Raw genomic sequence first — 144,179 nt, 5'->3', positions numbered from 1 at the left:
TCTCATCAAATAGTGAGTAGTTCTACTTCCCTTAAGACAACCGTACTGAAAGGGGTCTAGGGATAGTGGCGAATCCAGGGGGGTGAGATCCCCCCCCCCCCAGCGTAGTCTAAAGTAGTGTAATTTACTTAATTAACCCAAGTTTGGGTTAATTAAACTTGCTTCTAACGCAAGTTTATCGGATCGACCTATTTTGCACCCTCCCCCCCCCCTAAAAAATCCTGAATCCGCCCCTGTCTAAGAAATGACTATTTTGAGAAAAAAGTTTGCGGTAATGAAAGACCGAGTCACTTTAGGTTGATTGTGAATGATTAAGATTTGCCGTAGTTGGGCACTCGGTTTAAGACCTTTTAGTTTGGGTATACCTCTTGCGTATGCCTTCTTCCATATTCGATTAAACCTTCGTTCCTTAAAATACTGGTTAATTACTGAAGTTAGGGATTTGGTAAAGGAAAACTGCGTATTCAATCAGAAACTTTACGTCTATTTCTTCAGGATACGAAAAACAGTTCTTTTTCAGCTTTTTGATCTCCTTTAAGAGCGAATATTCGGTCACATCAAGGATCAATTCTTCGGAAGAATCTCTTATCAGTGTCTCAGTTTCACAGTCATTGACGGAAGGGTAAGTTCTGCAGATTGTTGAGGAAAACATGTTCACTTCAGTAGATGTTACTAGTGTTCCGTTATCTTCATGTATTTTAATGTCACCGGTTATTTTCTTTCCGGTCAAGCGTTTGACCTCAGAATGCCATTTCCGAGGATCGGTATTCAACAGTGGGGACACTTCCTCGCAAACGTAACGTTTCCTATCATCTCTGTTTACCTTCACTATATGATTCCTCAGTTTGTTCGCTGCAGGTAACTGACCGCTGGAGTGAAGCTGGCATCGAGTCTTGATTATGGCTTTAATTTCCTGCCTCACCCGTGGTTTGTCGCTTTCACTGACAACCACGGTTTTTGTGGGAAACGTTCGTGATACATGTTTAAAAGCAGAGAATAAAGTGGTTCCACTTTCAGGTCCAGGCCTGTCACTGAACAGATCTCGTCAAAGCTGAAAGTCCCAATCCAGCGTCTGAAGGAACAGATAGATTCTTTGGACAGGGGTCGGGTGGTAATTCGTTTATTTTTTGGCTTCCTAAAATTAGCTATAGCTTCTCACAGAAGAACGAAGTGATCTGAGTTTTGGAATGAGCCGAGAGAGCGCGGGGGTTTGTAGTCGTCGGCTAAATTCGTGAAAATAAGGTCGAGTATACTACCACTCTGATGGGTGGGAATAGTAACAGTTTGCATTAAGTTAAGCATAGACGACACCCATAGTTTATTGCTTTAGTTAAGGTCGCCAGCTATTATGAACGCACGTGCTGCGTATTGTCGGCAAAAATTGTCAATGCTTGTTTGAAGGTACTGTATAAGCCTCTTCCCGTTCTTAGCACTTTCTGGGTAGTAAGCAACTGCTGTTATAAATGCACAAGAAGTGTCTAGAAAGAAAGCGAGGTCTACAACCAGCCCAGATCACTTCATGACGGGAATCTGTTGGCTCACTTAGTGATTTGCAGAGTAAATCCTGCCGGATGTATAGTCCGACACCTCCGCCACGGCGCTCTAAGCCGCGGTCTCGTCTTGTGTTAAAAAAGCTCGTGTAGCCTTTGATAAACCCAGCTTTGTCTATAGTGTCCCAACACTTGGTTGCCCTGCTACGATACGGTAGCAATTCTGTTTAATAAGGACCCCCAGTTTGTCCATCTTATTGTTTAATGACCGAGCATTACACAGTAAGAAGTTCGGCTGTTTGGTTTTTGTAGAGAAACTGCCTGATTCAAGAGAAGGAGGGTTCATATCAGTTGGTAATATCGGGTCATAATACCAGGGTCTCAGTACAGGTGGGATTTCGTAAGGAGGTTCACAATGAATCACAGCTATTGTCTTTTGTCTTGCACTTCTCAGGGGTCTCGATTTCCTTTCGGACACGAGAACAGGGATACTAATTCGCTGGCATCGCCCTCCACCTCTCTTTCCTCACCATCTACGTTTAGTCTTGCGTACCATACACACATCCTCTGGTGGCTTCCGAAGAAGTCCGAACAACCACAGACTGACAAAGGTAGATTGTGTTGCTACCAAATGGATGAATAAGGTGGCTTTCTCATACTGAATCGTCATGACAAGTGCACAAAATGAAGCTAGGAGGACTAATTGTTCAATTCTTTACACTATCACGCAGGAAGATCTCATCAAAAGAAGTAGCAAAGCTAGTTAGACCAATTCTTTGAATGGATTGGCAAGTGTAGAGAAATTTAGATGGCACTGTTTTCAATTGAAGTGAATTAAATCTTCTTAAAATGTCTTTTTAATAGGTAGAAGTCATTATGATTGCACTTACAAAGCTAGGTTGGCCTCTCTTAAACAGTTTTTTTGATAGGTAAAGGTAAATTGCACTTACAAAGCCAGGTAGGCCAATTCTTTGAAAGCACTATCCCAGCGAAAAACTGTCAAAAACTCCACACGAACAAGGTAAACTAGAGTGGCGCAAAAGCAGCTGTAATAGCGCTAGCAGCGCCCTCTTGTATGCTTTTCCCTCAGTAATCCTTTAAAGTGAGCCAAAATACAAGATATTGTTCTTCAGGGAAAGTGGGTAGCAGGTCCTTCTCTCTTGCACAATTAAATATTATTTTTGTTTCCGGACCAACTGAATTTTATGTTTTTCAACATGGAAGCCAGTAATTCAGAAGTTTCTTTCAAGAGATTAAGATCTCTGGCGAGGTAATTAAACCCATCTTGACTAAAATATCAAGGAAATGATTATATCTTCTCATAATCAAAGCCACCTTCAGTTGCATCATATTGCTGATCAGAGGGACAATTGAAATTAGAACTTCTTCTGATTGAGGCAGTGGGCGTTTTGCAAAGACTAAGTCAGGATAAATTTACTTATTATAGTTCTTTTGTTTGATTCTAGTATCATTTATTAGGCAGAAACAACAGTGATCGAAGCATCTTATGGGTTCTCTCCAAATCATTTTTATGCCGAATTTCAGTCTATCCCATTTACCGGTAGTCCCCTGTTGCAAATTCTAAATACAAGCTTTACAGACAAAATGCAGTGCCCCTGTTTTATCCTGACCGTCAAGACAGAACGCAGTGCCCCATTTTATCATGATCTCAAAGGCCAACACCAAAATATCTAAAACATGCTATCTTTAAAATGTCACTGACAGATATTCTTGTTTAAAACAACTTGGTGTATGTGACTTACGATAAACGAAGACCAAAAAAAAGATGAAAAAAATAAACTGTAGAAACGAAAAGACAAAACAGACAGGTATATTTTTTATATTCTTGTTTTTGATAATCTGTGAAAAGAGATTCAGTAAAACTTCCTTCTCATTATGATAAAGGATCATTTACCTTGTAACATCTTTATTCAGAAAGAATTAAAATCATATTTGTTTGTAAAATAATTATTATTTACTTCATGAGTGTTTTTAACAAAATCACCGCTGCGGCCTCTGCCACAGCATATTAAAGAAAGAACTCTAGGCCATTATAACATAGGGATCATGTTATATCCAAAGGCAGAGTTATTGGGCCTTTCAACTATGAGAAACAAAATGGCTATCTCGAAATTTTTTTATCAGACGATTTTGGGGGAAAAGGGGTGGGGTAGGGCGCGTAGTTGCCCTCCAATCTTTTTTTTTCACTTAAAAAGGTCATTAGAACTTTTAGTTTTCGTTCAAATGAGCCCTCTCACGAAATGCTAGGACCACTGGGTTGATACGATCACCCCTAAAAAAAAAAGAAACAAGCATCTGTGATTTTTCATCTGGTAAAAAATACAAAATTTCACATTTTTGAAACCTCTCAGCTTCAAACCTCTTCAAAAAAAGTTTTCTGATACACTGATAATGATGGTGTGATTTTCATTAAGATTCTATGACTTTTGAAGGGGGGCGATTCCCTCTTTTTTTAGAAAAAAGAGGCTCGTATTTTTTCAGGCTCGTAGCCGTTAATGGGTAACACTAAACTTATGAAACTTATATATTTCAAATCAGAATAATAAGCCGACTCTTTTGATATCTTTATTGGTATCAAACTTCCGTTTTTTAGAGTTTCGGTTACAATTGAGCCGGGTCGCTTCTTACTTACAGTTCGTTACCACAAACTGGTTGAAAGGGGCACAAGTAAATAAATGTGAACTGTAGCAATATTTTATCGAAGCAATTCAATGTGCTGCAACACAAAAGATATAGGAAGAAAATTTTAGTATTTCTACTGAATAGACAGCCGTTAATTTTTTGATAGTTCAGAATACATCCTTAACTCTGTAAAGCTTTCTTTATACATAGAAATAGTTCTTGATAAAGTTTTCCCTATTTCAGTGGATGATTTGATGAGTGGATGAGACTCAAAGAGCTTAGTTTGAAAAGGAGCAGTTTCACAGAAAACGTGAAAACAGACAATCATGCTGATAATAATGCTCTCCTATCCGACTCAACGCCGAAAGTGGCAGAATAATAAAAGAGTGGTGGCTGTCGTGGATATGGCAGGTCTCACAATGAGCATCCCGAAAACTAAATACCTATCAGCTGAGAATGATACTAGCTCTTTTATGCGGCTTAACAGAGATCCTATTGACAGAGTCAAAACTTAAATTGAACATGCAAATTAAGCTTAAAACAAACAAAAATCACTACAAACGACAGCTTGGCTACTGCCCCCTTCCCTAACGGTAAAAGTATATAAATTACATCATTAACGCTTTAAATTTAAGTTTTACTCGTTTTACGATTCATTTGTTCATTTATTTAGTATCTGTTGTATGTTTATCTTTTATAATTGTTTATTTGATTTTTGTTCGTTTTGGGCGTCATTTGTTCCTTAGCAATACTTTCTGGTCATTTTGAGTTTGACTTATGATTTTCTTTGAAAAACTTTTTGTTCGGAAAGTTTTTTTTTAATTAGTTCCTAAAAAAAAGCTTTATGGGTAGTAGAAATACTAAAAATGAAAAGCCATGTACCATTCTGCAAGACGTCGTGACAAACAAAGCATCCATGTCAGCATAGGCAACCTTGGTCAGCATAGATAGTATATATTTCTCTATTTTTTCAACAAAACTAATCAGATTAAATGAATATATGCGAGCACACCATTCCTTAAAGTGATACAAGTTAAATAATGTATAAACCAACTCAGTTAGCAAATTCTTTGTCATTAATAAGGAATCGCGTACGATTGTCCCCTTTCAGAAATTTGTTTGTTACGCATCAATTAAGGATTTTTCTTTCAATTTTCGGATTTTTCTTGTGCTGTTGGTATTACTAAATTTTCTTATGAAATCTCTCAAATTTAATCGCTTACTTGATTTATCCAATATTATACAAGCATTCATCTGTCATATAACGACTATCTCCTTCTAACCCAATTTTTATTCACTTCAAACAAATATATTAATTCTTCTTTTTCGAGAAAATCTGAGAGCCTCTACTACTAAGATAAACTCAAAGAGTGTATTGTTGGTGGAAAAAACAGATACGATATTTGAATGATGTATTGGTGTATATCAGTGTATGCACTTCCAAAAAGTAATAAGATTAATTATTTTCCAGCATGCAAAGTGCAGGAAAAGATATAAGCATGAAATTAAGATATTTACTATTAACCAAGCTTTAGATTATCTTTCTATTTCAACAAGGTAGCACATTGCTCATTGGACTGGTAAATTTTAGCTCCTTAACTTAAAGAATATATTGGTCAAGTTTCAAAGCTTTTTAGGGAAAAAAGTTATATGCATACCCTTAATTCTTTAATTAGCCAAAAAGTCACTTTATAAAAGCGCATTGCCCAATATGGATTTAGTTTGACAATTGCCTCATGTAAATTTTAATTACATTTTTAGTTAGAGAACATGTGTAAGTTTAACATTAAAACAAATTAAAATAGAAATTTAATAAAATAGTTTAAAACGGTTACAAGATTATGCTAAACAACTCTGGTGTTATTTTTGTAAAAGCAGTAGTTAAAAGTTAATCCGTATTCAGACATGTCAGAGTAAAATACATAAACAAAACATTCGTGTAATACCATATACTCCAGCAACTGCTGCTGAGGTGGCTCAATTCTTTTCACTTATTTTTTCTTTTCTCTTTTTGCTACTACACAATTTTATAGTTCTCACTACTTTAGACTCATTACCTTTTACTTTTGGTTTAGTTTTGACTTAGTAATCAGAGTTGATTTGAGTTCCTCTTGCCTTTTTTTCAATATACAATTTATTTGTTTTTCTGTTAGTATCAATTAGTCTAACTCTAGTGAAATATTAAATTACAAAAACAAGTTTTTTTAATTGAAAATAAGGAGCGACATTAAAACTTAAAACGAACAGAAATTATTCCGTATATGAAAGGGGCTGTCCCCTCCTTAACACCTCGCTCTTTAAGCTAAAGTTTTTATTTTAGTGTAAAGTACGAGTGTAAGTGCGCTTTAGTGTAAAGAGCGAGGTGTTGAGGAGGGGACAGACCCTTTCATATACGGAATAATTTCTGTTCGTTTTAAGTTTTACCATCGTTAATTACTTTCAGTTAAAAAAACTTGTTTTTTTTATTTAATTTCTGAACATTTTTGGATTGATGAAAATTTGTTTTTTGATCGCCATACAGGAATAATGAGAGTCAAGTTTCAATATAAATCTTATTGTTTTGGCTAAGTAACTTTATTAAAATTTTATTAGGGCTTAACTTACGAATTAACTTACGTAACGAACTTATATATTTGCACGCTTTTATTACGTATATTGGGGAGTTTAGCCCTAGTCAATACCTCGCTCTTTACACTAAAGTTCAAATTTTGTTCGAATCACAAACCCCTGAATCACAAGGCCGGTTAATTAGAATAGCTAGCTCTTTTGAAAGTACTAAAAAAAACTTTAGCGTAAAGGGCGAGGTATTGACTAGGGGGCAATTCCCTCTATAAACGTAATAATTTCTGTTCTTTTTAAGTTTTAATGTTGCTCCTTATTTTCAGTTGAAAAAACTTGTTTTTTTTTATTTAATTTATGATCGTTTTTTAAATAATGCTTGGGAATCTGGCGCCCCTTTCATAAAAATGTCCCTTCCCCCAAGAAAATATCCTCCATGGAAAGATCCTCCCCCAACCCCCTTCCCCCACCAGAAAAAAATCCCTCCTGAAACGTCTGTATACTTCCCATTTATCTATACTAGATGCAAACAATGGGCAACGTTCATAACTTGCAGCCCTTCCCCTGGGAACTGTGGGGGATTAAGTCATCCTTAAAGACATATTTATTAGATTTTTGACAATGCTGAACAAAATGGCTATCTTAAAATTTTGATTGGGTGACTTCAGGAAAAAAATGAGCTTGGGAGGGGGTCAAGCTGCCCTCCAATTTTTTGGTCATTTAAAAAGAGCACTAGAACTTTTAATTTTCGTTCAGATGAGCCCTCTAAAGATATTCTAGGACTACTTGATCAATACGATCACCCCTCGAAAAAAAAAATAAACACGCGTCCGTGATCTTTCTTCTGGCAAAAAATACAAAATTCCACATTTTTACTAAACATAGGAGCTTAAAACCTCTATAGTGGGGTTCTCTAATACGCTGAATCTGATGGTGTAATTTTCCTTAACGTTCTATGAATTTTAGGGGTTGTTTCCCCCTTTTTCGTAAATAAGGCAAATTTTCTCAGGTCCGTAACCTTTGATTGGTAAGACTAAACTTAATGAAACTTATATATTTGAAAGCCGGGTCGCTCCTTACTTACAGTTCGTTACCACGAACTGTTTGATAAAGGCACTGAGTGATTTTTTTTTTTAAAGCATGGATTTGCGTGTTTTGCTTCATCAGTGCTATTGAATGGATGTATTTCGACTATACTTTGACTATTAAGAATTAAAAAGTCAGACGGGTCTAGTCTGGATTATAAGGTGGATAGGGCTGCAATTTCCATTGGAAATGTCTCATAACTTCTTTCGTAACATGTGCAAATGGGCTAGGGCGTTACCACAATGGAAGAAGGTTCCTTGATGAACTTTTCCTGGGCACATTTTGGCTAATTCTGCTATCAATTTAATCAAAATTTCCATATCATACGCTCCTGTGACACTTATTTTACCTTCAAAATGAGTGCTGCTTCTGCTGACCTTTTTCACAGAAGCACCAAGCCACCTGATGCCAACAATGCTTCGCACGCTCCTCCCCCATCACTATCTATTCCAAGCGTTCAAGTGCAATTCCTCCAAAATAATAGAAAACGCCCACTATTACCTTGTTCACAGTTAGGTGTTCGGTGTATATTTTTAATGCCCCTTATATGTGACTCACAAGATATTTTAGTGGTTTCGTTCATAAGAGGCAACGCTGTAGCGTTGCCTATAGTAAAGGCCATACGGCTCCAATGTTTTATTATTTATTTATTTATTATTATTTTTTTCCCAGAGGCCCTTCATATGGAAGGGGTCGTCGTAGAAACTTCAAAGGGGGCTCATTCAATTGCAAATCGAGAGTTCTAGTGCCCCTTTTAATAGTCGAAAATGATTGAAGGGCAACTAGCCCCCCCCCCACGCCCATCATTCCCCCAAACACATTCAATCAAAATTTTGAGATAGCCATTTTGTTCAGTGCAGTTGATTTCCAGATATAAAATATACTTTTGAGGAGGACACTCCCCCACAATCCTCAGGGCAAGGGTTTTAAGTTATGCCCTGGAGGCATATAAGGTTTTTAGAGAAGGCGTTGTCGTAGAAACTTCAAAAAAGACTCATCGATTGGAAATTCAAAGGGATAGTGCCTTTTTAATAGTCAAAAGTAATTGGAGGGCAACTAGCCCCCTTCCCCCACACCCATCATTCCCCCAAACACATCCAATCAAAATTTTGAGATAGCAATTTGGTTCAGCGTAGTTGATTTACACATCGAAAATATATTTTTGAGGAGGACAATAGTAGAAAGTGGGTGCTACTCCCAGACGACACCACTGCTGCCATCTACAATTTAGTCTAACGCTGACGGGCTATAAGTCATTCAAGTATTATCGATCGAGTCTAATGGATGGAGGTCAAGGTCGATTTATTTGTTGTTTCCATGTGTATTGTCTCCGGGGCGAAGTTTGCACATGCGCATTAACGGTGGGGAAGAGATATATTAATCTAGGACAAGAGGGGGAAAGAGATTTCTGAGAAATTGATTGCGTAATCGACTAGGACAAGTGAATTTCCGATAAATTGATTGCCTAATCGAAGGGGAGTGGATTTCCGAGATATTGATTGCGTAATCGACTAGGACAAAAGAATTTCCGAGAACTTGATTATATAATCGGTGGGGGAATTTTATTCATCCGATACCGGGAAACAGGATCACGTGTCTCCTTCTAAACCAATAAGGGAGCCGGATATATTAGCGGGAGAGGATTGCAGAGAATATAAGGAAAGGATTTTTGGTATAGGTGTTATTAGTCTGTGAATTGAATTCTAAGGAGTGAGAACAGTTTGAATTTACTCATTTGGATATATTTGTGCTGATGATGAGTGGAATGTTTACCCTATTAGAAGTTGAAAGTGGAGTTGGTAGCAATAATACAAGAGCACCAAACATTGCGGTGGAAATAACGAGAGGATCACGGCTTTGTCTGGAATGGGATGAAGTATGTGCAAGATATGTGATATCCTTGAGCAAATTTAAAATGGAGGATCAATTATGTTTCGCTGCAAAAGTTGATATAGCACACGTGAATAGACTTCAATGTGCTTCAAGTGCATTAGTGAAACATATCGAAGACAATAAACAGTATCGCTAATTGTACATGCTTAGTATTATTGTTGTAATTATTCAATAAAATTGTTTCAAAATCGAAAATGTTCCCTTTCTTTTTGTTGTTAGAATGTTAGGCTAACGATTCATGGTCAGTCTAGAGTCAGCAGTCAGAGTGATAGGATTGAAAAATGAATAAATTTGAGAAAGAGAGAATTAGATCGAATCTGGTGTTTATGGAAAAACATTTGATTTTGAATGATGATTTTCTTGAGTTATCTCTTCAACGCTGGATATTCTCTCGGGGAACACTTGACTATATAATGGGGACTGATTCTCCCCCATTGGACTATTGTATGAAGCTTTGTCGATGTGACTCAAATGCTTATACTCAATTTATTGATATATTAATTGGAACAAAGCAGAATAATATTGTGGAAACACTTTTGAAATCATTGCCATAGCTTCAATTTAGATGGCTCCTCCACCATTCGAAAGAGGTTATGTCACAAAATTACTCCTCTCCCATTCCTCCACCCTGAATTTATCCGTCAGCAGGGACGATCAGTTTCGTTTTAGCTGTGAGAGAGAGTTGACATTGGAAACCAAAAAAAATATTCTATACATGTCCACTATGCATGTACACTCTTGGCAGTTGGACTCAATGTGAGAATAGTACAACTATTGATGACTATAGTGAAAAGTGTAAATTATGTAATCCTTGTAAATTACATAGAGGCTATGCAGTACAAATTAAAGAATGTAATTCAAGTCTTGAAGAGATTTGTGACTCTCACCCTAGAGGACATCTGTGCTCCAATTGTCACTATGATAAATGTGATCAGTGGGAGAATACTTACCCCGCTATGATTGGAAAGGAATCCCAAACGTGATTTTAGTTTATTTCTACGAGATTGGTATCGTCATGGATTTAAATTATTCTGGGAGGAAGAATCTGGTCTACGATTCAACTGTTGGGCTAATAAGACAATTTGGTTTCTACGTCATCGTTGTGACGACACTATCTATTATGACTATAAACCTAGCGATTTTTATTTGGCAGTTACCGAATGTGATTCACCATTTGAAAATACTGTTTGTGATATTGCTTCAAATAGACAGATTGAAACTCTTGAATTTCATAATATGAATGCAAATAGTATCATTGACTATACAAAGAGATATGACAAGAGTGAAGTTACGTTATACTTTAGAAAATGTGACCCTGACTTTGCAGTCAATCAAGATCAATATACAGTGAATCCAAAGGATTTACCGGTATTAGTGGTTCACGACAGTTGCCTACACACCGAAGAAGAAGAAATCTAAAGTGAAGATTTAAAGACATTGTTGTATATATGTATTATATTAATAAACAAATTCACAAACATTTTTTAAGCACTTTAATCTTAGGGCACTGAAATTTATACTATACAGGTCTGAGAGGATATTTTTCACTAGAAAATCGTTCAGACGGGGATTGTCACCATAAATGTTGAGAAACTGCTTGTAAGTATAGCCGCGACATCGGAACACAAAATATAGTAGTGCATGGAGGCAACAGCTTTTAGTCGTCAGATCCTGCACTCTCCTCCGATTTTGAATAATAGTTTTCCCACTGCTCTCAATATAGTTGCTGATGTGGGGTGTGTAGAATGTATAGGGTGAACCAAGAGGATCAAAAATTCAATCGTCTTCATTGTTTGAAAGATGTACAACCAATGACCCGTCAGCACAGTCTACGGACTGCTATTAACAATAATTAAGGTATTGTTGGCACTTTGAATTTTTCCGAGAAAGTCCGAGGGTAGACAATAGGATTTGTACTGGGACATGTAGGGATCCATATTAAATGCATTGATTATTTGACTGGTTTTCAAAGTGCCAAGTCTAGTAGAACACTGCCTTCGGGAGTGATTTTCCAATTGGTTTCATATTGATTTAGTGAGATTAGTGCAATACTCTCAGCCAATGGGTCGGCAAATGTACACTCTAAACGCACGCTCCCCGTACGTACTATACTCATATCCTGCGTGCCAGACAAATCTAGTACAATGATACCATGTGTTTTAGTAAACATTTCTACGGTTATACCATTTTCAGATAGTTGCAAATCATGATCTAGGGTTTGCATGGTCAACTCATACAGTGTTCTATAGGATTTATCAAAAGATAGATTGTAGAGTGGGATGCCGTTCATTTTGCACACAAGAGATGAAAGTCCAAACATCTCGAATTTATGTGGGCATTCAATCCACGATCCGATTGCACTAGCGCTTTTTACAAATGCCAAAGCAAGTTTTGACGGGATTTCGTCATTGATAAAGGATGAATCGGTGAAGGTGCGTGACCCCATGGCAATATGACGTGGAATGATGATTGTATGAGGAACAAGTAGTTTAGTATAATTTCCACTGACTCTCAGTACTTCCACTGCCAAAGCAACAGAACTCATAACTTGTTGTTTGCGTACATGAAGTATTGCCGAGGTGAGGGAGAGACTTACATCAGGATTGGCAGCAAGTTCTTTTCTCAATATGAAACTGGATGGAGCAAGCGTTAATTTAATATCCACCTTAATATTGGGTGGTAGCCATTGGGGTATATTAAATTTCATGAGTTTATTTCATGATATATTTTTCCAACTTGATGTAATTCACTAGTTGTAGCATTTTTAAGTGCATCTGTACTATCAGTATTAGTAATATATTCATATCCATTGGAGGTGCCTCTCAATTCCTTTTATGACTTGGGTGTCACCAGCATGAATTGCATATAGCTTGTATAATTTGAGAGATTGTTGCTTGTGCTCACCAGCGTGCCATTGATGTAGACACTGATTTGACGAAATAAGTTATTAACAATTTTCATAGGATATTCCACCGGCAAGAATTGGCAATGTATTATCGGATTTCCGGACATTCATCTGTAAATCCATAAATGTCAAAGACATGTCCGTAAAGTAGTCTTCATTAGAATAAATTTTAAAATGGATATTATTAGAGAGGCGTTGTTGAAGATAAAATTGTTCATAGTATCCATGCTTGACACTCACATCAACATTTTCTGCATTGAATAGATTCAATGAAGCGGTGATTGAAGGTTGAGAATCCTTATGCGGTAGGTAGGACATCTTAGGAAAAGGAATCTAGTTTCGATCTAACAATTCTCTTCCTGGGGCTTCTTCTTCTTCTACTACTGTTTACAGTACGTGTCGGCTTTTTCCTTCTTCTCTTTGACAGGGGTGATGTCTTTCGTTTCTGACCTGAGTAGAGACTGATGAGTGATGCATTGTTTCTCGACCTTTTTAAACCTTTCCCATTTTTTTTAATCTCTTGCCAAGGGTTTGCGCACTGGACCTAAGATTTTCCATAGCAATTTTTTTAAAATCCTTGCCAAAACCCCAATCGTATAGTGTAGAGGATGCAAAATCTGTCGCAGCCGGTACAAGATATTTTCTAGCCAGAGTTAGTGAAGAGCGAAACAGCTTAGCAAACCAACTGCCAAGACCATAGCTAGACATTGACAAGCACCCTTTGTAATAGTCCTTTCCATTCCCCTGTTGTCTTGGGCCAAGAGTATTAACATAGCAGTCAATATCAGGACAAATGAATACCACTTTTCTATTATTAGACATCTTGTTGTTGTTGAACGATGGGAAGAAAATGGCATGTAATCACAGCCAAACCTTTTAAAATTGCTATGGGATTACCTAATTCAGTTCTTAGTGCTAACTGACAGAGTTCCAAATAGGAAGTGTTTACGGGAATATACTGAAGATGCTTTATATTGTAGTGGTGAATATGTTCTTGATTGGTTTTTCGTTCAAGAACTCGTAGGAGAGGAAGATTTGAATTACCAACCCGGGATTTTTCCACAAATGAAGCGTAGAGAAATATACATGTGTCCGTGGAGAAGGCAGGCGGGTAGTCAGCGAAAATGGAATTAGTGTTTCCGGCACTTTTACCGTTGATTATATTTAGCTTAATGCCAAGAACGTCCTTTATATTATCATTGAGAATAACATTTTCATTGGCAATAGGTGAACTAATGTAGATCTTGCTCTCCTCCTTTGAATAGTTGAAATGAAAAGCTCCTTTTTTACGAGCAGAAGTTCTTTTATTAATAGAACGACATAAATCATTCATACAGGTGAGTTCCTCATAGGGTAATTTGATATCTTAAAAATCTACCTAATTGATCTTTTGAATTTGTTCTTGACCATTTGAGAGCGGCGGTGGCCAATCCTAGTGTCTAATACTTATCTCCTATCTCCGATACTTCCTAAGGATGTCGGAGATACTTCTGAAAATAGAGTCGACAATAGCCACTTCATACTCTCCGTCGAATTTGATGGTGGGGGAGAGTTTCGTCCAAAAATCACTTGTTCTATTCAAGCCATTGTAAAGAGGATCAGAAACATTAGAAACGAAAGTCACATAGAAATCATTGGACATTGTTAATATCTTCAGCACTGACCCAAGAATAAAAATCAGAGTTGTATCCTAGCCAGCGCACAAGCAACTGTCTCTTGCCCCTACAAGTACGACTCTTTAATATCTTTTCAATTTGATAAATTTCACTAGTGTTTCTAACTTTTTGCAGTTCATATTCATAAAAACTGCCGAGAATCTCATCATCTTTGGTGTCTCGCAGTCGATATGTTGTGGGTTCGGTGTCCAGGATTTTGGACACTTTAAAAAGTTCAGTGTTCCATAAATAATTCCCCTTTTCAAAAATATTGGTGGTTCTATTAATTCGAACAGTATCACCAACATTGAATTTCTTCTTCTTCTTCATATTTTTTTCTTTTTCACCTTTGGAATATTGCTTTAGAAAAGCATCAAATGTATTTTCACTGCAATGAACTTCCCGAGGGCTTGAGTTGGACAGAGATCGATGGGGTCGATGGTTGTATATCCACATGATTTTATCTAAATCATGAATAAAAGCAGGTGTATTTTTCAGTGTACAATATCTTGAAATTAATAGACGAGTCGTTCTTATTAATCGTTCAGCCAATGCAGCCTTTATCGGGCTGTGACTATGATAAAGTGTTGTATTATATTTCAATAGAACCTTTTGCACATGGGGATAAACAAATTCGCTACCGCGATCCGATTGAATTTTTCTATAGCAATCCTGTTCAATAATATTTTCTAAAGCCTGAGCAACTTCCACACCTCTGTTTGACCGTAATGGGATGGCATAGGCATAGCAACTCAATACACTGATTACCAATAAAATATATTTGTAGGGTGCATTGTGACGTCGTTGAATCGCGTCTAAAGTTAAAACATCCGTTTGCATTATATGCAGAGGGGAAAAGGCTTTAGTTTGTTGAGATTGTATGCCACGAAGCCTGCGATTCTGATGCAGTGTGTAACTCGGTTCATTCTGTAGATACTCTTTTGCTTTTTTTAATATGCTGCCAGAGACAACTTTAGAAAGCGTTTTGGGGGAGATTAGACTCTCCGCTTCACCCACACTTTCATTGACATGTTTCAGAACCTCATCCATTTTGAACGCAAACACCTAGTGTAATTTCAACTCCCCCTTTGCACACTGGAGGATGAATCAATCCGTCTTCACTTTTGACTAGCAGCCAGAGGTGTTATAAAATCATTGCTGCTGCTGCTAGTATTTTCCAATATTGAATCTTCTTCTTTTTTAAATGGTGTTGGTGTTGGCGTTGTTGGAGGACTATATTCTCTTAGTTTCTTTATAATTTGCTTATTACCAATAAGACTTTTGGGAAAGTTTGATGTATTTAGAAAGATGTATAGATTATTGTCACATGATAAAAGTCCTTTACGATTTGTCACCATATCAAAAATTAAATCAACTAGATTATAACTTTTTCCCTGAATTATAATTGGTTTCCCTGCGCTGTGGACTTGAACTTGATGATCATCACCACCAGTTTTGAAAATGAGATAAGGTAATACTCTTTTACTCTGTTCTCGATAGTTCACTGGCAATAGATTTCCAATTGTTGACACTATAGAATTCAATTCCTTCTCCTTTGATTGCACTGCTGCTGCTGCAGAATCTTGAGGAGATATTTTCTGTTTAGAGGGATCTGTGATGACAGCGGGTCTCTCACGATAAGGTCTATGTTTTTCCATACGTTGCAATGCATCTTGAAGTAAAAGCAGTTTTTTGTCATGAGCAATATTCCCATCATTAATGAATTGGCTTAGATTGTCTTCAAAATGTTCGACGGGCAAGAGGACAAGTTCAAATGGTGTCAATTCATAGGGTTTAGCCGTTCTCTAGAGAAAACTGTTTACAAGTCCTGCAATTATTGGCAGTAAAAGTGTAAAAAAGCTACCGCCCGCTTGAAGGAGACGTTTTCTTTTTAAAATTTTTCCCTTGTTTTTGAGAGCCAAGACACTTACAGTGGAACGATGTTGCTTTGTCTGTTGTCTAACACCTTCTGGCAAGTGTACATTGCCCTCATTCAAATTTAAACATAGTTCAGATATTAAATTAATGAAATCATTGTCAACACCATGTTTGAGTATAGCCTTCCTGAGTGGAGGTTTTGAAGTGCCTAAAACGGAATATAAATACCGTTGTTCGTGTAGTTTCTTCAGTGTCATAATGACAACTAATAGCTTTTTCTACTGTTCACCGGAAGATATACTGTAATTTCATTGTCAAAAATGTCGGTGACTACACGTAGATCCTCGGGTGTGCTCTGATTAAGATCTAGAAAAATGTAGCCGTAGGGCTTATTTGTCGCCTGACTGTACGCTGACAGCAGAAATTTAGGGGCGCCTGGATATATTTGCTTATTGAGAGTTATTAGCGAGCTAGAGTTACGAACAACTCGATAGGTAATATAGATGGTGCAATTCAAATCAAGGGTTCTTATAAATTTGCTCTGATGAAACAGATTTTGTAGAACTAGGGATATGGAAATCTTTTCATGATGATAGCGAGCGGTGAACAGGTGTACTATTTCCTGTGACAACTGTTGAATGAATTCAGCCAAATCATCAATAATCATCCACGAGTTTGGTTCAATACTGTTGAAAACATCAAGTCCTCGTATGAATTGGATTGGTATGGGTGTGGCAATAGCTTTTATTTGATCATAGGAATCCTGCCAAATACTATAGCAATAATAAATTTTCTTTGGTTTTTCCAAAAATATTCTATCACAATTTTGAATTATTTTCGCTAAAAGTGTTGTTTTCCCCGACATTGATGGACCACACAGAAACGATCTGAAGGGTGTTTTAAACTGATACATGCTGCTGCTGCTGTTGTTGACAACAGTCGGACTACAACTAACTGTAAACCATACTTGTCCAATGAATAAGTAGTACTAATAATTTTCCCATAGATCTATCTAGCACGTTAACAAGCACGACAAAAACAATATTTCATGGTCATTTATTTGACATGAAAACTCTATTTGTTCAACAAGAACAACATAAAAAAATGACACTTATTCAAACATTCTTAAGATATAGATAATTTCGGAGACCACACTGCCTTTCCATGACGATAAATAAAAGTTCAAATAGGGAAAAAATCCTTTTAATAGACAGTGATAATGATAACTGTGATAGAAATTCACAAAAATACCAGATATTTCGGTCATATATACAGTGACCGTCATCAGTAGTAAAATACGGTCACATATACGGTCACTGTATATGTAACCGAAATATCTGGTATTTTTGTGATTTTCTATCACTGTTATCATCATCACTGTCTATTAAGGGATTTTATCCCTATTTGAACTTTTATTTATCGTTATTAAGATAAAAAAAACACCTCTGTTCAAACATGAACTACATAAAAATGACACTTGTTCAAACCTGAACAACATAAAAATAAAACACTTGTTCAAACATTATTATAAAAAAAAACACCTCTTTTCAAACATGAACAACATAAAAATGACACTTGTTCAAACATGAACAACATAAAAATGACACTTGTCCAAACATTATTAAGATAAAAAAACACTTCTGTTCAAACTTAAAGACCGACATTTATTATAAAAACACTTTTGTTCATTAAGAACAACAACAACACTTATTGTCATAAAAACACTTTTTTGTACAAACACACACTATTTGTACAGCAACAACACTTTTTTTTTGTACAACATGAACATGAGCATGAACTTTAAAAAATAGCACAGTTGAACATTATGAATTTAAAGGGACCCTCCACCCTCCGGGGAGCCGCAAGACCGAAAGACGGCCGCGGGCGGGACCTTCCCCCCCCTCTCCCGGGAGCCGCGAGACCAAAAGCCGGCCGTGGGCGGGACCCCCCACCCCCGGGGGCGCTGTGGAAAAAAATGTATACAATAGTCGTCGTCACTGTTGCTGCTGCTGCTGCAGGTTGGGTTAGGTTGGGCTAGGGTTGAGTTGGGGTTAGGGTTGAGTTAGGTTGGGTTAGAGTCAAACTCAGGTTAATTTATCCAGACCAAGTTGATTGCGGTAGTCTATGCATTCAACCCGGTCTGAAATACGGTAGTGGCCATGGGGTAGTACACTTACACCATTCTCGAGCACAAAGACTTTGTCAGATATGCATGACATTGCATTCTTTTCCACTCTTACAGTATAATTTTTATACTTTAGAGACCGAATTGCAAGAACTTGTGCTCTCGGCACTAGGCTACTCTCTACACAGTCTTTGTACACGCTCATGTTAAAATTCCTCCTTACAAAATGTTTAGGCACCCCTTTACACGCCTGCTTTGCATTCCCGTTATGATTTTCTACGCAATAAACTTTAGAACCTGGGAACACCCCACTGGATAACAAATTACTCCCCGTCTCTATTTTTAACAGTATTACTTGGTTGGGGGCTTGACGTTTCACCAACTCAGGGTAGTGGGACGTATTCCAGTTGGTGAAATCCATCCGCGATCTGATGTGTTCCCCATTTTCTAAATCCCCCAATAAATCCCTGGTTTTTACCTTTAACAGCAGAAATCTGTATCCCCATAGTAAACTTGAACCTCCCCCTCCCGTGGTCATTGCACCTTGCACACATTGTAAAAAAACGACAACATGAGCTTTTTGGAAATTTCAAGTACTGAACTACCTCCTGCTATATTCTTGTTCAGTACCACATTTCTCTTTTTCCTGTATAGAAGAACCATACCAGCCTCTATGCTCGTAAATGTTGTAAAATTGGGGTCGGCAATAATTCGTGCACACTCATGAGGGTCATTAACGACTTCGCAACGAGATCTGTTCCGTACGCTTTCACAAATTTTGCCAAACGCTGAATTTAGAATGAGTTTGTACATTTCCTTCTCCAATTTACTTTTTGCCGAAGAGCGTTTATCAATAAAGATGTCGATAAACATCTTTAAGTAAGGTTTCTAACTGAATTGCAGGACTCTATGTATTTTGGTGATCTTGAAACCATTGTTCACCATCCAGTGCAAAAGCACATGACGAACAAAGATATTCTCCTTAGGGTCCAAATCTGCTATCAGTTTTTGCTTAGAGGGGGTCCAGTGCATCCCCATATCCTCAACCAATGATCGATTGTAGGGGCTCAGAGTGTCCCTTGTCACTGGTTGATTGATGCTGGTGAAAAAACAATATCTGACTAAATCCTGAAACCCCAATGGTATGTGTCTATCATTTTCAAGGAACCATTCTTGTGGCCCATTGTCCTCGACGGTGTTAATGTCAGGGACATCACATGGATTCTCAAGCCATTATAGTTCCCACACGGCAAAGAGTAGTGAGACATTGCCGAGGGGTACAATGAGTTCATGTCCAAGAAAACTGCATTTGACTTTGCACCGGTGCTGTTTTGTCTGCTTGGAGCTATTGTCAAAACGCGATCCCCATGAAAAACATACCCACCCCACATTGATCTTTCTAAAAAAAGGTGTTGATCTACATCAGTTATTAACCCTATTTCCTCCCTACTAATTTTTAAAATAAAGTCCATCACCAAATGTGGCGTGGAAAAATAATAGCCTATACCTAGTCCAAACTCTGAATACATTTGATCTGTGTTCTTGCAGACAATGTCTAACAGAGTTAAAACGTCACTGGCCAAGTACAGTCTACAGTAAACCCACCCATTTTTACAATTACCGTTATCCCACACCTTCTTGTTCAACTCATATTCCTCGGCAGTGCATTCACTGTTGGTGAATGAATTACAAAAAGCTTCAATTAGAGGTAGTTTCTCCTCGCTTAAGCAAGCGCCAGAATAGTAATAGTCGTATACATATACAGCTTTACAGTTCAACAGGTCATATATTTCACTGTCTGGAAAGTGCTTTTTAAGCAAAGGAAAACTATAAAAATTGTCGCTTTTCTTCACTTGAATCAATTGACGCAATGCCTTAGGAAAAAACTAAAAGAATCTAAAAACCTGATGTTATTCCAGCACGTATGCCCATTATTTACTACCTTCCATTTCAGCTCGAGAAGCACCAACTTCTCGGCCAATTTGGGAATGATGTTATTTACCCATGGACTATCTACTCCCCCTCCTTCCCTGTGCATACGCGCCAGTGCCGGTAAAACAAATTTTAAATCATAATTTGAATTATGAATAAAAACTGGAATTAAAAACTGCTGGCTAACGTTTAAGTTACACGACTGATGTGCTACCCCTCTAAAATTACTACCCCCAGAGGATATTTCCTGCCACAAGTTATTGTGGTCTCTGATTTTCCCCTGCCCCCTCTTTTCCCTTTCCCCTTATGCCCCTCATCAAACTCCCCCTTACAAACCCAACATATTTTTTGATTTTTAATCGCGAGACGATCCTCTGCAGACAACACCATTGGCTAATGTTTATTTCTCAAACGAGAAATAGCGCCATTAGTTGTGTCAATTAATTTAGTCAGTGCCTTGACCATACACTCTCCCTCATCCAGTGTTTCAACTATTTCTAACAACTGCATAGTGTTAGAACTGTCTCTTTGCGCGTGGGCTTAGGAGACTGCAATAGCTTGATGTTCATTGATTCGGTTTGGAAATCGAGGATCGTTCACTTCCACTAGTCTCGCTTCACAATCCAACGAGATTTTATTGCTCTGGAAGAGGGTGTTTTGAAAATTTTTAAAACGTAAAAAGGCCCTCTCCCCTGAAACCTTTTCCACTGACTGGTAGCCATGCCGTCTACAATGCTTCAGATGATCCCGTAGTTTTATATCGCTATGAAATTGTGACAGGCATGTTAGACAGTAGAAACATACCCCCCTTTTCTTACCACCCCCCAGAACTCTACTAATGTCTGTAATAGGGTTAAAATGGCCAATTGAATTGGGGTCACTAGGTGGTGTGTACAACAACCAAACCCAGTGTTTCACTAATTCAATCGACGGGCATCTTACTGGGAACACTACCCCCTTCTTTTTAGAACGAACCCCATCTTCAAATTCAGTTTCATACTGAGCCACAGTAACGCCAATATTTAAAAGAGTATTGAAAAAATATCAATCGACCTGAGCGTTACTGGGTGTTTTCCCTCTAAACAAGTGAAATCTACAATGGGAAAATCGGACGCCTCCTTCCCAGCTACAGCCCAGTGATCTAAATTCGTCTTGGTAGCGTCACGTGCTAGAGGCTCGAATGCTGATACGAGGAAAGCGTACTTGAGACATTTTTGGCCTGTTTCAAAACAGATTCGTTGGACACCTCGACAACCTACTAAATCTGGATTATATTTTAAAACTGTATCCCTCTCAGACCCCCCAACCCCTCTTGAAATAAAATCTTTTTTAAATTTACAGATATTAACGCTTAAATTTTCAACATAAAGAACTACAGACTCGCTACCATTTTCGTTATAATTCTCTAGATGCGTAATAATATGGCCTGTCCAATCGGAAAAAACACCCTCAAAATTCTCTAAATTTGGATAGACCACTCACATCTCGGTATTTCCATAATGGTGATAAACCTCAATTTTACCCTTATTTAAATAAAACACCTTTAAAACAATAAAAACCTTAATTGAATCCCTACCTCCTCCCCATGATTGCTTTTGATTCTCTAGCAGTGAGCAAATTTTATCTACATATTCATGAACAATTTCTACAGGGTCAAACACAAAATTACCACCCAAAAGCGAATTAAAGGGATCTCCAAAGGTTGCAGTTTAGACAACTATTGTATTTATAATTGTTTTTGATAGTTGAAACTCAGGGAATGGTGTCAAATGGATATTACCCCCCTCCTCCACCTCCTCCCCCTGCTCGTGTCTATCATTATCACCACCTCCTCCCCCAATAATAGGGCTATGGGAAGCCACTTCAGTTGTTTGAAGTGGAAGTATGTTACCAGTGGGGGGAGGGTTTCTAGTTAATTCCCAGGTAAAATCCTCTAAAAGCTGTAATGTATTTGGACTTAGTAAAGGTAAATCTCTCTGCTCAACTGTGATATAATCTACATTAAAATAATCACTTAAAAAATCATCAGTATTAAACGGTATTTCATTAACGATGCCTTGATGTGACATTTCATTGTCACAAAACTCTACAGGCATGTCTCATCCTTCTCCGACTGACGAGCAGGGGGGAGATTGGGAATATGGAACCAGAACAACCTATAAAAGAAAAATAGCTTATTTTCAAAGTGTCCAAATCACCCCTATTTTTAAAAAATTGGATTATTATTTAAAAACGTGCTTAGCAGTAGCATTTAGTTCTCTACTCTATATATATACTGAAAGTTCCAACTTAATACAATCTAAAAGATGACAGAAGGGTTTGATTTTGTTCAAACAACTCCTCAAAAAATAATTCATATTAATACTCTTTATCTGCTTTGAAAAAACCAAGGTCTTTTTAAACTAGAAATTAGCTAAAAATATTATTATGAGGTTGAAAAATAGCGAAGATGCCTACAATGGGCAGAGACAATAGGAAAGATTAAAAAAAAGAGTGGTTTCTTTGACAGGTAAAAAAAATTACATTATATTTAGATATCTCTGAGGGAGGGCGGAGCAGAGAAATTTAAAACAATGGGGTGGGGGATTATAGAGAAAATAACATTTTAATATCTCTGACACACACTTTTACAGTAATGAAAAATGGGTTTTGTTTAGATATTTCTATAACCAGGTAAAAAAAGCTTACATTTTTATATCCCGGCTGTAGTTGAGTGCCTGAAGGCCCTGGCATAGCATGCTGGAGGGCAACCTCCTGACCTTGCGTAGGTGGGGCAGCTCTTGAAGGCCGAGGCAACGCATGATGGAAGGTAGACGGTCTGGTGGCGCTATATTCTTTTGCAAATTGGGCTGCGGCTTGTGCAGGCAGCGTTGGTCTTGAATAACCGATATGTGGGTCGGATGGGCCAGTGTGTTTGATAACTGATGGTCTTAAAGGAGTAGCATCATCCTCTCTTGCTCTCTTAGGTGGAGGGGCCATACATTCTTCATGATTTGCCTTAAAGAAGAGAAAAAATTTAGTATTGAAATAATTTTTCCCTTTTTTACAGAATAAAAATTAGTACCCCCTAACCTAACCTAGCCATAATTTTGTCTAGAAAGCATTTATCACAAAGAAGTCTCCTCCCCCCATTTTCAGTAAAGCAAAAAGTAAATTTTGCGAGAAATTTACTAAACTCAGAAATCAAATGCTATTCAATTTACACATAATAAAGTTATGTATTCTTTTTCTTAGAAATCCCAGCCTATTACTTTTCACGCGAAGAAACACTTTGTTTTCACTTTGCAATGAAGGTGTTAGAATTGAGGCATTGAACCTCCCCCCCTTTATTACATAATATCCTAAAAAAATATTGTTAGACAATAGTTTTGGAAATAACTCGTTTCACTCTTCCATAAAGGTTGCGAAACCACAAGCTTAATTATAGCAATCTCTTTTTGCTTGAAACTGTTTTAATTCGATGGGAAAAAGTATCCTTTTTATCTGTGAAACCTTTTGGTTAAGTCGCTAACTTAAAGGATTAACAAGCAGGAAGTGCAATTGTGGGGTGTCAGCTAATTATCACCTGTTTAAATCATTGTGGAAAGGTTTTTAAGTCAAGTTAGCGGCGGCGGCTTAAATGGAAGGTTAGGTATGTTAATAGCTAAGGGATTGACAGAAGTTGACTGTCACTTTTAGATAGGCTTACAGAAAGAATAAATTTATCAAAAACAGAATTATTTCCAATGAAAGAATTAAAGTCGTAAACTGAGAGGGGTGTGGAGGGGGGAGGTTAGGTTTACGTGGTAAAAAAGAAAATATTTTAAGCTTCCTAGCGAGTATAAACATCATATAGTGGAGTTTTTATTGTGGGGGGGGGGTTACCTGAATTTGAATTTACTGGAGGTTAGGTTACTATGTAAAATGATTTTATTTGAAAATAAACTATGAAAATTTACTAAATAGAACTCACATTGTAAATCGTAGTAGCTAAGGCTTCTAACATATCAATATATTCAATTGCTCTATCCATTGAGTCTTGGAATTTACTGATTGTTTAACTACAACTCATATCCGTTGCATACTAAATCTCAAGGGTGAATTTTAATGTAATGGGAAACCATATGTAATCGACTCTGTGATTGGCTTAGAAGGAGATGTAACCGACTCTCTGATTGGCTTGGAAGGAAACACGGGATCCTGTTTTCCGTTATCAGATCAATAAATTCCGCCAAGCGACTATGTAAATCAATTTCTCTGAAATTCACTTGTCCTAGGTGAGTCCTGGATCAATACATTCCCCCAGCTATTATGTAAATCAAGTTCTCAAAAATTCACTTCCCCTCGAGTCCTAGATCAATACAGTCCCCCTAGCGATTATGTAAATCACCCCCAGTGTCATTACACCTGGACGAAAAACAACAACAAATAAATCGACCTTGACCTCCATCCATTAGACTCGATCGATAATCCTTGAATAAATTATAGCCCGTCAGCGTTATACTAAATTGTAGATGGCAGCAGTGGTGTCGTCTGGGAGTAGCACCCCCTTTCTACTGACAGTCCCCCAGAACCCTCAAAGCAAGGGTTTTGAGTTGTGTCCTGGGGAGATATAAGGTTTTCATAGCAGGCATTGCTATAGAAACTTCAGAACATGACAATTCGATTAGAAATTCAAAGCGACAATGCTCTTTTTAATAGTCGAAAGTCATTGGAGGGCAACTAGCCCCCCCCCACGCCCATCATTCCCCCAAACACACCCAATCAAAATTTTGAGATATCAATTTTGTTCAGCGTAGTTAATTTCCAGATAGAAAATATGTTTTTGAGAAGGACATTCCCCCAAAACCCTTATGGCAAGGGTTTTAAGTTATGCCCTGGGGGCATGTAAGGGTTTTATATAAGGCGTTGTCGTAGAAACTTCAAAAAAGGCTCATTCGATTGGAAATTCAAAGGGCTAGTGCCCTTTTCAACAGTCGAAAGTGATTGGAGGCAACTAGCCCCCCCCCCCACGAGAGTCATTCTCCCAAACACATCCAATCAAAATTTTGAGATAGCAATTTTGTTCAGCGTAGTTAATTTTCAGATAGAAAATATGTTTTTGAGGAGGACACTCCCCCACAACCCTCAAGGCAAGGGTTTTAAGTTATAGCCTAGGGGCATATAAGGTTTTTATAGAAGGCGGAGTCGTAGAAACTTCAAAGAAGGCTCATTCGATTGGAAGTTCAAAGGGCTAGTGCCCTTTTTAATATTCGAAAGTGATTTGAGGGCAACTAACCCCCCTCTCACGCCACCTTTTCCCCAAACAAATCCAATCAATATTTTGAGACAGCCATTCTATTAAACGTAGTTTTAAGTTCTGGAAATTAGGCCTTTGAGGATGACAACTCCCCCACAGCCCTCAGGGCAATGGTGGTAATTTAAGGATTCTCCGAATCCTTCCCATTATTTCTTATTGAAGGGATGCTCGTATAAACTTTAGAGAGGGCTCATCTGATTGGAAATTGAAAGTTCTTGTTCACTTTTTAAGAGTCCAAAGAGATTGGAGGGCAACTAGCCCCCCTCTCCTCCACGCCCTAAATGCATCAGATAAAAATTTTGAGATAGACATTTTGTTAAAATAGTTCAAACTTCTGATAACAAAAAACTCCGGTGTCGACACAGCCTACCAGGGCCTGGGGGTGGGCGTTGTAAGTTATTCCTTGGGGGCATATAAACAATCAAACAATCATTAAATAAACAATCAATGCAAACAAAACTATAATAGATATTCATGTAAATTAATAAATAAATTTAGTGATGATATTAATGTAAATTAATAAATAAATTTTTGCTGGGTGGAATTTAACACGGGGGAATTATCAGAAGGAAAATAAAATGTTCTTTGAGGGGGAGAATTTTCCCAGGGGTGGGTTTTCCAAATGTGAATTATTCAGGGAGAGGAAGACTAGACTCGTTCAATAGTGTTAGAAATTGTGTATATGACTAGGATTGGAATAAAGAAGCAACGGGAATGTCAGGTATAGTACTTCACGTTCCTTTGGACGACTTTTACGTATCTATTGCTACTATACATTTTCAAAAGATAGAATCACTTAATTTTATTTCATTCTCCGAAGCTATTCGTTTATGTATGTGAGGGGGGAGACTTCCCCCACCACTGTCTACGCTAAGGTTTCAGTTTGTATCTCAAGGCTTAAAAATGAACGCAATGCGATAAAAGTATAACTCAAAATAACATATATAGAATAATATATGCACATAACACGGAACAATTAATCAAAATTGCATATTATGAGTTGAGGCTCACCCAAATGATGGCCCAGGGGGCTAACCATTCCACAATCTATGAAATCAATCCTGCAATAACTGAAAATATAGAGGTTTTTTGAGTATTTTAACGTCTTCCCCATCTCAAACGGTCCAACATTCTACAGCCCAATGAGTCTGTCTAATCTCCTAAATCGGGAACGGAGGAGATAAGTGAAGTTCCGCCCCGTATTAAATGAGTCTCCATCCTCCCCCTCCCCCTCTCCTACTGTCTACTCTAAGATTTTCTTCTTTATGCCAAGTACGCCGCCCCCTACCCAAAGACTTTAATAAGGTAAAGTTTTGTATAGGAAGAACACATAGTAAATCTATTATAATTATCCAATTATAAGGTTAAAATACATACTCTGTGATAGATGCAAAATTGCTTTGGCACACAAAATCCTATTAAGGTCAATTCCAAACAGTCGTAATCCCTTTGTGTGCTTTAAGTGAAATGGTCTAAACCCCCTTATTGGAGCTATTTTTCAATCCATTCATTGTTGTCAATCGCTGTTCACAAGTTATGCAAGCTGTCTATTGTTCGTATATAAGGTTTTTATCAAAGAGGTAATCGTATAGACTTTGAAAAAAGCCTAATTAGATTTCAATTGAAAGTTTTAGATCCGTTTTTTAAAGTCAATAATAATCAGACAGTAAGCAACCCCCCCCCCATACCATAAAACTTGAAAATTATTGCAATAAAAAACGAACAAAAACTAAATAAAAAAAACTTTCCTAAAAATAAGTTTTTCAAAGAAAATTAAAGGCCTTTTTAAACTTAAGATAAGGATATACAAATGAATTTTTAAATTCAAACTGGAAATGACCAGAGATCACTATTCAAGAGTAAATGAAGCCGAAAAAGAACCAAGATTAAAGAGACAATCACAGGAAAAACATACAACAAGAAACGATATAAATGAATAAATAGATCTTAAAGGGAGTAATGCTGAGATTGAACATGCATATCAAGCCTAAAACGAAATAAATATTTGGTACTAAAGTATAAATGAAACTTAAAACGAACAGAAATTAAATAAACAATCAATGCGAACAAACATACACTATATATTAATGTAAATGAATAAATAAATCTTAAAACGAATGGAACTTAAATTGAGTATGCAAATCAAGTTTGAATCGAATAAAAATAACTACAAATAAGAGTTTGGGTATCACCTCACTGCAGAAGCCTAAAATATACTGCGTCATTGGCGCTTTACTGAAAACTATATGAGTCTTGAACAGTCTTGGACCACTGCAAAACTACTGCAAAACTAAGAGCGAGCATATATTTGCGAACATAATATGTTGAACTTAAAACGAAGAGAAATTCCTATGCACGAAGAATCAAAATCTGATACAGAAAAGAAATAAAAATTAATTCAAACTGAAAATGAACAGACTTTTCACAAACATTTGTGGCGCTACCGCCCGTTAAAACCCTTTTATTACCACTCGCTACTGTCGCTACTACTCGCATACTAGTCGCTACTGTGGCTACTTTGGACTGCTTGAGACTGTGGCTTCTTACGACTCCAACCAATTGAACTGCGACAGCGAATACTTGCGACTGCGACTGTGACCACACACGGCTGCTTCATTGACTGCTTGTGACTTTGAGGCTTGTAACTGTGACTACTCGTGGGCATAAGTGTGACTACTCGCGATTGCGACTGTGACTACGACTACTTGCGACTGCAGCTGCTTGTGATTGCGACTGCTTGTGACTGTGACTACTAGTGACTCCAATTACTTGCGACTCCGACTGAAACTACTGGTGACTATGACAACTTGCGACAGTGATGGCCTCTGATTGTGTCTGCGACTACTTACGTCTACATTTGCAAAGGACTTATTCGTTATGCTTAAGGAATGGCTTAGGTTATTAGGTTGAAAATTTCAGGGAATATTAAACTCAGTCAAAAGACAATATGTGCATACAGGTGCTTAAAAGTTTGGGATGTTGAACTAAATCAAAAGACATCAAACGCATCCAGGTTGTCAAAAGGGCATGTCTGCAATATCACAGGAACATTTCAGGGTATTAAGTTGAAATTTTCAGAGAACCTTGAGTGGAACATTGAATTAAAAAAAAATACTATCTGCATTTTGGTTGGGAAAAGGGCGTATCCGCAATATCTCCGGAGAAAATAATGGTTTTTATTGAAACTTTCAGGAAACGTTAAGGGGGGTGCTGAATGGAATTGATAGTATACTATATGCATCCAGGTTGCTAAAACGGTGTGTGGAGTTTGAATACCATTACCGTCAAATTATTATTTTAAGTTTAAACTATAATAGGACTAGTTCGAGTATTTCTGCTTGCCTTGAAAGTAGTATGCTAAGTATGGATTTGGGGCCTTTACGTTCCTTCCTGTGCTATTTGGGGCCTTTACGTTCCTTCCTTTGCTATTTGCGGCCTTTACGTTCCTTCCTGTGCTATTTGGGGACTTTATGTTCCTTGGCACCTTTCCAAGGGAGATTACCAGACTGGTTATTGCTATTGATATCAATTGCACACACAGTTTAACGTGTTTGGGGAGATTACGGTCCTTGGCACCTTTTCAGAGCATGTACTTATGGATACCTTTCCAAGCAACGTGATTAAACACGCTTTTAAAATCGGAATTGTTTGATTGACATTTGCAAAAAGGGATAAGGAATTCGCAAATTGGACACTATGAACGATATTAATTAATGTTTGAATAATAGGAGTGTGATTGATTCTAATTAGTGATTGGATGATTTTTTAACAAGAAATCTCTGAATAAAATATTTTTGGAGGGATGGGAGAGAGTTTTGCTTGCCTTTCATTGGTACCTTTCCAAGTGAGCGGGGATTCCCCTCCGGTTCCTAAACATTGCAAAAAAGATAAAAGTATGAGCGGGGATTCCCCACACAAGTTTGTTTCAACTCCAAATTTTTCAACCAGACTGTTTTTTTTTAGCTAACATCCGTTTTTTAGGAGCCAATCAAAGACATCGGAGCTTGGAAGATGGAGAAAAAAAGGGTTAAAGTGATTAGCAGCTAAGGTAACCCTGAAGAGCATGTTAATTCATACCTTATTTATTATAAATTTGAAACAATATCAATCTATGAAAATGGTTAACGATGATAAAATGGTCTTATGACTTGACCCAGCTTTACTTCTTTGATTTGTTCTGTATAATACACAAGTGGCGTTTGAACAGTGTTGTCAGTTTAAAATAGGGTCCAACGTTATAGTATACTAAAAAGTTGATACTAAGAGAGATGTAGATGGCAAGAAAATAATTTTAATATAGAAATTCAGAACAAACCATAGAAATCCTTGCAAATGAAGTAGTAAGGTGTATGTGAGTACGAACCATCAAGGATCATAAGCACTAATGACCCTAACCAGCAGAGACATCAACCCTCCATAGGTCCCCTATCCCCAAACTCGAAGGGCGCCCCCTCCCTCCAACTTTTTGGCCCCCACCTCCTTTTTTTCTTATTTTTTTTTCTTTTTTTTGGCAATTGACATTTTTTCTAATAACAAGTATCATTCATTATGATCGTAGCTTTCAAATGTGAAACTTAAGTCCATTTTTTGATCGAAAAATAAACTATTTCTTTAAAATCTGAGTTAATAAGAGTTTTTGACCGTAAACTGTAGTTTTTTTGTAAGAAAATTATGGAAAATACAATTCTCTGGTTCAAATGTGAAACTTAAGTCCCTTTTTGGATCGAAAAATAAACTATTTCTGTAGGATCTGAGCTAATAAGGGTTTTTGACCATAAACTTTAGTTTCCTGTAAGAAAATTATGGAAAATACAATTCTCTCGTTCAAATGTGAAACTTAGGTCCATTCTCTGGTTCAAATGTGAAACTTAAGTCCATTTATGGATCGAAAAATAAAACTAGTTCCGTAAAATCTAAGCTAATAAGGGTTTTTGACCGTAAACTCTAGTTTTTGTAAGAAAATTATGGAAAATACAATTCGCTGGTTCAAATGTGAAACTTAAGTCCTTTTTAGGATCGAAAAATAAAACTATTTCTGTAGAATCCGAGTTAATAAGGTTCTTTTACTTTAAACTTTAGTTTATTGCAAGTAAATCATGTAAAATACAATTCTCTGATTTAAATTTGAGTCTTAAGTCCTTTTTAGGATCAAAAAAATTAATCATTTCATTAAAATCTGAGCTAATAAGCGTTTTTGACGCAAACTCTAGTTTTTTGTAAGAAAATTATGGAAAATAAAATTCTCTAATTCAAATGTGAAACTTAAGTCCCATTTTGGATCGAAAAATAAAATATTTCTGTATAATCTGAGCTAAAGAGAGTTTTTGACAATAAACTCCAGTTTCCTGTATGAAAATTATGGAAAATGCAATTCTCTCGTTCAAATATGAAACTTAGGTCCACTCCCCGGTTCAAATTTGATACTGAAGTCACGTTTTGGATTAAAAAATAAAGCTATTTCCGTAAAATCTAATCTAATCAGGGTATTTGACCGTAAACTCTAGTTTTTTGTAAGAAAATTATGGAAAATACAATTCTCTGGTTCAAATGTGAATCTTAAGACCATTTATGGATCGAAAAACTAAACTATTACTGTAAAATCTGAGCTAATAACTGCTTTTGACCTTATACTCTAGTTTTTTGTAATAAAATTATGGAAAATACAATTCTTTGGTTGAAACGTGAAAATTAAGTCCTTCTTAGATCAAAAAATAAAACTATTACTGTAAATTATGTGGTAATAATGGTCTTTGACTGTAAACTCTATTTTTTTGTATGAAAATTATGGACAATACAATTTTCTGATTCAAATGTGAATCTTAAGTCCATTTTTGGATCGAAAAAATAATTTATTTCTTTAAAATCTGAGTTAATAAGGATTTTTGACCGTAAACTCTAGTTTTTTGCAAGAAAATTATGGAAAACACAATTCTCTGGTTCAAATGTGAAACTTAAGTCCTTTTTTAGGATCGAAAAATAAACTATTTCTGTAGAATCTGCGCTAATAAGGGTTTTTGACCATAAACTCTAGTTTACTGTAAGAAAATTATGGAAAATACAACTTTCTGGTACAGATGTGAAACTTAAGTCTCTCTTTGGATTGAAAAAATAAACTATTTCTGTAAAATCTGAGCTAATAAGGGTTTTTTAACGTAAACTCAAGTTTTTTGTAAGAAAATTATGGAAAATACAATTATCTGGTTCAAATGTGAAACTTAAATCCTTTTTACGATCGAAAAATAAAACTATTTCTGTAAAATCTGAGTTAATAAGGGTTTTTGACCGTAAACTCTAGTTTTTTGTAAGAAAATTAGGGAAAATACAATTCTCTGATTCAAATGTGAATCTTAAGTCCATTTTTGGATCGAAAAAATAAATTATTTCTTTAAAATCTGACCTAATAAGGGTTTTTGACCGTAAAATCTAGTTTTTTGTAAGAAAATTATGGAAAATACAATTCTCAGGTTCAAATGTGAAACTTAAGTCCCTTTCTGGATCAAAAAATAAACTATTTCTGTAGAATCTGAGCTAATAAGGGTTTTTGAACATAAACTTTAGTTTCCTGTAAGAAAATTATGGAAAATACAATTCTCTCGTTCAAATTTGAAACTTAGGTCCATTCTCTGGTTCAAATGTGAAACTTAAGTCCATTTATGGATCAAAAAATAAAGCTATTTCCGTAAAATCTAAGCTAATAAGGGTTTTTGACCGTAAACTCTAGTTTTTGTAAGAAAATTATGGAAAATACAATTCTCTGGTTAAAATGTGAAACTTAAGTCCATTTTTGGATCGAAAAAATAATCTCTTTCCGTAAAATCTGAGCTAATAAGGGGGTTTGACTAAAAACTCTAGTTTTTTGTAACAAAATTAAGGAAAATACAATTCTCTGTTTCAAATGTGAAACTTAGGTCCATTTATGGATCGAAAAAATTAATTATTTCTTTAAAATCTGAGCTAATAAGGGTTTTGACCGTAAACTCTAGTTTTTTGTAAGAAAATTATGGAAAATACAATTCTCTGGTTCAAATGTGAAACTTAAGTCCCTTTTTGGATAAAAAAATAAACTATTTCTGTAGAATCTGAGCTAATAAGGGTTTTTGACCATAAACTCTAGTTTCCTGTAAGAAAATTATGGAAAATACAATTCTCTCGTTCAAATGTGAAACTTAGGTCCATTCTCTGGTTCAAATTTGAAACTTGAGTCCATTATTGGATCGAAAAATAAAAGTATTTCCGTAAAATCTAAGCTAATGAGGGTTTTTGACCGTAAACTCTAGTTTTTTGTAAGAAAATTATGGAAAATACAATTCTCTGGTTCAAATGTGAAACTTAAGTCCATTTTTGGATCGAAAAAATAAACTATTTCTGTAAAATCTGAGCTAATAAGGGTTTTTGATCGTAAACTCAAGTTTTTTGTAAGAAAATTATGGAAAATACAATTCTCTGGTTAAATTGTGAAACTTAAGTCCTTTTTAGGATCGAAAAATAAAACTGTTTCTGTAAAATCTGAGTTAATAAGGGTTTTTGACCGTAAACTCTAGTTTTTTGTAAGAAAATTATGGAAAATACAATTCTCTGATTCAAATGTGAGTCTTAAGTCAATTTTTGGATCAAAAAAATTAATTATTTCTTTAAAATCAGTGTTAATAACGGTTTTTGACCGTAAACTCTAGTTTTTTGTAAGAAAATTATGGAAAACACAATTCTTTGGTTCAAATGTGAAACTTAAGTCCAGTTTTAGATAGAAAAATAGACCATTTCTATATGATCGGAGGTAATATGCGGTTTATACCATAAACTTTAGTTTACTGTAATAAAATTATGAACAAAACAATTCTCTCGTTCAAATATGAAATTTAAGGCTATTCTCTGGTTCAAATGTGAAACTTAAGTCCATTTATGGATCAAAAAATAAAACTATTTCCGTAAAATCTGAGCTAATAAGGGTTTTTGACCGTAAACTGTATTTTTTAGTAAGAAAATTATGAAAAATACAATTCTGTGGTTCAAATGTGAAACTTAAGTCCATTTTTGGATTGAAAAAATAAATTATTTCTTTAAAATCTGAGCTAATAAGGATTTTTGACCGTAAACTCTAGTTTTTTGTAAGAAAATTATGGAAAATACAATTCTCTGGTTCAAATGTGAAACTTAAGTCCCTTTTTGGATCAAAAAATAAAATATTTCTGTAGAATCTGAGCTAATAAGAGTTTTTGACCATAAACTCTAGTTTCCTGTAAGAAAATTATGGAAAATACAATTCTCTCGTTCAAATGTGAAATTTAGGTCCATTCTCTGGTTCAAATGTGAAACCTAAGTCCATTTATGGATCGAAAAATAAAACTATTTCCGTAAAGTCTGAGCTAATAAGGGTTTTTGACCCTAAACTCTAGTTTTTTTGTAAGAAAATTATGGAAAATACAATTCTCTGGTTCAAATTTGAAACTTAAGTTCATTTTTGGATCGAAAAAATAAACTATTTCTGTAAAATCTGAGCTAATAAGGGTTTTTGATCGTAAACTGAATTTTTTTTTAAAGAAAATTACGGAAAACTAAATTCGATGGTTGAAATGTGAAACCTAAATCCATTTTTTGATAGAAAAAAAAAGCTATTTCTGCAAAATCCGAGTTAATAAGGGTTTTTTGCCGTAAACTTTTGTCTATCGCACTAAAATTATGGAAAATTCACTTCTCTGATTCAAATGTGAATCTTAAGTCCATTTTTGGATCGAAAAAATAAATTATTTCTTTAAAATCTGAGCTAATAACGGTTTTTGACCGTAAACTCTAGTTTTTTGTAAGAAAATTATGGAAAATACAATTCTCTGATTCAAATGTGAAACTTAAGTCCCTTTTTGGATCAAAAAATAAACTATTTCTCTAGAATCTGAGCTAATAAGGGTTTTTGACCATAAGCTCTAGTTTCCTGTAAGAAAATTATGGAAAATAAAATTCTCTCGTTCAAATGTGAAACTTTGGTCCATTCTCTGGTTCAAATGTGAAACTTAAGTCCATTTATGGATCAAAAAACAAAAATATTTCCATAAAATATAAGCTAATAAGGTTTTTTCACCGTAAACTCTAGTTTTTTTGTAAGAAAATTATGGAAAATACAATTCTCTGATTTAAATGTGAAACTCAAGTCCATTTATGGATCAAAAAAATAAATTATTTCTTTAAAATCTGAGCTAATAAGGGTTTTTGACCGTAAACTCTAGTTTTTTGTAAGAAAATTATGAAAAATACAATTCTCTGGTTCAAATGTGAAACTTAAGTCCCTTTTTGGATCGAAAAATAAACTATTTCTGTAGAATCTGAGCTAATAAGGGTTTTTGACCATAAACTCTAGTTTTCTGTAGGAAAGTTATGGAAAATACAATTTTCTCGTTCAAATGTTAAACTGAGGTCCATTCTCTGGTTCAAATGTGAAACTTAAGTCCATTTATGGATCGAAAAATAAAAAAATTTACGTAAAATCTTAGCTAATAAGGGTTTTTGACCGTAAACTCTAGTTTTTTGTAAGAAAATTATGGAAAATACAATTCTCTGTTTCAAATGTGAAATTTAAGTCCATTTTTGGATCGAAAAAATAAACTATTTCTGTAAAATCTGAGCTAATAAGGGTTTTTGATCGTAAACTGAAGTTTTTTGTAAGAAAATTATGGAAAACACAATTCTCTGGTTCAAATGTGAAACTTAAGTCCTTTTTAGGATCGAAAAATAAAGCTATTTCTGTAAAATCTGAGTTAATAAGGGTTTTTGACCGTAAACTCTAGTTTTTTGTAAGAAAATTATAGAAAAATACAATTCCCTGATTCAAATGTGAATCTCAAGTCCATTGTTGGATCGAAAAAATAAATTATTTCTTTAAAATCTGAGCTAATAACGGTTTTTGACCGTAAACTCTAGTTTTTTGTAAGAAAATTATGGAAAATACAATTCTCTGGTTCAAATGTGAAACTTAAGTCCCTTTTTGGATCAAAAAATAAACTATTTCTTTAGAATCTGAGCTAATAAGGGTGTTTGACCATAAACTCTAGTTTCATGTATGAAAATTATGGAAAATACAATTCTCTCGTTCAAATGTGAAACTTAGGTCCATTCTCTGGTTCAAATGTGAAACTTAAGTCCATTTATGGATCAAAAAATAAAACTATTTCCGTAAAATCTAAGCTAATAAGGGTATTTGACCGTAAACTCTATTTTTTTGTAAGAAAATTATGGAAAATACAATTCTCTGGTTCAAATGTGAAACTTAAGTCCATTTTTGGATCGAAAAAATAAACTATTTCTGTAAAATCTGAGCTAATAAGGGTTTTTGACCGTAAACTCTAGTTTTTTGTAAGAAAATTATGGAAAATACAATTCTCTGGTTCAAATGTGAAACTTAAGTCCTTTTTAGGATCGAAAAATAAACTATTTCTTTAAAATCTGAGTTAATAAGGGTTTTTGACAGTAAACTCTAGTTTTTTGTAAGAAAATTATGGAAAATACAATTCTCTCGTTCAAATGTGAAACTTAGGTCCATTCTCTGGTTCAAATGTGAAACTTAAGTCCATTTATGGATCAAAAAATAAAACTATTTCCGTAAAATCTATGCTAATAAGGGTTTTTGACCGAAAACTCTAGTTTTTTGTAAGAAAATTATGGAAAATATAATTCTCTGATTCAAATGTGAAACTTAAGTCCATTTTTGGATCGAAAAACTAAACTATTTCTGTAAAATCTGAGCTAATAAGGGTTTTTGACCGTATACTATAGTTTTTTGTAATAAAATTATGGAAAATACAATTCTCTGCTTCAAATGTGAATCTTAAGTCATTTTTAGGATCTTAAAAATAATGCATTTCTTAGAAATCAGATCTAATAATGGATTTTGACAGTAAATTCTAGTTTTTTGTAAGAAAATAATGGATAACACAATTCTTTTGTTCAAATGTGAAACTTAAGTCCATTTATGGATAAAAAAATAAACCATTTCTGTAAAATCTGAGCTAATGAGGGTTTTTGACAATAAACTTTAGTTTCCCGTAAGAAAATTATGGAAAATACGATTCTCTCGTTCAATTGTGAAACTTAGGTCCATTCTCTGGTTCAAATGTGAAACTTAAGTCCATTTATGGATCGAAAAATAAAACTATTTCCGTAAAATCTAAGCTAATAAGGGTTTTTGACCGTAAACTCTAATTTTTTTTAAGAAAATTATGGAAAATACAATTTTCTGGTTCAAATGTGAAACTTAAGTCCATTTTTGGATCAAAAAATAAACTATTTCTGTAGAATCTGATTATGTCAGATTTAAACTATGAAACAAGTACAAGTGGTAGCACTATTGGAAATGTATGCATGCATTGTCATGAAAGTAAGGAATTAAATTTCTTTGGAATACCGAAAACATTCAACTCTTATGATGGTGGTTATGCGAGATTGAGATCTCCAGAGATGATTGCAATCAAAGAGAATGCTAACATAAAAATAATTGTTGATGATAGAGGACAACTCCTTGCTACCGCTGCAGGTAACACATTACCTACGGATACATCCAATCATCAGCTTTCGGGTATTAGCATTCAACGGAAGGCTAATAAAAGAAAGGCCTACTCTGCTACTAATATCGTAAACCATATCTTGTTTACGTGCCGAAACTGTTACCTGTGTAAAAACAATGTGTTAATAGACAGTGAAATTGCCAGAAAAATATAAATGGCATGGTCAGAAAATATCACTACGGAATATAAAGATGAAACGATGAAAAACAAAGCACCAGCAAACGTTACTGGCATTGATCAAACAGTCAATGAATCAAATAATACCAAAGACAAAAGCATATTGAGCCTGTTCATGAGACACCAGTAAAAATTGTGTATGATTCAAAATGGAATAATGATTATTCTACTGATTACGAACTAAGAGAAGACAATAACTACAATATCAAGAGAGAACATGGTGAACTATTTTATGGAACAGATTAAAAATGTCCAAAGTTAATCATTGATATTAATAATGTATCATAATATATTTTTGTATTAATATTCTACATAGCATTATTTCATTAAAATATTACATTTTTATGTGTGCATTATTTTTTAGAGTAAGCTAGCATATCAAGCGTTTAGAATGTCCATTAAAACATCGGAGATGTAAGAAAAGGAATTTGCGGACTTACAACTTCTTAACAACTACATTAATAGCTTCCAAGATGATAGGACTCTATGACACAGAATTTATCGGTTTGAAAAAATCATCTTGTGGTGTTATATTTGAATGTGCATTTTTATTATTGTCAATGGAACTCGAAGAAATTGACTGTTATCATTGGATAGTGAACTATAACATGTTTGAGTATGAGTATAATTATGGAAAATATGGAAAATACAATTCTCTGGTTCAAATGTGAAACTTAAGTCCCTTTTTGGATCAAAAAATAAATTATTTCTGTAGAATATGAGTTTGAGTATTGGTTACGTGCTTGCACGTAACCTCGTCTAAATTTTCCTTAAAAAATGAAATAAGGCTATGTCGAATTTGCATATTTTATTCAACATATCCGACAATTCATGCTGAAAAAGCATAGAGTTTGTTACTTACTTACTTACATTTTTTTTCATAATTTCTTGAATTGAATTTCTGTATTGCGCATCCAAATGGAGAAATCAAGAAAGTTTGTTACTTAATTGCGATTTTTTCATAATTTCTTGAATGAAGTATCTGTATTGTGTATCCAAGAGGTGACTTCAAGAAAGAGTGTGTTACTTACTTACAAATATTTTCATATTTTCTTGAATGAAATGTCTTTTTTGTGTATCCAAGAGGTGAATTCAAGAAAGAGTTTGTTACTTACTTACTTACTTACCTACTTCCTACTTACTTACAATTTTTTCCTAATGACATATCCAACAACGGATGTTGATAAAGAATTTATTCATTCTGATACCTAGATTTTGTCAATGTTATCCCATGTGTCTGACAATAGATGTATGCAAATTCCTTTTCTCACATCTCCGATGTTTTAATAGACATTCTAAACTTTTGATATGCTAGCTTACTCTAAAAATAATGAACACATAACAATGTAATACATAATATATTATTAATGAAATAATGCTATGTAGAATATTAATACAAAAATATATTATGACACATAGTCATACACACGTTCACTCTTAAACATCCAGAAACGATGGTCCCATGATATAGAATAGTTTTTACCATGTCTAATGCATTTATCACGATCAGGTATGTCCTTAGGTATACAGTGTGCGAAGAATCTGACCTCGTCTTCAGGACGATGATAAGCCCCTTAAAATTTAGGACACTTATATTCTTCTAGATTAAAAAGTGGAATTATAGGGTCACTCTTTTGAATTAAAACTTTATCTGTAGGTACATTAGCCTTTACATAGAGTGCTTCAACACCGAAAAAGCTGAAAATTTCACTGACTTCCTCCTGAACATTTCTCAGTTCCTGACCACTATTATTGAGTGGTGTAATCACTCTATCGTAGAATCTCAGTCTGTTTATACGATGTAATGTACTACTCCACAAGCTTTTATCATGCTGAAACATGTTATAGTCCAGTATCCAATGATAATAGTCAATTTCTTCGAGTTCCGTTGACAATAATAAAAATACATATACAAAAATAATACAGCAGGATGATTTTTTCAAAGCGAAAAATTCTATGTCATCGTCCTATCATCTTGGAAGCTATTAATGTAGTTGTTAAGAAGAGAAATACATCATCAAACTTTTATATCTTCGCTCAAGGTTGAATGGAGTTATGGCTAAGGGATGACTCATAAATCCATCTGAATTCATTTTGGGGAGGAGTCATAAAACCCCTAGAATTCATTGCAGGGAGGAGTCATAGAACTCTCGGTATCTATTGCATGCAAATGAAGTCTGGAAATAAAAAAAAAATTAATTTCTGTATTGCGTATCCAAGAGGTGAATTCAAGAAAGATATTTTGTCATTTTAAGATACGTACAAAAAAAAGATAAAAAATAAATAAAGTTGAATAATTTCGAAGTTTAAAAAAAAAAAATATTGAATTAAAAATATCAGTCTTCATCATTATGAGTATCCAAAACTGGACTTAAGTTTCATATTTGAACTAAAGAATTGTATTTTCCTTAATTTTCTTACAAGAAACTAGAGTTTACGGTCAAAAACCCTTATTAGCTCAGATTTTACGGAAATAGTTTTATTTTTCGATCCAAAAATAGACTTAAGTTTCACATTTGAATCAGAGAATTGTATTTTCCATAATTTTCTTACAAAAAACTATAGTTTACGGTTAAAAACCCTTAATAGCTCAGATTTTACGGAAATAGTGTGTCTGACAATAGATGTACGCAAATTCCTTTTCTTACATCTCCGATGTTTTAATGGACATTCTAAACGCTTGATATGCTAGCTTACTCTAAAAAATAATGAACACATAACAATTTAATATTTTAATGAAATAATGCTATGTAGAATATTAATACAAAAATATATTATGATACATTATTAATATCAATGATTAACTTTGGACATTTTGAATCTGTTCCATAAAATAGTTCACCATGTTCTCTCTTGATATTGTAGTTATTGTCTTCTCTTAGCTCATAATCAGTAGAATAATCATTATTCCATTTTGAATCATACACAATTTTTACTGGTGTCTCATGAACAAGCTCAATATGCTTTTCGTCTTTGGTATTATTTGATTCATTGACTGTTTGATCAATGCCAGTAACGTTTGCTGGTGCTTTGTTTTTCTTCGTTTCATCTTTATATTCCGTAGTGATATTTTCTGACAATGCCATTTATATTTTTCTGGCAATTTCACTGTCTATTAACACATTATTTTTATACAGGTAACAGTTTTGGCACGTAAACAAGATATGGTTTACGATATTAGTAGCAGAGTAGGCCTTTCTTTTATTAGCCTTCCGTTGAATGCTAATACCCGAAAGCTGATGATTGGATGTATCCGTAGGTAATGTGTTACCTGCAGCAGTAGCAAGGAGTTGTCCTCAATCATCAATAATTATTTTTATGTTAGCATTCTATTTGAGTGCAATCATCTCTGGAGATCTCAATCTCGCATAACCACCATCATAAGAGTTGAATGTTTTCGGTATTTCAAAGAAATTTAATTCCTTACTGTCATGACAATGCATGCATACATTTCCAATGGTGCTACCACTTGTACTTGTTTCATAGTTTAAATACTTCTCCTTGTCAGCATCCAATGCTACAATAACCTTGTTATGTGAACACACTCAATTAAAATGTTCCATCTTCACGTTTTTTTTTAAAGATATGACTTATGTTTTTATCGTTCCACTGCGTAAAAAATACTGATTTAATACATGCAATAGACTAGGTAGTGTCGATAACCGGTCATAGAATACCAGTGGGAAAGCCACATCATGTCTCTGACCAATCATAGAGCACAATTGTTAGAACCGTAAGCATATTTTGAAATTTTAAGATATGTACAAAAAGAAAAAAATAAATAAAGTTGAAAAATTTCGAAGTTTAAAAAAAAAAAGTTTGATTTATGAAAAAAAAAATATTGAATTATTAGTTCAGATTTTACGGATATAGTTTTATTTTTCAATCCAAAAATAGACTTAAGTTTCACACCTGTACCAGAGAACTGTATTTTCCATAATTTTCTTACAATTAAAATAATTTATTTTTTCGAATCAAAAATGGACTTAAGATTCACATTTGAATCAGAGAATTGTATTTTTCCATTATTTTCTTACAAAAAACTAGAGTTTACGGTCAAAAACCCTTATTAGCTTAGATTTTACGGAAATATTTTTATTTTTCGATCCAAAACTGGACTACAGTTTCAAATTTGAACCAGAGAGTGTACCTAAATTTCATATTTGAACGAGAGAATTGTATTTTCCATAATTTTCTTATAGGAAACTAAAGTTTATGGTAAAAAACGCTTATTAGCTCAGATTCTACAGAAATAGTTTATTTTTTGATCCAAAAAGTGACTTAAGTTTCACATTTGAACAAGAGAATTGTATTATCCATAATTTTCTTACAAAAAACTAGAGTTTACGGTCAAAAACCCTTATTAGCTCAGATTTTAAAGAAATAATTTATTTGTTTGATCCAAAAATTAACTCAAGTTTCACATTTGAATTAGAAAATTGAATTTTCTATAATTATTTTACAAAAAAACTAAAGTTTACGGTAAAAAACCCTTATTAACTCGGATTTTACAGAAATAGTATTATTTTTCGATTCTAAAAAGGACTGAGGTCTCACATTTCAAACAGAGAATTGTATTTTCCATAATGTTCTTACAAAAATTAAAGTTTACGGTCAAAAACTCTTCTTAGCTTAGATTTTTATGGAAATTGTTTTATTTTTCGATCCATAAATGGACTTAAGTTTCACATTTGAACCAGAGAATGGACCTAAGTTTCACATTTGAACGAGAAAATTGTTTTTTCCATGATTTTCTTATAGGAAACTAGAGTTTATGGTTAAAAACCCTTATAAGATTAGATTCTACAGAAATAGTTTATTTTTCGATCTAAAAAGGGACTTCAGTTTCACATTTGAACAAGAGAATTGTATTTTCCATAATTTTCTTACAAAAAAACTAGAGTTTACGGTCAAAAACCCTTATTAGCTCAGATTTTAAAGAAATAATTTATTTTTTCGATCCAAAAATGGACTTAAGATTCACATTTGAATCAGAGAATTGTATTTTCAATAATTTTCCTACAAAAAACTAGAGTTTACGGTCAAAAACCCTTATTAACTCAGATTTTACAGAAATAGTTTTATTTTTCGATCCTAAAAAGGATTTAAGTTTCACATTTGAACCAGAGAATTGTATTTTCCATAATTTTCTTAAAAAACGAGAGTTTACGATCAAAAACCCTTATTAGCTCAGATTTTACAGAAATAGTTTATTTTTTCGATCCAAAAATGGACTTAAATTTCAAATTTGAACCAGAGAATTGTATTTTCCATAATTTTCTTACAAAAAACTAGAGTTTACGGTCAGAAACCCTTATTAGCTTAGATTTTACGGAAATAGTTTTATTTTTCGATCCATAAATGAACTTAAGTTTCACATTTGAACCCGAGAATGAACCTAAGTTTCACATTTGAACGAGAGAATTGTATTTTCCATAATTTTCTTACTGGAAACTAGAGTTTATGGTCAAAAACCCTCATTAGCTCAGATTCTACAGAAATAGTTTATTTTTTGATCCAAAAAGGGACTTAAGTTTCACATTTGAACCAGAGAATTGTATTTTCCATAATTTTCTTACAAAAAAATAGAGTTTACGGTCAAAAACCCTTATTAGCTCAGATTTTAAAGAAATAATTTATTTTTACGATCCAAAAATGGACTTAAGATTCACATTTGAATCAGGGAATTGTATTTTCCATAATTTTCTTACAAAAAACTAGAGTTTATGGTCAAAAACCCTTATTAGCTCAGATTTTACAGAAATAGTTTATTTTTTCGATCCAAAAATAGACTTAAGTTTCACATTTGAACCAGTGAATTGTATTTTTCATAATTTTCTTACAAAAAACTAGAGTTTACGGTCAAAAACCCTTATTAGCTTAGATTTTACGGAAATAGTTTTATTTTTCGATCCATAAATGGACTTAAGTTTCAGATTTGAACGAGAGAATGGACCTAAGTTTCACATTTGAACGAGAGAATTGTATTTTCCATAATTTTCTTACAGGAAACTAGAGTTTATGGTCAAAAACCCTTATTAGCTCAGATTCTACAGAAATAGTTTATTTTTTGAACCAAAAAGGGACTTAAGTTTCACATTTGAAACAGAGAATTGTATTTTCCACAATTTTTTTACAAAAAAACTAGAGTTTACGGTCAAAAACCCTTATTAGCTCAGATTTTAAAGAAATAATTTATTTTTTTGATCAAAAAATGGACTTAAGATTCACATTTGAATCAGAGAATTTTATTTTCCATAATTTTCTTACAAAAAACTAGGGTTTACGGTCAAAGACCCTTTTTAACTCAGATTTCACAGAACTAGGTTTATTTTTTGATCCTAAAAAGGACTTAAGTTTCACATTTGAACGAGAGAATTGTATTTTCCATAATTTTCTTACAGGAAACTAGAGTTTATGGTCAAAAACCCTTATTAGCTCAGATTCTACAAAAATAGTTTATTTTTGATCCAAAAAGGGACTTAAGTTTCACATTTGAACCAGAGAATTGTATTTTCCATAATTTTCTTACAAAAACTATAATTTACGGTCAAAAACTCTTATTAACTCAGATTTTACAAAAATAGTTTATTTTTCGATCCAAAAATGGACTTAAGTTTCACATTTGAAAGCTACGATCTTAATACTTCTTATCAGAAAAAATGTCAATTGCAAAAAAAAAAGAAAAAAAATGGTTGGCCCAAAAAGTTGGAGGGAGGGGGCGCCCGTCGAATTTAGGGATAGGGAACCTATGGAGGGTTGATGTCTCTGCTGGTTAGGGTCATTAGTGCTTATGATTCTTGATGGTTCGTACTCACATACACCTTACTACTTGATTTGCAAGGATTTTTATGGTTTGTTCTGAATTTCTTTATTAAAATTATTTTCCTGCTATCTACATCTCTCTTATTATCAAATTTTTAGTATACTATAACGTTGGACCCTATTTTAAACTGACAACACTGTTCAAACGCCACATGTGTATTATACAGAACACATCAAAGAAGTAAAGCTAAGTCAAGTCATAAGAACATTTTATCATCGTTAACAATGTTCATAGATTGATATTGTTCCAAATTTATAATAAATAAGGTATGAATTAACATGCTCTTCAGGGTTACCTTAACTGCTAATCACTTTAACCCTTTTTTTCTCCATCTTCCAAGCTCCGATGTCTCTGATTGGCTCCTAAAAAACGTATGTTAGATAAAAAAAACAGTCTGGTTGAAAAACTTGGAGTTGAAACAAACTTGTGTGGGGAATCCCCGCTCATACTGTTATCTTTTTTTCAATATTTAGGAACCGGAGGGGAATCCCCGCTCACTTGAAAAGGTACCAATGAAAGACAAGCAAAACTCTGTCCCATCCCTTCAAAAATATTTTATTCAGAGAGTTCCTGTTCAAAAATCATCCAATCACTAATTAGAATCAATCACACTCTTATTGTTCAAACATTAATTAATGTCGTTCATAGTGTCCAATTTGCGAATTCCTTATCCCTTTTTGCAAATGTTAATCAAACAATTCCGATTTTAAAAGTGTGTTTAATCACATTGCTTAGAAAGGTATCCATAAGTACATGCTCTGAAAAGGTGCCAAGGAACGTAATCTCCCCAAACACGTTAAACTGTGTGTGCAATTGATATCAATAGCAATAACCAGTCTGGTAATCTCCCTTGGAAAGGTGCCAAGGAACATAAAGTCCCCAAATAGCACAGGAGGGAACGTAAAGGCCCCAAATAGCACAGGAAGGAACGTAAAGGCCCCAAATCGCACAGGAAGGAACGTAAAGGCCCCAAATCCATACTTAGCATACTACTCTTGAATTTAATGTCTCTTAACTTTTCTTTGAAAAAATCTTTTTGGGAGTTGTTTTTTCTAAATTAATTTAGGGCAAAGATTTCTTATATGATTTATTGTTTTATTTGTAAAACCTAAAAAATGAACAAAAATTTATAGAAAAAAAAACAGAGAAAGTAAAGAGCGAAGTTGTAACTTAAAACGGACAGAAATTGCTGCTTCGTCGTTTACGCAACAGATTTATGAAAAAATTCCAAACAAACTGGCCCTTGATTTTTCCCTACGTTTATAGAATTCGATAACACTAGCACTTTACTGAAAACTAAGCTTGCTTGATTTTTTTTTAGAGAATTAAAATTGTGTAGTAAAACTTATTGATCTAATGGCTGGTAAAAGACTATTGAGAGCATGATAAATAATTCATTTTTTCCTGTAGGCCACTTAAGGATTTTTCTACTTTTGTTGTTTGGTCTTGTTTTGTTGTTTGGTCTCTTGTTTTCAGTAAAACACTTGTTCTTCTTAGAATTCCACAAACATAGGAAAAATATTACGAGCCAGTTTATTCAAAAAAAATTCAAAAATATGTTGTATAAGCTGCAAAGCCTTATTTTTGTTCGCTTCAGGTTTCAACTTCGCCCTCGACTTTCGTCAGAAAAACTGATTTTCAAATTCACCATAATTTACAATTTTTAAATTTATAGTTGTAGCCTATATTAAAAAAAAAACTAAAAAAAACACACTGCTCAAAATACAATTCGTTTTCAGTGGAGCACAAATGACGCTGTCTAGAGAGAGGTTGTCCAACTCTTGTTTGTGGTAATTCATATTCGTTTTAAGTTTGACTTGACTACTCATGCTAATTTTATTCGTCTTAAGGTTTTATTCATCAATAGCAGTATCTTCTATTTTACATGTTTTATTCGATTATTCTTTTCTATTTCTATTGGTTTGGGTTTGAATTAATATATCACTTTTATTTGGCTCGTCTAAGGTTTCAATATAACTGTGATTTTCTTTGAAAAACTTCTGTTTTGATAAATACTTTCTCAAGTTAATTTTATCCAAGGAAAAAAAACAATAAAGGCTACTTTTCTTGAAATGAAACCTCCCATGTCACATTTCCTTGGTCAAAACCGGACCCATGTCAAAGTTTTCTTAGACTTTATACACTTTTGATAATATAATTTGAAATAGGCTATTTTAAGGTCACGTTACCAACTTGCTATGTTCAAACCTCTCTACTGAAAACAAATGATCCCGACTTTAAACCAGTTCAATTTATACTCTACGTCACGGCATGCAAACCTAGCCTCTGGCACAAAAGGGATACCAGCCTTCATGTGTGCATTCAGGAGGAAGGGGCAATTTACCAGACTTGTTCAAGGATTATTTCGAAGTTCTCTTTCTAAGCAATAATTGAAAATGAAAGTAGCTAAAATAGAGGCCGTATCCAGGATTTTTTCAGGGGGGAGGGGGTTTGGTAGAAAAAAACTATAAAATCACATCACAAATTTGTTTATCTGCTTTTTGTTATATTTTTACGGGGGGGGGGGGGGACAAACTTCCTAACCCTCCTGGAAACGGCCTTGTTTCTGGTATCCTTCGAAACATTTAGGTATTCTGCACCTATACCAACCTGAGTAGAATGATATGTCTGCTTCTAGGGACCTTCTCCAACTACCAATCTTATGCTGAAAGTATACCTGCATTTCTTTCTTAATCAAGTGTCTGCCTGTAGAAATACATGTGCATCTTTAACATCTTTTTGATAGGCTTCAAGGAGAGGGGGGGTGATTTTTTCAAAAATTGTCTGAAAAATAGCGCCTCTAGTTCCTCCTTTTTTAATAATGAAGTTTAATTTGAATGTCTCGTCCAAGGGAAGGGAGGGATGAGGGGCTTAAACCCCTCGGATTTCTCTCTTTTCCCTGGCTTCGCGCCTGTGTCTATGCTTCGAGTTTATTTATTTTTTAATGCTGATAATTTGAATGGCATAGTTTTACGTGGAACCATCTGAAAAGAGCGACAACTTTGACTCTTTTTTAATTTGGTCTTCCAAAGGAAAAGTTGGTATTTGAGACAATAAAAGGTTAAATCAGTACTACCTACTACTGCCTAGTAAAATTCTAATATCAGGCATGTCAAAGTGTTAAAACTATTCTATTCTGTTAGCTACCTTCTTTATTTGTTACCTTTTAAAACCGCATCAGAAGAACACGTCCGTTATATCATTTTCAGACTGGTAGTCTTGAAGAAATCTCACAGTTGAATCGTGAGAACTTGGCAAATTTGGGAATAAAATCCAATGTGCGAGGCACAGGCATACTCCCCCCCACCAAAAAAAAAGACTCAGCGCCCCTCTAGATAACGGCTGATCTTCAATTATACAGTGCTTCCATAAAGCACAATTAACCGTTAATAAGTGTCTACATTAACCGTTTACGTTGTATGGACTGAGTAAGATTTAGGGACGAATTAGCCACCGCACGGCATTACCCTCTCTGAAGGTTCTAAAGCCAGTATATAATTTTACAAAGATTTTAATCGATTTGCTATCTTGGAACTTTCATGTCTTGTACAAAATCAGTTATGTACCAGACTACCTTTTTGGTACTTAAAAGGGGTATTAGAACTCATAATTTTCGTTCAAATGAGCCTTTTCCCGATTTTCTATGACCATTGATTCAATACGATTACCCATAGAGCAAAATTTCACATTTTTGCAGATAGATCCCTGAAAACTTCATTACATGGTTCTCTGATATGCTGAATTTAATGGTGTAGTTTTCATTAAGATTACTTATTCTTTTAAAGGTGTTGTTCCTTTTCCTAAAAAACGACAAATTTTCTCAGGCTCAAAATTTGATCGGTGCCTTTAAACTTAATGCTATTTACACATTCAGTATCGCAATTTTGTCCATATATATATATATATATATATATATATATATATATATATATATATATTATATATATACGGGTATATATATACATATATATTACTGTCACTAAATTTCCGTTTCTTAGAGTTTTGATTATTATTAACCCACGTCGCTCCTTACTTACTGTTCGTCAGGAACCTTTGTACAAAAATGTTTGCCTATCCCTCTTTAGTTAACATCATTCCGTAATAAAACGTAGAAAATTGGGGGGGGGGAGGGAAGTAAATTGCCATGAGGATTTCTTAATAAAACAGGCCTTTAGTCTTCGGCTTGGTAAAAGGGAATATCAGTGAGCCCAATTGAAAATTAATTTCAACCTTTTTTAGGCAATAATAAATAATAGTGACAAGATAAATCTTATATTAGCCCATTAGTATAGTCTTCTGTTTTTGTTTCCGTATTATTAAGAAGTTCGTTGTAAGAATCTTCAAAAGAAATATATAGGTAAAAGTGAATTTAACTTTATACATACCTTAATTTGGAAGACCATGTATGGAGGAATGTAGGATAAAGTGTGTAGTAGAAGTGATGCGGGGTGAAAGATCCTCCCTTTTTGCGGAAAAGATATCTTACATAGAAAAATTCATCTTATTTTGAAGAAAAATTACAGCAAATTAGCCATTTTTCTCGAAGAATTGTTACGCAAGAGTTAAGCTTCAATATAAAGAGTGGAATTTAAGGCGACTGAAGCCTCCATCCTAGCCCATTAGAATAACCCAGGACACAGTATCAACAATGACCAAGAAAGAAGCTTTTTTTTGTAAAGAACGATATTAAAATTTATAACACACAAAAATAATCCTATTTATGAGGCGGCTCCCCCATCCCCCAAACACCCACTCTTTACGCTAAATTTGTTTTTACGCAACGCAATGGGAGTGAAAAAACGCAACGCAAACGCAACGCGTTTGGAGTGAATTTTTTTTTTTTTTTTTTTTAGTAAAGCTTCAAGAATGGAAGGGGTTATTGATGCGCATATGCGCTAAATAGTAAAATCTTCACTTCCAATGTTTTGAAAGGCAATCGGCAAATAAAACGCTGGTAATTACCCATTAATTGTATTTGTTGTACTCAGAAATGGTTTCAATAGATCACTATAAAGCACGGGTGGATCCATAGGGAGGAGGGGCAGGGTGACCCCAAGATTTTTTCTGTTGCCTTCTTTTCCCGTTTCTTTTTCTCTCTTTTTATAGAATAAATCTGTCAATTTTGTCAATTATTGGTACCTTTGTCACAGTAGGCCCCCCTAGATTGTGCTCATTGGTGCCCTTGTCACATTTCCCCCCCTGCCCCTGCTATAAAGCTCTATCATAAGCCAGGGGCGGATCCAGGATTTTTTCAGGGGTGGGGGCGCAAAATAGGTTGATCCGATAAAAAATTAGGGAGGGGGGGTGCAAAATAGGTTGATCCGATAAACTTGCGTTAGGAGCAAGTTTAATTAACGTAAACTTGAGTTAATTAAGTAAATTACACTACTTTAGACTACGCTAGGGTGGACACGCACCCCTCGACCCCCCTGGATCCGCCACTGGCATAAACAGTGGAGGGTAGAGAGGGGCAAACACTCTTACATGCAGAATGACTGGAAGTAATTTCGGTTGAAAAAACTTTTATTATCCAATGGTTTTTAAGTCTCAGCTAATGTTGCACCTGAGCGAAAACATTGGAAAGGATGAAGAAATTTTGAGTAATCTGCAATTCATTTCGATTTTGTTGTCGACCTAATGGTTATCGCTTGTGCCAATTTTATTTACTAAATACCGCAACAATTTTACATTTAATTTTGGGTCTGGGAATTCAGGCAGCCTGCTTTGGTACAAAAAATCAGGCAGCAGATCTTGCTACGTGAATCTTGGTGGACTTGCAGGAGTTTTTGCAAATATTTGCTATTGCATTCATCACTATGTTGATACTAAAAACAACTTGGAACAGGGCTAATTCCCAATTAACTATTCAATTTTCTGCAACAAGATCCTGTATACATGTCGAAAAGCATAAATCAACCTGCACGTAGTTAAAATTCTAGTTCACACTCCACAAATAACATAAAAAACATAAACAGTTTATTTGAAAAAGGCCAAAATCACGAACTGGAAATTTTTAATAAAACACTTCAAATACACTTTAAATTACCGTAAGTACTTCGCTATTTACTGTATCAGTCTTTTCTAGACGTTCTATCACACCTTTTTGTCATAAGACTTCAAAACGTTCTTTTTTTACCGACAAATCAATGTTGTTTTGTCTTTGCCTCGTAAAACGTAATTTTACAATGGAGAAGCGGCTGTTCCAATCAAATAGCCTGGATGAGTAAAAAGCATACTGTAGCTTTCGTCTTGCGACTTTAATATCGCAACACGCTGACAGCAGTTATCACTGATCTTGCTGCTGTAATACAGGCTCAGGAAGTTCTTGTTTTTCTACCATACCTAAGCCCATAGGCATCACTGGCATACTTTGAATTGGATGGTAGGGCATAGGATCTATTTTTTCTTTTACTGTCACTTCTTCTCGTTTCTTCATCTGTTTTCTGTCTTTAGCACGCCTGTTTTGAAACCAAATTTTAACCTAGAAAAAATAATTTATGCGATAAATTGGCAGGGAATTGCTTCCTCTTTTACTATTTGCAAAACTTGTGCCACCCAGGAAATCTAATCCGCTCAGTTTTGACTTGACTTTTTTTTAAACCCTTCCATTAAAGCTTCAAAAGCAAGGGAGTATCCGGGATTTTGTTCTGGGGAGGGGGACAAAAAAACTGTTGAAAACACATCAAAATCTTTTCATATGCATTCTTGTCATATTTTTACGAGTCGGATAAAATTTCGGGCGGAGGAAGGGTACAAACCCGGTAACCCCCTGAATATGACTTTGTTCGGTGGGTATAAGCTCTACTTGACGAATCGATTACAGCTTATTGCTTTACGGAGGAAGAACATTCGATTTTGGATACATTTTTAAATCATAATTACTTTTTGAGATTTTTCTAACTAAGGGGTCACTTTCAAATAGTCGGGTATTTGAACCTGACCAAAAGTGCGCTATCGATATTGGATTATCATTTTAAACGACATTTTATGGTCAGTCAGTTCAATTGCCGCATGCCTTATAAAATAAATTAACTTTTTGAAGGGGCCTTTGATTTATCCTAGCTTGAACAATAGGAAAAATGGAGGAAATTCATCTTTGTGGCAAATTTCAGTATTTATTTTACTTTTTTGGTTTTGAAAACGTTGCTTCTTCAAAATTTGTACCCTGGGCACTCAGTTCCTTACTCTCCTTACCGCTACACCACGGCCTTTTCACATTTAAATAGCTGAAATAACAAAATCCAGATGGATTGTCTAGTTTTTTTTTTCAGTAGTTGCTTAGTCCCTCTTTTTGCCTTAATTCTGTGTCGAGTAGAAAAGAGTGAGAAAATAAAAATATTGAAACACAATTCAAACCATCGCGTAATACGAGCCAGAAGTAATTGGAGATCAACACTAGTGTTGAGTTATAGGCTCGTGTGTCCAGGCAAAATCCGTGCAACCATTACTAGGCCACTCAACCAGCAAATTCAGTACGCTGGAAACTAGTGACTGGAGTTCTCTGCACACACAGAAGTAGAGCAGTCAAAAAATATAGCCCTGGAGCTTCTTGATAGCTTCTCTTAAGTCGCATGGACCTTTCCAGGTTATCAAATAAATGTATACTGATAGTGTTACTTCTAAAAAATGAAGGAGAAGACAACGCAGGCCTAATGGAAACTGGATTAATGAAACAAAAATTCCAACATACCCAGTTACCAGAAACAAAACATTCCCAAGAGGTTTAAGGCGTTTTTTCACAAGCTGGAAAGCGAAGCCTGCTTTACTTTCCATTGTTTATTTGCGACTTACGAAAAGCTGCCAGACCTTTGATCTACAGAAGACTAGAATTGAATAGAATCAGAAAAGAAAATCCAACCCGCTAGTGGAAAGTGTTTCTGGCTAGTGGTTTTTGACGCTAAATTCAAATTATTATGCTCATGACTTTAATAAAGATACCAATTTTGACTTTTTTATTCATATTCAAGAAAAGAATAGTATTTTTGAAAACCTTGCAAGACAATGGCTGAGAACATTTATGGGCATTTATTACATTTAGAATATTTATTAGCTGGCTTATACTTGGAAATTGATTGCGATAATGGAAGCATGGTCAATTTTTAAATAAATTGCTTTGTCATTTGCTATTCGCGACTAGCCGGTGTATTTTTCACTAGCCTGTCTTATAAAGACAGCTTCACCTTCCATTGGTTTTCCACAACTGGCGCTTTTTCGCCACTAAGCCACGGATTGTCTTGAGAAAAGGCCTATAGTTTAAAGTGAAGGTTTGACATTATTAGTAGCAGGCTAGAGGACTAAGTGGTGTAAGAACTATCGTTTTTCACAGGAACAACAGATAAGATATGTATTTTTATTAATTTTTGCTTGTTAATTACCACCAAGAGCACAAAATCTGGTTCCTAACCCGATCCAAACATTTAAAATAAGTAGTAAACAGCACACTTTTATTTCTAAATGCACTAAAAGAAAACTAATTCGTTCCCGTGCTACCCGGGAAAATTGAAGAAAGCAAAGACTGGTTAATACATACTTTACAACTATTCAAGGGCCTTCGTAGACACCACATCCCATGATTTTCAGAAAATTTGAAAAGTGTTTATGTCATAAGTGTCTCGTACTTCCATTTCTAGTCTTCAAGATTTTCAAGTTCTACGGGTAGCAGATTTTTTTATTTTATTTTTATTTTTACTCTTTTGAATATATGAAGATAGAAACGCATCGGAAAGAGATCGCAATTTTATTTCATTTTTTGCAGTCCTTAGACATCTTACCCATTTTTAGCCACTCTTTATAATTTTACATTTTTTAAGTGAAATTCGGCATATAAAAGCCAGGCGCAGCTTCAGGCACTACGTTATTACATGCTCAATACAGAGCCTTTTGAGGCCATTGACCCACTTTCCACCTCTAACCGTACAGATTGAAAAATCCTTATATGATCCCGGTTCAAACAAGTTACAACGTGTCTACGTTTCATCTAAAGCATTGGCGAGGAAGTAGCTGCTGGTAGTGCCCTGAGCACACCTTGGTCCTCCAATTATGCAGATTAAAATTATTGTGTGCTTCCGGTCAGATCAAAATAGAATATTCTCCGCTTCATGCTAAGAATTTGGGAGGGGGGCCGTGTGTTGGTTGGAACACAAGCCCAATTTGATCCTCCAACCAAAACATAAAGAAAGCCAAAATCTGATTCCAGGGGAAACAAGGTGCAACATGCCAACAGCTACAAGTTGGTGGTAGTGATGGAGAGGGGGATGGAAATTTTTGAGGAATTACAAGCGGATTATAAGGAATTGCCATTGGAAATTAATACACTAAACAATTTAAGCTCAGTAAGACCAGGAGAAGTAGGGGAAATATTGAGTGCAAGATTCAACCCGGACAAAGAAAGTTAAATAAAAGCATTTAAAAAATCGATATTATGATTTATGTTGAAAATCGTTTCCATTGTAACTGTTTCTATCGCTAAAAATCCGAAAACAAAGCTTCAAAATTCGGCGTACCTGTCTTTCTGATAATCCTAACACAGTAGCCAGTTCAGACTTCCTTCTGATTGTGATATATTTGTTATAATGAAACTCTTTTTCGAGTTCTAACCTTTGGTGATCTGTGTATACAACCCGATACTTGTCTTTTGTCCTCGTTTTGCCTGAAAAAAAAAGAAGTAAAAATACTTGTAGTTCTTTTTGCGATCATTATTCTTAAGATTTTTCAGTGAATGCTGTGTTGAGGGCAGGTCTAGAGGTATGAGCCCACGAAACCCAGGACTGTGGAAGGAAATGCATTCCTTTTTTGTCATATAATGAGTGCCCACAGGTTCGATACAGCCACCCTGTGAAAAATATGAATTCTTTCTTAAAGTCTTGGCCTATTTGGATCGTTTTTCAGGCCAGTCATCGCTGTTCCTTGTTTCAACCAGAAATTTAATTGTCCATTTTTGTTCATCTCTACCTCAGACAGTTTTTTCCACGGCTTTTGCTTTAGCAGTTTATATTCATGCATCATCTCAGTTAAATTCTTAAGGCGTTATAGGTAACAAATGCGTCTTTTCCAGTTTCCAACCACAGATCACTGTTCAGAACTCCTTTTTATTCAGCTGTTGGGATTCTCGTTTTCACTTTTTTTCTAAACACATTTATATGTGCTTCACTTTCATCAATCAGCGCCTTAAACTTTTAAATGCCCCTAAATTAGAATTAGCGCCTTTGTAAAATCACATTTTTTTGTTATTAGAGCTTTAACTTTTGCCTTGACTTGTCTTTCGTCATTATGAAAAACAAGGCCGAACCTTTGTTTTTTTTTTAACAGAGGCTGATGCACTATCAGGTTCTTGGCTAACGCCCTTAAAAACTCTAATGTCATTATTAAAGCTATTTCATCGCTTGGAGCTTTTATAAAATGTTCAACTTCGACTTTTGTCCGGCCTGTCTTTTGTCATTATGAAATTCATATCGCCGAAACTTTATTTTTTAAACAAAGGCATGGTAAGCATTGATGACCTTATCCATGTGAAAATCCCAAAACCAATTATTATAACTATCATTTTCAATTTTGGTAAATTTTGACTCCGCTGTCACTTATCTTTTAATCCCATTTCTCCTTCTTCTTCTTTTTGGATTTTCATTACTTCAGACAATTTGCCAATGGCCTTTGCTTTATTTGCCCTTACTGGTTTAGTCTTACATGATCGTTCAGGCTTTAGACTTTTTAACTGTTCAGGGAGGGACAAAAACTCCTATTACTTCCAACAAATTATCATTTGTAACAGTTGTAAATTTTTGTTTTTTGGGTCTACCTCTAGATAAGTTTTTCATAGTGATAAGTCTTTCCATGATGGATCGTTTCAAAGATATTTGATTATTAAAGCAAATCCAATTTCTAACACCGACTGTCTACTAACCTTGAAACTTTTGGTTTTCTTTTTTAAGGTTGTTGTAATCACTTGATAAAATACATACAAATATTTTTGAAATTACCCGTTTTTTCCACATAAGTGTGACAACGTTATTGCAATATTGCAATGATGTATATAAAAATGACGTCACTGCCAATAATCTTTTTTTTTCAAAATTAAGGCTCTTAACGAATTTTCTAACTTCTGACCGATCTAGATTGTTTTTTAGGCGAGAATACCCCAGGATACCAGTTTTCCCGAAAAAATATGGAGCCGTTTTTCAAAAGGTATATATAGACTAAAAGGTGTAAATATAGGCTACCGAAAATATATGAAATTAAATGACCGATCATGAAAATATCAAGATTTTGAAGAGGACGAGCCCAAAGGTCTTTTTTTCGTAGGCGTTCCAGGTTCCAACAGATAGAATATCATGCAATAACGATAATCTGTTACGTCATCAGTCACAATCATTCTCAGGTGTTGCACATTTGTGTTACGACGGACTATTGGATGCTCTAAAATATTTCATTCCATTCGACAAAATGCACCCTGAATTTATAAAATCAGCAACATTTATTTTATAAGCTTTAGTGTGGTTTATGTGAACAATGTTGCGGATTTGCTGTAGCTGACATAGCAACCGAGTCCACTGTGAAAATGGTGATCTTCACTGAATGATGATTACAGTTTTTGCAGATTTTCAGAGATAATCTCAGACTTTAATTAAAAATTGATGAACAATAAGTTTTGAAGGGCGAAGTATGAGTCTGATCCAGAGTCAAACAATAATCTGTGCCTAAAACCACACTCTAAGCGTGTATATAATCTTCTCTAAATGCTTTGCGGTAAGAACATAAATTTATAAGTTTTTTTTAAGTTTTCATTTAAACTTGCCTTTTAAATACAGGCTGTGAAAATTATTTATATAATCGCTGCTGAGATTAGATGAGCAAACATTTATTCAATATTCTTAAAGCATATACATAAAACACTCGTAAAATATTCTTTTTTTTATTAGTAATAGCATATTGAAGGTATGTTTGCTTTTCAGATTTGCTTAACTTTACTTTATCGCATTGATAAAGTGTGGACAATTCCAACTGATTAAAATTTGAAAAAATTAAACAACTGATACGAAAAACCAATGGATGCATTTTAAATACACGAACGACTAGGAAAAATCCTCTTGACGTATAAATATTTTCGAGTCAGTAAACTAAGAATTATTCCGATTTTCTAGGATTAATTCCAACAGAAAATGCCATTTTCCTAATCTAGAGCAAATAGCGGCATTTCAGTCAAACAACCAAGCTAATCTCACAAGTCCCCGGACGCGCATTTGAAGTCATGTTTAACTACTATGATAAGAAATATACAAGCTGATTTCAACGCCTAGTTTGAAAGATAGCAATTTATTTACTAAACATGTTAGCAAATTGTGCCACACAATGGGAACATAATTATAGTTAAATCAGTTTAGCCCTTTTCCTCCTCAGGCCGTCTAGTTTATTCTTCATAATTCAAATCGATAATTCCAAGGAACTTGCTTCATTTTTTGTTGTTATAGTCTACTTACTGCTACTGAGTAATTTGCTTAGCTCAATGTAAGGGTTCCAATACATTGACTTTCTAAAATAACGATGGAAATGTTTGATAAATATTTTAAAATTAAATTTACTAATTAAACGCTTTGCCCGTTTTTACATACTTCTACATTTTCATTTTCTTTTTAAGTCGGAAGGCAATGTGTACTAAGAAATTATGTGCTTCTACGGTATATAAAAGTACAGAGCATTTACGCATTACTAACGTCGCGTTGGTCGATTAGAAAGTGCAGTTTTGTATTTCTGTACGACAAAAAGGAAATCACAAGTTTTTTTTAGGTTTGTTGTCCATTAGAAGTTTAGAGACCACTAAAAACACCATTAAAAGTCAGGTATGTTCCAAGCAAGCCTCAACCACCGAAAGTCTCAGAATACAAGGCCCACTCGGGATTTTTTTCGGAGGGGGTTTTACTCAAATTTTTTATTTTATTTTGTTTTGGGGGGAGGGGGGTACACAAAAACCTTAAAAACGCATACAAAATTATTTTATGTCCATTTGTGTTACGTTTTTACGAGTCAGACAAACATTTGGGGAGGGTTTCAAACCCCCAACCCCCCCCTGGATGCGGCCTTGTCACAATATCACAAAAACCCTCATAAAACTGAAAATCAATCTTGGCTGTTTGCATAAGTCTATTTGTGTTCCACTCTATAGTACGCTAAATAGCAATTACCAAGAACTATATTGGGGGGGGGGGTATCGGGGTAGGATCCCCCCCACTTTCTGAAGATTTTTTCCAACTCGTAATCACGTGACGAAAATGCATATAAACAAAATTAAAGTTTCCTTTGTGAAACCCAACCCCAAACAAAAATCCTGGATATGTCATTGGTAACAGCATAATGTATAAAATTCATTGATATTTACTATAAAAGACGCACCCTACGAATTGTGGAAGTCTAAACCAAACAAAGAAGAAATTGACACTTCACCCCTTATTTAAAGGTGATTACTTTTTTGGCTTTTATTTTTGTATTCCTTAGGGCATGTACATCAAACTTTCAAGCCTTTGAAGTTCCATATACAGAAATGAACTCTTTTTTTATTTTATTTCTTTGAACGGATGAAACACGCGATATCCCTCTTCATTCTATTTCACACATTTCCAGCTAATTCCAAATTAGGTAGACATCCGTTGCGTACCAATTACTTTAACATGAAAAATTTCGACCGAAGTACGCTAATTCCCTGTCGAAGACACGAATTTACCACTAACTCCCATTGGTTGCATCCTTGTTATGCTTGACTGTATTTATGACAGGGGGCAATAAAAATTTATAGCCCTTAGCCGTTTTTTCTCCTATACCTGCGGTAGGAGTTGCTGAGTTCTCATGCATTTTGATAGGTAAGCGGTATATAACAAAGCAATTGCATTCCAGTTGGGCCACTTCATTCCTTTGACTTGCCAAAATTGTTGCCTTGGAATAAATACAACGCATGGAGTGAGTTGCAAATAGAAACTCATGATTTAAAATGCTAACGCAAAATAAAACAACTTACTCTGGAAGTTCTTTTATTTAAAGTATCTTTAAAAAAGAGTAATCTCGCGAAAAACAAATAATCAATTTGAGTACTGTTTATGTTCACGGGAATACTTTTCGAGGGATTGCCAATTTTCAGAAATCACAAACACCAGGTGGTGCGTGCCAAGCTTGGCGGAACTGGCCTGGCGTTTCGCAGGGCTTGTGGCGGAACTGTGTGGTGCACATGGTGCTCCAAGATTTACGCCAAGTGGCATAAATTGGGCAACCCTTGATACTTCTTAAAGATAATAATTGGCCTATTTTAGGTGTCCGACCACCTCCCCCTTGAAAAAATAGCTCTCCTAAAATAAACTCCTCTGTAAATGCCTGATAGGGCAATTCAATGGAATAAAACTAAAGGTAGATTGGACTAGGACTAGGAGACAAATTCAATTGAAAGTTTACATTCGTGGAATTGTTCAATGCCACAATGGGCTCCTCAACTTCTTAGATGAAACTGCTAACAAATCTCATTTCCTGTTACATTTCGCAAAGTGTAAATTGACCGACTTGGACATAGAAGATTACTTATCAGTAGTGAAAAGAACAGTTTTGATTACTTGCTTATAAATATGTCAAAACATTTGATATCGGCAATATTTCTTAATAGAGGAATAGCCAATTACATAATCATTGGACTTGATGCATGCTTGTTCTAGACAAAGTGATCATGTTATTCATGATACTCGGTCCCTAAGCATATTACTGATTTTTCATATGACACGAATATTATAAAAAAAAACAGGAATAAATTTTACCACAGAAGCATCATAATTTTATAAACATTAAATAATTTTGCGCTTGGGAATATATTTGGTTTTTTAACAAAGGGGAACTGAAGCCCATCTGCCCTCTCCCATGATTGCCCCTAGAATGATATTTATAATCTTGGATGTACTACTTATTGTCTCAAATGACAACAACTTTACTGTGTTAGGGTTTAATTCTACCGTCAAAACTTCAAAAAAGTTTCAAAACCTTATCGCTATTGCAAAAGAGACACAAATTACGCCTTTCAAACAATTCAAAAGCCGTCAAAATACCCTCTCAGTTGGAAACGAAGTTTATTGTCTTCCTTATTTAGAGGTGATTTCCTGTAATTCAAACATAAATACATGTAACCAACCTAAATGGTTATTGATCACGACCAGGGCAATTCCCTAGTACTTTCAACACTTCTTCTATTCTACTAAATTTTGTAATAGTTTCGTTTGATATTAAATATGATTATTTATATCATATTCCTCTAGATTTTTTTATTCACAGAAACTTGGTGGAAATATATAAAACACGTGAGTCTTTTAGAAGCCAATCTTAAGAAATCCACTTTTTAAACCGTTTGAAGATTTTACATCAACGCTAAAATGGGAATAAGTACAAACCTAGAGGCCTAAAACCCCTAAAATTGGGCTCGGTCGCTTCTGAATAGCTCATAGATCTCTAAGGCCTGGTTTTAATATAAACAAATAACATAGATGGTGCTTCTGATATGGTATGGTACGACTGATAATTGATATGGTACGACTAACAGTTGAAAAATGGCTGCTTCAAATTAAGATGTGAATCAGCTTCCTCCCAAGATCGAGAGTCGGCAGTACTAAGCTAAACAGAACGGGTGTGATGAGAGAAAATTCATTTTTATTAAATATCAATATTCACAAAAAAAAACACTTTTTCCTTCTTTAAGAGCTTACACCATTTTTGAAAGTTTTCACCTCCATTTCAAATTACCCTAGTTTTTTTCTAATTTTGAAACTTTATGAAGTTTGATCTCGGGAATATTGAGCACTTCTGAATAAGCAAATTGAGGAAATTTAGTGCGGTTTCTTTAGAAGCACATTTAAATTTTTCGTTTCTGTGAACCTTGGTTCGGTGTTTACTGTCTGCAACAGCCGTTACAACCACGACGAAGGGATAATTCGTGATTAAGTGTCTAGGCCTTTACGTACGTTTCTTGTAACTTATTAAGTTCTTATCAGTTATTAACCAAGTGTGATCACACTAGTTTCTCAATAGTGTTGTGATCAATATCAAGGAGTATTTGGAAAACTTATATCGAACAGAAAAATAACCAACATTAAAACCGGCGTTTAAAACCTAGCCTAGCATCTATTTTTTGATATAATTTAGCATAGCAAAAATCAATTTTGCGTCAACTAATTGTTAAGATCCGTATATTTCCCATATAATGAGCCTTTTTTTCAAGCTGTTCTCAAAGTAGTAAGCCCCCCCCCCGATTTAAATTCTTGTGTAGTCCAATGGTAGAACTTAAAGTTTGAACCGCTAGATTTTCTCTAAGTCTTTTGAGTGTGAATATCTTTCGTTTAATAGTAATAGTATGATTCCTATAGTTTGCATCTCTTTTCTTTTTCTGTCGGTTTCTTTTTTTATTGCTCAGAATTAACATTGTTACAATACTAAAATCTTTCCAGACTCTCGCCGTGGCTGATTGCAAGAAGAAAGCAATTGAGATACTCCAAAATAGTTACAAATCGAGGTAGGCTACACGTAATATAAAGTCTCTTGCTAAATTATATTTGGTTTCTACAGACCGCTGGTATTTTTTCGGATTTCACCCAAATTTTCATAAAAAATATCAATTCAGTTTACTTGTATCATTTCGGATTTTCTCGTTTTTTACTCTATCTGCCTCCAGGGTATACAAATCGAGACATTATATGTGTTTACGCATTCCCAGATATAAGTTTAAAACTAGGAGAACTCGCAGGCAAACTATACTAGTGCGTACAGAAACAGCTATCTGGCCGCCCATTGTGGTTGATTTATTTTGTGTTCTTTTTTAGTTTTGTTTTTTTTACTTTTATTGTTAGTCCGATCTTTACATTTGTAGAAGGTTTACTTTTGTATTATTTTTCATCATTAAGCAATGGAATAGATTTTTTTTAGATTGCTAATCGTTCATCGAAAACGAAATTGCGAAATTCATATACTAACTAGATTTCATTTACCTGATTGCACACGACCTACGTGCAAAACATTCAAGCGTCAAGTCTGAATACTGATTTATATGTTTTCCGTGTTTTCAATAAACTGTGCAATCTATTATGTGCAACAAAATTTCAAGGTTTGACAGCCTGTTCCTTCCCTTGAATTATTCCTGTATGTTTTAAGTTTAAACTTCGTTCTTTACTTCAGTTAGGATATCTAGTTTGATCTTCCCTGTAATTCCTGTTCGTACCTTTTTGTTTTACGAAAAATTATTAGAAGCATTTGTATAATAAAAAAAAAAACATACGGGCAATATAGAAAGACTTTGAAACAACTTACAAAGACCATTTGGATGCTGCTATAGTCACATGGTTTTAAATAACGTGGCAAGAGCCTTGAGGGTTTCGAAAATTTCTGAAATAGAAATTAAACACAAAACCAAGTCTCTTCCGATGAAAGTAAAGAGCAATGTTAAAACTTAAGAGGAAACAACTTATGAGAGAAGGGGGCTGGTCCCTCCATAAAAAACCCACCATTTACGCTATCTTTTCAATTCTTCAACAATGAAAGGTCTAACAATTAAGCAATGTGAGAGACAGAGTAAATTTCTTTCAGAATGAATCTAGAATGAAAATTAAATAAAAAAAAAACAAGTTTTTTTAACTGAAAGTAAGGAACGACGTTAAAACTTAAAACGAACAGAAATTATTACGTATATAAAAGGGCTGTCCCCTCCTCAACGCCTCGCTCTTTATGCTAAAGTTTTTCATTGTTTAAAAAAAAGAGTTGTGAGAAAGTCAAACTTTAGCGTAATGACCGAGGCGTTGAGGAAGGGACAGCCCCTTTCATATACGTACTTATTTCTGTTCGTTTTAAGTTTTAACATCATTCCTTACTTTCAGTTAAAAAAACTTGTTTTTTTTTATTTAATTTTTGAACGTTTTTGAATTAATGCAGGTTTTGACTTTGGCTCACCGTACATGAATAATTAAAAAAAGTTTGAATATTAATTTTACTTTTATTTGGTTAAATGGCTTTCTCGAAACCTGTTTAATTTTATTTACGAACGTTTTTATTAGTAATAAATATACGTAACTTACGAATTAACTTACGTAACAAACCTCTATATTATTATATTTTTAATACGTATATTAGAGGGTTCGCCCCCTAGTCAATACCTTGCTCTTTAAGCTAAAGTTCGAATTTTGTTGTAAAAATGACCCCTTAAGCACCAATGCAGTTAATTAGAATAAATAGCTCTTATGAAATTACTAAATAATCTTTGGCTTAAAGAGCGAGGTATTGACTAGGGGATGAACCCAATCATATACGTAATGTTTTCTGTCGTTTTAAGTTTTGATGTTGTTCCTTACTTTCAGTTAAAAAACTTGGGGGCGCCGGGAAATCCGGTGCCCCCTTCACAGCAATGTCCCTTCTCCCATGAAAACTTCCTTCATGGTAAGATCCTCCCACATATCCCCGACCCACGCCCCCCCCCCTACCAGAAAAAATCCCCTCTGAAAACGTCTGTATACTTCCCGATAACCACTACTATATGTTATTATTGGGTAAAGTTCATAACTTTCAGCCCTCCCCCAGGGGACTTCGAAGGATTAAGTCATCCTAAAAGACATAGTTATCATATTTTCGACCATGTTAAACAAAATGACTATCTCAAAATTTTGATCGGGTGACTTTGGGAAAAAAATGAGCGTGGGATGGGGCCTAGTTGCCCTCCATTTTTTTAGTCACTTAAAAAGGGCACTATAACGTTTAATTTCCGTTCGAATGAGCCCTCTCAAGATATTCTAGGACCACTGGGTCGATACGATCACCCCTCGAAAAAAAAAAACAAATAAACACGCATCCGTGATCTTTCTTCTGGCAAAAAAAATGCACAATTCCACATTTTTGTAGATAGGAGCTTGAAACCTCCGCAATAGGGTTCTGTGATACGCTGAATATGATGGTGTGATTTTCATTAAGGTTATATAAGTTTTAGGGGGTCTTTCCCCCTTTTTTCGAAAATCAGGCAAATTTTCTCAGGCAAGTAACTTTTGATAGGTTGAACTAAACTTGATGAAACTTATATATGGGCAATCAGCATTAAAATATGATTCTTTTGATGTATCTATTGGTATCAAAATTCCGTTTTCTACAGTTTCGGTTACCATTGAGCCGGGTCGCTCCTTACTTACAGTTCTGGCTATATTTGTCACAGTTTATTTCTGTTCGTTTTAACGAATCCAAACCTTTTTCTTTTACAATTAAACGATCTCGATTAGAGCTGAGTTGTTCATTATGTAATTTTCTTCATATTTGATTTTTAAAAATTCCCAATCCTATTGGCCTTATTTCACTCTTTGTGAGGCTCCAGCAGGAGAAGCCATAGTAATTTTCCTTTAGGCCCATTCTACATGGGATTTTACTCAATGAGATTCTAGCTGATGCCAATAAAAAAATTCCATGAAACATTCTGAATCTCTGATTGGCTCAGATTAGCGCTAACTAAATCCTGGTATTGGATAATTCCATTGTAAGTGATCCTTTTGGGAGAGCTGTGATCAAAAATTCTTTTGTGTAAAGCTTGACATAAGAATACCCTTTTTTTTACCCAGTTTTGAGAATTTTCTTTCTTTTATTTTGATTTAAAATTTACACATATCTTAGCCTTTGTTGGAGCATAATCTCCAAATGACACCCTGGACAGTCATTATCCATAGTGGGGGGAGAGAGTGGGGTCATAGCCATTGTACAGCTAAGCAATTTTAGCACGTTTTTCTGTTATTGTATCTGACTGACATCTTAATTCTACAGCTTTTGACCCCCTATGAACTGTCAAATCAATCACAGTATTATGATAACTAGAATATCGTTTAAACCATGACATTTACTAACATTTATGGCAACCTGGCGCACTCATCCTTTTAGTATACCATTAAGCTTTGACCAACATCCAATAAGAAATTTATGCTTTTAGTGCTGCATTTTCGGAGCCGATATTTTGATCGAGCTGTACATAAACATTTTTAATTATACCTTACAGCTAATCCGAGTGACTCGGGATTTGTGTGGCAAAGATTTTGTTTTTATAGCGGTATTTAATTAATTTAATAGTTGGAGGACATCCAAAATTTTTGGGGGCAAAATTTATCCTCAGGTTGTTGAAAATCACGCTTCTATGTACAGATATGCATATTGTTGCACATTTTGAAGTGGTTTTTACTAGATGTTTTGTTACTTAGATTCTCCCACCAGACCGCAGAGGTAGAACGTTTATGATGTAGAGATGAAAATATTAGAAAAAAAATTGCAAAAGCATTCGAATTATGCAAAAAATTGAAAAACTGTAGAATAAAATCTCAAGAATTTAGGGGGTCTGGGATGCATCTCCATCTTCCCTATTAAAAAACAACGGTAAAAAAGTAATGTCATTGTCTGTAGATCTATATTTACATTACTTCAAAGTAAACGATAATTAATTATGTGAGTGGCAGACAAAAGGAGATATAGTTTAGAACAATCCAGATCTTAAAAAAGGGACTAAAATAAAGATAATTACAAATTCAAATGATAATACTGGTCTAGAGCCTAGAGTTTTGAGCCTGCACTTTTGGAAGTTAAACAATGTAATTGAAAAATGTTTCCAGCTTAGAACTTTTTGGTGCTATGTCATTAATTGGAAGAAGAGTTGTCTCGGCACCAGGCACGAATTTCCTTACATGCCTTCGAAATATTGTTATGAACATATGCATTGTAGAGTTAGTTAAACATTTCAAAGCTAATATCTAAAAAAAACATAAAATAGTTTTTTAGTTGATTAAGTGAACTGTCCAGTTAGTTTGCTGCTGGAGCAAAATCTCCTGCTGATTCCTCTAAACCAGTAGCATAAAACAAGCATGCTAATATGAATTTATTTTATTTCTGCTAACTCGTTTGTTTATCTACAATTTCCCCATCACTTCTTGAAACCCCCAGTACCCTTGTTCTGAAAGGGGAAGAATGTATGGTCTAACGTCTTGATTTGATCAATCACAATGAAAAGGAGATTTTGAATACTTTTGTCAAAATGCTCTGTGGGATGAAAGGTGCAGCCCGAATCTTCATATTTCTTCCGTTTAAAGAAACTATAGTTTTACTATTTGTAGTTTTACTAATAAAAATTTTGTTTTTGCGAAACTACAAAAGTGGCTCATTGCGCTAACTGATTACAGGTTTGGCCGAAGTTGACTCTGTGATTTCATGATGGACTGCCAACCAAACGTGCTTGGATCGTCAATGCCAGATTTGCCTGATACCCATAGCTTTGCTTGCAAAATCCCGATTTGGATTTGATTAAATCATAATTAAATTATGATTCAATAATATATTTTTCAAAAGCCAGATTAAGAAAATTCAAAATGTTATTAGAAAATTACCAGCACTAACATGGAGATTATACCACTTGGGTATCCAAGGGCCTGGAGTGAGTGTATTAGCCAAACAATGCGTGGCCATATAATAATAACTATAATACTATGATAATGATGATAATGGTCGCATGATAATGAATTTTTTTTTGAAAAAACACATTTTTATAGAATGGTTATTGCCTTTAAGACCCAAAACTACTGATAAACATAAAAATCCTGTTCCCACGATGATCCAAGGACTATGGTCAAGATATAAGTAGCGTCTTTACGTATTCTTTTAGGATGAATCGTAATTTTTGCTTAGGTACCATCATTTACGTGGTAGAACTACCCCTTGAAAGGCTTCTCTTCTAAAACACTGCTTAAAAGCCTTATGTCTGTGTTAGCTTTTAAGGTTTGTTTTATAATAAGAAATGTTGTTTTCTTATTTCAGTTTTATGCATGTTTACAATACATCTGTAACACCAGAAAGAAAGACAAATCTTATCGACAGCCTACTGTACGAATAAATATTATATTTTGTCTAGATCAGTTGTATAGCTTTATCTGATCGTGCAATTTGCTGTTCAAGACATTAAATCCCCTCCACGCAATCGCGGAGGCTGAAGACCCTGTCTACTCTCTAGCCAGTTAGAGGAGAGTATTTTACGCTATGTTCGAATTCACTCAAAACTTGAATTGTTCTCCACAGGATAATCACATTTTCTGATGTTCCGTTTGTATAAAGGCCGTATTTGTTCAATAGGGGCATGTTCATGGTGTCCTTCTAACTACATTTTTTTTTGCTAGATTGACACTTAATTTTGGGTGTTTTTAGGCTGCCTTTTAAGTTCGAGAGATTTTCTCTGTGTTGGATCATTTCCTATATAAAATTGTAGTGACTTCCTAGCTCTTTCAAATCCTACTTGATGGCATGGAAAAGCCATCGTTGAAAATCCATGTCTTGGAACTGCCAAGAAAATACTAACTTTTCTGTGAAAAAACGAGCGCATCATTTGCACGTGTACGCTCTTATAACGCTGGAAGAAGACGTTATGTCTCTCTAGCCCATAAACGACAATTTTTTAGATTAGTACCTAAATCGCTCGAATTCTTTATTAACGATTGAGGAATTCGTTTAAAAATATCATTAAAGGGTCTAAGGTTCTAAACTATTCAAAGAAAAGTATAACAAACAGTGAACTCTTGATAATGTCGGGCGGGTCACCTGGTCAAGGAATTTTTTTTAGCAGATTGTCAAATTGGCTTCTAAGATAAATTAGTTCCTATCCAAATGCCTTAATTACTTTTCTCACCGGGGGCATTAAAACTTGTTTGTGAACATCAAAGTTAAGTTTATCACGCACTATGACACCGAACTCTCAGAATTTTCGATCAGAAGAAAAATAGTAGAGTAAACAGGCTTGGCTTGTGAATATCTAGTTAAGAAAAAAGCTTGGTTTGTGAATATCTACTTAAGAAAAAAGCTTAGAGGGATTTTTGAGGTTCCCTTAAATGTTGCTTAATCATTTGCCGCCTTTCGGTTTACCAAGGTCAACGTCACTTTCAACAGAAATAGCCACGATGAAAAGGCTCCATCTATCCAATTCGTTCAATCATCCTAATCTTTGTTTGCAGACCAAGTAAACACAAATGGCCCTTCTCAAATTTGGAATCGAGGGTAACCCTTTATTTGAGTAATGTGAGGATAACACTTGTAATTTGGTCAATATAAACATTCACAATAAGGGCACATAAGTTCTTGAGCAAACATATGTATGACAAATGACCAGATACCAAATAATCATTTCAATGTCCCATAGGATAAAACTGGATCTACTAATGTTACTCGTACAATCATAATAAACTCGTTGTTAATGGAAATTCTCACATGTTTGCCAGAGTATCAAGTGGTCCATCTTAAAATGTCATGTCATTTTCTTATGGTACTTCTAGCTCTGTAAGGTCTTTTCTGCCGTGCTAGTCGTAAAAGACGCACCTGACCTTTTATATCTCGTAATTTAGCCTGAATTTAAAACAGACCCCATATATATATATATATATATATATATATATATATATATATATATATATATATATATATATATATATATATATATATATATATATATATATATATATATATATATATATATATATATATATATATGAAATAAAACATACGTATCCAGGATTTTTTTTTCTTTTTTTTTTACTCAAGGAATTTTTTTTTGGGGGGGGGAGAGTGGTTACACACAAAAAACTTCAAAAAATACATAAGAAATTTGTTTATATACATTTTTGTTACGTGTTACGAGTCAGACGAACATTTCGGGGGGAGGGGTGCTCCCACCTAAACCCCCTCCCCTCTGGATACGGTCTTGTATATATATATATTATATATGCGTAGGCCTACATTATCAGACATAAACCTCTTTTTACACACTGTTTGAACTCAGTCACTCATTCTGACTATCTAAAACATTTTGTTGGTTGCTCTTGCCGAACAAATCTAGACTTATGTCATCAGAATTAATTTATTCGTTTGGTTGTTTTTAGAAAACCCACAAAGTACACAAGCCAAAAAAAAGAAATAGTCGAGATCCAAGAGGTGGCACAAGCATTGAATAAACCATTAAATGGGGAGCACACAATTTGTGACATAAAACAATACGGATAAAGCTTCTTTACATTAATTAATTGATTTTTTTTTAGCTAAATGAAAGTAATCGAGTATTTTATTTACATCGTTCATTAGTTGAAAAACACCTCATGTAAAATTAATCCAAAATTCTTAACAAAATGCGATGACAGGTAATAAACATTTTTATTAATATTTCGATTCCTTTAAATATCTTTATAGCAATATTTCTAAGGGAGAGAAAAGATTCATAATAATCTTTGCATTTGCTAAATTTGCGGAGGATTGTATAGGATGAGGGCCATTAGGCTACTGCGCCTAGACTCATACTAATAATACAATCAAGCCCCCAATGTACTGCCGTGGCCAGTTTTGGTTAAGATTATCAAGCAGTTCGTGGTAACGAACTGCAAGTAAGGAGCGACTAAGCTCAATAGTAATGAAACTCTAAAAGACGGAATATCGATATCAATAGATAGTTCAAAAGAATCAGCTTATTATGCCGATTCCAAATATATAAGATTCATCGAGTTTAGTATTACCCAACAAGTTACGGGTCTGAGAAAAATGGCCTGATTTTCGAAAAGGGGCGAAGCACCACCTAAAGTCAATGAATCTTAATGAAAATCACATCATCAAATTCAGCATATCAGCGAAGCCTACCGTAGAAGTATTAAGCTCCTATGTACAAAAATCTGGAATTTTAAATTTTCTGCCAGAAGCAAGATCACGGATGCGTGTTGATTTTTTTCCTATTTTTCCCACGGATGATGGTATAAAAATCATAGTCCTAGAGGATCGGGAGAGGGTGCATTGAAACGGGAATTAAAGGTTCTAGTACTCTTTACGTGACCAAAAAGATTGGAGGATCTAGCCTCCCTCTAACACCCCTTTTCCGCAAAGTTATGCGATCAAAATTTTGATAGTCATTTTGTTTTAGCATAGTTAAGAGATCCAATAACTATATCCTTAGGGGTAACATGACCCCCCAAAGTCCGCGGTGAGAGGCCTGTAAGCTATGGAAATTTCCCACTGTTTTCGTTTAGTAATTGTTATTGGGAAATATACAGATATTTTCCGGAGGGAGAGTTGTATTTGGGGTGGGTTTTTATAGGGAGAATTTCCCGTGGGAAGGGGAATTTCTGGGGTGAATTTTCCAGGGAAAATTTTACACTGGGGGATTTGACAGAATGACTACGAAATTCTTTTTATTTGTCCTACTTTCTCTTTGCCAACTCAATTTTGCACGTGGAGATGTTCCGGGGGAATTATTTGGGGTCAATTTTCAGCATGTTTGGATTTCTGGGAAAAAAATCCAGGGAAGGGGGATTTCCGGAGTGATCGAGAAAGCGGTTGGAAATTATAGTCTTTTTCAAAGGAAAGTATGTTAAGGAGAATTTTTCAGGCTGTTCCGTCTGCAAAAAAATTAACACGGAGGGGGATTTTCAGCTAGGATGGAACTCTCCGGAGGGAATTCTGTCCGGGGGTGTATTTTACGTGGGAGGAACTTTCCACGGAGGAGTTTCCCTTGAGGGGAGGGAATTTTTCATGGAGGGTGAGCCAGATTTACCAGCATTATTTAAAAAACAATCGGAAATTAAATAAATAAAAAAAAAAAGAATTTTAAACTGGAAAGGAGCAACATTAGAACTCAAAATGGACAGAAATTATTCCGTATATGAAGGGGTCGCCTCTCTTTCAATACCTTGCTCTTTACGCTAAAGTTCAATTGTTTGCTCCAATTTCTTAAGAACGGCTTTTGAAACACAGGGGCCGTTTAAATAGAATAGGAGGCTATTTTAAAAGTGCTAAAAGCCTTAGCGTAAAGAGCAAGGTATTTATGAGGTTGCAATCCCTTCATTTACGGAATAATTTCTGTTCGTTTTGAGTTTTAATTGTGCTCCTTATATTCAGTTTTTTTTTAATATTTAATTCAGGTAGATCTATCTCATTTAGTGAAAACTATAAATTTGTCATTATATGTCCAAAAATATATTTCCATAGCATTAGCAATTTTTTTTAAATATGTAAATTAAGACCCTTACTCCTCCAGAGATTCAATAATCATGTCTTTTTTTCCTTCTCGTATAACAAAGAAACACAAATAAATAAACTCGGCTGAAAAGCTCCAGATTTAAATATGAATAATGAGCAATAGCGTTGAATTTTCTAAAACCTATTTGTTTTTGGCTTATTAGGCAATAATTTTTCTTGCTTTTCTGTCATTTTTTTTTTTTTTTTAAACCTTATCGACCTTTCGAGATATACCAAAATCATGTTCTAAAATGTAAAAAAACACAGTTTATTCAAATTCAATCTAAATTTGTATTAGATCGTCGGAACTTGTAATTCGTCAGTATCCGTGTTTTTACAAAATGAAACTTGCATTTTATATTCTATGGGGGGTAATGCATATGTAAACTCAAAAGAGGGATAACCCTTCGTATCATTTAACAAACCCTATTTGCTAACAAATCAAAAACAAAATCTGAATTTCCAATTTTTCCTGTCACTTTTGTAAAAACCTCTCTAATCCCACTTTGGCAATTACTGTCCCCATATGTTTATGGGGATCAAAACTATATTGACAACAGCCAACAATTAATTATTTCGAAAGGATTTTTAGCGCTTGCTTTGACAATAGACAACTACCGAAAACAGCAAGAGTCTAAAGAGATCTAAAGCATCAACTATTCAGGAGGCAACATAATAGAGACGGCGTGTAGGCTAAGAACTAAGATTTCACAACTACCCAAGGACGGTGGTTGCAGATTCGACCTTGCTTACTATAGTTTTTTGTGGGCCCGTCAAAGTTTGGTTTAATCTTTTTGCCAGCATAGGTTATATTAAAAAAGAAAAAAAAATTTTCCTCTGTCACAACAATTCGAGTCTTTTTCTGTTTGTTTTAAAGCCGCATCTGATTTCCCATAACTTTTGAAGTTTCGGGTCTTATCTAAAGTGAGTTCAAATTCATTATTTGTAGGTTTGGAGGGAGACTAAAAGGTTTAATTCTAGTTTTTTTCTAGAATCATAGAATCCTTGTTTTTTTTTCAACCTTGCTTTCAGTCGGCAATACTGACGATGAGTGATGAAACTGAGAATGGACAGATAAAAATAAAGCTCATTTTAGTCAAAATACTTCGCAATACGGAGATAGCAAGAAACAAAAGGAAAGCTAGATTTTTCGAAACTAATGAAATCAACTTGCACAGCATATTCGTTAAGTTATTTTTAAAGTAGCAGTTATAGTTAACCTAGCTACTTATCTAGAACATAGAATCCCACTTCTCATCTAGAGGGAGATATCAATTTCATAACTTTCCGCTGGTTTCGAAGATGACTGGTGCATGTACCCATATATGGTACAAAAGATCTTTCCTCAAGGTTCAATCTATAACAAAAATTGATGGTGGCCTTCAGGAAGAGGCATAAAATCAAATATTATTTCAAATCATAACATGAAATTATGGGAATCTATGGTAAAAGAGAATAATGATATTCTAAAGGAATCTTCAAAGAGAGTATTCGTGCCAAAAAGAAATTATCCACTTAGTTTTTGTTAAGTTACAAACGAATTATTTTATTTTATAATTCCTACATTATTTCCTTCTTCATAAGAATATCGGCTAAAATACGTAAAACAGTTTATGGTATAGGGTATTGTCATATTTACTCCAACGAATCCAATTGGTTCGAATCTAGATGTATTTTCTTTAATCTGTTCGAGTCGCTGCGAGAAAAACTGTGCTACCCGAATCCCTAAAAATCACCGTCTCTCGAAATACACCTTAGTAATTATTTTGTTTTTATTCCTATAAGAGAATTTATGCTTAAGAAAATATTCATTGTTTCAAAAAAATCAATAGAGAATGATTTGATGAAAATAAATAACCTAATTAGTTTTTGGTATGTTTCTCTTGATTATGGTAATTATATATTTAACTTGATTGTCTTCTTCTTTTAAACACTAACGAAACAAAATTTGTGGAACAGATCCCTGCGTCCCTGGCCATAAATTTCATTCATGAACTGTATGTCCGAAACTTTTTTCCTCGACGTAGTGGATGACGTCCAGGCGTTCAGAGAGGATTTAAACGCCCAGAAGGTGTATGTATGTACAAGAGGTTCGGCCCATGAAGGGATGGTGTACATGAGGCTCATTCAGAATAAAAATTTTTCTAGCGCCAAGACTTTACTAATATTAAAACTTGGTTAAACACTTAGAGCTGTTGCTTGGGATCAGATTTTACCGTTCACGTAGGGTATTTTTTTAAATAATGATTGACGGTACTGGTTAAGAAAGCGATAAACACGCCATATATTATATAGGGAAGATGCTTAAGAATCTAGTCAAACGGTTTTTTTAATAGACAATTAGATTGGAAACCGTGGTTTGTCACTGCGTTTATAATACTTAAACTATTGTTTTTTGGGGTTTAGGGGGAATAAAGGTACCTAGGTTGGGTTAGGTTAGGTTACGTATTTAATATATACTATGTTTTACCCCCCATCCCCCTAATGTGCAAATATATCGCCGAAATTTGTTTCTAAACTATTATATTTTCATCCAATTTTGTTTCATTTCATTATCATTAACGAAACTTCACTTATCGCGTGTTTACCACTTTCTTAACCGGTACCTGGTTGACTAGTTCTAACTAGTTCAGAGAAAAAATTTTCTTCATAGAATTTTCAAGTTTAATTTTTCGGTTTATCGCATTTTTCAGACTATCTTTGGCACAGCTTTGGAATTGTATCCAATGTAATTCAGAAGGTTATATAATACAATTTTTATACAAACTCAATTCATTGCAAGTAAAATATTTAATAAAAATTATTATTGATCTCAAATTAGCACCTCCTCCCCAAGAATTTGTAAAGTTGTCTCAGTATTCCAAAAACAAAGTAATGAATGAAATGAAATTGAATGTTTCTTGCCCAGTTCAAAACTTTTCGTCGAAGAGTAGCCAACATTTTAAAGATTTTCGCGTACCTTGAATTTGTTACCACTGACGGTCATGAAGTGCGTTGCTTAGACTACGCTTGAATGGGATTTAGAATAATATAGTTGAAAAGGGGCAAATCTAAGGGCATTTTTGACAGTCTGATTTGCACTGCCACCAGTAACCTCAGCAAGGTGGCATACAAGCAAAGTAGCATATAGGTAGCCTACAATTACCTTCAGGGTTGCCACCCTGACCTGGAAGAATTTATTAAATCGGAGAGAAAAAATTTACGGGATCGCATCTGTTTTTACTAAATGCTCAAAAAAATTTTTTTGCGCGTGTGGCTACGCTGCACGCGCACCCTCAAGCATCAATTTTTACTATAGGAGGATGATCAGTACGATTTTCACAATCTTTTTTTCCTTTTTCCTTCTTTTTTTTCTCTTTTCCTCTTTTCTTTCGTTTTCATAGTATGATTGAAAATTCTGGAAACCTACAAGTTCATATATATATATATATATATATATATATATATATATATATATATATATATATATATATATATATATATATATATATATATTAATATATATATATATAATGTTACATTTCTAATTACTTTTAATTTTGTCTCAGCAGGCTCCTTTTTCCTCAATAAAAATTTTTAAACTGAGGAGATTCACCTAATCACCTTGGGTGGTTGGCTTTTGTTTTGATTCCAATAGATTTCCAATCATCACAAATTCAAGCGTCATTATAGCTTCATTTTTAGTTGGTAAGATTTGATACACAGAAAGCTGATTTAGTCGGCCTTCAGACGCCAGAAGTGAATTGTCTGTTTATGAAAATAGGTGACTGCTTGTCTGTCTCTGAGACAGACAAGCAAAATTGTAAAACAAGCAAAAATTGTCATATGTTTACTACAATTTTTTCCCTAAATTCAAGGAAAATAAAAAAAGTTTTGTTTACGATAAGTTATGACTTTTTACTAGTTTTTACTAGATTTCGGGAAATTTACTAGATCCTCTAAATTTACTCGATTTTTTTTTTTACTAGATCTAGTAAAATCATACTGACGGTGGCAACCCTGATTACATTACTGTTTGGAGAAAATTTATACAAGACCAAGAAAAATAATGTTAGATCTCCCGTGCTTCCCCAAAGAGCACTCACGGCGCTGCTTCAGAGATTTGTCTCTTAGTTTGAAAGTATGGCGGACCAAGAGGATACGAGTAGAAGAAGAAACAAGATTGCGTCTTGGTTTGATTCACTAGAGCTATTTTAAGTCACTCTAAAGTGTTATTAAATAAAAAAAAAACAAGTTTTTTAAACTGAAAGTAAGGAGCGACATTAAAACGAACAGAAATTATTCCGTATATGAAAGGGGCTGTCCCCTCCTCAACGCCTCGCTCTTTACGCTAAAGTTTTTTATTGTTTTAAAAAATAAAGTTGTGAGACATAGTCAAACTTTAGCGTAAAGAGTGAGGCGTTGAGGGGGGGACAGCCACTTCCATATACGGAATAATTTCTGTTCGTTTTAAGTTTTAATGTCGCTCCTTACTTTCAGTTTAAAAAACTTGTTTTTTATTTAATTTCGGATCTTTTTTTAGTTAATGAGGTTTTTATTTTGGCTCACCGTCATTGAATAAGAAAACAAAATTTGCATAAAAATTATACTTTTCTTTGGCTAAATGGCTGTCTCTAAATTTGGTTCTGACGTAATTTACAAATTAACCTACGTAACGAACTTCTATATTCGTATATTTTGCTTCCGATAAAAAATACAAAGTTGCAGATTTTTGCAGATATGAGTTTGAAACCTATGTTATAGGGTTTTCTGATACGCTGAATCTGACGGTGTGATTTTCAACAAAATTCTTTCACTTTTAGGGATGTTTCCCCTCTTTAAAAAATCAGGTAAATTTTCTCAGGTTCGTAGCCTTTGATGAGTAATACTAAACTTAATAAAATTCACATATTTAGAATCAGCATTATAAGCCCATTCTTTTGATACATTTATTGACACCAAAGTTCCGTTTTTAAAAGTTTCGATTACTATTGAGCCGTATCGCTTGTTTTTTTTTTTTATTACGTATGTTATTTCGTATATGATGGGGTTCTCCCCTTAGTCAATACCACGCTCTTTACGTTAAAAGTTAAAAAAAAAAATTTAACTCACAAACCCCTGAATCACAAAGGAGATTTTTAAATCTCCCCTTCATATCTGTGCTCTTGATCTTTCGAAAGCTTTCGATAGTATAGTCCACACACATTTCCTTTTTTCCAACAATATTAACCTTTCTATCGTTGATTTGTTACAGTACTGGTATTCTAACTATTTTATTTGGGTAAAATGTAATAGAGTACTTTCTGATTCAAAGGTGCTTCTTCGGCGTGGGGTCCGTCAAGGTGGTGTGCTTTCTACAACTATTTTTAAGTTGTGTACTACTCCTATTCTTTCATCCTTGCCTTCGACTTTAATTTCTGATGGAATTAATGTCTCGTATCTTGCTTATGCGGACGATGTTCTCCTTGTCAGTCGTTCTAGGGCTGCACTCTCACATTCTGTCAGCTGGATCTCAGACCAGTTCAGAAGGATTGGGCTTATGTTGAACGTTGATAAGTGCGAATATATTTCATTTAATTCGAGTGCGAGTCTCCCTCTTAACTGTGTTTTTTTCTCTATTCCCTGTGTCTCTTCTTTTCGGTGGCTTGGTCTTCACATTACTAATAATCTCAAAACACTTCGGGCTCTGATAGTGTCAAATGCAAAAAAAAAAAATTCAGATTGAATATTCAAAAATTTTTGCAAATATAGGGAGGTACAATAGAAAAGTACTTGGGAAATCATATTCTTCGTTTTGCAATGATTTTCTTCTTTTTTTATCTGGTTTTCTTCCGATTCTGAAGCCTACAGATCTGAATTCTATCCGTACTTATTATTTTAAATTTTTTCGGTACCTTCTGTGCCTCCCTCCGTGGTTTCTGAACCAGAATCTAAAATCGTGAGGCGACCTCCCTGATTTACGGGAAAAAGTGACTGTGCGTTCAGGAAAGTTGCCGCTGTCTGCAGTTATTAATGTGCACCATAATTTACGTTGTTTTATGTAAATAATTGTTAAGTGTGCGAGTTTGATTTTTTGTTGTTTTTTTTTTTTGTTTTTTTTTGGTTTTGTTTTTTTGTTCTTGATGTACTCCGCTTCTTTTTTATAGTGGGTAATAAATAAATTATTATTATTATTAAAGGCCGTTTAATTAGAATAGATAGATCTTTTGAAAGCACTAAAAAAAGAAACTGTAGCGTAAAGAGCGAGGTAATGACTTGGGGGAGATCCCCCTCATATACGTAATAATTTCTGTTCATTTTAAGTTCTAATGTTGCTTCTTACTTTCAGTTGAAAAAACTTGTTTTTTTTATATTTAATTTCTGATCGTTTTTTAAATAATGCTTGGAAATCCGGCGCCCCCCCCCCCACCATGAAAAAAATTCTTCCTGAAAATGTCTGTATACTTCCAAATAACCAATACAATATGTAAGCAATGGACAAAGTTCATAACTTTGCAGCCCTTCCCCTGGGAACTCTGGCGGATTAAGTCATCGTAAAAGACATTTATTAGATTTTCGACTATGTTGAACAAAATGGCTATCTCAAAATTTTAATTGGATGACTTTGAGAAAAAAATGAGCGTGGGAGGGGACCTAGTTGCCCTCCATATTTTGGTCATTTAAAAATGGCACTAGAACTTTTAATTTCTGTTCAAATGAACCCTCCTACGATATTCTAGGACAACTGGGACAATAAGATTATCCTTGGGAAAAAAGAAAACAAAAAAAAACAAATAAACACGCATCGGTGATCTTTTTTCTGGCAAAAAATAGTAAATTACCCATTTTTGTAGATAGGAGCTTGAAACCTATGCAGTAGAGTTCTCTGATACGTTGAATATAATGGTGTGAATGTCATTAAGGTTATATAGCTTTTAGGGGGTCTTTCTCCCTTTTTTCGAAAATCAGCCAAATTTTCTCAGGCGCGTAACTTTTGATGGGTAAGATTAAACTTGATGAAACTTATATATTTGAACTCGGAAATAAAGTCTGATTCTTTTGATGTATCTATTGGTACCAAAATTCCGTTTTTTAGAGTTTTGGTTACCATTGAGCCGGGTCGCTCCTTACTTACAGTTCGTTACCACGAACTGTTTGACTGAAAGTATTTTGGGCCTGATCACAGTTAGGTACTATTTGATGCCACACCTTTTTATGAATCTCGTAAAATTTTGGCGATTCAAAAATAACAGTTTTGAAATAACAAAAATAACAGCCCAAATTTGTTTATAAACTATTATATAGTCATCCTATTTTTTTTTTCATTAGTATTAACCAAACTTGACTTTTTAGAAAGGCCCATATAATGCGAAAGTACCATAACAGTTACAAAGCTTTTGGACGAAATTCATGTCTCCACGGGCATTGCCATTTAAAAGTGAAGATATTCGCCGATATACCACGATAATACTAAAGCAGTACGAATACGAATGTAAGAAGTAAAATTATAATTGGGATACGGTTTAAATAAACCAAAAAAAATTAACTAACAACCTTATTTTATTACTTCTTAATATACTTTTCCTCCCCAATAATTAACTCTAATAACATCAACGGAATGAGGCCACCGTCGATATTTACCAGTAAAATTAGCATAAAACAAAGCTTTTTATATTCTCAAGGGGTGTAAAGTTACAAGTAATTTTCAAGTTAATAGTTTTTTCTTTCATATACAAAGCTGCTTCGTAAACGCGTAATTATTTAGATTCTAAAAAATTATCAACACAAAGTTCAGTACGTAGGCTAAGCTTTGTTAAAATAATTGAATATAAATAAAATCAAACTGGATTTTTTTTCGCATGTTATGATTTCAGCATACGTATGTTCGATATAATTTTCAATACTCATGATAACACCAATTTATTATCGCCATGACCCGAAAAATAGGCAGGGGATGGGTGGGGGCAGCTTGAAGATAGGCAGCGCTGTAACACCAATGAACTTTATCGTTCTGCTCCTGCTTCAACAACTTTAATAGGTTAGATAGAAAGCTGTCGTAACTTTCTCGGCTTTTAGTGTTACAACTGTAAGTTTTTCGTGCAGCCGAAAGCTTTAGGGGGGGGGGGTCACATTTGGAGAGGAGTGCAAATTTAAAAAGCCGCAAACAATAGTGTCGGCACCCTCGCCCCCTCCCTGAATATGTTTTAATACTCTCCATCCCACCCTCCAAAAAATTATGTATACGTGCCTTACTTGTGTTCAAACGCTTCCTGTCGTGCCCGCTACACACCATGGTTTTTATAGTTCTTATTAATAGCTCATTAGCTTAAATCCTCGTCAGATATTAAATGCCATGATTTGGGCTCGAAAACGCATTTAAAAGCTTTCAATATCTTCGTCAGATGTTATTAGCAAGGATTGCGGCTGCAAACTAATTTTGTTTTAGGTTTTAGTTAAAACATGTAGTTAAATAGAGGCGAATTTTCATTTCATAAGTCAAGCCTATTGGCTACCATCTAATTTTTTTTATAGTAAACCGGCAAATGAAAAAGGTACATTCTTCTTGATGCTTAAAATCCTAAAGCAACTTAACTATAAAACGTCAATCGTTTTATCTACAAGGAGATTTCTATCTAAGAATTAATGGAGCATAGGATGTCTAGTCATAGAATATCCGTCACAGGGAAACTTAAAGCATTTACCGAGTGGATAATTTTTGACGCACTCCCAAGCGAGACATCAAGATCGTTCTTTCGGTCTGTCGGCAAACCTTTCGGGAGTTACTTTCTGTCAAAGCTAAACTATAGTTGGGCTGCAATCCCTAAACGAGATTAATGAAGCACCGCCATCAGCGGATCCAACCAGGCTTGTCGGAAGGGTGACAAAGTGGGTGCTACCCGTGCTAAGCGCAAGTAGAAACAAATAAAACTGCCTAATTTTTAGCAGGATGGCCAGACGATTTATATCCAAAGATTAAGCGCCCGAAAATTGTCTATAAACGTGCTCAGTAGGAAAACTTTGCTATAAATGATTTAATTTAAGCTTTTTCGCATATTACACTATTTAACACATGAGGGATTTTTGCGGTTGATTACAGAGGTTTAGATTTTGTACGTCAGAATTGATTTTTTTTTTATCTTTTACTTTTACTTTTTGTTTCCAGTGTTTTAATTGAGGATATTATGATCCTTCGAGTGCAATGCATCCCAACTTACAAACCTTTTGCTTATAATAATTTATTTTTGTACATTATAAAGCTAAGGCCTATATGTAAAATTTATGTAATCGTATAAACAACAGAAGTAAATAAAAAGATTACTATGAATATAAATTGTATTTTTGTAACATGTAATGCTGCAGAATTAATTCAATGTATCAAGTGAAAACGGCCAAAAGGTATTAATCAAGTGGGAAATTACGGTAAATTATCCGACAAACTCGCTAATAATATAGCTGAGAAATAGATATATCTTTAGAATCGAAATTTTATCCCAAACCCAAATATAAAATTTATTTGAGTCGGAAGTGGACTTTACTGCTCCCCCTAATGTGCAAATAAATACCCTGAATTGTATACATGCAATGAAAAACTGTTAAATCAGTTTGAAGAAAATAATGACTTACGGAAAATTCAGTGTATATTTACAACTCAGGGCATATATTTGAGCATTAGGGGGGGGGGTGAAGTTAATTTCCGATAAAAATTATTGTTATATTTGAATATAGGATGGAATTCTGATTCTAAGGGCATGTCTATTTCTTAGCTATCTCATTTGTGAGTTAATTGAAAAACTTACCGAAATTACTTGTACGGCAGTAAAACTACCAATAGCATAACGTAAATTATTAGAAGTAGAGTTTGAACTATAAGGCAATAATATGTTGATTGATATTCATTGCCAGATTTTACTTTTTAGAGAAGACTGGAGCTAATTTTAAATGCCAAGGACACCAAACATGAGACATTTTTGTCCCATGGTCCCTTGCCCCGAAAAACGGCGTCTGATTCATGCTCAAAAACTATGATTTTCTAGGATTTTTCTTTTTGATCGTTTCAGAATAATATAGGAGTAAGGCAGTTCCACATTTTTGTGAGTGTGGCCACGCTAAACCGTTAAAATAAACCCAAGAAAAAGGTTAAATCTTAGCAGCGATTAACAGTATATTGATTCACTACACCTTTAAAAGGAAAGCTACACCTTCGTAAGCTGATTAATGCCACGAGGGACGTCGTTGGGGGTAGGGGGGCGAGAGGGTGTATTGAACCCCCCCCCCCCCAACGATTTGGGGAAAAATGATTATATAGTCCATGCCCTTTGACTATCCAGATATGCACCAATTTTTCCCCCAATAAAAAGGCTGGAGCTACGCCCTGAATGTCACACGTTTTCAGCTTAATATTGTTGATTTTCACCTACATTCTTTTTTCTAATTTGACAAGTACAACTAGAAATAAGTGCATATAGAGGTAGTTTTCATAAAAAAATTGAATTTTCAATTTTTTTCTAATAAAATACATAATTAAAATAGTCAAATTTCGTCTTCACTGTCCTTGGTAATTCCAATATACCAAAAGTTAGTTTTACAGAATAAGTAGCCCTTGTATTTTTCGGTTATCGGGTTTCAGACCACCAGCAATATTCCGAGAACGGCTTTGGATTATGAGTTCCAATAGCTGGTGCAATTTGAGTAATAACAGTAATCACAGTAGAACGCTAGGGACCATCTGACGTTGCCATGTTTCATATTTAAGGAAATATACCATAGGTAAATAGATTTACGGTGCTAAGATTTACCATCAATTTTTCGTTCAGTCTTAGTTTTTTTCTGACAAAAACACTAATGGCGTAGCAGCCTATGTTTATTTTTGGAAGAAACTTGTAGCCTACTTATGTATTATCCCGATTCCACTCAAGAAGTGAAGCTAGGTTAATCCTATTGAGAGAGACCAAAATATGACGATAATATAATACTTTAGCAATAAAATTATGGAAACTATAAAGGGTAATTATGGAAAGCAGGCCACTCAGAACGTATTATAGTAAATACGAAACCTAACCTAACGAAATTACGAACTATGTATCAAATATTTAATCAAAATATAGCTACAACGTAGTTTATTTCAGTGAACCTAAGCTAATTGTTTCCGTATGCAGTATGGTAAATCGGTTTTTAGCTCATCTAATCAGATTAATAACTTGAGTGGGGTCGGGATACTACATAAGTATTAAGAAACTAATAGAAACACTGGGACACTGCTGTACCCACTTTGCTGACTAATTGCCACGCAATATTTTGCCTAATAGCGATCTATCGATGCTATCTTGTTCACTGCAATTTTAATTTCCCAACTATTCCCCATGGCACTGTTTCATTTTCCCCTAATCAACCGCTAGGGAAGCGTTACACTGACATTGACTGCGAATTATGTTTGATAAATTTACAGATATCTCCAAAACGGTATATTCCTTCATCAAAATGGACAAGGAAGGCTACTGTGAGCAAATAAAGTCAATAAGTAGTTACGATTGGATATTTCTATATTGGAAACAGTCGGCTGATGTTTTTCAGTGTCCATGATAATGTGGATTGAAAGGGGCAAAGAGAAAGTTGTATTTGTTTATATGCAAACGTTGACATCAGAACTCTAAGTGTTTTCAAGAAAGGCTGCTCCACATTGCACAAGAGTGAAGTTTGGTTAAAGGAAATTCGTACGATTATTCGCAATCTCCCTTTATATTCCATAGTATTTATCTAGTACCAGATGAAATTTGCGATGGAAGAAATGAGAAAGCAAGATTTTTGAAGGGAGGCCAACCATATAGCCCTCTATTTGTATGCTTGATCCGAAACTTCAAAACACTTACGACTACCAGACAAACGAGAACTTTCATTAATTTTGGTAAAAATACGAATATCTAACAGCTATGTTAGCTGTAAACATTAATGCTAAGGATGTTTAAGAAACATGAAATCTTCAAGTGGTGCTCTAAGTTGTAGATTAAAAAACCGAAAAGCTTTAAAGGGCAGGGGCTACAATAATTTAATTTAGCTATAAGAATAAGGATTGGATAATTTTCAAAGCCTCAATCACCGCAAGTGAGCGTCTTGAGCGTGTTCCTGGCGCGATAAAAACTTGATAGCGTTGAAGAGAAATTAATTGTTCTCTTGAGGTGAGGGCAAATTAACAGCTGGTACGATAACGATAAAAATTACTTTCGGAGTAAATTTTGCATTGAATTTTGGTACATTAATTTCTGTAAAATTATCATCAACTTGGGGGAAAATGGTGGCAAACGAACAGTCTCACGAGAATTAACGAGTATTAGGGCATTAGCAGTCATACCGTTCATATTTGTCTTTACTCATTAAAATTACTTATAGTTTAATAATCATTATAACGTGTATTAAGGTATTAGTTAATAAACCATTTCTGGGAATAGGCTATATAATAATTTTTCTCTCTAAATTATTGGGAGGGGGCAAGTGCCCGTCCCCCGAAACGACACCCCTGTTTAGGCGTATATATATATATATATATATATATATATATATATATATATATATATATATATATATATATATATATATATATAGTCTCCTAGACAAATATAGGTACAAATATATTAGCCAACATTTAGTCAGTTCAAAACTATAAACAAAGATTTTATAGATCAATTGAGGTCTGGAGAAGTTCGCCAGATAGGATTTTATATGCAGATTTTAGATTAACCTGTCGAAATACATTAAAATAACTAAAAATTGTGTCTAAAACAATTCACCACTACATAGGGGCAGATCTAGAGCAAAATATTGGGGGGAGGGGAGTGTGATAAGGGTGCCAAAAAGCAAAATCTTGGGGGCGATGGGTAGCCTACTCGGCTATTATATAAAACACACTCGAGAAGTGAAGTTTGGTGACAATAAAATATGATGAAAATATAATACTTTATTAGCAAAATTGTGTATCATTTGTGAATTATTAAATTGGGAGCCTCGGCGTTTGCTGACCTTCTCAGACAAAGAAAAGTTCATTATTAACACGATTCTTGACCTAGTTCATTTTAGCTCATTATTATCGCGATTCTTGAGGACACCGGTCAGTTTGCTTTGATTAGTAGTGATGAGCATAGTGTCTCACCATGGATGTTCAAGAATTATTTATGCGTTCTGGTAGCATTCACCTAACTTCACTTCTCGAGTGTGTTTTATATAATAGACGAGTACCGCCCAATATGACAAAGGTGCCCATAATTGACCAAATTGACAATTTTTTTTTTAAAGTGAAAAAACAAGGAATAAAGGAACCAAGAAAATCTGGGGGACTGGGGTTCCCCCGTCCCCGAAGTGTGTCATTTTCAATGACATACTTCCAAAAAGGTATTTTCCTAAATCTAGGGGGGCACTTGGCCCTTTTATCTTCTCCCAATCGAAGCCATTGTATCATATCCCACATTTATCAGTGACTGATATATTATTCTAGGGATTGAGGAAAACCTGTCTAAACACACAACAATTAAAAATGTATAGGAAAGAACATCAACATAAAATATAGCAATCTAAGATTTAAAATGTGATTGGTTCCAAAGCTTTCTTTTGGTAAGACAAACATCTAAGAGCCTCAGGAGCCTAGAAGCAAGACTGCAATAACTTATTTATAAACAGTCTTATTCAAGGGGGGGGAGGGAATCACACTAAAAATAAAACATAACAAACAGTAGGCTTATAAAAATAAAACTAAAGATTATATGAAGAAACCTTTACAATTATAATATTGGCAATGGGAAGAAATAGGGGCAGACCCATAGCCCCCTCTCTGCATACAGACCCGTTTAGAAGTGAAAGGAAGTGGGGGTGAATAAAAAATCTTCTACTTCCTCCAAAGATAGTAGACCTACCAGAATTGTGGCGCTAACGATGCTAAATATAGTTAACAATGTTAGGATACTCAGGGTCTTCTCGAAAACTTTTTATTACCTCCCCCCCCTTCCAAGAAAAAAATGTACTTCGACTATTTTTGCTGTTTGGACAAATTCTGCCACCGGAAATAAAAATCTACGTACACCCGGTACAGCAAAAAATGCGGTGTAATTTTAAACTCCTTTCTTATGCTCTATCACCATCAACAGAAGTTATGCCGCGATCTTTTCTTCCGGCCATGATTACCGAGATTAAATCTATAGGTCAATTTCGCCTAATATATTTGTAATGAGAAAGCAATAAGTGTGCATATTTACACTTTAAACAAATGACTTACTTCCAGGCGGCATGTTACAGTGAAAACTCTGTTTTTTCATCCATTCATAAGGCGATCGGATCGAAAGGGGTCTTTGCATCATGCTAGGGGAAGCGATAGAACTAATTCCGTCACTTACTGTTACACCCGAATCTGGTGTACCGTGATTAAGTCCTGGCTGATTATTTACAACTGTTACTGTCACTGAGTCATTATGTGGTATTTGCTGTAAAAACTTTTGAGCATACTGGTAATGTTCTTGGGGACTAGAATGGGCAATCTGTAATCCACCAGGGCTTGAATCTGGTGTTGGTGCCCCTTGTGAATGTCCGTCACCATTCCACTCTTGTTCATAGGTCTGTTGACGATGACACGGCTGAAAGTGGTTTTGATGCCATTCTGGGTTGGGAGGAAAAACAAATCCCTGCTGATACTCTGGGATTATATGTTCCATTCCAGGATTTACGTTCACAAAATGTTGGGGGTATCCATAGTCACGTGGATACAAATAAGGATGAGTCATATTTGAAGCACCTTGTCTAGCTGCTAGCATAGCGGCAGTATGCTGGTGAGATAAACTAGAACTTGTATGCGCTGGAAACATCCCCATCCCATCATACATCGACATTTCACACAACTTTCTTAGCAAAAACCACTTTACAAACTGATTTCGGAAATTAGCTTACCTCAATGACAGCTAGACCCTCCCACTAATGGTGCATGAATACAAATTTATGATTGGCTATTGCCGAACAGCCAATCACAGAACGCCTCAGGTCCCAAAATTTGCTATCCATTTTATTATTTAAGGCTCGTCCTTCTTTATTATTCTCTGCTTCAAACTGCTCAAAATAGTGAAATGTACAATAATAATAAAGCAATCATAGCTTAGGGTTCGAACCCCATATTTAGCAGCAAGGTGTTGACACTAAATATTTTTGTGGTCATTTGACACTTTGTTAATGAGCGGATAAGGAGAGATACAAATACTCCTAATTTTTTGAATCTAGGTATTTCCGCTTTGTCAGATCATTGTAAATAACCAAAAGAAATAGAAATGAAAGAAAAATATGCGTAAATGAACCTACGATGATTTTTTATATAAAAGGAGGAGTAGAACATGGAAAACAAAACAGTCATATGATTCATGCAACAATATAATTTATAAAATGTGGGAGCGTATAGGTCAGAGCAAAACCCGAGACGCAGAGCTACAACGAGTAGCTGAGCCCCCTTCCTGAAAAATCTTGAACGTTCTACAGACAATAGATGTGACAGGACTGGCACATACGCAGAATTGTTTGTTTTTTTTGGGGGGGGGATAATAAAAGCAAATTTCATTGGAAAATCTTCATGAGAAGTGTCCAGAAACTATGAAAAAGTTGGATTTTAATCTCGAGATTCTGGGGTCCCGTGCCCCCCTTGCTTACGTCCCTGCGACCCGAATACATTGTGGGGGACTTCGAATTAACAATGGGCATAATCGTTAACGTAGAAAAAATGGCGAATTACACGACAATCATAAGAAACTACTGAAAATCAATAATGAGTGAAGAGTCTCCCATACATTATTTGTTTTTTCCTGACCATTTCGTACAGATCATAGAAACTACGAAGATCATGGAAACTTGGGATGAGGTACATTCGATCGTAAATTGAAAGTCCCAATGCCCTATAAGAGCTGAAAGCTATTGAAGGACAACAACCTTTCTTGCAGTGCCCTTATTCGGCCCCAGGTAACCTAGCAGCCCACGATAGCATTGGATACAAATTTTGGAGTATTTATTACATTCAGAAGGGTCAAAAGATCTCAATAAGGGCCCTGAAAGAAAGAAGGGTAGCTGTCCTTCAATATAGAATTGTGGAAAAATGGACATCTTACACCTAGCTAAACTGGAATTGTTCGAGAAACTTAAATCTATCTGCTAGGGAGTGGAATGTTCTTCCGAAGGGACTGAAATCATGTAGGTCTCTCAGCTCCTTTAAAAAGAAATTTGAAAAATATCCAAAGGATTAAATGTTTATTTTTTATATTTATTTGATTTATTATTATGCTTTTATGATGCTATTATTATTTATTATAGTTTTGTTTGATACATCAAGGGATGTGAGCGGAGGGAGAGTCGTATTGAATTAATTTGTAACTAATGGCGATTCTGGACGGAGATTTAAGAAGGCAGGAGGACGGAGATTTAGAGTAACGCATTATCTAAGAGCCCAAACGTTCATCAATGCGCAAGGAATTGTGTTTAGTGTCTTTTTACGTTCTTGTTTTGAAATTAAAATCCTTTTTGAAACTTCAAACTTTAAAAGGCAAGCTCTTTGGGCCAATGAGACCATGGCGGTGGATTTCCAGCGGCATACGCTACTTTCGAGCCCCACCTTTCTTACGAAAGTATCTAGATCCATTTGAAGTTTGGCAGACAGGTTTTGGTTGTAGGTAGGCTACTATCTGCCAAATTTCAAATGAATCTCAGCCCTTTCGACTATTCTCTTAAATCCTCAGTAAGCTAAGTAAAGGACACCAATTTCAGGCAATCAACCCCAAGAAAATCTTTCAAGTCTGCAACGCTGTAGTCTCTGACCGTTGACTCGATAGCTTTGCTGCCCCGTACCTCGGCCCACAGCTATTCCACCGTAGCTTCTGTCTATCCTTACAATTGGATCTACTTTTGACGGTATGGTTGAAGGCATGAAGAGGGCTCTCAAACTCCCCTGCACCAACAACACCGATCTCTGATTGATGTCTCTGCAACAATCACATTTTACCTTAACACAGACATTTCTTTTGTAGAAAGGAGTAAGACTTTTATCTGGACCTTATAATAAAATAATCCCCCATCGTATCTCTTGCAAAAAAAAGTCGTTAATAAGGTTGAAAGGCATCCTTAAAAAAACAAAAATTATTTTACAAAAGCCAAATTTACTTTTTCGAAAGACAAAAATAACAATCCGTTTGAAAACGAGCCAGTTATCTATACAAACACACATGTATCAAACAGTTCGTGGTAACGAACTGTAAGTAAGGAGCACCCCGGCTCAATAGTAACCGAAACTCTAGAAAACGGGATTTTGATATCAATAGATACATAAAAAAACAGATTTTAATTCTGATTGCAAATATATAAGTTTTATCAAGTTTAGTCCTATCGACCAATATTTAATCGGCTAAGAAAATTTGGCTGATTTTCATAAAAAGGGGGAAAGACACCCTAAAAGCTATAGAACCTTAATGAAAATCACACCATCAGATTCAGCGTATCAGAGAACCCTACTGTAGAGGTTCCAAGCTCCTATCTAGAAAAATGTGGAATTTTGAATTTTTTGCCAGAAAAAAAAGATCACGGATGCGTGTTTATTTGTTTTTTGTTGTTTTTTTCCCAGGGGTGATTGTATCGACCCAGTGATCCTAGAATAGCGTGGGAGGGCTCATTGGAACGGAAATTAAAAGTTCTAGTATCCTTTTTAAGTGACGAAAAAAATGGAGGGCCACTAGGCCCCCCTCTCACGCTCATTTTTTCCCAAAGTCACCCGATCAAAATTTTGAAATAGCCATTTTGTTCAGCATGGTCGAAAATATGATAACTATGTCTTTAAGGATGACTTAATCCCCCGAAGCCCCCGGGGGGAGGACTGAAAGTTAATTTAATTTTTTGAAACGGGCTTTGTGATTAAGGGTCATTTTTAAAAAAAAATGAACAAAATTCAAACTTTAGCGCAAAGAGCAAGGTATTGACCAGGGGGGAACCCCCTAATATACGTATTAAAAATATATGAATATAGAAGTTCGTAATATTTATTGCTAATGAAAACGTTCTTAAATAAAATTAAACAACTTTCGAGAAAGCCATTTAACCAAATAAAAGTAAAATGAATATGCAAATTTTGTTTTAATTATACAAGTACGGTGAGCCAAAATAAAAACATGCATTAATTTAAAAACGTTCAAAAATTAAATACGAAAAACAAGTTTTTTAAACTGAAAGTAAGGAGCGACATTAAAACTTAAAACGAACAGAAATTATTCCGTGTATGAAAGGGCTGTCCCCTCCTCAACGAATCACTCTACTATAAAGTTTTTTATTGTTAAAAAAAAAAGTTGTGAGAAAGAGTCTAACTTTAGCGTAAAGATCGAGGTGTTGAGGAGGGGACAGCCCCTTTCAAGTTTCGAGAGAGCCAAAATCAAAACCTGCCTTAATTCAAAAAAGTTCAAAAATTAAATAAAAAAACAAGTTTTCTTAACTGAAAGTAAGGAGCAATGTTAAAACTTAAAACGAAGAGAAATCATTCCGTATATGAAAGGGACTATACCCTCCTCAACGCCTCTCTCTTTACGCTAAAGTTTGACTTTTTCATATTTTTTTTAAAAAATAAAAAACTTAAGCGTAAAGAGCGAGGCGTTGAGGAGGGGACAGTCCCTTTCGTGTACGGAATAATTTCTGTTCGTTTTAAGTTTTAACGTCGCTCCTTACTTTCAGTTAAGTAAAAAGCTGGAATAAGATAAGTCTATATTCAGGTGCCAGCAGGACGGCTTAAGCCCTATAGAAGCCCAAATATTATACACACATTATCAAACTGTATAATTCAGGAATTTTGCTCGGTTTAGGGGTGGGGGGTGGGGTGGGGCTTGCAAATACTTTGAAAAACACATTAGTTTTTTATATATGAATTTTTTTAATGTTTTATGATTCGTGCAAAAGCGTCTGGGGGAGGGGGCTCAAACCCGGTAAACCCCCTGGATATGGCAAAACAAATTGTTTTAATTTTTTTATAATTCGCGCAAAAATTTCGGGGGAGGGGGGGGTAAAACCCGGTAACCCTCATGGATATGGCATTGTGTATGATTGAAAATCCATCACCAAGTTCTTAATTAAAATATTATCTAAAAAATTGCTGCATAAAACAGGCTAATTTAAAATTTAGACTGAATATTAAAATTTAATTTGCAATCCAACATTCTAGTTCACAAGCAGAAAAAATTCAGATAAATTTGCAAGTGCTACAAAGATTATAACTCTTGATAGAATTGTGCCAAATTGTAAACGAACAGAAATTGATGCAAAAAAAATATTTAAAGGGAAGTAAAAACCAGTATTCAAAGCTAAACTGACCAGAAATAAAGTCATATAGCCTACTAAGTAAACTCAAAACGAATAGAAAACACTATGAAGGAATAAACGAAGCCCGAAACAGAAAGAAAATACATGAATAATCAATGAACACTTAAAACGAACAAAATCTACTACAAATAACATTGAGAGTTTCAGAGTTTTCCCCTCCAAAATGGCTCTGCATTAATAATTTTTTTTTCATTTTGAACATATTTGAATGTAATAGTTTCAAAAATTTAGTCCGATTTTTAGTTAGTCTAAGTATGCGTAAAACCTACACCATAAAAAGGGTATTTAGTTAAAAAAAAACTATTAGGCTAGTAAACTTTATTTCTAATATCTTAATATAAATCTAATATTTAACATACTTATTTTTGTTATTCAATATTTGTCGATTCTTGAGAAATAGAACCATTGTAAATATTTGTTTTTCTGTGTTTTTTTTTTACACCAATATTATGCAAATTCCAAGGTCTGAATGTTCCGAGTACCGATCATTCGGATTTTAAACAGGCTAAGAATCGTTTAACAGAATCCATTATAGCCTATTTCTTGTTTTTCCTTCTAGGAAAGAAGCTGGTTCCAAACTTTGTCATTTTGAAAATTCTACATAAGTAAAACTTAAACAAAAAAAGAAGCGTAACTAATGACACTTTAGACAGGAACAGTCACACACATAATTTTTTGGAGGGGGGGGCAATAATACTAAAAAATATTCGATACTTTTATTATCAAATAGGGGGTGGGTCGGTTGGGCCAGAAAACTGGCGATAAAACTATAAAATTGATTGAGATAAAAAAAAATATTTCGTAAACTGAATAAGAAAGTCCAAGAAATTCAGGAAAGTTCAAGATTTTGGGGCCCAAAACCGAGTTTCTTTTTAGCGCATGTAACTTGCTATTTTTTTTTCAAATTAAGCCCATATTTGCATAAAATGCATTTATCCATAAGTGCAATCATGTAGCTCGCAAGTAGTTTATGTTGACCTCGAGTTTGCAAACTATGCTTCATTACACAACAAAGAGCATCAATAAGAGGGTAAAGGGGTAGTCCTAACTTCATTATATAGGGCAAACGACTCGTTAAACAGGTACAAATTCATTGCCGCCCATACATTTTTCATATTCGCTTAGTATTATGTAACAATATAATGTCAGCTTATGTTCAACAGGCAAACATTTGCACCTGATTCTCCAAATTTCGCAGGGGAAGGTTTGGGCCATAAAATTGGTAATAAAACTACAAAATTGATTTAAGCTGTTGGACAAATAGTAAGGGGGGCAGATATTGCCATAGAATTATCACCAACACCAAGGCCGTACCCAGGATTTTTTTTTTCGGAGGGGGTTTTACTCAAAGATTTTTTTTCGGGGGGGGAGGGTACACAAAAAATATCAAAAAACACATGCAAAATTTGTTTATATCCATTTTTGTTACGGTTTTACGAGTCAAAAAAAAGTTCGGGAGAGGTTCAAACCCCCTAACCACCCCCGCTGGGTACAGCCTTGATCAACACAAATCTTTCTCAAACCTTAAATCAAGGACCCTTAGACAAATTTGAATGATACAATTTTTTGGAAGAAGCTCCAAAGAAGGTTGAAACCTCTCAGTCCAAAGACTTCAAAGTACATTTTTGTACGAAACAACTTTTTACTGCAACTTATAATAACCGCTTTTTCATGCAAGCCTCGTACTTGCCCTGTGTCTAACCCACTTGTTATCTTTTGATTCGAAACGAAATTTAAAGATCTCTTCAAAATATTACTAGTTTCTCTCATAGTTTCTAGATTGTAAGCCTTTTTTCATGATCATGCTACTTTTGGAAGTCAAAATTATCACTGGAGGTCCCAGTATACCCATAAAAAGCACAAACAATAAGACGAAACCCTAAAAAAATGCGTCCAATACAAAGAAAGTTGTTTTGAAAATAATATCCCGCCAAATGGTCAGGCAGACTACCCCTTTTTCTCCCAAGTAGGCCTATATCGATTTGCAACCTAGCTACGTGTTTTGTAGTTGCGAATTCTTACTGTTTACGATAAGAATACAATTTTAAATGCCACACTTATGTCGAATAATCTAGTTGACAAGATTATGGTGTTAATTAGCAGTAGTACAAACCATGTAGACGTTACCTGATGCAGGTAAATATGTTGTAGCATACAAGATAAGAACGAGTCGGCAAACTACAAATAGAAGGAAAGCGGCACCTTCAAAGATTCTGCCTCTTTTTAAACATGCTGCATGGTAAACAGTACAACTTTGCTGAAAAGAAAATTTGAAAAGAATAAAATAAGAATAAATCAGTAAAACAAGAAAGAGATTAAGAATTTTATTGCACAACAAATTACTAAGTCTCATTCAGTAGGCCCACGTGCCTGTTTATAAAATTACTGTTTTAAAAGTATAATAACTTATTGAAAAATATATCGTATGAAAATACTTAATTAAACTTGCGAAAAGATCTGACAAAGACCATACAATCTATGCGTGCATGTACCATCTTCGAACCAGGGGCGGATCCAGGATTTTTTTTAGGGGGGGGGCAAAATAGGTTGATCTGCTAAACTTGCGTTAGGAGCAAGTTTGTTCAACGCATACTCACGTTAATTAAGTAAACTACGCTACTTTAGACTACGTTAGGGGGGGGCCCTCGCCCCTCCCATGGATCCGCCACTGCTTCGAACCCTATACCCTCACAAATTGTATCATTTTATTGTTATCGCCTTGGGGTCCTAAGATTTTCATATAATTTGCCTCATTTTTGTCTCCCTCACATACACGGAAAAACATTTCGTATGTCCCACGTCTGTGTCTGAAGCCGGGCACACGATGAATTCATGCTCTCCCCTCCCAAAGGATGCTATGAATGAATATTGTGAGGGATATCGCATAACAGGCTGGCTTTCAAGGGAAATCTGTTTACACGCATGTGTATACAGGGGAAAGAGTCCCATTTATAAGCCAAAATAAACCAAAAAATAAGATAATTCTTACTTCTAAACGTAAGCTTTGTTACCATAAGTTTTCATACATAGTTGTTGCACATGTTGCACTATATATGTTGCACACATATAGTTGATGCACATGAAAATGGAAGTTTAACAATTAATTTTGTTAGTATATTCAACTTTAAAGCCAAAATAGTATCGTAATTTTACTGTTTAAGCAGTTTAAGTAACTGTCCATGGCAGGTCTGTTTGCAGGATTTTTTTCGGAGAATAATAGGATATTATTTCTTATGAGGGGTCAATTATTTACAGAAAACTGAAAAGTCACTTATTTACAGAAAAGTGAACTTGGTAAGAATTTGAAACATATGTATAATTCTATTATTTGAGGATCGAGAGGGGGGCAAGTTTTAGGACATCAAGGTGGTAACAATGGCCAAAGACAAGATGCTTTCTATACTATTAGGACGTAAATCATGCTATTTCAAGGTGAAATACATGGTAGAGCGGAAAGATCTATCCGCACAAAAACAGTTCAAATATGTAGGCTGTTGTCACCAATAGAAATGAGATGTGTTTTATGCAAGCGGATCACTTGTTGCGAGGAGATCAAAAGATAATATACATGAAGTTAAACACTTTGTTGGTCATTTACCGAAAGCATTTAGAAAACCATAGGGAATTTCACAAGTTCTTCCGCAGGTGATAACCAATCCTTCCATGGGGTGCAGGTAGGAAAGGTAATTTGCTGTTTCCTCTAGGGTGGATGGCTGCCGATGGCGGAAAATCCTTTAACTGATACGACCCAGGGTCAGCGAGTCGCATAAGGACGCTAATCATTTCGGCATCTCGTACGTTGGTATGCCAGCGAATTTATTATTCCTAAATACTGACTTGTTAATTCTGTCAAGCATCTCAGTTATTCATTAGCAATAAGTTACTATTTAAGGGCTACTCCACCCAAACGTGTTTTTTAATTTTACTAAAAAGGTTAAAATCCTTCCGAAGGTACACAGTCCACAACTTTTAGCATGTGTTGTTCTATTGATTAAAAGCTGTTATGCACTAACTATTCCCTCCGCCAAAGTGTAATTAACAGAATAATTTATTCTCAGGCACATGGGGATAGCTTCTTTGGTACCCGTGACCCCACTTCAAAATCTCAAGGTTATAATAATTTTTGGTTGATAATTTCTTGAGTTTTTCTTGATGTTCCCCTATTTGCAGCATTTCACCTATGCTGCAACGCATAGGCCTACCAGGGCCATATCCAGGATTTTTTTTGGAGGGGATTTTACTAAAAAAAAAATTTGGGAGGGGGGGGGGGTGGGTTGACAAAAAAACTTAAAAAACGCATACAAAATTTGTTTTTGTCCATTTTCGTTGCGTTTTTACGAGTCAGACAAACATTTCGGGTGGGGGGGGGGGTCAAACCGCCTACCCCCCCTGGATACGGCCATGCCACATACCACTGACATTGATTCCTGATCCTGAGGGTATGCTGGGATCCTACACGACGAAAAATAAGTTATAGATGCACGCTTGAAATTTATCAGATTCGTTAAGTCTTTTGCTATGATTATCAAGGATGTCGATTCACAGAGATATGAGAGGGGGTAAGTTTTTTTTTCAACTGAAAATACAAACATATTTTTTAATGGGGGGGAGGGGTACCTTCTATCTTAAAATGAAGATAGCAAAAAGGGTATTATAAAAATATATGGGGAGATAATGCCCTCCTCTTTGCGCCCTAGTTGGTGTCCTAGCTAATTATTCTTTATCAAGGTGTTACAACTGACCATTTTTACTGAACAAAAAGTGTCCAATCTAGTATGGTATTAAATGAAAACACAAGCTTTGCCAAACGAAAGTAAAGAGCGACATTAACACTTATAACGAACAAAAACCATTTTTTATATGAGTGTAGGTGCCCCCTGCTCGACCCAATGATTTTTACGCCAAAGTTTATGCTGCTTGAAAAACACTTTTAAATCCAAATAAATGGCCCTTGTGTTTGAAGAGTCGTTCTTAAACCATTGGAACAAAAAGTCAAAGACTAGCATAAAGACTGGTGACTCACAGAGGGGCAGCTAACCTCATATACGAAGTAATTACCGTTCGTTTTAAGTGTTAATTAAAAATACTTAAAGTTTCATTTCAAAAGACGCAAAAGAATATTTTATTTTTTTATTTTTAACGGTATGCCCAGGGTTAACATAAATGTGAGGAATACTACCTCCTTATCAAAAATAAATTTAAATTAAAATCTATCTTTTACACAGCCCTGCTTCGAGAAAAAGAGCTCATTTATTGCGTTTGCTTTTTGAAATAAAGTATGATTATTCAAAACTGAGCAATCATCACCGCCATATGAGGAGAAGTTTCGTCCCCTCAAGCCTCTTACAGAACAATATATCCAATAATTATGTACTACATATATAGTACCAGTAGATCCAGCTTCGTTTGGTCCCTCGCACTCGGTACGCCAAATCTTGGGATGGACAAAAATCCATCAGTCCCCCACCCCTCCTGTCGATTCGCTTCGTGCCACATTAGTAAAAAATGCGGATTTTGGACAATGTCTATGAAGTTCACGGGACTTTTCGCCTTATGGACAGAGAAACACTTCGCAATGTAAGCTTGATATTCGAGAATAAAATCGTCGATATCCAGCTCGTCGTAAAGAGCAGAAAACCGCTTGAGCAACTTTGTGTCCATAAGCTTGGTCGAGCTTGGATCCATGGCTTTGAGTGTGTTCCCGGGAAGTTATCCGTGAACCTTCTGTTAAGTCCGGCTAGTAGAAGGTCGAAAGTCTCTAAGTACTCTCGTTTCATCTTATCCGCCAAAGCTTGGAGCTATTGAGACAGCGAGTTCGTCGCCTGCATAATTTCTTCTATTTAGTGCAATTGAAAGATAGTCAGAACAATTCGATCGTCTTCTGGAGCCCAGTTGCGTTTGTCCGTGCTTTACACTTACAGCAGCCGTACAGCAAAAATGCCACATCCATGACGCACGAAACTTCTGTCAAGGTTAACAGTTTGTCATGGAATTTTCAATGAGTTTTTAGTTAACAGTCTGCTCAACAGTTTGTCGTGGAATTCTTAATGAGCTTTCAGAAAATTAAAGCAAACGGAAAGAATTGTAATGGAAGATCAATATAAAACAATTCTTGCTACTATTATTGTTAATATTCTGCGACGAAGTTGCAAAATATGTAAAACTCCTTATCAGATATTTTTCTTATGGTATACCCCTCGCTTCCTCTAACACTGAAACCCTCCCCCGCCACAATTCTATCATCAAACGGATGAGTCTAGCGAATAACGGAATTTAATTCTATTGTAAAGCAAACGTATTTTATTACTCTTTTCTCTCGACCCACCGCTGGTCTTGCTTGCCTAAGTTTATATGACTTGATTATTAAGCCCCGATATGACTCCGTTTGTATGCTTTCCCTTTGAGAAAAAAATGATCAAATTGCGGCGCGCTCTTAACTAGGTTGAATCTCTCGCTGAAAATTATACTTATAAACTCGTCTTTTGTTCGTCTTTGCATTCTCATACCAATCTTATCTTTTCTTATTTCATTACTAATTCTTCTTTCGTCTCATTAGACCTTCGATTCGTCTTGTTTTGTTTTTTTCTTATCCTACAGGCTGTAAATACCGACGCCCCAGGCCCACGCCAACTACATATTAAAAAATTGTGACGTCGCTTATTTTTCTCCTGTATTAAATGTCCACCGAGGAGCTGCATCGCGTTCAAGCTTCGTCTAACTGTTATGACAGGGAATGATTGTACTCTGTGGTCCAACCATTGCTTTACCTAGTGTACTCTGATGACCATATCCAGGTTTTTTTCCGCGGGATCTTTTACACAAGAAATTTTTGTCCGGGGGGGGGGAAGTTAACATAAAAAAAACTCAAGAAACGCAAGTAGTAAGCAAGGTACTACTTCTATGGAAGCTATAGCAAATACAATGTTATTCTATGGAAGCTATAGCAATTTGAAATATCATATGGAATTCTATGGAAGCTCTACACCTTTTCAAAGAGAGTGAGTATCCTCTCACATGGCCTAATACTTCTATGGAAGCTATAGCAAATACCATGTTATTCTACAACGCCCCCGTACAAACAGGTTTTTAGTATGTTAACTTATACTTTGAGGACTTTATGTTCCATCCTGTTTTATTTGCGGCCTACAGGTCATGACGCAGTTTCAAAGTTAATTTTTTAATGCTTTTACAATCGGAGATGTTTGATTAACCATTGCAAAAAGGGGTAATGGGATATGCAAGCATTTACAAAAAAGGGGTAATTAATGTTGAAAAGGGTAATTACTTCTTTAGTTTACGAGATTTGCGAATTTTTTGCGAAAAGATATTTGCGTAAAGGTATTGCAATGGTTAAGAATAGGTCATTACACCTTTTTGCCAAGAGGAATGAGTATAATACATGTTTATTTATTTTTTTTAACTGATATTTTTTCAATGAAGTCCATAGCACTTTGCAGAAACCCGTGAATGTAGGACTGAAAGTCCAATTACTAATCAAGCTAGTGTGACTGTCATTTTTTGATCTGGTTAAGTGGGTATAATCTGGTTTGGTTTGCTATTGCGAGAGGACTCAAGCGATTTCTTTCTTTGTCATGAGATTTACGTAATTAATTAAACCCGTATTATAAAACCAGCGTGTCTTGGTTCGTTGTAATGCAATTATTTTTTGTATATACAAAAAGGGGTAATGAGATATGCGAGCATTTGCAAAAAAGGGGTCATTAATGTTGAAAAGGGTAATTACTTCTTTAGTTTACGAGATTTGCGAATTTTTTGCGAAAAGATCTCAGTTACATACGGATTCAGTTACACGGGGATTAGTTAAATGAGGTCAAGTTGCATGGGAGGTTCAGTAGCACGAGGGGTTCAGGTGTATGGAGGAGTTCAGAAGCTTGGGATTCAGTTACATGAGGTCGATGATCGTTATAATACACAACTTCTATTTGAACAGTGTTGTGAGATCCCCTACCACACCCCCCAAAGGACTCCGATCCCACCCAACCCAACCCGGGTATTATCGAAGTTACTCTGTGGTCGTTTCATCTTTGGTATTATTTGATTAATTGACTGTTTGATCAATGACAATAACGTTTGATAGATTTTTTTTAAGTGAAATACTCTAGTTTCTTTTCTTATTTTTGAAAACATTTTGGAAGAAACTAAATTTCAGTTGGGGTGGGGGGGGGGGAGGAGGGGGGCAAAATGAGGTCTGGGGTGAAAATTTGGTCTGAGAGAGGCAGTTGTCCCCTCTGTCCCATAGGAAATTACGCTCCTCAACCCAGCCCCTTGCCACTTACTGACAGGGGTGAATCCGGGGAGAGGGTTAAAAGTTCAAGTGCCCTGTTTAAGCGACCAAAAAACTGAAGGGGCAACTAAGCTCCATTCAATGCTCAATTTCCCCAAAGTTATAGGGGTCGTGTGTGTCTCATTGGGCTATGTGTATCTCTTTGGGAGCGTTTGAATCTTTTGGTTACTAAAGTATTATATTTTTATCATGTTTTAGGATATTCGATTAGGATTAACTTAACTTCATTCCTTGAGTGTTGTCAGGAGTAACACGTAAGTACCAAATTTTGAGTTCACTGCAGGGGATTTTCCACAAGGAGAATTTTCCATGGGGAGGGACTTTTCCAGGAGGTGAATTGCTACAAGTTTCGTCTACTAGCCTGAACGATGGAAATTCAATAGCTCAGAATTAGGGTCTTAGTCCACCAGCCTGAACGGTGGAAATTCACTAGCTCAGAATTGGGGTCTTAGTCCACCAGCCTGAATGGTTGAAATTCACTAGCTCAGAATTGGGGTCTTAGTCAGTGTTCAGATTGGAGCGTTGGGGTCCGACTATCAGGGCTTTTATTTGTCAAGACCTGAATGCTAAGCGATGGACATGAACTCGATTGGGAACCCATTGTGAAAATGGAAAAAACAAACATATATTGTTGGTATGTGTGTAGACCATGGCATGGTTACCGCTAGGGCAACAGTCTAACCGTTAACGGTTTTAGATATCCGTGAATAAGTTCTAAAGCGAGAGTGGAAGTTGGGACAAAGTTCTAGTGCCCTGTTTAAGCGACCAAAAAACTGAAGGGGCAACTAAGCTCCATTCAATGCTCAATTTCCCCAAAGTTATAGGGGTCGTGTGTGTCTCATTGGGCTATGTATATCTCTTTGGGAGCGTTTGAATATTTTGGTTACTAAAGTATTATATTTTTATCATGTTTTAGGATATTCGATTAGGATTAACTTAACTTCATTCCTTGAGTGTTGTCGAGGGTAACACGTAAGTACCAAATTTTGAGTTCACTGCAGGGGATTTTCCACAAGGAGAATTTTCCATGGGGAGGGAATTTTCCAGGAGGTGAATTGCTACAAGTTTCGTCCACTATTGTCTGAAAAGTATTTTTTCGGGGGAGATACACGATTGGCTGAAACAATTTATTGTGTTCGTGGTAACGAACTGTAAGTAAGGATCGACACGGCTCAATAGTTCAGATTTTTCTCAAAGAGATGAAACAATTTAAAGTTATGTTCCAAATATTTTCCTGGAAGAAGAAAAGTTCAACTTTGATTCTAAATTTTCTTAATGAAAATGAAATAAGTTATTGATCAATTCTATTTTCCCAAAATAATATCAAAAACACAATTGGCTGAAATAAAAGCGGAAAAAAAAGCTCTTAATAGAACTTTTTAAGTGTGAAGTCCTATTTTTCAGACTAAATTATAGAAACGGTCCCTGTGGTCCCTGGAGGGGGAGGGGGATCCCCTTCGTATACGTAATAATTCTCTTCGTACTAAGTTTTAATTTTGCTCCTTACTTTCAGTTGAAAAAACTTTTTTTAATTTATTGTATTATCGTTTTCTAAATAATGCCAGTAAATCTGGCCTCCATCTCCAAGGAAAAATCCCCCCCTCCCCCTTCAAAAAAAAAGTTAGTCTGAAGTTGATTGTCTGAAAAGTATTTTTGTCGGGGGAGATACATGATTGGCTGAAACAATTTATTGTGTTCGTGGTAACGAACTGTAAGTAAGGATCGTCACGGCTCAATAGTTACCGAAAAACTCTAAAAACCAATAACCCTACTTCGGAAGTTTCAAGCTCCTATCTGCAAAAATGTGGAATTAATTTCTTGAAGTAATTGATGCTTAATGGAGAAAAAAGGTGAAAATTATAGGTTTTATGCACAGGTGTTTTGGATTTGTCAAGATTTAAATGTTAAGAGTGATAACATTTTTTGTGTTTGTGCTAACGAACTGTAAGTAAGGAGCGACACGACTCAATAGTTACCGAAACTCTAAAAACCAATAATCCCTACTTCGGAAGTTTCAAGCTCCTATCTGCAAAAATGTGGAATTAATTTCTTGAAGTAATTGATGCTTAATGGAGAAAAAGGTGAAAATTATAGGTTTTATGAAATTGATCATAATTAAAAAAAGTTTTTTCAACTGAAAGTAAGGAGCAAAATTAAAACTTAGAACGAAGATAATTATTACGTATACGAAGGGGATCCCCCCCCCCCTCCCGGGCCCCCCCGGCCCGGTTCTATAAATTATTCTTAAAAAAATGACTTCAAACATAAAAAGTTCTATTAATATATTTTTTTTTCAGGGGTTTTTTAAGAACAGTGTTTTTTTGTTTTTATTTTTGGAAAATAGAATTTATAAATAACTTATTTCATTTTCATTAAGAAAATTCAGAATCAAAGTTGAACTTTTCTTCTTCCAGGAAAATATTTGGAACAGAACTTTAAATTTTTTCATCTCTTTGAGAAAAATCTGAACTATTGAGCCGTGTCGATCCTTACTTACAGTTCGTTACCACGAACACAATAAATCGTGTCAGCCACTCGTGTATCTCCCCCGAAAAAATACTTTTCAGACAATCAACTTCAGACTAACTTTTTTTTTTGAAGGGGGGAGGGAGGGATTTTTCCGTGGAGATGGAGGCCAGATTTACTGGCATTATTTCATCTTAAAGTGCCAACGTATCTGATAGAATAATTTAAGTCTTATGATCAATTTCATAAAACCTATAATTTTCACCTTTTTCTCCATTAAGCATCAATTACTTCAAGAAATTAATTCCACATTTTTGCAGATAGGAGCTTGAAACTTCCGAAGTAGAGTTATTGGTTTTTAGAGTTTCGGTAACTATTGAGTCGTGTCGCTCCTTACTTACAGTTCGTTAGCACAAACACAAAAAATGTTATCACTCTTAACATTTAAATCTTGACAAATCCAAAACACCTGTGCATAAAACCTATAATTTTCACCTTTTTCTCCATTAAGCATCAATTACTTCAAGAAATTAATTCCACATTTTTACAGATAGGAGCTTGAAACTTCCGAAGTAGAGTTATTGGTTTTTAGAGTTTTTCGGTTACTATTGAGCCGTGTCGATCCTTACTTACAGTTCGTTACCATGAACACAATAAATTGTTTCAGCCAATCGTGTATCCCCCCCGAAAAAATACTTTTCAGACAATCAACTTCAGACTAACTTTTTTTTTTTGAAGGGGGAGGGAGGGATTTTTCCGTGGAGATGGAGGCCAGATTTACTAGCATTATTTAGAAAACGATAATACAATAAATTAAAAAAAGTTTTTTTCAACTGAAAGTAAGGAGCAAAATTAAAACTTAGAACGAAGAGAATTATTACGTATACACGATGTAGAAATTTAATTCAAGAAATTATGCAAAAATTCTTAGAAATAAACAATTTCTTTCTTGTAGTCAACTCTTTTTTATAAATTTATTACAGGAAATTCTTAAAAAATTCTCCGTGTTTGACACTTTCTTTCTTGAGGTAAACAATTGAATACACACTTAGGGACTTTCAAAAACAAAATAATTACAAAATTGTAAATCAGTAGCAAATTCTTTCTTGAATTCACTTGTTGAATAAACAAAAACAAATTTCTTTCAAGAAATTATGACAAAATTCTAAGTAAGTAACAAACTCTTTATTGTTTTCACGAGTTAGATATACGATGTAGAAATTAAATTTAAGAAATTATGAAAAAATTCTCATTCTAAGTAGCAAATTCTTTCTTGAATTCACCTGTTAGATAAACAAAAAGACATTTCGTTTAAGAAATTATGATAAAATTCTAAGTAAGTAACAAACTCTTTATTGTTTTCACGAGTTAGATAAACGATGTAGAAATTTGTAAGCAAGTAACAAACCCTTTCCTGAAGTTACCTCTCGGATACACAAGGCAGAAAATTAATTTAATATATTATCAAAAAATTGTAAGTAAGTATCAACTTCTTTATTTAATGTGACTCTTTGATAAACAAAAAAAAGTCATTTCAGTCAAGAAATTATGAAAAAATACTAAAAAAGTAACAAATCCCTTATTGAAGTTACCTCATGGATACAAAACCTATAAATTTCATTTAAGAAATTATAACAAAAATTAATTAAGTAGCAAATTATTTCTTGAATTCAACAGCTGGATAAACACAAATACATATCGTTCAAGAAATTATGACAAAATTCTAAGTAAGCAACTAACTCTTTCTTGAAGTTACCTCATGGATACACAATGCAGAAATTTCATTTAAGAAATCACCTGCTGGATAAACAAAAAAGACATTTCGTTCAAGAAACTATGACAAAATTCCAAGTAAGTAACAAACTCTTTATTGTTTTCATGACTTAGATACACGATGTAGAAATTTAATTCAAGAAATTATGAAAAAATTCTCAGCAAGTAATGACTTAGATACAGATGTGTAACAAATTTAATTCTTAGCAGTAACAATTTCTTGATCAACTCTTGTGTAGAAATTTAATTCAAGAAATTATGAAAAAATTCTCAGTAAGTAACAATTTCTTTCTTGAAGTCAACTCTTGGATACACAATACGTGAATTTCATTCAAGAAATTATGAAAAAATTGTAAATAAGTATAACAGTATATCTTTAATTCACGTGTTTAATAAAAAAATAGAAATATAATTCAAGAAATTATGAAAAAATTCTCATTAAGAAAAAAATTCTTTCTTGTTGTCAAATCTTGGATAAACAAAACGGGACTATCATACAAGACATGATGAAAAAATTGTAACTAAGTGGCAAATTCTTTCTTGAATTCACTTGTTGAATAAACAAAAAGAAATTTCATTCAAGAAATTATGACAAAAATTCTAAGTAAGTAACAAACTCTTTATTGTTTTCACGAGTTAGATATAAGATGTAGAAATTAAATTCAAGAAATTAGGAAAAAATTCTCAGTCTAAGCAGCAAATTCTTTCTTGAATTCACCTGTTAGATAAACAAAAAGACATTTCATTCAAGAAATTATGACAAAATTCTAAGTAAGTAACAAACTCTTTATTGTTTTCACGAGTTAGATAAACGATGTAGAAATTAATTTCAAGAAATTATGAAAAAATTCTCAGTAAGTAACCGTTTCTTTCTTGAAGTCAACTGTTGGATACACAGTACGGAAATTTCATTCAAGAAATTATGAAAATATTTTTAAGTAAGTAACAAACTCTTTATTGATTCCACCTCTTGGATATACACTACAGATGCTTCATTCAAGAAATTATGAAAAAATAGCAAGTAAGTAACTTTTTTTCTCTTTATCACAAATAATTTTAACTTAGATACATGAAGTAGAAATTTAATTCAAGAAACTATTAAAAAATTCTCAGTAATTAACAATTTCTTTCTTGAAGTCAACTCTTAGATACACAATACTGAAATTTCATTCAAGAAATTATGAAGGTATTTGTAAGTAAGTAACACTCTCTTTATTGATTTCACCTCTTGAATATACAGTACAGATACTTCATTCAAGAAACGTGATTAAACACGTTTTGAAACTACCTGCTATTTGCATGCCTTTCCTTGGCACCTTTCCTAAATGAGCGGTGAGTCCCCACTGTTTCCTACACATTGCGAAAAGTGAGCAGTACGAAAACTCCATGTTTTCAACCAGACTGGTTTTTTAGACAACACACCCACAAAGATGACACACACACACACATATAGACGAGACACGCAGAGACACAACACACAAACCGAGTCATCGTGATATAGATATCAAAACAGTTGGGTTGATCTAGGTTCACTTACAGTGGCGCGCCACTCTAAGTGAACCTAGATCAACCCAACTTTTGGATATCTCTCTCACTATGACTCTGTTTCTGTGTCGTGTCTGTGCGTGTCTCGTCTCTATGTGTGTGTGTCATCTCTGTGGGTGTGTTGTCTAAAAACCAGTCTGGTTGAAAACGTGGAGTTTTCGTACTGCTCACTTTTCGCAATGTGTAGGAAACAGTGGGGAATCCCCGCTCATTTGGAAATGTGCCAACGAAAGATATGTAAATAGTTTCTAGTTACAAAACGTTTTTAATCAAGTTTCTTGAATTAAGCATCCGTACTGAATATTTAAGAGGTTAAATCAATCCAGAGAGTGTTACTTATTTACAAATACCTTCATAATTTCTTGAATGAAACTTCCGTAGTGTGTATCTAAGAGTTGACTTCAAGAAAGAAATTGTTAATTACTGAGAATTTTTTCATAATTTCTTGAATTAAATTTCTACATCATGTAGATAAGTGAAGATTGTTTGTGATAAAGAGAAAAAAAGTTACTTACTTGCGATTTTTTCATAATTTCTTGAATGAAGTATCTGTACTGTATATCCAAGAGGTGGAATCAATAAAGAGTTTGTTACTTACTTACAAATATTTTCATAATTTCTTGAATGAAATTTCCGTACTGTGTATCCAACAGTTGACTTCAAGAAAGAAACGGTTGCTTACTGAGAAGTTTTTCATAATTTCTTGAAATTAATTTCTACATCGTTTATCTAACTCGTGAAAACAATAAATAGTTTGTTACTTACTTAGAATTTTGTCATAATTTCTTGAACGAAATGTCTTTTTGTTTATCCAACAGGTGAATTCAAGAAAGAATTCGCGACTTAGACTGATAATTTTTTCATAATTTCTTGAATTTAATTTCTACATCGTATATCTAACTCGTGAAAACAATAAAGAGTTTGTTACTTACTTAGAATTTTGTCATAATTTCTTGAATGAAATTTCCTTTTGTTTATTCAACAAGTGAATTCAAGAATGAATTTGCCACTTAGTTACAATTTTTTCATAATTTCTTGAATGAAATTCCCGTATTGTGTATCCAAGAGTTGACTTCAAGAAAGAAATTGTTACTTGCTGAGAATTTTTTTCGTAATTTCTTGAATGAAATTTCTTATTGTTTATTCAACAAGTGAATTCAAGAAAGAATTTGCTACTTAGTTACAATTTTTTCATAATTTCTTGTTTGAAAGTCCCGCATTGTATATTCAAGAGTTTACGTCAGGAAATAAATTTTCAATTACTGAGAATTTTTTCATAATTTTCTGAATTAAATTTATACACAATAGTTGACTTCAAGAAGGACATTGTTTCTTGCTGAGAATTTTTTCATAATTTCTTGAATTAAATTTCTAAATCGTGTATCTAAGTCATTACTTGCTGAGAATTTTTTCATAATTTCTTGAATTAAATTTCTACATCGTGTATCTAAGTCATGAAAACAATAAAGAGTTTGTTACTTACTTGGAATTTTGTCATAGTTTCTTGAACGAAATGTCTTTTTTTGTTTATCCAGCAGGTGATTTCTTAAATGAAATTTCTGCATTGTGTATCCATGAGGTAACTTCAAGAAAGAGTTTGTTTCTTACTTAGAATTTTGTCATAATTTCTTGAACGAAATGTCTTTTTGTTTATCCAGCTGGTGAATTCAAGAAAGAATTTGATATTTACTTACAATTTTTGATAATTTCTTAAATGAAATTTCTTCTTTTTGTATCCATGAGGTAACTTCAAGAAAGGATTTGTTACTTATTTAGAATTTTTTCATAATTTCTTGAATGAAATGACTTTTTTTGTTTATCCAAGAGGCAAATTCAAGAAAGAATTTGCTAATTACTTATAATTTTTTTATAATTTCTTAAATGAAGTTTCTGCATTGTGTATCCGAGAGGTGACTTCAGGAAAGGGTTTGTTACTTGCTTACAATTTTCTACATCGTTTATCTAACTAGTGAAAACAATAAAGAGTTTGTTACTTACTTAGAATTTTGTCATAATTTCTTGAACGAAATGTCTTTTTGTTTATCCAACAGGTGAATTCAAGAAAGAATTTGCTACTTAGACTGAGAATTTTTCATAATTTCTTGAATTTAATTTCTACATCGTATATCTAACTCGTGAAAACAATAAAGAGTTTGTTACTTACTTAGAATTTTGTCATAATTTCTTGAATGAAATTTCTTTTTGTTTATTCAACAAGTGAATTCAAGAAAGAATTTGCTAATTAGTTAAAATTTTTTAATAATTTCTTGAATGAAATTTCCGTATTGTGTATCCAAGAGTTGACTTCAAGAAAGAAATTGTTACTTACTGAGAATTTTTTCATAATTTCTTGAATTAAATTTCTACACAAGAGTTGACTTCAAGAAGAAATTGTTACTTGCTGAGAATTTTTTCATAATTTCTTGAATTAAATTTCTACATCGTGTATACGTAATAATTCTCTTCGTTCTAAGTTTTAATTTTGCTCCTTACTTTCAGTTGAAAAAACTTTTTTTAATTTATTGTATTATCGTTTTCTAAATAATGCCAGTAAATCTGGCCTCCATCTCCATGGAAAAATCCCTCCCTCCCCCTTCAAAAAAAAAATGTTAGTCTGAAGTTGATTGTCTGAAAAGTATTTTTTAGGGGGGGATACACGATTGGTTGAAACAATTTATTGTGTTCGTGGTAACGAACTGTAAGTAAGGATCGACACGGCTCAATAGTTACCGAAAAACTCTAAAAACCAATAACACTACTTCGGAAGTTTCATGCTCCTATCTGCAAAAATGTGGAATTAATTTCTTGAAGTAATTGATGCTTAATGGAGAAAAAGGTGAAAATTATAGGTTTTATGCACAGGTGTTTTGGATTTGTCAAGATTTAAATGTTAAGAGTGATAACATTTTTTGTGTTTGTGCTAACGAACTGTAAGTAAGGAGCGACACGACTCAATAGTTACCGAAACTCTAAAAACCAATAGCTCTACTTCGGAAGTTTCAAGCTCCTATCTGCAAAAATGTGGAATTAATTTCTTTAAGTAATTGATGCTTAATGGATAAAAAGGTGAAAATTATAGGTTTTATGAAATTGATCATAAGACTTAAATTATTCTATCAGATACGTTGGCACTTTAAGATGAAATAATGCCAGTAAATCTGGCCTCCATCTCCACGGAAAAATCCCTCCTCCCCCTTCAAAAAAAAAAGTTAGTCTGAAGTTGATTGTCTGAAAAGTATTTTTTCGGGGGAGATACACGATTGGCTGAAACAATTTATTGTGTTCGTGGTAACGAACTGTAAGTAAGGATCGACACGGCTCAATAGTTCAGATTTTTCTCAAAGAGATGAAAAAATTTAAAGTTCTGTTCCAAATATTTTCCTGGAAGAAGAAATGTTCAACTTTGATTCTGAATTTTCTTAATTAAAATTAAATAAGTTATTGATCAAGTCTATTTTCCAAAAATAATATCAAAAACACAATTGGCTTAAATAAAAGCGGAAAAAAAAAACTCTTAATAGAACTTTTTAAGTGTGAAGTCCTATTTTTCAGAATAAATTATAGAAACGGTCCCTGTGGTCCCTGGAGGGGGGGGGGATCCCCTTCGTATACGTAATAATTCTCTTCGTTCTAAGTTTTAATTTTGCTCCTTACTTTCAGTTGAAAAACTTTTTTTAATTATGATCAATTTCATAAAACCTATAATTTTCACCTTTTTCTCCATTAAGCATCAATTACTTCAAGAAATTAATTCCACATTTTTGCAGATAGGAGCTTGAAACTTCCGAAGTAGGGTTATTGGTTTTTAGAGTTTCGGTAACTATTGAGTCATGTCGCTCCTTACTTACAGTTCGTTAGCACAAACACAAAAAATGTTATCACTCTTAACATTTAAATCTTGACAAATCCAAAACACCTGTGCATAAAAACTATAATTTTCACCTTTTTCTCCATTAAGCATCAATTACTTCAAGAATTTAATTCCACATTTTTTCAGATAGGAGCTTGAAACTTCCGAAGTAGAGTTATTGGTTTTTAGAGTTTTTCGGTTACTATTGAGCCGTGTCGATCCTTACTTACAGTTCGTTACCACGAACACAATAAATTGTTTCAGCCAATCGTGTATCTCCCCCAAAAAATACTTTTCAGACAATCAACTTCAGACTAACTTTTTTTTGAAGGGGGAGGGAGGGATTTTTCAGTGGAGATGGAGGCCATATATCCTGGCATTATTTATAAAAATATAATGAACTAAATAAAAAAAAGTTTTTTCAAATGAAATTAAGTAGCAAAATTAAAACTTATAACTCATATAATTTTTACGTATCCTACGGGGATCCCCCCCCCCCCCTCCAGGGACCACAGGGATCGTTTCTATAATTTAGTCTGAAAAATAGGACTTCACACTTAAAAGGTTCTATTAAGAGCTTTTTTTTCCGCTTTTATTTCAGCCAATTGTGTTTTTGATATTATTTTGGGAAAATAGAATTGATCAATAACTTATTTCATTTTCATTAAGAAAATTCAGAATCAAAGTTGAACTTTTCTTCTTCCAGGAAAATATTTGGAACAGAACTTTAAATTGTTTCATCTCTTTGAGAAAAATCTGAACTATTGAGCCGTGTCGATCCTTACTTACAGTTCGTTACCACGAACACAATAAATTGTTTCAGCCAATCGTGTATCTCCCCCGAAAAAATACTTTTCAGACAATAGTGGACGAAACTTGTAGCAATTCACCTCCTGGAAAATTCCCTCCCCATGGAAAATTCTCCTTGTGGAAAATCCCCTGCAGTGAACTCAAAATTTGGTACTTACGTGTTACCCTCGACAACACTCAAGGAATGAAGTTAATTTAATCCTAATCGAATATACTAAAACATGATAAAAATATAATACTTTAGTAACCAAAAGATTCAAACGCTCCCAAAGAGATACACATAGCCCAAAGAGACAAACACGACCCCTATAACTTTGGGGAAATTGAGCATTGAATGGAGCTTAGTTGCCCCTTCAGTTTTTTGGTCGCTTAAACAGGGCACTAGAACTTTGCCCCAACTTCCACTCTCGCTTTAGAACTTATTCACGGATATCTAAAACCGTTAACGGTTAGACTGTTGCCCTAGCGGTAACCATGCCTTGCTCTACACACATACCAACAATATATTTTTGTTTTTTCCATTTTCACAATGGGTTCCCAATCGAGTTCATGTCCATCGCTTAGCATTCAGGTCTTGACAAATAAAAGCCCTGATAATCGGACCCCAACGCTCCAATCTGAACACTGACTAAGACCCCAATTCTGAGCTAGTGAATTTCAACCATTCAGGCTGGTGGACTAAGACCCCAATTCTGAGCTAGTGAATTTCCACCGTTCAGGCTGGTGGACTAAGACCCTAATTCTGAGCTATTGAATTTCCATCGTTCAGGCTAGTAGACGAAACTTGTAGCAATTCACCTCCTGGAAAATTCCCTCCCCATGGAAAATTCTCCTTGTGGAAAATCCCCTGCAGTGAACTCAAAATTTGGTACTTACCTGTTACTCCCGACAACACTCAAGGAATGAAGTTAAGTTAATCCTAATCGAATATCCTAAAACATGATAAAAATATAATACTTTAGTAACCAAAAGATTCAAACGCTCCCAAAGAGATACACATAGCCCAATGAGACACACACGACCCCTATAACTTTGGGGAAATTGAGCATTGATTGGAGCTTAGTTGCCCCTTCAGTTTTTTGGTCGCTTAAACAGGGCACTTGAACTTTTAACCCTCTCCCCGGATTCACCCCTGTCAGTAAGTGGCAAGGGGCTGGGTTGAGGAGCGTAATTTCCTATGGGACAGAGGGGACAACTGCCTCTCTCAGACCAAATTTTCACCCCAGACCTCATTTTGCCCCCTCCTCCCCCCCCCACCCCAACTGAAATTTAGTTTCTTCCAAAATGTTTTCAAAACTAAGAAAAGAAACTAGAGTATTTGACGTAAAAAAAATCTATCAAAAGTTATTGTCATTGATCAAACAGTCAATTAATCAAATAATACCAAAGATTAAACGCCCACAGAGTAACTTCGCTAATACCCGGGTTGGGTTGGGTGGGATCGGAGTCCTTTGGGGGTGTGGTAGGGGATCTCACAACACTGTTCAAATAGAACTTGTGTATTATAACGACCATCGACCTCATGTAACTGAATCCCAAGCTTCTGAACTCCTCCATGCAACTGAACCCCTCGTGCTATTGAACCCCCCATGCAACTTGACCTCATTTAACTAATCCCCGTGTAACTGAATCCGTATGTAACTGAGATCTTTTCGCAAAAAATTCGCAAATCTCGTAAACTAAATAAGTAATTACCCTTTTCAACATTAATTACCCCTTTTTTGCAAATGCTCGCATATCTCATTACCCCTTTTTGTATATACAAAAAATAATTGCATTACAACGAAACAAGACACGCTGGTTTTATAATACAGGTTTAATTAATTACGTAAATCTCATGACAAAGAAAGAAATCGCTTGAGTCCTCTCGCAATAGCAAACCAAACCAGATTATACCCACTTAACCAGATCAAAAAATGACAGTCACACTAGCTTGATTAGTAATTGGACTTTCAGTCCTACATTCACGGGTTTCTGCAAAGTGCTATGGACTTCATTGAAAAAATATCAGTTAAAAAAAATAAATAAACATGTATTATACTCATTCCTCTTGGCAAAAAGGTGTAATGACCTATTCTTAACCATCGCAAGACCTTTACGCAAATATCTTTTCGCAAAAAATTCGCAAATCTCGTAAACTAAAGAAGTAATTACCCTTTTCAACATTAATTACCCCTTTTTTGCAAATGCTTGCATATCCCATTTCCCCTTTTTGCAATGGTTAATCAAACATCTCCGATTGTAAAAGCATTAAAAAATTAACTTTGAAATTGTGTCATGACCTGTAGGCCGCAAATAAAACAGGATGGAACATAAAGTGCGCAAAGTATAAGTTAACATACTAAAAACCTGTTTGTACGGGGGCGTCGTAGAATAACATGGTATTTGCTATAGCTTCCATAGAAGTATTAGGCCATGTGAGAGGATACTCACTCTCTTTGAAAAGGTGTATAGCTTCCATAGAATTCCATATGATATTTCAAATTGCTATAGCTTCCATAGAATAACATTGTATTTGCTATAGCTTCCATAGAAGTAGTACCTTGCTTACTACTAACGCATAAAAAATTTGTTTATATCCGTCTTTGTTCCGTTTTTATGAGTCATACAAACATTTTTTGGGGGGGGGGGGGGTTAAACCCACTAGCCCCCTGGATGTTCTCGAAAACGGCTCCATATTTTTTCAGGAAAATTGGTATCTTGGGATATTCTCGCATAAAAAAAAAGATCTAGATAGGTCAGAAGTCTGAGAAAAATCGTTAAGACCCTTAACTTTGTTACATCATAAAGTATATCATTAGAATCTTCATTGCCGAAAATCCTGTACAGGAAACTTAGAACCCACCACCTTGAATAGCAGGGATAAGTAATTTTTTTGCATAGGTAGCACTGATGATTCCTCTTTTTTCTCCTTTTTTTCTTCGTCACTAGCGGGGACTGGAACGTCATAGAGACCTGTTTAAGGGCTCGTCTAAAAGTTATTTTATATACCTAATTGCTCTTTATAAATTTGACTTGATAAAGATGTCATAAAACACCATAAAACATGACCCCAAGAATCGCACCCTGCGTACCATTTCCCGAATAGAAAGGCTGGGAAGAATCAAAAGGGTGGTCCTACTATTATAATCATCATGGTTGAAAACACTTAGCCTGAGGTTTAGAATCCGCCTCCTCTATATATCCCTCTCCCAGTCCACTTAAAATTTTTCATAAATCGTCATCTGCCTAAAAGAACTAGCAGGCTACTGCAGCATCATTGAGAGGTCGTTAAGGTCTCATTTAAAAGATAGTTTGTATATTTACGTGCTTTCTACGAATTCGCCTTGATAACACCGTTATGAAGTGCCATATTTCACCAAAAATAGCACTTTTTGGTTTCATATCTGGAGTGGAAATGCTAGTAGGCATAAAAAGGATGCAGAAACAATCTCTGTGGTCAAAAGCTTTGGCCTGAATTTTACCATCCTGCCTCTTGTATCCACTTCCTCTCACCCCCATAGTAAGTTTCATAAATTGTGGGCTGACCAGCAGAAGTACCAGTACTATAGCATCGTAGAGATGTGTTTAATAGCACGTTTTAAAGCTCTTGATCATATCTATGTGTTTTATTTTTATAAATTGGTCTTGACAACTCTATCACAGACTACTACAACTGTTACTAGCAACTCACTGTAGCACCAAGCCGCCTGAGGCCAATGCAGCAACGCGTATTCTCCTCCATCCGAATCTATTCAACGCCACCCTCTTTACAACATCCCAAGAAGTTTCAATTTCAATTAAATTCTTCCTTACGACTTCCCCCCTACACACTTGGGTTGGGGATGACCTCCCATCCCAAAAGTAGTATCCTATCTATGGATTCTACGACGCCCATAACTGCTACTCCTTTCTTCCTTTAATCAAGAAGAATTTCTAACGACGCAAGAAGAAGGTTTAACAGCACATCCCTCTGTTCACGAAGCCATGTTTCCAAATGACGCAATAATGTTTCACTATGATTAAACGGAGTATTGTCAGGATATTTAACAAGTAGTAATAATAGGGAATTAGCATAGGAAGTCAGATAAGCGCAGCTCCCAGTCCCTCGTACCTGGGTAATGCGGTCGGCTGGCAAGATTCCCACCCTCTGACGTCAAGACACGCCCTCACGGCTTTAAACGGTCATATAGGAAAAATAGCATAGGATTTTAGAGACATCCATAGCAGTTTCTAGGATTCCAAAAACAGCCCACTGGCGTCACTACACACCCTTGCGCTTTAAATGGGTCCCTTAAAAATAGAAGCCCCATATAGCTATCTATTGATTTCCCTGTAAGACGCCCAGGTGCACCCCTAACAAGCCCCCATATAGTTGTCTATTGATTTCCCTGGAAGACGCTCAGGTGTCCTCCTAGCGCCAATGTTTTCCCTCGAAAAATGGAAGACCCATATAAGACTTTATTGCTTTCCCATGACACAACCGAGTATACCCCCTAACGCCATTGTTTTCCGCTCGAAAAATAGAAGCCCCATATAGCTATCTATTGATTTCCCTGGAAGATACCCTTTTTGTCCCCGTAGCGCTATAAAAATGAATACAAGTTAAATCCTGACGAGCTGCTGTCACTTATCGTTTCTGATGATTACCTATATGTAGAAGAAGAAATCTAAAAGGACACCGTGATTTGTACATACATTAATAAACAAATCTACATACATTTTTAAAGCATTTCACTCTTAGGGAACCGAAATCAATTTTATAGAGGTAGGAAAGAGTATTTTCAAGTAGAAAGTCGTTCAATCGAGGATTGTCACCATAAATCCTGAGGAATTGACTGTAAGTATGTCCGCGACATGGGGAAATAAAATATAGTAGTGCACAAAAACCTCAGCTGTTCTTTGATAAATCCTGTACCCGCTTCCTATTTTGAATAATTGATTTTCCACTCTTCTAAAAAAACAATTAATGTGAGGTGCGTAGAAAGTATACGGTAGACCAAGAGGATAAAAAAAAATCTATATTCTTTCCTGTTTGAAAGATGCATAACCAGTGCCCCGTCTTTAGAGTTCATGGACTGCTATTAACAATGATAAGGGTATTTTCAACATGTGTAATATTCTCTGGGAAATCCGAAGGTAAGTCATAGGATTTGTATTTGGACATGTAGGGATCCATATTAAATGCATTGATTATTTGAATCGTCTTCAGGGTACCCAGCCTAATAAAACACTTCCATCAGCGATAATTTCCGAATCCGTTTCCAATTAATTTAGTGAGACTAATGCAATATTTCCCTCCAATGGCTCAGCAAAGATACACTCTTAACGCACGTTACCCGTCCGGACAATACTCATATCTTGAGTACCGGACAAATCTAATACAATGATACCATGAGTTTTTGCAAAATTTCTTCAGTTATACCATTTTCAAATGATTGTGAATCTCGATCTAGGGGTTGCATTGTCATTTCATATAAGATCCTGTAGGATTTAAAAAAACGATAAATTGTAGAGAGGAATTTCATTTACCTTACATAATAGCGATGAAAGTCCATAAAGTTCAAATTTTGTGCGGGGAATTTGACCATGTTCCTACGGCACTAGCACTTTTTAAAAAAACCAATCCCAATTTCGATGAAATTTTACCATTAATAAATAAAGAACCGGTATAGGTACGCATACCCGTAGCAATATGCCATTGATTCGTGATTGTATGAGGAAGGAACAGTTTGATGTTATTTCCAGAGGCTCTTAAATTCTCAATTACCAATGCACCAGAACTGATAACTTGCTGTTTTCCTAAATGAAGTACTACGGAGGTGAGATAGACTGTTACATTTGGTGCAGTGCCAAATACTTTTCGCAAAATAAAATTGGACGGTACGAGTTGTAGCTTTATATTAATCCTTAGATTTGGAGGCACCCATTGAGGTATGTTAAGTACCTTCTGATACATTTTCTCAACTAAATGCAAATCCTTAGCTATTACATCTCCAAATCTATAGGTAATGTCAGTGTACGTTATATACTAGTATCCAATAAGCCTACTCCTGAGTAGCTTATGAGACATTGGAGTCATCAACATGAATTGTATATAACTAAGTTTGACTTTAGCATAGTTTGAAAGATTATTGCCCATGATCACCAATGTTCCATGTACGGAGACACTTATTCGTCTAAAGAAATTTTGTAGTACACAATTGTCATAGGACAATCCTTCGGCCGCACTTCTTTTTTCATTGTTGTATTTTTTAAGAATGACATTTAAATCTATAAATGTTGAAGCCAAATCTATGAAATAATCTTTATTGGAATAAATTTGAGAATTAACGTTTTCAGAGAGCGGCTGTGTCGGATAAAACTGTTCGTATTACCCATGTTTTACACTGACACCTACACGTTCTCCATTGAAAAGATTTAGAGATGATTTGACTGAAGAATAAAATTCTTTATGTGGTAGATATGCCATTTTCTGGGAAAAGAAATCCTTTTTCCAATTTTTTACTTTCTTTTTTGATGCTTTATGCTTCCCGGTTCGGTTGAGACGGATGAGTGATGAGATTGAGACTGATGAGGTCTTTCGCATCCTTTTTAAACTTTTTCCGCTTTGTCGTGATTTTAATCTATTGACAAGGGATTGCGTGTTGGACCTGAAATTTTGTGAAACACTTTCTTGAAAATCCTTTCCAGAACCCCAATCATATAGTGTAGAGGACGCAAAATCCGTGGCAACCGGTGCAATCTATTCTTCAGCCAGGGATATTGCAGAGCTAAACGGCTTAGCAAACCAATTACCGAGATCGTAACCGGACATTGACTAACGACCCTATAATAGTCCATTCCATGATCCAACTGTCGTGGTCCGAGAGTAGAAAAATAGCAATTAATATCAGGACATACAAAATAAGTTCTATTAGCCATCTCACTAAATGGGTCGAAAATGACATGTAATCACAGCCAAACCTTTTGTTATTGCTAAAGGATCATCCAATTCAGTTCTTAATTTCAACTGACAGAGCTCTAAATATGAAGTTTTGACTGGAATGTATTGAAGGGGCTTTAAATTGTAGTGGTGACTGGGTTCACTAGAGGTTTTTCGTTCGAGAACACGTAAGAGCGGAACATTGGCATTACCAACTCTTGGTCTCTCGAAAAAGAATGCGTAAAGAAATAAACAAATATTCAAGCAGAAGGCGGATGGATATTTTTTGGAAATGAAACGATCCTTGCTACTAATCGTTCCACCACTTTTACCACTGACAAAAATATGTTGAAACCCAAGAACATCTTGTATATTATAGATTAAAACAACCTTTTCGTTTTCAATGGGTGAACTAATATAGATCTTACCCTCCTTAATTGAATAGTTTAACTGAAAGGCACCATTTTTATGAGCAGAAATTCTCGGCCAATCATATGGTCTAATTTTTATATCTTATGTACGATCCTTTCTTAGGATATCATACGTATTTTTGAGAATACAATCTACAAGAGCCACTTCATATATGTCATCAAATTTAATGGCAGGTAAGATTTTTGTCCAAAAACCGCTCGTTTTATTCAAATCCTCACAAAGAGGGTCAGAAACATTGGAAATTAATGTCAGATAAAAATCATTAGACATTATGAACTTCTTCAGCGAGTATCCACGAATCAAAATCAGCGTTGTATCCTAGCCAGTGAAAAAGCGACTGTCCCTTACCCTTGTGAGTACGTATCTTTAATACCTTTTCAATTTGATAGATTTCACTATTTACAACTTTTTGCAATTCATAATCATAAAAACATCCAAGAATCTCATCATCTTCCATATCACGAAGACGATACGTTATGGGTTTATTATCCAAGACTTTCGACAATTTTAATTCGAACAGTATCGCCAACATTAAACTTTTTCTTCCCCGTCTATTCATTAGAATATTGCTTAAAGGAAAAGTGTATTGTTACTACAATAAACTTTAAGATGGCTAACATTGGACAAAGATCGATGAGGAAGTTGGTTGTAAATCGAATCATAATTTTATTTAAATCTTGAATAAATGCAGCAGTATGTTTCAATGTACAATATCTTGAAATAAAAAGTCGAATTTTTCGTATCAAACGTTCAGCAAATGCGGCCTTTATAGGACTATGACCGTGATTGAGTATAGTATTATATTTCTGTAAAACCCTTTTTACATATGGACTAACAAATTTACTTCCGCGACCTGTTTAAATTTTTCTATACGAATTTTGTTTAAGATGGATTCAAGGGCTTCAGCAACATCATTGCCTCTCTTTGACAACAGTGGAGTGGCAAATGCATAGTGACTATAAACACTTATTGCAAGTAAAATATATTTGTACGGTCTATTATGCCGTCTTTGAATCATGTCTGGAGTCACAAGATCTGCTTGTAATATATGCAGTGGGTAAAAGGCTTTAGTTTGTCGATAGTCACGACATCTGGTCCTGTGCTTTCGGTGTAGAATATAACTGGTTTCTATTTGTAAATACTCTTTTGCTAGCCTCTTTTTAATTCCGGTAACTTTTTAGAAAGCGTAGGGGGAGAACTTAAACTTCATGGTTCTCTAATATTTTCATAAACTTGTTTCAAAACCTGATGCATTTTGAACGTAATCACCTGCTACCCTTTTGCGTACTAAATGATGTGGAAAGACGCGTTCATTTAATATCCTTACCAGGCCCACTTGGCGTGCTATCTAATGAAATATCTCGTGATATTTCTTCAAATTCTTTTGATCGTTTTAAAACATGTTTATTCCCAATAAGACTTTTGGGAAAATTTTAAAAATCTATATAAATGACTATCAAAGGATTCAAGTCTTTTCCAGTTTGCAATCAAATCTGATAACAAATCAAGCAAATTGTAACTCTTACCCTGGATTATAACTTCATTCTTTTTCACGTCAATTTGCACACTTTCCGTGAGATAAGTCAAAAGCCTTTTACTTTGCTCATGATAGGATTGATGCAACATGTCTACAGCACCTTTATATAAATTTTACTCTTCTTTTTTCAGCCTTTTCAAAGTTTTGAAACTTTCGATACTTCTAGAAGACTGATCAATGACATTCAATTTGAGCGGTTTTTCACCATAAGGCTAATGTTTGTTGACAAGTCGAAAGGAATTTTGAAGAAAAATTAATTTTTCATCATCGGCAATTGTTTCATGAATAATAAACTTGCCAAGATTATCTTCAAAGTACTCTTTTGGTGAAAGAGCAAGTTTAAATGGCGTTAATTTATAAGGTTTAGCAATCTCTAGAGAATAGTTTTTACAAGTTTAGAGATTATCGGCAGTAACAATGAAAGGAAATTACCACCGGCTTGAACAAGGCGTTTTCTCTTACTATTTTTTTTCTTTCTGCAAGCTAGGGCACGTACAAGTGAATGTTGTTGCTTAGTCTGTTTTCCAACAAGATCTGACAGTTGAACCACACCTTCCGTTAAATTTGAACAAAGTTTTGATAAGGAATTAATTAATTCATATTCAATGCCGTGTTTGAGTATCGCTTTCCTAAGCCGCGGTTTTGAATTGGCTATTATTGAAAATAAATGTCTATTTTCATGTAGCTTCTTCAGCGTCATGATGATAACTAATGATCGTTTCTACTATTTATGGATAAATATACAGTAATTTCATTGCCGAAAATATCAGTGACTATAAGCAGCTCTTCGGGCGTGTTTTGATTCAGGTCCAATAAAATGTATCCATATGGTTTATTAGTAATTTGATTGTACGCGGAAAATAAAAATTTTGCCTGGCCAGGACAGATTTGTTTGTTTAGAGTTATAAGAGAACTTATATTGTGAACAACTATATAGATAATATAGTAAGTACAACTCAAAGCAAATGTTGTCATACATTTACTCTGATGAAAAAGATTATGGAGAACAACAGGTACAGATATATTTTCTCGTGATGTGACCGGACCGTGAATAATTGTGGCATTTGTTGCGACCATTCTTCAGTAGATTCAGCTAAATCGTCAATAATCAACCACGAGTTGGGCGCATTACTATTAAAATGTCAAGTCCATGTATGAATTTTATGCTTGGTGCGATACTCTTTATTTTGCCATAGGATTCTTGCCATACACTATAGCAATAATAAATATTTTTCGGATTCCCTAAGAACATTTTATTGTAATTTGTAACTATTTTCGTTAGAAGTGTTGTTTTGCTAGACATGGAAGGTCTGCAAAGAAAGGATCTGAATAGTGTTTGTATGTTGATACTTACTCCTCCAATGTCAAAATATAACAAACCAAACCTAACCTCAATCTGTTGAATAAATACTCAAAGGAAAATAAATACATGGTTTCTTAAATTCACATATAAAAATATATATATAGAATGGCAGTAAAAATAAATAAACACTTTATTCTACGGCAAAAATTAGGCAGTGCTCAGCTGGAGATGGAAAAACGGCCCTTCTTCCCCCATTGAAGGTCCCCTCCCCTTAACTATGGGACTTTCTCCAAACCGAGCTGTTTTCTGTAGTTTACACATTCAGCTCGGTTTGAAGTAAGGTAGTGACCGTCTGGTAGCACCCTCACACCGTCTGCGAATACATAGACTTTATCCGATAGGGTTGACATGACATTTTTCAACCCGAACTGCATAGTTTTTACATTTTAAAGAGCGAATGACCATGACACTCGCTCTTGGAACTAGATTAATCTCTATTCAGTTCCTATAAACATTCATGGTGAAATTTTCTTTCATATAGTGTGGCGGCACCCCCTTTCAGAACTTTTGGTAACCTCATTGTGTGTTTGCACGCAGTACACCCTTCGGACCGGGAAACAAACCGTGAGATACCAAGTCTCTCCCCTTCTCGGATTTTAATTTCATCAGTCGATTTGGGGCCTGGAGTTTCACTAGCTTCGAATAAGTGTACTCGTCTCAGTCGGTATAATCCATCCGGGAGCTAATGTACTCTCCATTTTCCAAATCGTCTAACAGATTCACTGTTTTAACTTTCAACAGGAGTGAATCGGTGTCTCCGCAATACACTTGAACTTGTCTCTCCTTCGGCCACTGGCGCTTACAAACATTGTAATAAAGGTCCAACATGATTTTTTAGAAATTTCCAAAATGGCACTGCCAGCGGTAATGTTTTTGTTTAAAACTACATTTCCTTTATTCCATAGAAGAGGACCATATGAGAGTCTATGATCGTGAACGATATGAAATTTGGATCTGCAATGATTTGGGCACATTCTTTTGGGTCGGTTACAACGTCAGAACGACCCCTGTAGCGCGAACTCTTGCACATCTTAGCAAATGCCGAATTTAAAATTAGTTTAAAGGTCTCTTTTTCGATCTTTGTTTTCACTTCAGACCGTTTCTTAACAAAAGAGTCAACAAACTTCTTCATATATGGCTTTTGATCGAGTTGACGGGCTTTATGAATCTTTTGGCCAACGGTTCTTTATGAACCATTGGCCATCATCCACCACAAAAGAACGTGGTGTAAAACAATATTCCGTTTCGATTCAAGGTCGGAAATAAGCTTTTGTTTTGAAGGTGTCTGATACATACCCATTTTGTCTACTAAAGATAAATTAAAAGGATTCTAATAGTCCCTAGATACCAGTCTATTTATGCATGGGAAAACAAAGTTTTTTACTAAGGCATGACAATCCAGAGCTATTTCACCCCCAATTTTGAAAAAAAATCCTTGTGGTCCATTCTCCTCAACAGCTTGAATGTTGGGAAAATCTGGCACAGAAGGATTGTCAAGCCATTCGTAATTCCCACACGGCAAATAAAAGCGAGACACTGCCTACGGATAATGGAAACTCATATCCAAGAAAACGGTATTTGACTTTTCACCAATACATTCCCCAGTCAGGTTGGTTTCAAGGATATGATCCCTGCGGAAAATATAGCCTACCTGCATGGATCTCTCTATAAAGAGGTGCTGATCAACGTCGGCAATCAGATCAATTTCAGTCCCACTAATTTTAAGGATTAAATTCATCACCAGATTAGGAGTTGAAAAATGATACCCAATATCCAACCCAAATTCTTCATAAATTTTTTACATGTTTTACAGATAATCCCACTATTGTGGGATTGGGTGGGATTATTTTACAATAATCCCACCCATTTTTACACCCTTCCTTTGCCCAAGCCCATTTAGCAAATTTATAATCGACAGTGTTGCATTGACGATTGCGAAGTGAATCATAAAACTCGGCGATGGGCGGTAATTTTTCCTCACTTAGCTTCGAGGCGGAGGTGTAGTATCCGTACGGGTATATGCCCTTACGCGTTAATAAATCATTCATTTCCTCATCTGGAAAGTGGTGTTTAAGGAGGGGATACTACTAAAATCGTCACTTCTTTCTACTTGAATCAATTGAATTAGGGATTTGGGGAAGAAGCTATAGAAATATAAGAAACGGATTCTATTGAAACACGTATTACCATTACCCATTGCTTTCCATTTAAATTCTAAGACTAGAAACTTTTCAGATGATTCCGGTATGATGTTATATGAAAAAGAACCATCTATTTATGCACCATCTACAACTTCACCTTTCTGCAATCGTGCCAACGCTGGTAATATGAATTTAAAATCATAGTTAGAATTGTGCATGTAAACCGGCAGAAAGTATTGCTGCCTAACATTTACATTATACGATTTATGCGCAACTCTCCGAAAGTTACTCCTTCTCGATGAAATTTCCTGCCATAAATGATCATGACCCCGGGCTTTCGCACCTCCTCATTAATTTTCTCCTTACAAACCCAGCAAATGTCTTTATTTTTAATAGCCAACTCGTCTTCTAGTGATAGATTCATTGGATAATGTGTATTGCGCAGCCGTGAAATAGCCTCCTTTGCTGTTTCAATATGAGCAACTATAGCTGTGCCAACGCAATCTTCCCCAGCCAATTTCTTAATTAAATCTACAAATTGCATGGTATTACTAGAGTCTCTTCACGCATGGGCAAAAGAGACAGTAATCGCTTTATGTTCTTTAAAATGACTCAATTGAATCAGGATCTTTGGCAGGCTTGTAAAGAAGTCACATCCAGTGTTTCACTGATTGAATGGACGGAATCCTTACGGAATATATTACCTTTTTTATCTATTAGTTACCCTTCTTTTTGTTCTTCATCAAACTGTAAAACTGTAACCCCAAATCTTTAAATATTCGTTAGCCCTCTCAAAATATCTATTCCCCTGAATGTTACCGGATAATGCCCCTTTAAACAACTAATTCTATTTTCAGAAATTCTGCTCACCTCCCCACCCCTATTAACTGTCAAACCATCCAAATGCGTCTTACTAACATCATCTCTCGAGGGCTGATGCCCAGCGACAAGAACAGAATATTTGAAACACTCTAAGGCCGTATCAAAACGAAAGAGGTGTACACCCTTAGAAGCCCTCAAATTTGCATAATATTTTTCACCCCTTGCCCCCTCCCGCGTCTTAAAAAAATTCCTTTTTAATTTTTGTGATATTTAGCTCTATTTTTCTATGTATAAAACTACCAACTTACTCCCGTTTTCATTTTACTCCTCCATCCTATTAAAAATTTCACCCCCCTAATCCGAAAAAACACCCCAAAAATTTTGCAAGTCCGGATGAAGCGTCTGCATCCTCGTTTGTATGTCACAAGGGTACAAATCAACCGTGCTTACATTAAAAATTTTTTTTAAGCGTGATGGAGACTTTAATACTGACCTGTTCTCCCGCCTCCCGTATATGGTTTTTGAGAAGTGCCCAAATCTTGCTGATATACGAGTGGAGTAGATTAATAGGATCCGTATGGATAATACCACTTGCAACGGAGTTGAATGGGCCTCCAAACTCAGTCCTATGAACTTGAATGTTGCGCAAAGCGGCATTCGCTAAATACAAATCGGGTAATACTGGAGGTGAGTCGGCACCACTTTGCTCCCTCATATCGCTGTCCAGGGCAGACGTTGTCTCGATCTCGTTTGATGGCAACTCTTCGGCCCATTCATAGTCTATATCAAGGCTGAGACCCCGAACAAAAGCATCTACATTAAACACAGTGGAAGCATCACTATCCGGACTCACCCCACAGTCAAAGCTCCCCCGCGTTCAATTTCCAGTACATTATCCAGAAAGTGAGGTGGCGGCAGCAATATATATTTCCTGTGAAGATGGTGCGTGAACCTAAAAAAAATAATAAGAGCATATTAGCTCGCTGGAACACATTGCCCAATGAAAAATTGAATAGTTATGAATTATCCCTTGCACTCATAGACAGCATACTACTCGTCGGAATGCATCATTACATTATGATCCGTTGAACGACACCCACGGCACTGACCATGACCACATTACTGATATAACAAATCCTTTTGGGATGTATAATGTTTTTTTTTAAATCCTGGAAAACTTACTGAGGGGGAAATTGCTTCTGGCCATTCGGCTAGAAACTCCTCAGCCCATGCCAGCAATTCATCATTGGCGTCTTCCACTGGTCCAGCTCCTTTCTCAACGAATTTGGTAACGAGCCGATCGATCTCGAAATAGGCCAGTAGAAAAGAGTTTTCCCCTTAGGTATAAAAATAATCTAAGGTCTCTCAAAGCCTTCTGAACTAACAGACTAGGGGCCCATTATTAAGCTTTGAAAAGTGATATAGTTACCCCAAAAAATTTTCGAGTCATGTTCTTAGTTATTTTCTGAAAACGAATGTTCCTATTTCCCCCGGGGGTTCCTCTGATATCCCCCTCCGCTCCCATTATTAGGAACCCCGAAATAACTTTCTTAGCGACAAAACTATTTTTAGCTAGTTTTACCTATTTCTCAGATGGCCAAGCTAAGGATGGATGGGATATAACTTGGACCTTCAAATTCTGACCACATAAAAAATAGCGAAAGACAAAACTAAAGAGTAAGCACTAAAAGAATAAAAAATTCCTCTTGAAGATGAAAAAATGACATTATTAGAGTGAAAAGCTTGAAAAAGGTTAAAGTAAACTAGAAAAACGACCTTATTTTAGATATCTCTGAGGGGCTGGGTCTTTTAAAACTAGGCATATAACTTTGACCTCCCATACTCTACCGAAGAGACAAAACCAAAGATAAAAATTATCGAAATGCCAGGAAAGCTTTTAATGTCTTATGAACTGTTTCTTCGACAAGTAAAAAAATAGCTAAAAGGATCATTAGTAGGTTGAAGAAAATTAGCGAGAAACGTCTTTTTTTAGGTTGAAAAAAAATAGCGATAAATTCTTGTAGCAGGCAGAGGGTATAAAAGATGCCATTATTAGGTTGAAAAAAAAAATTAGTGAAAAGATGGCTTTATTATGAAAAAAACTACTTACTTCTTCAAATTGCGCCGAAATGGCAGCTCTAGGGTCTTGCGTAGGCTGAACATTTCTCAAAGGCCCCGGCTTTATCATTGTATTGGGCTGACAGATTATGGGCGGCCTATGGGGCTGCAGCTAGATGGCTGGAGGCTTGGGCTGGTTGCATGGCAGATCTATGGGCTGGAGCATACGAAGAGGGTAAGCTGGCAGCGCCAGAGTTCTTCTGAAAGGGGCTCTTGATGCCCCAGGCATCTCCATTCATTGTATAGGAGTAGCATCATTACCCCTTACCCTCTTGCTTGGAGGGGGAGTGAGGGGAACTCCTAGAAAAGAAAAAAAATTTGTTTGAATCCTAAAAACTATCCGGGGGGACCCCATGTAATGATAAAAGATAAGGGTCAAAGCTGGATACGGTCTTACTTAAGAAGAATTCGTCTATTCCATTTTCACAATTGATTGCGATGAATTGAGGAAAAAAGTTAACATTATTCGTCTAAGAGACGATAAATCCAATAATTTAAAATCTCAAGCTCAAAATAGCTCAGCCAGACCATCCTTCCTGGAAAGCAGAACTAGAATTTCTTATAAATATACTAGAGAAAACTTTATTTATTCGAAAATAATGCCCCCCCCCCTTCTACAGAAGAAAAGAAAAAATATGATTTATTGAAAGCATAATTTTTATGAAAGCCTCTTAAAGTATTAGTCACCTAAAGAGCAGACAAAATCCAGGAATTCGAAAATAAGAGCATTTAAATGGAATTGAGAATCTAGATCTCAAAATAGGCAGCCTCCATCCTTTCCAGGAAAGCAAAACTATAATTTTATTGATAAATATACTTGTCAAAATTTTAGTTATTGGAAGCCATAGCTTTGCTATAAAACCCACATAAATTGTCGTCTAGGGGGCAGATAGAACCCCACTACCCCTGGACGAATGTTTTCCCTTTTTCTTAATACTCCTTCATTATGTGCAGGTATTTAAAAATACTATTATTCGTCTAATGAGTGGGTAAATAGGTTCCCCCTCCCTTTTCAAGAAAGCAAAAAGTAGGCTTAAAAATAAAATGTTTTACCATTTTAGAAAAATCAAATGGTTTAATACGCGCCTTGTGAGAAATAAACCTGTCAATAATTAGTACGTAGCCTTAAGATAGAAATATATGTTTCTGGTTTGTCATTTAGAAAAATAAAATGATTTAATACGCATCTAGAGCTAAGGGGCATTTCAAGCATAAAAAAGCTAAGGTGTATTTTAAGCAAAGAAAGCTAAGGTATATTTTAAATAGCGGTCGGCACCTTTTCTGTTTTTGGCCAAAACAGAAACGGTAAAAAACGGCAATGAAAAAACGGAACAGAAACGAAAACGTTGATAAAAAACGGACATCCGTTTCTTTTTTTCCGTTTTTTTTACCGAAAAACACAAACTACATTTTTTTAATTAAAAAACAGCCGTTTTAAAAGATATTTCTGTTTTTTTTTCAGTTTCTTTAGATTTTAAAGAGGAAAGTGAATATTTATTAATATATATTAATAAAAAAGACCAAATATACAAAAAGACCAAATATATGAAAAGACCACATAAATTAAAATTTGTCACTTAAAAACATTCGGAGTTCAAGTGACTTTGCAGTCATTCGTGAGCACTGCTTTCGCGTAAAGTACCCAGCAATACTAAATGCACTCTCACTGGGTACTGAAGTTGCAGGGACTGATAGATGCATACATGCAATTTCACTTAACTCCGGGTAAGTGTAAAAGTAATCAGACCAAAATTCTAGTGGATCAGAATTATTTTGTCCTGATCTTCGTCTCTCGCTCAAAAACACAGGAACTCTCTCCTCATATGCCCTGATAATATTTGCTGCCACGCGGTCAATGCTCATACTGTTGGCATTTTGCCTCGTAGAGTTCATCCGTAACCCAGTTGTGTCGAGAAACTTAGAAAAAAAGCTGTCTTCTTGATCAAGAGTCTCTGGTGACCCTTTTCGGATAATCCCTGCCTTAGTAGGAGCGACGTCAATAGGGAAAGATGTGGAGTTCAATTGGATTGGATCGAGTTCTTCTGTGCTTCTCTGCTCGGAGATGAATTGCTGGAGAAGCGAGGAGATGGACTGACGAGCTGACTCTCTGTCTACATGTGTTATTTTTTCATAAATTGCAGGGTCCAAAAAGCCAACTCTTGTGAAGAGTATCATATCAAACTTAGGACTGGCTGAAAAATATCTCCTGAGCTGAACAACTTGAAGTTCCTTCAGCCTATTGATTGACTCAGCCATAATACTAGTATCTGGAGTCTGACAAAACAACAGTAATCCCTTAATCATCAGCACGACTTTGCTTGCCGAAACATAATTATATCCACTAGCTATCACTGTTGCCTGTTAGAACGGGCGAAGAACCTCAATGACAGCTCCATGATGGACCACTCATTGCTGTGAAGTTCGAGCTCTCTAATCTTAGCGTCACGTAGGTTTTGGTTGAAGAAGTCGCGCAGTGGCTCTTTTCGGGCACAATACATTTCGATCATGGTAAGTGTGCTGTTCCATCGATCATTCGTGTCTTTTGTGATGGATGGACTAAGATTATATGTCTTGCAGATAGCTTCAAAAAGATCGTGGGATTTGGAAGATACTTTCAGGATTCTAACTAGCTTTCGTATTTTTACCAGTGCTGGTCCCAGCGTCAATACTTCACTAGAGACGCCTCTTTGTCTAGGTATTGAGCTCTCACTATCACTGTCAAGGTATGGATCATTTAATTCGGAGCTACTATCATCATCATTACTGCAGTCGGTATACCCGGTTTCTTCAATATCATCATCTCCTACAATCAGGTCAGGAAAGTCATCTTGTTCAGCAGTATCAACGTTGTCATCAGATTCTGAACCGGATCCTGAATCATTTAGGTGGGGAACACTCACTAAATCTGCCGGGTTTCTGCATTTTCACAGCTTAAGGGCATTAGTCACCACATTATGCAGGTTGTGTGCAAAGCATAAGCTTCGCATAATGTCACCGTCTCTGAGAGCCTTTACTATATTAGCTTCCGAATCAGTAATTATAAAGTAGACTTTCCGTAGAATTCTGAACTTCTGGAGGCTACTACGGATTGCACGAAGAATGTTGGCGCTAGTGTGAGCAACTTTTAGTCTCTTAAACTCAAGGATTCTATGCACCAGAGTGAGCTTGCCATCAGTGCTTTTCATCACATAATGAGCTGTAATACCTAGAAAGCCAGACCCCGTTCTTAAAGACCAGCAGTCTAGGGTCAAATTCACTTTCCGGACTTTCTGGAGTTCAGCTTTGAGCTGCTTGACCTTCCTTTTCTTTGCTGTAAATAGATGTCTTGCAACAGTACGACCTGAGGGGCCAGTAAGACCTCCTGTAAGTTTAGAGATTAGAGCCTTTACTCCTGGTTTTTCAAATATTGAACTAGGAAGCTTGTCAATGCAAACCGTTTTGCTACACAACTTGTTCAGCTGCTGCTGCTTTGTTGATTTCAAAAAATTTCTTATATCCCTTTTCTTTCCAGTGCCTTCAAATCGAGTTGGGTTAGTTTCACATGATTCCTCGGCATGCTGAGCTGAGACAAGGCTGTAGAATGTGACTTCTTTGGAACAGTACTTGGTTTAGGTTGTTCAGCAATTTTGTGTTTAGCCATAAGGTGATTTTTAAACGATGTTGCAGACCCCTTTGTTGATTTCACATCTTTTTTGCAGTAATTGCAGGTAATTACAGCTGCTCCCTTATTCCTGGTCCCATGTTGCTCCCAGAACTTGACTTTCTTTGATGGAGGGCCCTCTCCAAGTTCAGAGTCAGAACTTGATGAAATATTTCATGCGACATTGGATGCCGTTTATGACAGGATGTGTATCGGTTCCTGCAAAGCTTATCATTACTAAGTGCATGGAGCAGTGCAGGTCTAGTTACTCCTGTGATTGCAAATAAGAGCATGAAAGAAGAACAATTCAAGGAAAAAGACACTTCTCTGTAGGACAGAGCATTATTTTATTCCATAAGCAAGTATCTTTTTTCTGTATTTGTGAATACTCCTCATATGGTATATTAAGGGAAATAAAAGTATAATATTAATAATAGCAGGAAATAGTAAAGCGTAGGCCCAGGACTCTCTGATGTAGCTAGAAGATTTTATAATGCAGATAATAGATTGAATAATTAGACCATTGGGAATAAGCTGCTCCAAATATTTACTAAAGTATATGACATTTGCAGGGTAAAGAATATCGAGGCTATTCACAATTCCTTCCTGGGTGCTGCAAGTGAACATGCCTAAAATCAACATGTCATTGGAAATTTTATACCCTCATGCTGAAGAATAGATCATCAACATGTTCAGCCTACTCCTTTGTTTAACAGTCCCTTGATTATAAATTTCAATCAACTAATTCAATTATGTTGATGTGAGAAACAACTTATTTCTTTCTGTATATTATTCAGTCAATTGGGCTGTAAAGTTGCACATATACTGTCCAGTAGAAACAGGATAAAAACAAATCTCTTACTGTGGCTGGGTTCCAACCTTTTACTTTTCGTAAGCCTAGTAAGCCCTGCAGCACTAGCAGAGGCAAAATCAGCAAGATTCGTTGAGTAGCTCCTATATCTGACCATTGGATATCAAAGATTTTCTGTAGTTCCGCTTCTGCTAGTGCTACAGGGCTTACTAGGGTAATGAAAATTAAATGGTTGGAACTCACCCTGTATATCCTGGTTCTGTTGGTAGGGCCTCTGTGTCCTACACTACAGGGGGAACTAATCTGGGTGAAGGTCCAGTTTAGCAACCCCTGATAAAAACAACTTATTACTTACTGTATATTATTCAGTCAATTGGGCTGTAAATTTGCACATATAGGGTTCAGTAGAAGCTGGATGTAAACAAATCACTTCTTAGTGTATATCCTGGTTCTATTTGCAGGCCCTCTGCACCCTATGCTACTGGGGTAGCTAATCTGCACCTTTACCCAACCAGGTAACCATCTTCTTACCAAGACTAACCAAAGGGTGTAAATCCAAATAGACTGCTTTAGATTAATTTTTACTATGGTGAATGTTTTCTTCAATAGCAAATCTTTTCTTCGGAAGACGTAAAGACAGCGCTTTTCGATTGAGGGCAAGTATCGATAATCAAATAAAAGTCGACAGGCTGCGAGATTGTGATTTTCGTAAACAAAAACCTTAAAATTAATGAAACCGGGTTTAAAAAAAACCGACCCGGAAAAAACGGCCAGAAAAAAAACAAAAAATAAATAGAGCTAGTACTAAAAAAACTACCACCTGTTTTCTGTTTTTTCCCTTTTCCCAAAAAAAAAAACAGAACATAAAACGGTAGAAAAAACAGAAACAGAAACAGAAACGGCGCCGGCCCCTAATTTTAAACATAAAGGAAAGCTTTAAAAACTAACATTATTCACCCGTCTGAGGCTAAAAAGGTGCTTTAATTCGAAATTAAGAGCATTGAAATGGAGTATAAAGTGTCAAGCATTAAAAAATTTTATTATTCATCTAGAAAGAAGGTAAATAGGTCCCCCTTCCTTTTCAAGACCGCGAAAAGTAGAATTTGTGAGAAATAAAGCAGACATTCACTAGAGTTTTTGTCTAGGCCTAGGATGGAAATAAATTTTTTATTACGCACACGCATATTCTTGTTAGAGACCCTCCTTACACGCATTTCGAGCCCTAAAATAAAACCAATCGTTTCAAAAAATGCTTCATTCCCCTTAAGATTTCTTGGCAACGAAGCATGAATAATTACACTCTAGTGAGGTAAAAAGACAGCATTTCCAGAAAAAAGGATAGTTATTAGCAAAAAAGAATAATTATCATCGAATCGGGGAGGGGGAGCTGGGATTTTTGTATGGTAAATAGGGGATAATAAGAGCTTTAAAATGAGTATAAACAAGTTGGTGTGATGGAGTTAGGCTTAGAAGAGGGAGGTTAGGAAATACTAGAGACTCACCTTCAGGGACGGATCCAGGAATTCCTTTAGGGGGGGGGGGCGCAAAATAGGTTGATTCAATAAACTTGCGTTAGGAGCAAGTTTAATTAACGGAAACTTGCGTTAATTAGGTAATTTATACTACTTTAGACGACGTTAGGGGGGTGCGAGCCCCCCTCGCTCCCCTTGATCCGCCACTGATTACCTTTTGGTAACGGGAACTATCCATTTCTATTTCTTAGGCCTTGACCACTTACGAGGTTCAAATGGGCACTGATGTAGAATTGCCTTTCCCCGGATATTTTTAGTGCTACGGGACAAAAATGGCGCGCTTCTAGGGGAACACCTGAGCTTCTTCCAGGGAAATCAATAGACAACAATAGGGGGCTTGTTAGGGGAACACCTGGGCGTCTTAAGGGAAATCAATAGATAGCTATATGGGGCTCTTATTTTTCAATGGACGTATTTAAAGCGCGAGGGTGTGTCATGACGTCAGAGGGCTGCGGTCGGCATCCTATGGGAAACTGCTTTGGATGTCTTTAAATTCCTATGCTATTTTTCCTATCTGACCGTTTCAAGCCGTGAGGGCGTGTCATAACGACAGAGGGTGTGAATTTTGCCAGCCGACCGCATTGCCCAGGTGCGAGGGACTAGGAGCTACATTTATCTGACTTCCTATGCTAATTCCCTAATATTACTGCTTGTTAAATATCCCGACCATACTCCGATTAATCATACTGAAACAATATTGCGTAATTTGGAAACATGGCGTCACGAAAAGAGGGATGTACCGTTAAATCTTCTTCTTGTGCCGTTATACATTCTTCTTGATTAAAGGAAGAAAGGAGTAGTGGGTATGGGCGTCGTAGAATCAATAGATAGGATAATACTCCCAAAGGATGATGTTTGGGAATATGTCATCCTTAATCGCAGAACGTTTCCTAGCCACCTCAACCTTTTTCTCGTTATATCCCTAGAAAGCGGCATCCCTAGAAGCAAAACACGCAAATCCATGATTTAAAAAAAGAAATCACTCAGTGCCTTTATCAAACAGTTCGGGGTAACGAACTGTAAGTAAGGAGCGACTCGGCTCAATGGTAACCTAAAATCTAAAAAACGGAATTTTGATACCAATAGATGCATCAAAAGAATCGGATTATAATTCTGATTTCAAATATAACGGCAAAAACGGCCAGAAAAAAAACGAAACAGAAACAGGAACGGTACTAAAAAAACGGCTACCTGTTTTCTGTTTTTTCCGTTTTCCCCAAAAAAAAAACAGAACAGAAAACGGTAGAAAAAACATAAACAGAAACACAAACGGCGCCGGCCCCTAATTTTAAACATAAAGGAAAGCTTTAAAAACTAACATTATTCACCCGTCTGAGGCTAAAAAGGTGCTTTAATTCGAAATTAAGAGCATTGAAATGGAGTATAAAGTGTCAAGCATTAAAAAATTTTATTATTCATCTAGAAAGAAGGTAAATAGGTCCCCCTTCCTTTTCAAGACCGCGAAAAGTAGAATTTGTGAGAAATAAAGCAGACATTCACTAGAGTTTTTGTCTAGGCCTAGGATGGAAATAAATTTTTTATTACGCACACGCATATTCTTGTTAGAGACCCTCCTTACACGCATTTCGAGCCCTAAAATAAAACCAATCGTTTCAAAAAATGCTTCATTCCCCTTAAGATTTCTTGGCAACGAAGCATGAATAATTACACTCTAGTGAGGTAAAAAGACAGCTTTTCCAGAAAAAAGGATAGTTATTAGCAAAAAAGAATAATTATCATCGAATCGGGGAGGGGGAGCTGGGATTTTTGTATGGTAAATAGGGGATAATAAGAGCTTTAAAATGAGTATAAACAAGTTGGTGTGATGGAGTTAGGCTTAGAAGAGGGAGGTTAGGAAATACTAGAGACTCACCTTCAGGGACGGATCCAGGAATTCCTTTAGGGGGGGGGGGCGCAAAATAGGTTTATTCAATAAACTTGCGTTAGGAGCAAGTTTAATTAACGGAAACTTGCGTTAATTAGGTAATTTATACTACTTTAGACTACATTAGGGGGGTGCGCGCCTCCCTCGCCCCCCTTGATCCGCCACTGATTACCTTTTGGTAACGGGAACTATCCATTTCTATTTCTTAGGCCTTTACCACTTACGAGGTTCAAATGGGCACTGATGTAGAATTGCCTTTCCCCGGATATTTTTAGTGCTACGGGACAAAAATGGCGCGCTTCTAGGGGAACACCTGAGCTTCTTCCAGGGAAATCAACAGACAACTATATGGGGGCTTGTTAGCGGAACACCTGGGCGTCTTAAGGGAAATCAATAGATAGCTATATGGGGCTCTTATTTTTCAATGGACGTATTTAAAGCGCGAGGGTGTGTCATGACGTCAGAGGGCTGCGGTCGGCATCCTATGGGAAACTGCTTTGGATGTCTTTAAATTCCTATGCTATTTTTCCTATCTGACCGTTTCAAGCCGTGAGGGCGTGTCATAACGACAGAGGGTGTGAATTTTGCCAGCCGACCGCATTGCCCAGGTGCGAGGGACTAGGAGCTACATTTATCTGACTTCCTATGCTAATTCCCTAATATTACTGCTTGTTAAATATCCCGACCATACTCCGATTAATCATACTGAAACAATATTGCGTAATTTGGAAACATGGCGTCACGAAAAGAGGGATGTACCGTTAAATCTTCTTCTTGTGCCGTTATACATTCTTCTTGATTAAAGGAAGAAAGGAGTAGTGGGTATGGGCGTCGTAGAATCAATAGATAGGATAATACTCCCAAAGGATGATGTTTGGGAATATGTCATCCTTAATCGCAGAACGTTTCCTAGCCACCTCAACCTTTTTCTCGTTATATCCCTAGAAAGCGGCATCCCTAGAAGCAAAACACGCAAATCCATGATTTAAAAAAAGAAATCACTCAGTGCCTTTATCAAACAGTTCGGGGTAACGAACTGTAAGTAAGGAGCGACTCGGCTCAATGGTAACCTAAAATCTAAAAAACGGAATTTTGATACCAATAGATGCATCAAAAGAATCGGATTATAATTCTGATTTCAAATATATAAGTATCATCAAGTTTAATCTTACCTATCAAAAGTTACGCGCCTGAGAAAATTTGACTGATTTTCGAAAAAAGGAGGAAAGACCCCCTACAAGTTATAGAACCTTAATAAAAATGACACCATCATATTCAGCGTATCAGAGAACCCTACTGTAAAGGTTTCAAGTTCCTATCTACAAAAATGTGGAATTTTCAATTTTTTTCAAGGAAGAAAGATCACGGATGCGTGTGTATTTTTTTTTCTTCTTCTTTTCCCCAGGGGTAATCGTATTGACCCAGTGGTCCTAGAATATCGTAGGAGGGCTCATTGGAACGGAAATTAAAAGTTCTAGTGCTCTTTTTGAAGTGACCAAAAAATGGAGGGCAAAATGGAGGGCAACTAGGCCCCCTCCCACGCTCATTTTTTCTCAAAGTCACCCAATTAAAATTTTGAGATAAGCATTTTCTTCAGCATAGTCAAAAATCTAATAAATATGTCTTTTAGGATGACTTAATCCCCCACAGTTCCCAGGGGAAGGCTGAAAGTTATGAACTTTGCCCATTGCTTACATATTGTATTGGTTATTGGGAAGTATACAGACATTTTACGGAAGTTTTTTCTGGGGGGAGGGGGCTCAAGTAGGGGGTTACTCGGGAGAATTTTTCCGTGGAGGATGTTTCTTTGGGGTAAGGGACATTTCTATGGAGGGGGCTCCGGATTTCCAAGCGTTATTTAAAAAACGATCAGAAATTAAATAATAAAAAAAAAATTCAACTGAAAGTAAGAAGCAACATTAGAACTTAAAACGAACAGAAATTATTACGTATATGAGGGGGTTCTCCCCCAAGTCAATACCTCACTCTTTACGCTACAGTTTTTTTTAGTGCTTTCAAAAGAGCTATCTATTCTAATTAAACAGTCTTTGTGATTCAGGGGTTTGTGAATTAAAAATTTTTTTTAACTTTTGACGTCAAGACCGTGGTATTGACTAAGGAGAGAACCCCCTCATATACGTAATAACATATACGTAATAAACAAAACAATAAAAAAAAAAACGATACGGCTCAATGGTAATCGAAACTTTTAAAAACGGAATTTTGATATCAATAAATGTTCCAAAAGAATATGCTTATAATGCTGATTCTAAATATATAAATTTTATTAAGTTTAGTATTACTCATTAAAGGCTACGAGCCTGCGAAAATTTGCCTGATTTTTTAAAGAGGGGGGAAACATCCCCTACAAGTGAAAGAATTTTAATAAAAATCACACCTTCCGATTCCGGGTATGAAAAAACCCTTTTACATAGGTTTCAAGCTCATATCTGCAAAAATCTGCAGCTTTGTATTTTTTTGCCAGAAGAAAAATATACGAATATAGAAGTTCGTTACGTAAGTTAATTTGTAAATTACGTCAAAACCAAATTTAGAGACAGGCATTTAGCAAAAGAAAAGTAAAATTTTTATGCAAATTTTGTTTACTTATTCAATGACGGTGAGCCAAAATAAAAGCTGCATTAACTAAAAAACGATCAGAAATTAAATTTAAAAAAAACGAGTTTTTTAAACTGAAAGTAAGGAGCGATATTAAAACTTAAAACGAACAGAAATTATTCCGTATATGAAAGGGGCTATCCCCTCCTCAACGCCTCGCTCTTTACGCTAAAGTTTGACTCTGTCTCACAACTTTATTTTTTAAAACAATAAAAAAAAACTTTAGCGTAAAGAGCGAGGGGTTGAGGAGGGGACAGTCCCTTTCATATACGGGATAATTTCTGTTCGTTTTAAGTTTTAATGTCGCTCCTTACATTAGTAGTATGCGCCTTCTGGATTTTATCGGGTATATAGCAATTTCAATGTTATTTGCGTACAGCACTAGGACCATGCTATTTGCGTACGGCCATAGGACCATGTTATTTGCGGAGACATATAGGAATTTCTACATTATTCTATAGAAGCTCTATACCTATTCAAAGAGATTCAGAACTCCCTCACATTGCATTATACTTTGAGTAGACTATGTTCCATCTTGTGCTAGTTGGATATTGCATAATATGTTATGAAGGACAAGTTTTCTGACATAATTTACATAGACTAGATTTCTGCTTCTTGATTGAATACACTATTAGAGATATCAAAATGATATCTCATTTGCATTAAGCTAACTCAATTTGCGAAAAGGTATTCCATTTGCACAACTCTGCTCTGATTGAATTGTCGCCAACAATGGGTCGAAAACAACATGTAATCAATGCTATGCCTTTTGTTATTGCTAGGGGATTACTCAATTCACTTCTTAGGGTTAACTGACAGAGTTCAAAATACGAACATTTTGAAAAGCAGACAGATTTTTTTTTGTTTAGCATTTGCAAAAAAGGGGTAATGAGTGATTGGATAATTTTTTAACATGAAATCTCTGAATAAAATATTTGTGGAGGGATGGGATGATGGGAGAAGGATTTCTTAGAGTACTTATAGTGCTGTACTATGGGTCGACTTGCTAGCGAAAAAAAAACCGTATGGTTGACTTGAACTAAATAAAAATACACTATGTGCAAGCAGATTTTCAAATTCTATGAACGGGGATAAAAAAAAGAATTAAACTGATTAGCGGTTAAGGTAATCCCGAAGGAGTTGTTAACTCAGTCAATTTGTTATAAATTTGAAACAACATCAGTCTATGAAAAATGGCTAACGACGATAGAATGACATTGTGACTTGACCTAGCTTTACCTTTCCGATGTGGTCTGTATAATACACAAGTGACGTTTGATAAGTATTGTCAATTTAAAATAGGATCTAACGTTCCCTTAGTTCCCCCATTTCTGAGGGAAGGGGAGAGGAGGGGGGTCAATTTTGGAGGGAAAACCTAAAACACTCAGAATCGAAAATAAATGAGATCTGCCTCAAGGGGAAGGCTCAGAGGCCCTTCGTTCCCCATTTTTGAGGGCAGGGGAGGGTGAGGGGGGGAGTCAATTTTGGAGGGAAAACCGAAAATACTCAGACTCGAAAATAAAGCATGATCTGCCCCAAGGGGAAGGCCCAGAGGCCCTTCGTTCCCCTATTTCTGAGGGCAGGGGAGGGGGGGTCAATTTTGGAGGGAAAACCAAAAAATACTCTTAGTACCAAAAAATGTACTTAGAATTTTGTCATAATTTCTTGAATGAAATGTCTTTTTTTGTATCCAAGAGGTGAAATCAATAAAGAGTTTGTTACTTACTTTCCTTTTTTTATAATTTTTTGAATAAAATATCCGTATTGTGTATCCAAGAGGGGACTTCAAGAAAGAGATTGTTACTTACCTGGAATTTTCTCATAATTTCTTGAATGAAATTTCCGTATCGTATTGCGTATCCAAGAGTGGACTTCAAGAAAGAGATTTTTACTTACTTAGAATTTTCTCATAATTTCTTGAATGAAATTTCCGTATTGGGTATCCAAGAGGTGTATTCAAGAAAGAGTTTGTTACTTACTTACAATTTTTTTAGAATTTATTAAATGAAATATCTGTATTGTGCATCCAGGAGGAGAATTCAGGAAACAGTTTATTACTTACTTACTTACAATTTTTTCATAATTTCTTGAGTGAAATTGCTGTATTGTCTGTCCAGGAAGCGAGTTCAAGGAAGAGTTTGTTTGCAATGTTTTTCATAGTTTCTTGAATTAAATTTCTGTATTGTGCAATCCAATGGCGAATTCAAGAAAGGGTTTGTTACTTATTTAGAATTTTGTCATAATTTCTTGAATGAAATGACTTTTTTTGTTTATCCAAGAGGTGAATTCAAGATAGAATTTGTTACTTACTTACTTAAAATTTTTTCATAGTTTCTTAAATGAAGTTTCTGCATAGTGTATCCAAGAGGTGACTTCAGAAATGAGTTTGTTACTTACTTACAAATTTTTCATAATTTATTGAATGAAATTTCCGTATTGCATATCCAAGAGGTGAAAAAAATAAAGATTTTGTTACTTACTGGTTATTTTTTCATAATTTATTGAATGAAGTATCTGTACTGTATATCCAAGAGTTGAAATCAATAAAGAGTTTATTACTTACTTACAAATATTTTCATAATTTATTGAATGAAATTTCCATATTGTTTATACAAGAGTTGACTTCAAGAAAAAAATTGTTACTTACTGAGAATTTTTTCATAATTTCTTGAATAAAATTTCTACATCGTGTATCTAAGTCGTGAAAACAATAAAGAGTTTGTTGCTTACTTAGAATTTTGTCATAATTTCTTGAACGAAATGTCTTTTTGTTCATCCAACAGGTGAATTCAAGAAAGAATTTTCTACTTACTTACAATTTTTTCATAATTTCTTTAATGAAATTTCCGCATTGTGTATCCAAGAGGTGACTTCAGGAAAGAGTTTGTTACTTGCTTACAAATTTTCAAAATTTATTGAATTACGAGAAGCGAGAATTAATTATTATCGAAATGAGTTTAAAAAAAGTGCAGGTAATCCCAGGCGAACGTGGAGAGTAATTCACTCTGTTCTCAGCCCTTCCAAAAGTTCAATTTTACCTGAAAATTTCAACACTGATGCTTCGATTGTAGATAATATGTGTTACCATTTTTCTATTGTTGGTAAACGGATAGCGAAGTCCACGAGAAAATTTTCTGAGGATGGAACATACCACCAGTTTTTACCCGAGGAAAGTGATGTATCTGCACATCTGAAATCAGTAACTGCTAGTGAATTACGTACCACATTGTGGAACATGAGAAATAATGCTTCGGGTGCTGACTTCCTTTCATTGCGTGTACTTAAGTATGTTTTCTCGGAAATATGCGACCAGGATTGTGTTCTATTTAATATGTGCCTAAAAGTTAGTGTTTGTCCCGATTTTATGAAAATTGCTAGAGTGGTTCCGCTTTTTAAGGGCGGGGAAAAAAATTTGCCGAATGATTATAGGCCTATTTCATTGCTGCTAGTTTTATCGAGAGTTTTTGAAAAATTGATTAGTGGCAGGATGGTTGATTTTCTGGAGAATAAAAAGTATTTTAGTAAAACTCAGTTTGGATTCCGTAAAGCAATGTCGACAGATCAAGCTCTTCTTTTTCTCACGACTATTGTGAACGATGCTCTGGATCAAGGGTGGAAAGTTGCATCTGTTTTTTTGGACATTGTGAAAGCCTTTGATGCAGTGGACCATGAAATTCTTCTGGTGAAGCTGAGGAATTGTGGTTTTCGAGGTATGTTTTATCGTCTATTGGAATCTTTTCTCCAGGATAGAAAGCAGTTTGTCCGTGCTGGTGAAATCAAATCGCAAGTTAAAAATGTTGAATTCGGTGTCCCTCAAGGGTCTGTTTTGGGGCCACTACTGTTTCTTATATATATTGATGACCTGCGAAATGCTATCAATGGACTGTCTTTTGATTTAAAATGTAGTGATACTGGAGCATCAAAATCTATTTTGCCTTATTTTGCTGATGACACGCATCTAACTGTTGCTGCAAAAACCGGGGAAATGCTTATGCAGAATCTTCAGACTGGCATGTTAAACATTGAGAAATGGATGAGGGTTAACAGACTTCAGCTATACCATGCAAAATCCCATTTTGTAATGTATGGGAGAAGTAGCAATTACTACCCTTGGATTGAAAAAATACAGTTAGGTGAAAATATTCTGCCTCGGGAAGTTTCGACAAAGTATCTAGGGGTGATTGTTGATGAGTGCCTTAACTTCAAAGAGCACATTTCATGTGTTAGTGGCAAAGTCGCTTGAAATGTTGGGATGATGAGGAAACTGAAGTACTTTTTTCCGAAAGACATTATGAGATTGCTTTATTTTTCCTTTGTTCACCCATACCTTCTATATGGTTGTCTTGTGTGGTCAAGCACTTTTTTAATGCACCTTCGTCCCCTTAGAAGTTTACAAAATAATACCCTATGTGTTTTAACTGGAGATAATCATAATATGTCTGTTAGACATAGATATAATCAAGTAAATATATTACCGATGGCTGGATTATTCCGTTTTTACAATGCTCTTTTTATGTTTAAATATACACACGCGTTATTACCTGAGTGTTTTAGGGAAATGTTTACAAGTGGTGTTAATTTTCATAATTACTCGACTAGAACATCAACATTAGTTTGGCGACCTCAGGTTATTACAAAGCGATCTGTTTTTTCCATAAGACATGTTGGCCCTCGGGTATGGGAACCATTAACGCAGGTAATTTCAACAATTGATGAGCTAAATGAATTTCGCAGTAAATTAAAAGGACAGTGTTTGTCTACACATGAGTTTTAATCCTTGCTGGGCGAATTTTCTCTCAAGTGATTGTGACACTTTTTTTGGGAGGGTGACGAGGAGGTAGAATAGAATGAATGATTTTTAGTTTTGTGTCTTCGGTATCCAATTAGGTCGTGAAATTATTAGAAATTAATTTATTTCGTTTATTTTTATTTATTTATTTTCTTCTTATTATTTTTTGTCCTTTTTTTGGGGGGGGGGATCTAATGCTGGCTGGTAGTAATTGTGTATGTAGGGTTTTGTAAAAGGTTATGTGTACCCATACAAGTTTAAAAAACTTCGGGTTTTGTTGTTAATGTGTTGTATTTTTTTTAATAAAACCTTTTTCTCTCAAAAAAATGAAATTTCCGTATTGTATATCCAAGAGGTGAAAACAATAAAGAGTTTGTTACTTACTTGCGATTTTTTCATAATTTATTGAATGAAGTATCTGTACTGTATATCCAAGAGGTGAAATGAATAAAGAGTTTGTTACTTACTTACAAATATTTTCATAATTTCTTGAATGAAATTTCTGTATTGTGTATCCAAGAGGTGACTTCAAGAGAGAATTTGTTACTTACTTACTTACAATTTTTTCATAGTTTCTTAACTGAAGTTTCTGCATTGTGTATCCAAGAAGTGACTTCAGGAAAGAGTTTGTTACTTGCTTACAATTTTTCCATAATTTCTTAAATGAAATTTCTGCATTGTGTATCCAAGAGGTAACTTCAAGAAAGAGTTTGTTACTTACTTAGAATTTTGTCATAATTTCTTGAACGAAATGTCTTTTTGTTTATCCAGCAGGTGAATTCAAGAAAGAATTTGCTACTTACTTACAATTTTTCATAATTTCTTTAATGAAATTTCTGCATTGTGTATTGTGTCAAGAAAGAATTTGTTACTTACTTATTTATAATTTTTTCATAGTTTCTTAAATGAAGTTTCTGCATTGTGTATCCAAGATGTGACTTCAGGAAAGAGTTTGTTACTTGCTTACAATTTTTTCATAATTTATTGAATGAAATATCCGCATTGTATATCCAAGAGGTGAAAACAATAAAGAGTTTGTTACTTACTCGCAATTTTTTCATAATTTATTGAATGAAGTATCTGTATTGTTTATCCAAGAGGTGAAATCAATAAAGAGTTTTTTACTTACTTGCAAATATTTTCATATTTTCTTGAATGAAATTTCCATATTGTGTATCCAAGAGTTGACTTCAAGAAAGAAATTGTTACTTACTGAGAATTTTTTCATAATTTCTTTAAATATATTTCTGTATCGTGTATATAAGTCGTGAAAACAATAAAGAGTTTGTTACTTAGAATTTTTTCATAAATTCTTGAACGAAATGTATTTTTGTTTATTCAACAAGTGAATTCAAGAAAAAATTTGCTACTTACTTACAATTTTTTCATAGTTTCTTTAATGAAATTTCTGTATTGTGTATCCAAGAAGTGACTTCAAGAAATAATTTGTTACTTATTTACTTACAATTTTTTTCATAGTTTCTTAAATGAAGTTTCTGCATTGTGTATCCAAGAGGTGACTTCATGAAAGATTTTGTTACTTTCTTACAATTTTTTCATAATTTCTTAAATGAAATTTCTGCATTGTGTATCCAAGAGGTAACTTCAAGAAAGAGTTTGTTACTTACTTAGAATTTTGTCTTAATTTCTTGAACGAAATGTCTTTTTGTTTATCCAGCAGGTGAATTCAAGAAAGAATTTGCTTCTTACTTACAATTTTTTCATAATTTCTTTAATGAAATTTCTGTATTGTGTATCCAAGAGGTGACTTCAAGAAAGAATTTGTTACTTACTTACTTACTTACAATTTTTTCATAGTTTCTTAAATGAAATTTCTGCATTGTGTATCCAAGAGGTAACTTGAAGAAAGTGTGTATTACTTACTTAGAATTTTTTCAGAAGGTCTTGAGCGAAATCTCTTTTTATTGATCCAAGAGGCGAATTTAAGGAAGCATCTGCTACTCACTTACAATTTTGGTAACAAAGTCAGATTAATCTCTGTTTGGTGATACCGGATCTGAAGCTTGATCTCAGCTGCCGCTGGGCCTAGAATTACATGGAGACTATGCATTAGCTTCTTTAAATATTCAAACAGCGAAGATATGTCGAGGAGGTATCATTAGCAATAACCTACTTCTAATAAAGCATATCAAGTCGCCTGTTTACCGGGTACTAAATAACTACCATTTTTACTCCCCCTAGCATTATATTGGCTTACACTGAAAAGAATTTAACGGAAAAAATAAAAGCCCGATAAATATTTACTAGTTGGCGTGACAAACACAGCGCAACGTTTAGCTAGATAAGAAGAAGAAGAAAAAGAATACGGAGAATTAATAGTCTTTTGTTCACTATTTTACAAAAATAAACTGATTTAGTCGAGGGAATGAATCCTTATTCTAGAAGTCCTATTCCTACAAGTTAAGTTAGAATAAAAGTATGAGGTAATTATATTGGCTTACACTGAAAATAATTGAATAGAAAAAATAAAACCCCGATAAATATTTACTAGTTGGTGTGACAAACACAGAGCAACGTTTGGCTAATAGCTATAAAATATAATAGAAAAAATACCTGTCGAGGAGGTCGATTCTGAGTATTTTTTTGTTTTCCCTCCAAAATTGACCCCCCCCCCTGCCCTCAGAAATGGGGGAACGAAGGGCCTCTGGGCCTTCCCCTTGAGGCCGAACCTGAGTTATTTTCTAGTCTGTGTTTTTTCGGTTTTCCCTCCAAAATTGACTCCCCCCCACACCCTACCCGGCCCTCAGACATGTGGGCCCTACGGAATACTGTGCCGTCCTCGTGATTCAGATCTCATTTACTTTCGAGTCTGAGTATTTTTGTTTTTCCCTCCAAAATTGACCCCCCTCCTCTCCCCTGCCCTCAGAAATGGGGGAACGAAGGGAACGTTAGATCCTATTTTAAATTGACAATACTTATCAAACATCACTTGTGTATTATACAGACCACATCGGAAAGGTAAAGCTAGGTCAAGTCACAATGTCATTCTATCGTCGTTAGCCATTTTTCATATACTGATGTTGTTTCAAATTTATAACAAATTAACTGAGTTAACAACTCCTTCGGGGTTACCTTAACCGCTAATCAGTTTAATCCTTTTTTTCTCCACCTTCATACATTTTGAAAATCTGCTTGCACATAGTGTATTTTGATTTAGTTCAAGTCAACCATACGGTTTTTTTTCGCTAGCAAGTCGACCCATAGTACAGCACTATAAGTACTCTAAGAAATCCTTCTCCCATCATCCCATCCCTACACAAATATTTTATTCAGAGATTTCATGTTAAAAATTTATCCAATCACTCATTACCGCTTTTTTGCAAATGCTAAACAAAAAAAAAACCTATCTACTTTTCAAAATGTTCGTATTTTGAACTCTGTCAGTTAACACTAAGAAGTGAATTGAGTAATCCCCTAGCAATAAAAAAAGGCTTAGCATTGATTACATGTCGTTTTCGACCCATTGTCGGCGACAATTCAATCAGAGCAGAGTTGTGCAAATGGAATACCTTTTGCAAATTGAGTTAGCTTAATGCAAATGAGATATCATTTTGATATCTCTAATAGTGTATGCAATCATGAAGTAGAAATCTAGTCTGTGTAAATTATGTCAGAAAACTTGTCCTTCATAACATATTATGCAATTTCCAACTAGCACAAGATAGAACATAGTCTATTCAAATTATAAGGTAATGTGAGGGAGCTCTGAATCTTTTTGAATAGCTGTAGAGCTTCTATAGAATAATGTAGAAATTCCTATATGTCTCCGCAAATAACATGGTCCTATGGCCGTACGCAAATAGCATGGTCCTAGTGCTGTACGCAAATAACGTTGAAATTGCTATGTACCCGGGCAAATCCAGAAGGCGCATACTACTTACATTCAGTTTAAAAAACTTGTTTTGTTTTTATTTAATTACAACTATATAACTAATACTCGTCCTCAGCAAAATAAAAGAAAACTAAAATAAAAAAGGAATTAAGGATAAATCAGTTCACGATAAAAAAAAGCTCCTCAATAAAATAAACGACCCATTAAAAACAAAAATGAAAATTCTGACGGCATTTAATGTCAATTTTTCTGGATTTTCTTCTTTTTTTCCGTAAGGTCTTTGGCTATTCGTACACAAGATATATTTAAAATGAACATTAAATCAAATTTCAGAATTCTATATCAAAACATTTTACTATAGTAGGAATTTTGTATTTCATACTTATGGAACTACTATCGGTCTACATTCTTAAACTACATTATTCAATACAGTTGTTAGATATTTCACCGTTGCAGATATTTTAAAGGCATCCAGGACTAAAAATTTACATTGAAAATGCAAGATGGACTAAAACTGCCAAAGAAAAAAAAATGGGTATATGTTCTTTTAAACTGCACAACTTAGCCCTTCAAAAAATAATAGCCTAAAGGTCTTTTTGCGTATACCTAATGCTTTTCAGATCCTAAAAATTATGACAGCGGTCCACTCAACGCTGTAAAAAATGGACAGTTTTACAACGTGTGGGCAAAAACAGCGGATCAAAATGTTGGCGACAATTTGTCATGCCGGCTGGCGACATTCAAACTCTTGGTAAAAGTAGGTATCCTAGGGGCAAGTGGAACAAATTGAATTGAAACACCTTTGTTTAAAAATCAAACGGCTTTTGTACTGGAGTGGGCTTTCCCTAGAAAAAAAGTAATAGTTACATATTACATTGACATATGGATCAAAGCTCATTGCCAAGTGGCTCGTTTTACTTTCTTATGTTGATTAGTGGCGCATAAAGCAGCTATTTTCACTTGTGAATTATGTACCAATGTTACCAAAAGTATTCCCATGTTGTCAAAAATGGCATAGTTTAAAGAACTGACTTAAATATGATTAGGTATTGATAGGGCCGTACCCTAGAACTCAATGAGAGGAGAGGAATAAAGGGCTTTGGGGAGGGGGGGTTAACAGGGTGAATTTTTTACCATAAAATAATGGTTGTGGCATCCACTGCAACCTAGTATCGAGCGAACTCTAACCCGCATTAACCGATAATTTGAAAACGTGTTTGGAAAAAAAAAATGTCAATCGAGGAAGAATTTCCCGTTATAAATTATTCATGAAAGATATTAAGCCGAACTGGCCAGCCATGACAAAAAAACAACAAAGAGAAATAAATCAGTAAAAAAAAAAAAAAAACGAGATTGCGGCCAGTGGAGAGAAAAGAAACGACAAATGCAAAACAACGCGGATATTTTGCCTGTATCCAAACAAGGTGTCTTCAGCACGAAAGAAACAGAAGAGGAACAAGATAAAAAAAAAAAACAAGCTAAAACTAGAAAACCAATAAAACCACCATTTTTTTTTTAGTTTTAGCTTGTTTTTTTTTTATCTGGTTCCTCTTCTGTTTCTTTCGCGCTGAAGACGCCTTGTTTGGATACAGGCGAAATATCTGCGTGGTTTTGCATTTGTCGTTTCTTTTATC

At 35.2% G+C, this 144,179-nt stretch overlaps 1 protein-coding gene and 1 long non-coding RNA gene across 2 annotated transcripts; both read right to left on the bottom strand.

Moving 5' to 3' along the window:
* Nucleotides 1-49,961: 49,961 nt before the first annotated feature.
* Nucleotides 49,962-84,875, bottom strand: cad (caudal type homeobox). Its single transcript, XM_089108103.1, has 3 exons — nucleotides 84,252-84,875; nucleotides 53,500-53,645; nucleotides 49,962-50,477 (listed from the first exon to the last, which is right to left on the bottom strand). The coding sequence occupies exons 1-3, from the start codon at nucleotides 84,856-84,858 to the stop codon at nucleotides 50,283-50,285; spliced, it is 948 nt and encodes a 315-aa protein (XP_088964229.1). The 5' UTR covers nucleotides 84,859-84,875; the 3' UTR covers nucleotides 49,962-50,282.
* Nucleotides 84,876-91,573: 6,698 nt separating this feature from the next.
* On the bottom strand, nucleotides 91,574-123,619 carry LOC148955207 (uncharacterized). Its single transcript, XR_016143517.1, has 3 exons — nucleotides 123,409-123,619; nucleotides 122,152-122,250; nucleotides 91,574-91,607 (listed from the first exon to the last, which is right to left on the bottom strand). It is a non-coding gene; the product is annotated as an uncharacterized LOC148955207 (long non-coding RNA).
* Nucleotides 123,620-144,179: the final 20,560 nt, after the last annotated feature.

Source organism: Artemia sp. Qi Xiang Cuo, chromosome 2 (genome assembly GCF_049724085.1).
Source record: "Artemia sp. Qi Xiang Cuo chromosome 2, ASM4972408v1, whole genome shotgun sequence".
In the NCBI taxonomy this organism is placed as follows: domain Eukaryota; kingdom Metazoa; phylum Arthropoda; class Branchiopoda; order Anostraca; family Artemiidae; genus Artemia; species Artemia sp. Qi Xiang Cuo.
Note: the sequence above shows the minus strand (reverse complement) of the source record. Positions and strands in the feature narration are given on the sequence as shown.

What these genes read in the sequence shown, in the direction of transcription:
- cad (XM_089108103.1), bottom strand. Translation starts at nt 84,858, where the DNA reads ATGTCGATGTATGATGGGATGGGGATGTTTCCAGCGCATACAAGTTCT. An exon ending in CTGTAACATGCCGCCTGGAA is followed by an intron (nt 53,646 to 84,251) that starts GTAAGTCATTTG and finishes TTTTTTTTTCAG; the next exon opens with GCAAAACGAGGACAAAAGAC. An exon ending in TAGGATTATCAGAAAGACAG is followed by an intron (nt 50,478 to 53,499) that starts GTACGCCGAATT and finishes TATTTTTTCTAG; the next exon opens with GTTAAAATTTGGTTTCAAAA.